Source organism: Hippopotamus amphibius, chromosome 10, assembly GCF_030028045.1.
Source record: "Hippopotamus amphibius kiboko isolate mHipAmp2 chromosome 10, mHipAmp2.hap2, whole genome shotgun sequence".
Lineage (NCBI taxonomy): Eukaryota > Metazoa > Chordata > Mammalia > Artiodactyla > Hippopotamidae > Hippopotamus > Hippopotamus amphibius.
The window spans coordinates 78075828-78220006 of NC_080195.1; the positions used below are offsets into that span (position 1 = coordinate 78075828).

A 144179-nucleotide genomic window follows, 5' to 3' on the forward strand; every position below is an offset into this window, starting at 1 on the left:
TTTTCATGTCTCTCCTGCCTTTGTCTATCTTTTCTTATATGCGCAAATGTCATTTGGAAAAGAAGAAGCTATGAGACAGGGGACTGGAATGGAAGAAGTTAAAAATATATTTTCTGATCACCAGAGTAGGGGCCTAGGGTTAAGGTGGTTGCTATTGCTCCCAACAATGCCAGATCCTTTGCTCCAACTAAGCACCTGACTTTCTAATCCTGAACAGAGAAGAAAGAAACCAGTGTGAAAGCATTATGTTAATTGGTTTTGCATCAATTATATATACATATACAAAATGTATATATATATAACATATATATAACTATATATATATAAATCTAGGGTTGTAAGAAAATAAATATGACTTTAGTTTCATATATATACACATATATGTAAAATCTATGCTACCCTTCTTTCCAGGGATAGAAAATATACCTAAGAAATAGGAGAGTTGTATTGTAGAGGTGGTCTTTGTTAAGGATGTGTAAAACCCTGAAATTACTGGGCAAATAAAATAGGTTATAATTAAAAATTGATGTACATTTAAAATTAGAGCTCAAATACTAAATTTAATAAAAATTTACATAATCAAGTCTTGATAATGGTTAGGTTGTTCTTATTTTGTTCCCATGAAGCTTTCAAGAGTGAGTATCATTGCCCTCCTCTATGCTTTGCCTGTGTTCTTAGCAGTCATGAGCTGTCGCACTAGGATGCCCAGTTAAGTATCCCACCATTGAATCCTAAAGTCCAAGTCAACATATGCCTGCTATATGTCTACTTGGGGTTCTCTTCTGCATAAATCTGACAAGTTATGGTTATGATGGGCTATACTTATGTTTCCTCAACCATGCCTGAGATGCATCACATAGAGCCCCATGTCCCAGTTTACCCAGTTCATACCTATTACCCAGGATAATTTTTAATAGAATCCATTTTGCTTCTAAAGGCTGTCCATATTTGGATGATAAATTATATGGTCACCTTAATCATAACAAAAAGGGACTATTTTAATAAAGAGATAACTAGCTGTTATCATCAAGGATTTGTCAGTGGAGATAATTATCAGGGAGTAAGAAAGGTGTGGTTAGTAACATAATGTAAATAGCTATTAATTAGCTTTCATGTAGAACTAGTCCTGATATTGACTTAGTGTCAGAAATTGAATTGCTCAGTGCATTATGATGATTTTCTCATTCTATTTTTTTGTGACTAATTAAAGTAACTTTTTGAATTTGATTTCCTCATCTGTAACCAAGACTAATATCTCCCATACTAATTATTCAAAATGGATTGTGTAATTTAGTAAACTGTTTATCTTAAATTCATTGGAAGAGAAAATATGCAACATTATTTTACAAAGATTTGACTCTTTCTGTCACATCTACTTTGGTTACTTCTATTTTTTAATTAATGCATCTCATTCTTTGTACTTTCATGAAGCATTATAATGTATTCTATATCTTCCTAAGAAGGCTGATTTCCTTGCAGCCAAAGGGGTTAAGCTTGATTTTTTTTAAAACTTTCCATGAAATTATTCATTTCATTTTCAAATACAATCTTTTAGATTTTAATGCTAAATATTAATTGAAGAAGGTGTAGATGTTCTTTCTCCAAGCTATGCATTCAGTAAATGGCATAATACAGCATGGCAAATGAACATTTAAAACCAACAGATGTCCTTATGCCAGCATCTAGCTCCTCCAAATGCAATGAATGAGGGCAGGGAGTAGGTGGAAACAGGCATGATTCTTACTTATTTTAAAGGTGTACCTTAGAAAATGTAGAAAAAAACATTATTCAAAAGAAAAATATGTGTGAAGAAATTTTAAAAAGGATTATATGATAGTAATATTCTTCTTAGTTTAAAAAAATATATATTCAACAAGCTCCTCTCCACATCCCAGATTACTTTTTGTTGCTTATTTCCTTGTATAAAGTTACATTTGGTTTTTTTAAATGAATCAATATATTGAAATCGTAGTGTAATTAAGATATTGCCCGAGTGGCCAGGAAGGGAAGCAGTCCCGATTGCTCCCTGCCTTTCCTCCAACATCCTCTGCAGCTTTTCTCATTTGGTCATAGAGTTCTGCCATCCTAATTGCCTTTCCTCCAGTTCAATTACTGCTCATTCTTCAATACCGGATTCCAGCCTCAAACGTTCCATAAATAATTTTCACAATGACTTCAAGTTGAACAATATTTTCTTTTCATAATCTCCTTTAACTAAGTCTTAGAATTTAGGTCGGAGTGCTTCTTGAAGAAGTTAATTTATATTTTTCTTCTTACATTTTCCATCTTTTCTTTCTCCATCCTCTCTTTCCTTTTCTTCAAGTGCTTCCATGACCTTTATGGCAAGGCTTTCTGGGTGATGTTTCTCAAAATCTAAGGGAGGGAGAGGAGGGAGATGTGAGCCTTCACAATCTTTGGGCTAAGAAAATAGAGTGGTGTTGATTTTGAAAAGGGGACTTGCATACAACTTCCCTGCAGGATCCAAGGACCTCAGGAAGGATAGACACAAGTGCTTAATTCACACCCAGAGCTCTGCCCCAAAGATTTCTGTTTCTAAATAATGGCAAAAGTGTAACAATGAAGCCTTGAAGTGGCCATGTAGGTTGGAACAAAAAGTATCTAAACAGTAACCAGTGTGATCAGATGATCACATCTTCAGGGACTAGGTACCCCTGAAAAAGAGTGGTGATAAGGATTTTCAAGAATGTCTTAAATTACATTTCCTACCAGCCTTATGAGATGGGGTCTTTGAGTTTAGAAGGACAATACTTATAGAAATGAACAAATGTGGTCTTTCTTGTACAGCTGAATTTCTGAATGGAAACATATAGATGTTTTGAAATTGTTTTATAGAGCTTTGTGGGAAGAAATTATGCCCTATCATGACTCTTCACATTAAAGTAGAGCTGGTGGGAAGCAGTTTCTTACAAATTTCTTGATGCTTTGTCTCATCCTGAGGAAGAAAGTACACCAGCTTTAGAGTTCAGACACCTCGGTGGTAATCCAGATCTGCTATTTCCTCATTTTGAGAACTTGATGAAGCTGTTTTACCTCTCTGGACCTGGTGTATTTGATCTCTTGTTCTATACGACATGGATAAGGTTGAAATATCAGATCCCTTCACCACAAGTTTTTTCCAACTTCACTTCTAGTAGATGGTGTCAGTGGGGATGGAAATCTTTTTTTTTTTCAAAGTTGCCCCCAAATTTTTTTACTATTATTATTATTATTATTATTATTATTATTATTATTTTGGCTGTGTTTTGGGACTTCATTGCTGCCCGCATGCTTTCTCTAGTTGTGGCGAGCAGGGGCTACTCTTCGTTGTGGTGTGCAGGATTCTCATAGCAGTGGCTTCTCTTGTTGTGGATCATGGGCTCTAGGCACACAGACTTCAGTAGTTGTGGCATATGAGCTCAGTTGTTGTGGCACACGGCTTAGTTGCTCCAAGGCATGTGGGATCTTCCTGGCCCAGGGATCGAACACGTCTCCCCTGCATTGGCAGGTGGATTCTTAATTACTGCACCAACAGGGAAGTCCAAGGGAAGTCTTTCAGAAGAAATACTCATTGAAGTTATGCCCTGGCGGGTGATTATTATTTTTGAGATAACTTGCTTTGCCTTGTAGATGCTCCATTCTCAATGTCATAAGTACTGTTGTTCTTCCTGGATGTAGCAAGTAGGTGTCTTCCAGATCATGACACCTTCAAATACACAAGGTGGAGCTGGGTCCTTGTGGTGAGAGTAGAGAGGAAGAGAAACACAGAAAAGTAATAGCCAAAACATTCCGAGGCTCCCATCCACAGCTGTCTCTATAAGGTTTGCTTTTTATGAATATTCCTTCGTAGACCAACCACCAATTTCTCTACTTTCCTCTACTCCAAACTTCTTTTAAAAAGTCTGAATTTCAGCTTCCAATTCCTAATCTCTTTTTCACTCTGTTACTAAGTGATCCATTTTTATGTTGGATAACTCTTGATTTTTCCTGTCCAATGTCTTTATTTTTTTCTTTAATAAAGCTTCAATATTTCTTTGGGTAGATATACCTTCTGTTAATTGTTTTAACATACAGACTTTAGTGTGGCCACTAAACCCAAGGTTCCGACTGTTACTAAGCCAAACATTCATTTTATCATAACAGCAACACAAGTCTGGTATAGATTCACCAAAGCATTTATCCTTGTTTGTTTCTATTATCTGGAGATTTTCTTTCTTTCTTTTTTTTCTTTTTTTTTTTTCTTTCTTTCTTTCTTTCTTTCTTTCTTTCTTTCTTTCTTTCTTTCTTTCTTTCTTCTTTCTTTCTTTCTGCCTTCCTTCTCTCTCTCTCTCTTTCTTGAGCTTGTTTATGTATGTTTAAAAACTGCTTTATTCTATGCAGCATTTCCATTTGTGGCAGAAAGTTTTCTGGGTTATATGAGTGCCATTTTTTTCAGAACTGAAAGTATTAAAATTAGTGTATTTATGGTGATTTTGATATACAGACCTTTATATATGTATGTAAACCTAAATCTGAAACTCTTTTCTTTAAGAAAAATCCTTTTATTTTTTTCTTTAAATTTTCCATATTGAGATTAAGAAATCACCCATAAATTCTCCTTGTAAGACAACATTTTAAAAAATAATAAACACTTTAATTCATGTGTACTTATTTGATATATGCTCCAAAGCGAAGCTCTCTTTCCAACCTATTTTTCAAAAGTGAGTCAAGTGTCACAAGACCATTTACTAAATAACACTTTCCCTACTGATTTGTAAAGGCACCTACATCAAAAATAAAATTCTCACACTGATACTTGTATAAATGATTTTGAAATTATTAGAATTTGGAAAATTATTGTAAATATAAAATATTAAAAACTCTTGTCAGAAAATAATTTCATTATAGTGTTTTTAGGTTAAAAAAAATCTTACCTTTTCTGTTTTATGTTTCAGTGTTACAAGTGACCTTTTACAAGTGATGGGTATTGATTTGAATATGCTGATGAAATCACTTGGTTTGCAAGATGTTTGATAAAAAAATGAAACCTTAAACTACCAACTGTGTTTGAACAGATGATGTTTTTCTGCCTAATGTACCAATATTCATTAAACAGAAGTATGTGTCCAAAGTTCAGGTATGAATAAAAATGAAATGGATTTTCTCGCTGCTTACATGTTAATCTCCATTAGGTCATCGTTTCTCAATACCTTAATGATTTGTACTTTGTTCTTCAATATAAAAAAGCAATTAAAATATTACAAAGCTTCCATGAACTCTGAAGAACTTTTGTTCTCATTACCAATCAATTTTAGACTGGAATTCTGTAGTTAGCTTTACAAACTTGCGCAATTGGCTAATTCTAGGCACTTGTTCTATTCCTATTTTCATTCTTCTCATTTCCCTAAATTATCTCTCCAGATTATGGATATCAAATACAAGTAGAGGATATACTAAGGAGAGAAATTTAAAAAGGCAAAATTCTTTGTAATATTTTACATTGTGCTTGCTATATCATAATTACCTGAGTCATATGATGTGGTATATTTATCTTTTATATCTATCACATGTGAAACATGACTAGAGTTCCCTGCTATAAATATCTCATGTGTCTACCTACGATTACACGAGATTCTCAGTGGGTCTTATAAACACATGGTATATCATTAATCCCCTCTGGTCCCTTCATCTCCCTTCCCCCACCTCCCTGTTCCTTTTCATCGCTCTCATTTTTTCCCTCACCCTCTCCAACCTATTTGACCCCTTGGAAAATCTGTAGAGTTAAAGTAAGACAAGTAAGAAACATGTTTATTGCACTGTGTAACAAATACTCAATACATTTGTTATTAAAGGGAAATGTATTTCGCAAAATAATTGTCATATGTTTTTTATATTTTGTAAATATTGTCAATATTTTAATCATTTGACTTCTGAGTCATTGATTTAATTTTTCATTACAAATATAATTAACATATTCAGTTTAATATATAATGTATTTTTAAATGATCTTATTTCATAGAGTGAAGTAATTAGGGGATTCTGATCATATTCAATTTCATAGATGACTCCATTAAAACTCAGTTTTTAATTTTCATTTTTCCATAGATCCTAAGAATATCAATGTCATTGGCTTTATGACATTTATTGGTTTTATTTATTTTATGTGTTCAACTTTATTGTCATAAACATTTCCAGGTCAGTTACTGTTTTACTAAGATTCATTATTTATCATTATTTAAAATTCAAAATTTAGCTAATCTAGCTTTAAAAAATTCTGTCAAAACACTTTGTTTACACTCTACATGTTCTCTGAGAACCGTGGGAAGAACAGCTTTATCCTCAGAGATAGTTCCTTTCTTTAATGTACAACAGAGCGGTTTTCATTTGCAGAATCAATCTGGTGCTGCAAGGCAGGTGTCTCAGTGAAAGAAATTCTAATTTTATTTACCCTTTATTGAACCGTTCATTTTTTCTTAATTACACTTCTAGGCTCTGGTCAAGAGTAATATAATTACCTTCGTTTTTATTCAGAGACCTAAGATCTAGGCAGCTAATTATTCATAAAAAATATATATGTATGCACATACATACACATACACAGGACACACATGTAATATGGTTAATTGCTGTTTTTCAGGGCATAAGAAATTACTCCATAAATTGTTTTAATCTGTTCTCTCCATTTTTCCCGAAGAAACAAATGCATTTTAGTTGCTTAATAAGACATCTAACAAAGAATTGAAATTACCTCCACAGACTTGTTCAGTTACTACACTGACAGAGTTCTTGTACTTGATGAAAACATATGTGGAAAAGTTAAGATTTTCAAAGTAAGTACGAGTCAGAATATTTGGATCTTCCTGTGATAGTTAACACTAAAAAAAATATAAAGGAACTATTTTCAACTAAAGAAATGTAAATAACAAATTTATATTTACTAATCTATATATCTAACAATGTTAGGAAAATATAGAACAGAGGTCAGCATAAAATCACTTGGATACTGTTAAAATTACACTCATTTAAATAACATACACTGGGATAAGAATATATTTCAAAACACGGCACAAATGGGTCACAGAGTAGATGTTCAGTAAACAGTAATTTATTCAAATTAGAAAAAGAGTCTTATTATTTAAAATAGAAGAATGTTCTTTCCTGGTAATCGGGCGTAACCAGTACTGTGTGCTTGCGGGCCAAGAGCAGCCCTCAGCATTATTCTTACATGATGACCCTCAGGCACTAGGGTTTTTCAATAAATTTAGTTATTCTGCTACTTAGTTTTCCCACATTCATCAAGCCATTCATTTTTCCTCCATTTTAATCATTGATTGGAAAAAGATTTAGCCACATCTGATTCAGAATGATATAGATTTATGAAAATTTAGGTTATTAGATTTTCTGTTTTTCAAAGGATCACACAGAAATTTAAAAACACTATCTGCTCATGACATTCCTGCCTGATAAGTAGGAAATACAAAAGCAGCATAAACATGGTGGTAAAAAAACAAAAAAACACAATAATAAGCAGAAGAGGAGATAAATGTATAGACAACATTTCAGGAGAGGTAGTCTTAAAGCAGAATGTAGTATGAATTTGTCTTCTGAAAGCCTTCTAATTCTTCATTATGATCTATAATGCCTGGCTTACCTTCACTTTTATGAACATGTTTTTCTTCCAGTTTTATTGAGATATAATTGACATATAGTACTGTATAAGTTTAAGGTGTATAGTATAATGATTTGACTATTTATATGCATCATGAAATATTACCACATTAACCTCAGTGAAATATTTGTTAGTAAACATTGTGAATTACAAAAAATAACTGAATTTTTTAGTTGACATATTCCAGCCCCCCTCAGAAACAACACAAAATACTGAGGCAATCCCAAATAATCAAACTTAGCCTTTGATCTCTATCAGAGGAAATGAAATACCTTTCTTTCTCCTACTTTGCACGCCTGTTTACTTTGTCCCCCTTCTACAACCCCTACATTAGATTATCTTGTATCATGAACTAAGCCACAGCCAGATGATTGTAATTAGATAATCCCACCGCAGTAACTAAGGAAAGCATTCCCTTCTTTCATCTTCAGAGATGCCTAAATGAAAAAAGGAGTCAGACTCACTCGGCACAGTATCAATTAATTTGCTGTGTTCTGTATACATTTCTTGTTATACCACATGATACCCTTGTGTCACCCAGTAAGACTACTAAGGAGCTAATCTTTTTTTTTAACACCATGAGTATAAGGAATAACAACATAACTTCTAATTTAGGTTCAAATAGCAAACATCTCTTATGAAAGATTTATGCACTTCAAAATGTATCTCTATGCATCATGCATTAATGCCGTTTAATGAAACTCGGAGCAAAGAGGTTTTCCAACTAAATTAATTCAAGCGCAGCAGTCTATTGTTTAGACAAGACTGACTCTATTTAAGTGAGTGAGGCAAATAATAAATCTACCCATGAACTGTAGTACAACAGGGATATGGCCCTTGTGGGTGAGCATCATTCCTAAGTCAATGTCTCACCTTGACGTTTATTTTCCATAAGTACCAAGTTTACCCTTTAGATAGCATTAAGAAAGTATTCATCTTCAGCAAGGCTGCAAGTCATTGACATAATCTCTTCCTTGGGTAATAAAGAAACTTGATTTCTGGGTATGAAAGAATTTGAGCAAGAGTAAACTGCATAATGCACGCGTTTGTTGCTGCCTTCACCATCAATAAAGAGCCAGATAAGGCAAGTGTGACTGATGCATGTTTTGAATAATGTCTGCTTCCAATGTCACAGAGTTTCCTTACAAGCCATATGTCTGTATAATCTTTTCTTTAAAAACTGCTTTGAGTAAAATCTATCATCTTTTCAAAAGTTGAGTTGTGGGAATACTACATTTTATTGTCGCTTAGAGTAACTGAATAAATTAATTTAGATTCATTTTCATATCCTGATGGGAATCCCCCATGTTAATTCCTCTCTCTCTATATATATATATAGAGAGAGAGAATTAGAATTTGTGGATTTACATATATATATCTCTCCACAAATTCTAATTAGTTCAAAGTGATTTGAATTATAAATTGGTAAAGAAAGAACATTAATGTCAATTGCACATATTGAATAGGGTTAAATTATTTAGCAGTGCCAGTCCATTACCCCACAAGAAATAATATCTATATTACTCATGTAATATACCTGGGAACTAATATAGGTTTATACAGAGACCCACATACTGAGAAGATGAGAGCACTACATCTAGTGGAGAATTAACTCTTTTTCCATGTTTTCTCCCCGAAGTCACATGATAAGCAAAACGTCTTAACAATAAAGATATGTAGATAGAGACAGGGAACTAGAGTTAATAAGTCTCAAAATCAATATGCCTTTTCCCTATACAATAAAAGGCAGTATTATGTAGCTTGTTCAGGCTTTACATGAATGGCTTGGATTCCTATACCAGCTCCACTACTTACTGTATGGCTTTTGGTAAGTCTTTAACCTCGATTCCTCAGTTTCCCAGTCTGCAAAATGGTGCCTAGCTTACTGGATTAATATGAGGATCAAATGAAATAATGTCCATAAAGCATGTAAGCTTAATAAGCATAAATATTTATTACTTTAAAATTCACATTAATAATTGTTAACATTTATTGAGAATTTATTACATGCCATACTTTGTTCTAAATAAAATGAGTATTAGTAATATCTCCATTTTACAGAAAAAGTAAACTGAGACACTGCAAGGTGAAGTTACTTTCCTGTTACTACATAGATATTAAGGTGTCAAGCTTGAGTTCAAGCCCAAAGAGCTTGGCTCCAAAGTCTAACTACATGCTGAACTATTACTTTATTTCTCAACTTATGCAAAAATGTAGAAAAAGTTAAAAATATAGATGTGAAAAAGAAAATAAGATTTCAATTCTATTACCTGGAAACAAATAGATTTGAGTATTATTTCCTAATAACGTAACAGCATTTTTTTGGGTTTACATATTTTTGTCAAAATGTGATTATTCTGGCAAAACTTGAACAGCTTACTTTTAAAAAAATAATTGTTTACTTAATTGAAGAGAAGCCACAATGAATGAACCAAACTAACAAATATGCCTGACCAAGATGTCCTATATTTTCTTTTATTACCTTAACTTGAAGTGGGTTTTTCTTCTTACTTATCTGATAGTTTTCAAATTATGGTATAATTTCCATTAGTATCTAAGCAATTATAAATGAACTGTATTGCAGCATTATTTACAACAGTCAAGATATGGAAGCAACTTATGTGTCCAACAATAGATGAATGAGTAAGATATGGTGTATGTATACAGTAGAATATTAGCCATAAAAAAAGAACGAAATCATGCCATTTGTGACAACATGAATGGACTAAGAGTGTATTATTCTAAGTGAAATAAGTCAGGCAGAGAGAGACAAATACTGTATTATTTCACTTACATATGAAATCTCAAAAATAAAACGAATAAATATAATTAAACAGAAATAGAGTTAAAATACAGAGAACAAGCAGGTGGTTGCCAGATGGGGCGGTGAGTGAAGGGAGGAGAGAAATAGGTAAGGGAAGTTAGGAAGTATAAAGTTTCAGTTACAAAATAAACAAGTTACAGGTATGAGATATATAGTATAGGGAATATAGTCAATAATTAGGTAATATCTTTGTATGGTGACAGATGACATCTAGACCTATCAACGTGATCATTTTGAAATGTATAGAAATATCAAATCACTATGTTCTATACCAGGAACTCACATAGTGTTGTAGCTCAATTATACTTCAAAAACAAATAAACAGAACTCATAGAAAAAGAGAACAGATTTGTGGCTACTAGAGGTGGGGGTTAGGGGAAAGAGAAAATGGATGAAGGGAGTCAAAAAGTACAAATTTCCAGTTATAAGATAAATAAATACTAGAGATATAATGTACAACATGATAAAGATAATTCACACTGTTCTATGAAAGTAGTTAAGAGTGTAAGTCCGAAGAGCTCTCATCACAGGGAAAAAAATTTTTTTTTGCTACTTTTTTCATGTTGCATCTATACGGGATTATGGATGTTCAATAAACTTATTGTGGTAATCATTTCATTATGTATATAAGCCAGATCATTATGCTGTACACCTTAAACTTATACAGTGCTGTATATCAACTATATCTCAGTAAAACTGAAAGAAAAAAATTTCACATAAATCAACTCTAGAAACATAATGCATGTGCCAGCTTAAAATGTTAAGAGGAATTTTTTTAAGGCTCCAAAATAACAAAAAAACAACAAAAACAAAAACAAAACCTCTAGACAAAAGAGAATTTTAAATCTTAAAATCATTAGGAAATGCACAAAGGAAAAGATCAACATATTTAGTTCATGCACAAGACATTTTGTGTGTCAATGTCCAATACAAATTTAAAAGACAAGAAATTTTAAAAACTTTAATCACAAAGTGATGGAAACAATGAAAACTAATATTTTAATATATTTTAAAAACATACAAATTGATAATAAAATAAATATTAAGTTAAAAGGCAAAACATAACATCTGTTAGTTAAAACAATAAAAATATAGCTAATATAAATAGGAAAAGATAGCATATTAGCAATAAAAATACAAATTAAATTAATAAAATGCTATTGTCTTAAGTGACTAATAGAGCTAAGAGTTTAAACTTTGGTTTATTAATACCATTGAGAAAGCAACAGAAATGTAAGATTTACTCTAGTGAGGCTATTATGAAAATGCAGAACAGCATCAGTCACATTTTAAGGGTGTTTTCTTAGATAACAGTCCATCCCTCATTGTCTACAAATGCCTGAACGCTTCCAGTGCAACCCAGTGCATTCACAAGTGTGGACACAGGGAACCATGTTGTGCTTCTGGAACACAACGAAAGCCATGGCCAATCACAATGTTTCTCTCATAAATGTAGACTGAGAAATGGCTAAGTAATCTCTTTGGTTAAAAGCTTGAGGTATGATCTGGAGATCTATGAGGTGGCTATAGAAGGAATCAACCTAGGCTGTGTTGTAGAGAGTGAGAAAAGTGAAAGACACAGAGTAAAGGAGATAGAAGAGTCAGAGAGATATGGCAGATGGCTTTCACTTCCTATTCAATCTCTCCCTACAGAGAGAGATTCAGCCTCTGTGAGTTCCAAGAAACCCCCATATCGCCTAATAATAAACAACTACTTTTTCTCAAATTGTTCCTGATATTTGAAACCAAATCAGAATAGAACAAAATGTTAGAAACAGCAACTTGGAAGACAAGCCACAGACTGGGAAAAAAATATTTGCAAATGACATATCTAATAATGGATTGTTATCCAAAATATACAAAGAACACTTAAAATTCAACAATAAGAACAAATAGAAATCCAATTTAAAAATGGACAAATGATCTGAACACTTCACTGAAGAAGATATACAGATGGCAAATAAACATGAAAAGATGCTCAACATCATGTGCCATCAGGGAATAGTAAATTAAGGAAACAATGAAATGCCACTGCATACCCCCTAGAATGGTCCAGATCCAAAATACTGGCAAATACTAAATACTAGTGAGGATGTGAAGCAACAAGAATTCTCATTCATTGCTGGTGAGAATACAGAATGGTACAGTCACTTTGAAAAACAGTTTGTCAGTTTCTTACAAGACTAAATATGATCTTATCACATAATCCAGAAATCTCACTCCCCATTATTTACCCTAAAGAGTTGAAAACTTCTGTCCAGACAAAATCCTGCACACAGATGTTTGTAGCAGCCTTATTCATAATTGCCAAAACTTGGAAGTAACAAAATGTACTTCATTAGGTGAGTGGATAAACTGTGGTACATCCAAACAATGGAATATTATTCAGAGTTAAAAAGAAAGGAGCTACCATAATAAAAAGATCTGGAGGAAACTTAAATGCATGTTACCAAGTGAAAGAAGCCAATCTGAAAAAAAACTACATGCTGTATGAATCCAACTACATGGCATTCTGGAAAAGGCAAAACTATGGAGACAGTCAAAAGATCAATGGTTCCAGGGGTTAGGAGGGAAGGAAGAATGAATAGTAGAACAGGGATGAGTTTTAGGGCAGTAAAACTGTGTGATACTACAATAGCTGATACAAGTCATTATACATTTGTTGGAACTAGTAGAATACACCGGAGTGAACTCTCAAGTAAACCGTGGACTTTGGGTGATGTTGATGTATCATTGTAGGCTCATCAATTGTAACAAATATATTACTTAGGTGCAGGATGTTGATAGCGAGGAGGCCTGTACATGTGTGCGGGCAGAGTGCAGATGGGAACTCTTAGTACTTTCTGCTCAATTTTGCTGTGAACCTAAAACTGCTCGTTAAAAAAGTCTTTTTATTTTTTTTAAAAAAAAAAGCAATTTGAGGATGTTTTCAAGAACTTTAAAAATCTCATAGGACAAACAATAAAAGACAAACAATAATTCCACTTTTAAGAATGCATCCTAAGGGAAGGATGTTCAAAACAATCCTACAGATAAATTGTAAAAATGCTTTATGTAAAAAACATTTTGGATAAAGAGTTAATTGCATTGTTATTTATAAAAGTGAAAAGCAAAAAGCAATACAAACACCCAACAGGAAAGAAATGGCTAAATTGTAATAGATCTATACAGTTCAATACTGTGCAAAATCGAAACTGTTTACAAAAACTGATTTCAAAATCTGATAAATTAACAATTTATAGTGCTAAGTGAAGATTATAATGGGAACATCTACTTCCTGGCTTTACACAATTTTAACTGTAACAGTCTCGTTTCCACTTTACGGCACAAATAGTTGAAAAATTTTAAACCATTGTTAAGGGAAATATGTCTAAGATTGCAATTTCAGAATTTTAGATAGCTTGGTAAATACTGGGGAAATTCTTTGTTGCTGTTCCAGGCAAGTTTTATACTGTTCCTCTTTATCATTTGGCTGATATACTTTACTGACATATTCCAAGCTATAGCAAAATTATTAGAGGAAATTGCCAAGTGCTGTTCTCTCTAAATATCATTTAGCTTAACATTTTAATTACTTGATGCCCTATAACTTTTAATTTAATTTTCTTAGCAAATTCTCTTTATAAACGCATCAAAAAATACATTTTCGTATATATGAAATCTGAAAATTACAAGAATTCTAGGAGAGTGAAACAAATAATTTTGCTTACCTGTAACCTTCTTCTCTCATTAGAGAAGACAAATGGAGCTTCAAAGAGAACTTAGAATAGGAAATATGTCATTTTTGGCATAAATATTTTTCAGGCAATATCTAATGATTTGGGCAACCTTCTAACATCTTTTTTTCTATAAAATATTAACCAGTTAATAACAAAGTACTTAAATTTCAAGTTTTTGAAAGTGTATTCTCATTAATATTAATATTAAATTTAGTACAAAGCAACTAATTCCAAGTTAAACATTCTGTAATATAAAATTTCAAAAAAATCTAATGAAGCATAAGTCCTTGCTTATGTCAGTAATATCTATGCTTCTGGTCCATATACTATCCCTAGTATACATTCTAAAGATAGCATTGCATTCATGCATCTGTACGTAGAAATCATGATCATTGTGAGATCGTGATACTGATATTTATCTTCGAATTAACTGTTTATATACATTTTTTATCCTTTTATAATGTCAATACATTTTGTGTGGAAAGTTTGCACCCAGTGCACGTTCTGGAGTGTAATGGCTAAGATCAGAGGCTCTGGTTACAATGAAGCTTAGTGAGACTGGTACAGATCTCACAGAGATGTTGTGATATTTGCTGACATAACTATAGAAAGTGCCTAGAACTGTGTTGACATCTAGTAAGAGCTTACTAAATGTATATTCTTGAGTAAATTGAATTCAAGGGAGAGATATTATCACTCTTGATCATCTTCTCTACAAATTCCTAAAATTTTATTTATCATTTCCTATTTATAATATAGTAAAAATTCAATTGACTTTTGTGGTTTTTCAGAATTATATTGAGTGTGAATCAGTAGTTGGCAATATATTCATTCTCACATTTAGTCTTCTAAATTTAAACTTAAAAAATCATGGTTTCTTAAAATTATGTAGTGTATACTTCTCTTTCTTTATGTTACTTTTCAGATTTAAAGAGGTTATCTGAAAAAAAGAAAAAATTTCATGTATGTAAATTTGTCATTGTGTTAATTGCAAAAAGACACTTACTATTTTTCAATTCATTGTAGCATTATTTCTTTGAGGGACTTTTTTTTTTTAAGTTCTTGATTCCTTTCTAAAAGGTCTGAATTACTGAAGTTGTCAAACTTTCAGATTTCTCCCTTGCCTTCAATCTGTACCCAAGAACCAACTTTCCCTCTTGGGCATGGATTATGTTTGGTTAGGAAGGAACACTGTCCAGATTGATAAAGCAATACCCCTGGGAAAAGACGATTAACATGTATAAAGGGATTTCCCTGCAGTATAAATACTGGCACGCGCTCTCCTGGTGCTTCAGAGCCTCCCTGATGTATATATGCAAGTAGTGAGATTTGAAACGGCCCTTTGAGATGGTAATATAATAAAACTGTGACTTGAGGAGCAGAACTTCTCCTCATTTTCTACTCTTTTGTGGGAATGAGTTGCCAAACTTTTACTTCGGCTGATACCTTTATACCTCTGAATTCTGAGTCTTCTGCAACTCTGCCTCTGATAATGCATCACAGTGCTGCTGAGTGCCTCCCAGTCTCCAACCATGCCACCAACGTGATGTCCACAGGTACTGACTTCAATAACCGTCTATGTGTGGCTGGGCCTAAAGATGTCGGGATGGATGCTTTGAATCTTGTTAGTTTAGAATCTCATAGCTTCTTTTATTTTCATTTGTGTTAAGTTAAATATTCAGGATATTAAAGAAACCAAAATGCCTAAGAAAATTTTCAAGAAATATTAGTAAGTGTAGTAATTTCAATTATTGTTGATTTTATTATAAAGAAGATCTGTTTTCTATATAAGCAAACAATGAGTCTGAAAACCATTTTTATGTAAACATGTATGGATAAAGAGTAAAGCTAAAGAAGTAGTGTAAAATAATTTAAAAGGTATTACTTCTTTATCTTAGAGATTTATTTGGGTTTTAAATTACATTTACTACCATGTCTAAATACAGCCATACACTTCATAGTAAACACAACTGAATGATTCCCAATACCAACAACAATGGATTTCAAGGAATAAAATAATTAGATGTTTAAATATACTTACCTTTATAGCAGAATTAAAAACTCAGAAATCAAATCAAGAGAGAATATAATATTTAGAGCCCACAGACTGAGTTGAGTTTTCTCAAAATCGAGTTCTGAAGAGATATCAACCTCTAACCAAGTTTTTATATTTTCTTATATAACTTTCTTAAATGAAAATTAAACTTGAGAATTCAAATATATTGTCTCAAACGCAACCAAGGATATAAGCATGTTTTGTTAATGTGTCCTTTTTTTGTGCAGAAATAGTGTTTTGAAGTTGATTTATAAACTAAGTCTTGAGTAAATGTCTTCTGTTTAATAGCACTTTCCACTTGTTTTAAAAGCAATCTAACTATGAACTGTTATACATTTGAAAATCAAAATTTGAGTTAATACATTTATATGCTGATTTAAAGTATTTAAGCCTTATCTTTTGACATAATTAAGCAGCTTCCAAACTTATATGTAATTTTGGCATTAATCTTCAGCTGAATTTTAAAGTATCTAGAGGGCATATATCTAGACTTTGGTCAAATTATTAATGTAGATTTTTTTTATCTACTAAAGATTCTCAGAATTTAATTAAAAATGTACTAATGAAAATATCCTCAAACATAGGTTTTTTGGAAAATGTAATAAAGTATTTTATCAAAGAGGTGTGGTATAAATAAATTTAAACAATTACCACATAGATAATTGTATATTTTAAATAACAGGTATTTATATAGGTCGGGAAGAGAAGAATAATGCATTGTTTGTTTAATCTACTGTGTGTGGATAGTATTTGACCAGAATAAAATAAAATTTGGAATTGAGGTTATAATTAAGCAATTTTAGGCTCCAAACCCTATTTATTTATTTTAAAGTAAATAATGTATTTAGTAAATTAGCCTATTTTTATACTACTTCCCCAAATCAGAAAAACAAGAGGTATTTAAACCTTTGAAGTAAAAAATTCATCAGTAAACGTGACCTAATGTGTTTTAAATAACAATAGCATTGATTTTACAATTTTTCCATCAAACTGTAATCATATACATCTAATTGTCTAAGTAAGAAATCTGAAATAGTGACTATAACAAGAAGAGCACTTAGATATTAAATATTTCATGTTTATTTGTTTACTTTTGGAATGCATAGTAATCATTATAACGTAAAATGACCAGTTCTCTCTACGTGTCAGTTGTAAAATGAAAATTTATGTAGATATTTTAAAATATTAAAAAATGCGCTATAGTTAGAGAAAATATGTTTCACTTTCTGAAGAAACCTTATGTCTTTAATTGGTAGACTATATGTTTTCAAAGGATTCTAAATCTATTCTTTATAATATCTCATATTATTCAAGAAGATACAATTATACTTAGGAAAATCCACCACTATATTCAGGATACAATGGAATAAAAGAGTAAATAAAATACATAAGAAAACATAGGCTAGTGATTTTATTGTCAGCAGTCCATTGTGATTCATGTTGAAAGCTTGATAAAAGTTTAGTGATTCAAATTTACTTTCAACATACACATTAATTCAATGAGACCTATAACTATTTATAAATGACGTTAAGTTTATATGCTATGGTCAGCCTTTATAAACCTCAAGTTATTCAACAATCAATGAACTTATTTTTTGACCAGCTTCATCATTAGAATTGTTGAATTAATTGTGTGCATGAGAAAACCTACAAACTCATGGTTTCAACACCAGGTTAAATACATCATACATTGTCACAGGCTTTTCACGAGCCTCTGAATTTAGCGGGGTTTTTATGATTATATCCAATAAAAGGTTAGTGGCTCTTCCATTTCCTCTTTGATGGAAGAAATTTATTAGATGAGTAAGCGGAAGTAAAGACTGATCAAGAGTTGATTTCTGTATTCATTGCTCCAGAAAAAGACCACTTTATAATACCATGTTATACAAGAATTTTAAGAGGCTATCCTCTTGTCAGTTCTTTGTAATGTCTATATTGGGTGGAACCTGTGAGAATTCTGCAACTTCCAGTTAGCCAAGATTCAAACTGGTCAGTCACCCCAACACAGAGCACAGGATATCATTAATGAAGGTTCTAGTCAACTTTGATGATTCATGATCTCATTCCTTGAGACAAATTCCAACTCCTAGTTTTAACCTACTCATCAAACACTGCCCCCAAATGAGAACAAATCATTGGCATGTAACTTTAAGAATAGCATAAATGTGTACTTTTGAAATGAAACGAATGTGTGTTGAATCCTCGTACATTTTCTTACCAGTCCCGTCTATTTTGTCTTTGATCCAAACTCCTAAATGTTTGTGTACATATTTCTTGGTGACAACGTTGCGAAACACAGCAACAGGACTTCATTATTCTGTTCCTTCCTGTCATTATGGAAACCAGTCATCCACCTATGGAGTGATGGCAGGTAAGAAAAAGTGTCTTTACATATAAGATTGAATTTGGGGACACTTGGATGGATGTCCTGGGCCTGAGGAAATCTTGACCAGAGTATGTCATGAAATTCAAATCTCTTAACCTTGCAAATTGCTGGTAAAACCACCGCTTATTGAAATGTTCCCTGTTCTGTCATGTCTTCAGACATCATAATAGTTATATCTGATTGCCCCTATTCTTCACAACCATGAACTGCTATGCTTCTTAACTCTGGTGTTTGCTTTGTATGAATTTTATTCTAATTCTCTGCTGCCACACTGCTGATTGTCACTTTTTTATGCCATTAGTGGGCTTTCCTACAGTAATAATGAAGTAGCCACTAGCCTTGTGTCTATTTAAATTTAGAGGTAAATTAACTAAAATAAAGTCAAATTTAAAACTCAGTTCCTCAGTTACACTAGCCATATTTCAAGTGCTCAATAATCTTATGTGGCTACCAAAGCAGATAGACCAACTTATAGAACATCCTCCTCATCACAGTATTTCTTCTGGCCATTTTGTCCATAAAGATAAATAAAACATTGAAGGCTAAGAGTGATTAGCACCTGCTTTAGCAATAGTTGAGTTTTTGGCACCCCTGTCTGAGATCCCTGTCTGAGTCTTAGATGAGATTGAAATAGTTGAAGTCACATATCTTTTTTCCTTCTGGATAAGTAAAGCATCACTAAATCAAGATAAACTACTTGTTTATTGACACTTGTATGAAGGTAGTGATAGCACATTTTTTAAGGAAAAGAAAATCTGACCTAAGAAGTCCACTCACTACAAAATTTATGACTTAATTTTAGGATATGACCATAGAAAAAATTTTGTTGTGCACAGAAATTTTTTTATGTATCCCTTAATCTTTTATATTTATTTCTGCATCAGTGGGAGAAATACTATGAGTGACAATAAACTACCAAGGCTCCATGTGAGAATGTAAGAGTGTGTGTGTGTGTGTGCACCTGCGTGATATTGAGAGAGAAACTCTGGATAGAGGAAACACATATAAGGGAAATCTTTTCTTGTGTTTTGTTATCCAGAGTAGGTAATAAAAAATCAAATATGGATTTCTGCTTATAAATTCGAAACAAAATTGAACAAAGAATTTAGTTCACCAACCTTTAATTTCTCAAAATTTCTCAGTGTAAGACAATAAAACATTAAAACTTTAAAATATTTCAGAATAAATTAGCTTCTTTTACATTCTATTAGGCAGCATTCTGAATAAACTAGTATCCTCACCTTTATGATAAAATAAAAACTGATGTTCTTAATGGTTATCTGTAAATCCTAATGTCTCTCTTTAATAATTAAGAAACAAGGAAAGCCATATTTTTCTTCCCCTTTTGAAAAAGGGCCATTTATGATTCATATACTTAGGCATTAACCAGTATCCAGAGTTAACGAAAACAGCCCTTGGTGATGATGAACTTCTTGCATTATAAGATAGTAGAAGAGTGCGCATTTAGCCACTAGAGGTGCAGGCAGAATGCTTTCTGTGGTCTCCACCACACTTTGATTATGGAGACAAGTAATGACAAGCTCATGGCCATGTGCTGCTCTTTTTTTGGAGGAAAAAGACCTTGTTGTTCCTTCACAGTAAGTCCCAGGAACCCAAGTGCAACTTTAGGTGCCCTCTACACTCGGCAAGGGGCAGCAATGGATGGAGATGCGCATGAAGATAAAACCAGCCACAGACCAAATACTCTAAGATGGTTTTTGCTATCATCTCCCTCCCACCGCATCTAGGCCAGTGGCTGCTGAGTCCACAGCTGGCCTGAGACATCTGACATCCTTCGAGTTGCCAGGATTGGAGAGTACAGGCCCAGGGTCACACTGAGAGCCCACAGGCAGCTCAGGTTGTGCTGATCCAAATTTCCCCGGCAGGCGCTCAGTGAACTCGCTTCCTCATTAAAAGTTAAAAAGGAGAGGCCCCTGGAAAAGCCCTCGAAAATGATTCAAACCCTGGGTTGGCGGACAATAATGAGAAAAATGGTCCTTCTAAGATTTGGAGGTATCACTGTAATCTTAGGCCAAAATTACATATATTTTGTCACTGACAGAAAAATTCACCATGGCAAGCATAGAGATTATATTTGAATAGTTTTTGAGAGGGATATCATTAAAATATGATGTGCTTTTTAATTTGTTACAATGTCACTGTTTTGACATATATTCAGTATTAGCCTTTGCATCCTGGAAGATTAAATCTCCGAGAATCTGAACCTTTCTGCCGTCATCCCCAGAGAAACTACACAAATTGAGTCATAAAACACGAGAATTTGGAAGTATGCAGGAACTCAGAAAAGGTATAAAATACACAAGAGAAACCTGATAATGTCATTTGAATTTTCTGAGAAGTCTCAAGGCGATCATCAAATCAGCTGTTTCCACACAATCCACAGAAGCATCTAATCATCAACAACAAAGACAGGTTCATTGTCACATACTCCACATAAAAGTGAAGCTGAAGACAGAACCATATTTCAAAGGATGTGAAATTGCTTTATTTGAATATGATTATTTTATCACTATACTCTGATGCTTACATTTAGTTTGAGCATTTCATTAAATTAATAACCCAATGGAAGACAAGAGCTATCGTTAATATTTTGTTAAGGTTGGTGGGGAGGTCTCTAATAACCAGATGAATCCACTGTGCCTCATAGTGCAGGTGTGAGTAGACCAAAGAGGATGTTGATTGGGTGAAATGCATTGGCCACACCAGTGACTAATTACAAACCTTGTTCAAGTCAGCATCTCAAAGTGTCAATCTCTTCATATCCAAGTTGCGGTGGGTACCACAGGTCTATTGGAGTTGATTTGTGGCAACTTGGTACCAATTCAACCTGGCTTTCTCCAGGTTGAGAAGATCAAGTCTTCTCTTCAGATACGTTTGCAGTTAAATTTCTTCTTCTGTCTCTTCTCTCCTGAGAACTTAGATAATTCAACAGCCTACAGTATAGATAATAGGAAACAGGAAATTATAAATGCTATTCAAAAATCTCTTCTAGAAAAACACAAAAGAAAACAAAATAGCAACAAATACCCTTCAAAACTATGATTCCTGGGTATCTGATATTATGTCTGACAACTAGTTTCTAAAGCTGGGTGAAAGTTAGAAAACAAGCTTAATGAGCTGTGTACCTCGTCCACTGTCCTATGGAAACTGGGCAAATCAGCTACACAGTAATGATTGCTAAACTCAGCAAGGTTATGACATAATGGCCACTCAGGACGTGCTGTAAGAGTCCTTGCTTAAAAATTAATTTTAACAGGAAAGCAAAATAGCTGGTATTGGGGAAATAAGATGAATTTTTTTTATGAGAAGCGGATAATAAGAGAAAAGATTAGTATGGCTGAAAGTGCCCTTTCCACCTGGGCTAAGGCAGAAAGTAACAGAAATATGTCTCACAGTAACGTATAGAAATAGTCTTACTTCGGAGCCCATTTCTTCATTCTTAAGTTGTCTCTTTTTTTTTTTTTTTTTCCTGTTTCCTTTTTTTTTTCTTTTTTTGTTTTATTTAGTTTTATTTTTTCCCTAACTTATTCTGGTTGTGTTGACACTAAGGGAAGGAGTAATTCTGACCACCTTTTGCCTCTGGGTCATGAAAGGACTTTCAGTAGCACTGACACTATGTATTTTCCCTAAATTTTGTAGCCTCTGTTTCAACTGCACAACTCAAAAGCAGCCACAGGCAGTATGTAAACAAACCGGCATGGCTGTGCTCCAAATCAACCTAATTTACAAAACCAGGCAGAGGACCCTTGAGGTACGTGGATAGGATGTACCAATGCACAAAAGAGGAAAAAAAATCACAATTCAAATTTATGATTTGTTTCACATTGTCATGCATAAGGTAAAAAAAAGAAAAGAAATGGAAATATTCAAATGCACTTTGCTGCGCATATCTACAGCAAGGTGGGGGTATTTTACTGTGTCCCTCTACTTTCCCTGTTTGTTCTTTTAAAGCTTCAGCCCATAACCTCAGAGATGTTGTCGGTTAGCATCTGGCCGAGCCACACGCTGCAGAAGAGCAGTCTGCCCCGTATCACGGGACCTCAAGCCAGGTCCCTGCAAGGCAAACTGGACCTCGGCTTCTCCTTGTCCTGCCTTAAAAGACTTACCTCTGTTCCTCTCCCTCTTCTGCCCAGAAGTAGGCTGTGGTGGATTAATCTGCAGTGTGAAAATATACCTTGGGCTATAAAAAATGTACAAATGCTTCCAAACTATTTAGGTGTGTTCTTGTTCTAGGCTTACAGACAATTTTGTTTATCAATGTTTTAGAAATTGTTTCTGAAACTTCTGCTGGATGAAACTCACTGTCTATTCTCTCCCCGCCACCACCCCAACTTTTCAATAATTCAGGTTTTAGAAAAAATTTTAAAATATTTTAAAATATCTTGTCACTTGTACCATACCAGTCACTTCTCATTTTCCCCAAATACAGGATCATATGATAGAAACCACAGTTTGTTTGGCTGTACTTGTGACTGTCAGGAATTTCTGTTTAAGGCTAGTTCCAGGAAAACTGTGTCCCTGCGGATAATTGTGGATATTTTCAATTAATGAAAAATAAAAACATACACATTGTATTTTCCTTTTTCCTCTGGATGCCAAGCTTTTGAACATGGTATTTCCTGTGTACTTTTTATGGACTCATGTTCAAATTTATTTTCTAAATGTCCATTTCTCCAGAGTATTTATAATGTATAAACTAGCTTTAAAATTTTCCAGAAATAGAGATGGCACACTTCCAATATTTTAGTAAATAATTATAATACTTTTGTCTGAAAGCATTTGTTTAATGTAACCAAATATGTTTAAGCTGCAGAAATTTTTAAAGTCATTTGATTTCCCTGAGTACAGACAAACTGAAAAATGAACTGATTATTTTGATGTGGTTTATTGCAGTGTTCACTGGACTTCACTTCTAGTCTCAACTGTATAGCGAATTCATCATAGCACCCAAGGAAAGTTAACTTGTTTTTATTTAAATTTTAAATTGTGGGTAAAAACTACATATCTTTTCTACTTCATTTGTTTATATAAGGATAAGAAAATGACAAATGTAAAATGAACACAGCACGGCAATTTGTAGCAGTGCAATTATATTCAGCAAGAAAAATTGAAAACAGTAATCAAGATTGCTAACAATTCAGACTGTACCGCATCTCATGTAAATGAAATGCAACAAATTACTTATGTAAAATAAAAATAATTTGACATAGGTTACATGAGTTATCCAAAGTGTCTTAAAATGCATTAAATGTGCAAAATCAAACAGCAGCCTGATTTTTCTCTCTGTTTTTACTGTTTCTCAGAGTATTTCATCATTAAGTGTATTAAGTGGCATTTGATCTTAATGATGAAAGAAGTGAAGATTTTTTTCATATGTGTAAGAATCAACTCTGAAAGCAAAGCAAGTCTTGAGATAAATATTAAGTAAATGTAAAAATAAAGGTGATCAGTTTTATTTCTTATATATTAGACTTTTATTTCAACTAGCAGAAATCTAAAACTAATAGAAAGCTAAAAATGAACCCCAAAGGTAATAAACATTAAAAAAATTGTTATGTAATAAATTAAAAATTGATAAAATTGCTTTTTAAAATTTTATCTGGTCTGTTTAATATACCACCCACTAAAGCATCAAGTGGATGATTAACTTAAAAAAAAAAACTGGATAATTTTGATTTTTAAAAGTAGTATTAATTGCTCTAGACAGGAATAGTTTCTTTTGTATATTTTTTACATCTGTGAAACAGCTAAATTTATTTTATGCTATTTTGTTTAATTTCTCACTTGTGTGTGTATTTTGCTTCAGAAAAATAATACAGTCTACTGGATAGGGCACACTATATAATTACATATTCTCATGTAAATAATGTAAGCCAACAATTTGCTGACTTACACTATTCTTTGCTCATTACGTATTGATATATTAACGTAAGATTTATATATTCTGGCAAAACACACTATTACTCATGTCTGACTTGTGAATGTATTTATAGAGAAATTATAGGTAGTGTAAACTTGATGTATTTTTTCAGTATGTTTCTAAGAATGATTACTGCATGTATTTTGTTGTCATTTATTTTTAGTTTAAATATTTATTTATACTCATAAGAAAGATTATTAATTATTGAATATTTTATTTATATCAAAATGTCTTGCTCATATATATGTCATTGAATATAAATTGAAGTTAAGTTCTCTACGAATAAAAATGTAATGTACGGATGAAGAAAACAAATACAATGTGTGGGAATTTGTCTTACACCATCCTCTCACCCATGCTCTCCAACTGAGACAAACTCATCTTTCCAAATGAAGAATGAAATCTGGAAGCAATAAAAAGTTAGATTTTTCAGTTTTTTGTGATTTATCATTTAACTCTCAATGGATTCAATGCTTCATCATTTAATGGTGATTACTTGTCATATCTAGAATTGCACCCTTCCTTGCCATGTATTTTTGCCTCCTAAATAATAATCAAGAAATGATTCCATTATATTTTATACTTTTCAAGAAATCTTGTCTCTGACTTAATAGAACTTTAAAAATTACTTTTTGTTAACATCGGTTGTTTGTTAACGTCAAATCTATTTAACTATATTAATGTATTCTGTGTCCAGAGAATTTTCTTTTTACCTGTCTTTACTAAATTAGCATTCACTGAAAAAATAGTGGGGTTTCTTAATACTGTAAAATCAATTTTTTCAATCCTAAAAAACTTCCCAGCATAGCACTTAACCATGTGCCTTGATTATAGCAAACATCATAGATTATGTGTTCAATGAATTAAGAAAACAGAGATCAAAATATACATTCTGGTTAGAGTTGAATGTTGGATTCCCAGGAACAGATGTCTTTTAAGAGAAAAAAAGGATAGAAAACTCACACTTCTGTAAAATTTGCTTATTTCTATTTTGATTATTTGCAAGTCCCTGCTTCTTTCCTTTGGCTTTGCATTATCTTTGTTTTTGCTGCTCCCAGGAAGGTGGAAAATAAATCATCGCATTTATACTAAGCTACTCTGACTTCTACCCCAGAAGAGTGAATGTCAGGTAACCTTTCAGAATTGAGACTGGCTGTCACAGAATAATCTTATGGGCCGAATTCTTGCAAGTATAGAAATGGGGGATAATTACAAATGGTCCTTTCCCTTTCTTGTTGTTACAGGGAGCTTAACCCCTTGTCTTTATAAGTTTCCCGACCACACCTTGAGTCATGGCTTTCCTCCCATGCACCAGCCTCTCCTTGCAGAGGACCCCACAGCTGCTGATTTCAAGCAGGAGCTCAGGCGGAAAAGCAAATCGGTTGAAGAGCCAATAGACATGGATTCTCCAGAAATCCGAGAACTTGAAAAATTTGCCAATGAATTTAAAGTGAGAAGAATTAAGCTAGGTATGTGCTTATTAAGAGCAGTGGGGCACACAATCTGGTCTGCCAGTTCTTACTCTATTACTGTTCAGTCTCTTATACTCTGCTCAAAAGTCCAAGACAGTTCTCATTCTATATCTCTACTGTGGATGTAAGCTACCTGAATTACGAAAAACCTACAAAAACTTTAATTTACTTGTAAATTGTTAGTAGCCAAAATACATACATTTCTAAATTAATGGTACTCTTTTTTTAGAGAAGTTTTGAGGTGCCTTTTTAACCTATATTTTATTTGAATAGATACTTTTGTATGAGTCAAAAGTTAAAAAGGTGTAAGTGAAATGTATCCCTTCTGCTTGTTTTTCCTGTTTACCAATGTTGTTAGTTTCTTATGTGGCCTTCCAGAGATATTTTATGCATATAAATATAAGCAAATTCATATATTTCTTCATATAGATTTTTTCATTTATTTATTTTGCAGAGCTTTCAATATTAGTTTTTTAGACAGCCTTCTTTAATCCATCTGTCAAATTCCATTTTATGAATATACTACCAGTCTCCTGCTGGTGGAATTTAGATGGTCTTCAATCTTATGCTATTGAAAACAATACCACAATGATTAACTTCATAAATGTCATTTTCACCTATATAAATATATGTGAAGGGAAAGTGTTAAAAGCAAAACTGCTTGATCGAAGTGTATATGTATTTGTAATCTTGATAGGTGTCAAATTGGTCTCTGTGGAAGTTGTACCAAATTTTACTACCACCATGGGTATCTCTTTTGCCACCCTTCAGAATATGAGTTCCGTGAAAGCAGGAGTTTTTTGTTGTTTATTTTTTTGTCTATTTCTTTTTGTTTTCTCCTTAGTGGCATATCCTCAGCACTTAGAACAGTGACTGGCACATAGATTAAAAAAATTGTTGTTGAAGGAAAAAGATGCTATTAATCTTTTAGATCTTTGCAAATCAGAAAGGTCAAAGTGGTACCTCATGGTAGTTTCATTTTAAGTTTCTCTTATTTTGAGTGAAGAGTGAAAGATGTTCTTTCATGTGTGACAGTTGTTTGTAATTCCTTTTCTGTGAACTGTCTGTTCATAGCCTTTGCTCACTTTCTATTGAAGTGTTTTTAATGTAAATAACCGTAATAATTAACCTGATTTTAATGCATGAAATGTATTTTTTATGGATTGAAATGATAGTACAAACTTCTGCATTTGTGGAATGAGCCATTGGTAATTTTTAATGATATTTATTGATGGGCATCATATGTAATGATTTTATGCATACAGGTATATAGCCTTAGGCCCTGAATTAATATGTAGTTACTATTTGTCATAAACACAGCAGTAGGCATCTTTATAACATTCATTTTCAATTTGCTATTTATATTGCTGTGAGTGTTTCAAATTCTATATTGATGGCTTATATCAACTTGAATTCTAAAAATGTTTGAGACATTTTATGAGAACTTTTTGCCTGGAGATAGAAGCATTACCAAATGATAGAATCAATATGCTTGGAAATATACAGAAAATGTTGTGATCAAAGTCTCATAATAAACATGTTTTCAGGGAAAATAAACACAATTTTTAGTTTTATTTGGTACCCTTCAACATGCTGAATTTTTCACTCTTACAGTTGAGATTAAAATATTTATGAAATATCACCATATATTTTATGGATTATATTTAGTATACTACAGATTTTAAGCATATATCATCAGATGTTCAATAATAATGATTAAGAGAGAATTTTTAAATGTCTTCTAAAGTGTTTAGAAAATATCTAACCAATTTGGCTAAATAGTATGAATGGCAGATGTTCCTATCTGAGTTCTTTTGACTTCTAAAAAGAAATTTATTAACTAGAAGGAATTTTTTTTTAAATACTGGACAATTCTACACTAAACCTTACTGTTATTCTAAATTGTCAACAAACATATGTTTAAAAGCAGTGTTTAATAGTTGATGAAGATAGATACACAAATTTGTACAACAATAGACCAAAATGAATGTTTCTTGAAAAACCGAAGCAAATGGCCTTTGTTTTTTTTTTACAGGGTACACCCAAACAAATGTTGGAGAAGCCCTGGCAGCTGTGCATGGCTCTGAATTCAGTCAAACAACTATCTGCCGATTTGAAAACCTGCAGCTTAGCTTCAAAAATGCATGCAAACTAAAAGCAATATTATCCAAATGGCTGGAGGAAGCCGAGCAAGTAGGAGGTACTAAAGCTGTATTTCTGGAGACTCTGTGATGTTTTAACCTAAAAACAATGGCTTCCCTCGGTTGGATTAATACTAAAGTGAGAGGTTTCAAGTTTGGTTTGGTTTGATTTTTCTCTTTGACATGAAAAATAACTATCTTGTTTCATTACACTAAAAAAACACAAGGACAGTGCAAGTGTAGAAATAAATTTACTGAGAAGGTAAATAGTGAGGAATAAACTATATAAGGAAAGTTTCTAGATGATATGGCGTAGGTGTGAAGTGGCGAAATGATTCTTTTTAACACATCCAGATTTTTTTGCCTCTGTGCTTATACCGTAGTAATTATAAATGAATCATTTTTATAACCCAATATAAGTATAGCCAGAGTATTTGCACACACCGCTATTTCTAGTGAATGACACAAGCAATTGCTAGATGAGCAAACTAATGTAATAAAATTATCTACTTATATTAATGTCAAGGCTGGATAAAGAGCAAGCTTTGAGAGCATTTAGAGCAAGTGTTCCAACAAAAGGTAGGGATATGATTTAAAGACAATTGTTTTTGCAAAGTTAGTATTTATTTCTGTTAACATTTTAATCTAGGGCTTGTAATCTAAGACAATGTAGACTGCAAAAATTTAAAACACAAATGTATGGTAATTTTATTTTGCATTGTTTTATAAAGAAAACTTTAAATCCTAATCTGATAGTTAAAAAAAAAACACCTACTTTGTTTTTGTAATTATTCATCTTTTCCCCGTCACAGCTTTATACAATGAGAAAGTGGGTGCAAATGAAAGAAAAAGGAAACGGAGAACAACTATCAGGTATACTTTTGAGATATTAAAAGTTACTGGAGAAGAAAAAGATATTTTATAAATGCAATGAGCATTTGAGCATAATATAGGTTCAATATAACGTAAAAATGAATCGTCAATTGAGCAAATAAGATGGGTGAAAAAAGCATGACATTTAATAAATTACTGGTGAGAAATAGCTGGAAATTTAAAATTTGATGGAAAAATATTTGTTTGATTCAAGAAGAGTTTTGCTCTGCAAGTTTTGGATAAAACAGAAACTGTACAATCACTCCTAAAACGAGTGATTGTTTCTACTGTCCTTTTAGACATAAGTTTTGTACTGGCAATGTGGTATCTATGTTATTACAAATAACAAAACTAGTCATCTGTATTTTAGCTGCTTAAAGTTCAAAGTGACTCCTTGCATTCCAAGCAAGAAAGATTATTCATTGATCTTTTTATAATTTCCGTGAGGTTCAAAGAGGAATTGCTAAATTATAGGTTTTGTCTTGGTGGGTTAGTTGTACACAAAACATTTCATTTATTGTAAATAACCTAAATGATATTTGGGGGACATTTAGAAATGCCTACAGAATTATTTCCTTCTCAGTAAGTCAGTGCCCTCTTGTGGCACAAAGTGGGATAAACACAATGTCTGGGTTCCCCTGATTATTTCTTCCTGCGACTCTGGTAAAGTCAGGCTACATAAGACAAGCACCCAAATGTTTGACAAACTGCACATTTATCTTTGTTGAAGAGCTTTGAATTTGCTTGTGGAGTCTTTAAGTTTCCTTTTTATGTTAACATTTAGGAAATTCAACCTAACTTAATTTTGATCTGCCAAAAACATCCCTAAAAACATCATATCCCCCCTTCTCTCCTGCCAACTCCCCACCTCCCAGTATTGCTGCTAAAGACGCTCTGGAGAGACACTTTGGAGAACAGAATAAACCTTCATCTCAAGAGATCTTGAGGATGGCTGAAGAACTGAACCTGGAGAAAGAAGTAGTGAGGGTTTGGTTTTGCAACCGAAGGCAGAGAGAAAAACGGGTGAAAACAAGTCTGAATCAGAGTTTATTTACTATTTCTAAGGAGCATCTTGAATGCAGATAAGATTTTCTGTTGTGTAATAGCCAGTTTTTCTATTTTTCATCCCTTTCTCTTCTCCAGCCAAAATAGAAATTTTTTCGGTTAGCTTTAAAAAAATCATATCAGTAACTTTTGCAGAAGCTTTTCTTTTCTACTTTAAAAATAAATACAAGTTAAATTATATTTATGAATTATCCTCAGAAGGCACATTGTACTTTTTAAGCCAAAGACATAGGAATAAAACAATGGTTCTCTCTCTCAATATATCGTTCCTTCTCTCTCTCTCTCTACACACACACACACACACACACACTGAGGAGTGTGCACATGTGGTCTTTAGTTCCTAAAGGTTCCTTTTCCAAAGGCTGTATATCTGCTTTTTAATATTTTAGTCAGTAATGTCACATAAAGAATATCAGCAGAGAAGATCCAATTAGAAAATTCCTTAACCAATGTCCTGCTTACCATCAGCTCTAATAGTTTGAACTAAAGGTTTTGCACTTAAGAACCAGAACTGCTTAGAATTTTATTATTGCATTTAGGAATAAATCTTAATCAGAAGTGACACCTTTGAAGTTAACGTTTAGGGCATTAAGCCCAAAGAAGTGTTTCAAAAGAGATTTGTAGAAATATTAACTTATGATCTTTTTATTCTTCCCAGACATTAGTTTTTTTTGATGTTTAGCAATAGAAAATATGCTTTACAGATTCTTGAGCCCCACACTACTATTTCTGTAAGCTGTAAAAGTGCAAAGAAGATGTCTGGCTTGTTTGCTGTTGTTTCTCCGGTGTCTGGGAAAGCCTTTGCTCACAGTGGGCATGCAATCTTTGTTAAATGAACAAAGGGGTGTGCTCTTAACAATGGCTACAAACTTGAAGGGAGCAATGACATAACTTTTGCAACCTCACAACCTAGAAAACCAACTGGGGTCCTATCAGAAAAGATGATCATTTTTGGTTTAATTGATTAGAATATGATTTATTATTAACAAAAAGTTTGCTATACTGAGCTTTTCAGTTCAGAGAGTTGTACCTTAAGGAACATATTTATTTAATTTATAAGAATGTGCACTGTACAGCACAGGGAATACAGCCAATATTTTATAATAACTGTAAATGGAGTATAACCTATAAAAATATTGAATCACGTTGTACACCCGAAATTAACATAATATTGTAAATCAATTATACTTCAATTTAAAAATGAATGCATTTCTTTAAAACTTGTAGGTAGAGGTAAACTGCAATGTGATATCACTATCAAATAGTGACTGTTTTGCATTTTGAATGTTAATCTGCTGGCAATGTTTAACTTATTTTATATAACAAAAAAGGAACAGTTAGACTGAATTTTATTATTTAGAATGCTTTCTAAATAAACTATACTGTCTTATCTCTTGCTTTTTGTAATATTAACAAAGACCAAACATTACACAGGTCATAATCTATGTAGGTTACATACATCTGTGCACACAAAATCAGCATTAATTGGATGGTTAGAAACTTTTGAGATATTATTAACCACAACAAAAAAAATTAGTTTTTTTTTAGTATTTTGCATAGTCCCCTGTTTTATTTTAAGTCTATGAATCTAAGCAAAAATATTAGTTTTCAGTGGCCTGATCATCCATGCTTAAGTGCACATCTAGCACCCAGGAGGTGTTAAATACTATATATACATAGAGAGACTTTTCTTATTTGAGAGTAAATTCCAAATTATTTAGCTATGTGGATTTGTAAGTATTTTCTCTTGATAATTCACCTGCTTCAAACATACATTAATTGGGGAAGTGATTCTTTAGTTTGCAAAAAGCAGAGCAAAACATACGTACATACATACACACCTAAAAATATACATATGCATGCCTTTGAAACATAAATAGAAGCAAATGTAATGCAATATAAATCTAGAATAGTGACTTTTTGCACTTAAAATGTGAAACTGCTGGGAATATTTAATGACTTTAAGTATCAAAACCAAGCATGTGTACATGCTTAGTCATCATTAGAAATGTTTGGATCATATTATCAGACATTCATTTATAAGGTCATTCTTTTCAACTTTAGATACGATTAGCATTGGAAACCAATTTTTCTCCCTAAAAAATATTTTGAATCAATACTTAATATTGAAATAGCAATTCCTTATTTATTTAGCTCTTTACTAGTTGTAAATGCACTGGTGCCTGCTATTAACTCATCTGTATAAATGAGTTTTGAGACTATATTTTCTAACTATATTGAGATATTTTAATAGATATTGCCCTTTTTAAAAAAAAGAAAATGGTTAACGTTATTTAGAATCCTAAACTGTAATTAAACAAATGGTAAATGTGATTTATTGTGTAGTATCTATGTGTTCATAGATTTGGGAATAAACGTCAACAGCTGACTTTAGCCACACTGCCTGTCCATCTCATGGTTTTGTGAGCTCTTCTGTGGTAAATCTTCAAGAAGTCAATAGAGTTCCATTAAAATGGAAAGATCTGTTTGTCACTTATACCTATTGGTATACTCAATTTTAACTCTGTAGAGGTGGTTGAGAAACTCATTCATGTAATTTACCATTCCATATCTAATGGTGGAAGTATTTAGTTAAAAAAACATTTTCAGTGTTTCGGGACAGAGGGGTGTGTGTTTGTGTGTATGTGTGTGTGTGCGCGCGTGCACGTGTGTGCGTGTGTTTTCAGGTTCTTGGGAGGATGGCTTGTGGGGGAGGGGGAAGTGTGTGTGCTGTTCCAATAGAAGGGTACCTGAAATCAGACTTATGGATCCTTGGGCTTCAATCCAATTGACTCTTGAAGGAACCACGTTATAGGAATGAGCTTAAATACCTTTGCGGGACTCAGCTTCTACAGAATGGAAATTGGAAAGTTTTTTTTTTCTTCACATTAGCAAACAATTTTATTCGATTTCTCTCCACTGCTTTTTTTGATTTTTTTTTTTACATTTTTTACAATGTGTTATATTCTGATGGCCAACAAACACATGAAAAGATGCTCAGCATCACAAATCATTAAAGAAATGCAAATCAAAACCATGAGGTACCACCTCACACCAGTCAGAATGGCCATTATCAAAAAGTCTACAAATGATAAATGCTGTAGAAGGTGTGGAAAAAAGGGAACACTCTTGTACTGTTGGTGGGAATGTAAATTGATACAGCCACTATGGAGAACAGTATGGCGGTTCCTTAGAAAACTAAAAATAGAACTACCATATGGCCCAGTAATCCCACTACTGGGCATACACCCTGAGGACACCATAATTCAAAAAGATACATGTACCACAATGTTCATTGCAGCACTATTTACAATAGCCAGGTCATGAAAGCAACCTAAAAGCCCATCAACAGATGAATGGATAAAGAAGATGTGATACCTATATACAGTGGAATATTACTCAGCCATAAAAAGGAACAAAATTGAATCATCTGTAGTGAGGTGGCTGGACCTAGAGTCTGTCATACAGAGTGAAGTGAAGTCAGAAAGAGAAAAACAATTACTATATATTAACGACATATATGGAACCTACAAAAATGGTACTGATGAATCTAGTGGCAAAGCAGGAATGGAGATGCAGACGTAGAGAATGGACTTGTGGGTACAGTGGGGGAAGGGGAGGCTGGGATGAATTGAGAGTAGCACTGACATATATACACTACCATGTGTAAAACAGATAGCTAGTGGGAAGCTGCTGTATAGCACAGGGAAATCAGGTTGGTGTTTTGTGACAACCTAGATGGGTGGGATGGGGAGGGTGGGAGGGAAGCTCAAGAGGTAGGGAATATATGTATATATATAGCTGGTTCACTTTGTTGCATAGCACAAACTAATACAACATCGTAAAGCAATCATAATCCAATAGAGGTGTTAAAAAAAGGGAAATTGGAAAGTTGATCTATTTTTCTATAGCTACAAAACCCTATTCATGTAGAGAAATGGCATCAAAGGAGAAAGTCATCATAGGTCTCTTTTCAGATCCTCACATACACTTTTAATATGGGAGTGTCTGAAATAGGGGTATATATTTAAATTGGGCTGGGCTAGTAAGGAATGTACATGTGGCCAAGGGGCGAGGGCAGGCTTCTCTGAAAGGCATTCATTACAAGTAATAAAATACACATCACTGTGCAAGTCAAATAACATAAAGCTCAAAGACCACCAGATTCCCCACCCTGGTCTGACACAAGGTCACAACCTTTTTTTTTTTAAATTTATTTTATTGAAGTATAGTTGATTTTCAATGTTGTGTTAATTTCCTGAGCCTGTTTCCACTATCCCTGCCATAACCAGGTACTCCTCTCAGAGCACAATCTTCAATACAATCATCTGACAGATGAATATTTTGTTTTCTAAGACGAGTATTGACATTCTTGTACCACATTCTACTTCTCTGAAACTCTGCCATCTCCTCCATCCATGACATTTACATCCAGTAACAGAATATGACATTGGGCTGCACCCTTCAGTAACAGAGAAACTGTTATACTCCTCTGCTCTCTATTGGCAAACTTTTGTTTCACTACACCTGTTAAAGAAATCCTTTTGCTAAAAGTAGGAAATGGGGGAAATCAAGTGTAAAAAAAATTAGTATTTTCATTAAACTCAGTGTGTAAGAATCCTTGTTTCTTAATCTTTAGGGTCTAAAAGGAAGTTTTACTTTTAGCAAAGGAGAGCATAATATTACAAATTTATAGTGAAAATTGCAACTAGAACATTTTATAAATGTAGCCAAATCAGAATGACTCTACTCTTTCCTTTGGATCCCAAAGTCTTCTGTGGCATCCACGTTTGACTGAAATTTTTTAAAAAAGCCCTAAGACCTATCTATTTAAAAATGATACTTAAAAATGGTTATCTCCTGGAAGTTCTAGGAAAGCAATAATCATAAATTTCATGTAAAACCACCAACTCTTCACCTTATTCTGTTCAAACATCAGTCCTGTACCAACCGCTAATTCTTAAAAAGACAATTATTGTTAAAATGTAAGTAGCACAAGTTATCTAATTTTTCCTTCCAAGAAAGTAATAAAAATCATTCTTTCAAAAAGTTACCAGGTAGGCATAAAACTTTTAACTTTAGCAGAAACCAAAAACAGAGGAAAAGAGATAAGGGAAAAAAAAAAAAAAGCATAACAGCAATAAACTTTATTGGGATTTCTTTTTTAACAAAATAATTTAAAAAACAAAAACCCCCACATGTAAACAAGAAAGTAAATAAAGTTAGTTAGCATTATTATGTACATCCAAAAAATCAAAACAAGTTCTGGGTTAACATTCCATAATCCAGTAAAATATTTTGACCCATCAATGTTCAGGGTGACTGTATTTAATATTATCAATAATGAAACTTTATCTTTGAACATTATAAAATGGTTTATGGATTATAAAGTTTAGGTTTCCATTTTTCCCACCAATCCATATGCCACATATCTTCTAGTCCTAAAATGTATTTATGTTGTCCATATTAGTCCAAAATATCCATTATCCCAAATTAACCAGGATACAGCTAACTAATCTTCTCCAGAAGAGTTTTTATGGTGGGATGTACTAGAACCCATATATGACAACATCATTTTTCAAAGCTAACCTAATTCTAAATTCTATCTAATCTGCCACTTATTCATTTCGTCTCACTTTCTATATATACATTAAATACCATAGCAACTTTACCTTAAAAAATGCAGCTAATACATTAATACACACTCAGGCAGTAATTTCTGACGAAGCTGTAGTTTATTTACCAAGAAAAAAATGCTAATTTTTAAAATTTAGGTTGAGTACTGTCATAGTAGTGTTATTGAATTGAGAATGATGGCTTCAATTTAGGGAGTTCAATATACACATTAATACAGTTCAAAACTGAAGAGATTAAATCATAATTCATATGGAGAAAATCTCAGTTCTTGGAAGAAAGATCAAAAAATATTTTTTATTACTATAAAATGTTATTAATTCAGTGTCTGTTTTTGCTAATTATATTTAATTCACTTTTATAAGCTTTACAAAAAAGAGCCTAGATAATTTTTGTAAGAGGCTTCAATTTGAGTTTAAAATGTGATTCTTTTCTGTCAGTTAAAATAATTTAAACATGTGCACAATATGTTTGTGCTGTTTAAGGCAGGTGCCAAGCACATTTTGAAAGGTAATAAACTTACCAACTAGAATGTTCTCCCAAAGGGAAAAAAAAAAGAAAAGAAAAGCTCATAGCAGTTTTTGTTTAAGACAGATGTTTAAATAGCACTCTTCTTTTAGGTGATTTAAAAATAATTTGGCAGCCGAACCGCCTATGGTCATAACATATCGCTTACAAAGGACAAGTAACAGATACAGAATTAATGATATACTTTTAATATTTTTACAAGTCTCTTTAAGTTGGTGCCTAGTGGCTTTAACAAGATTTGTATTCAGTGTAAAAAGATTTAGAACACAAACTACACTAAGTAATGAATATAATTTCTCAATGCCATGCAGAAAAGAAGTCAACATTTTACACATCATCACTCCTAAACAGTTCTAATTAAATTCCAAACTGTTCCCATCTTTGCATCACTGTCATTCTTTGGCAAAAGATTCAAAATAGCCACGGGTTAGGAAACAACTGTCTACTCATGGTCTTCATTTTTGCAAAATAAACGTGTTTTGTAAAAGGAATCTGCACTGAACCTGGTTTATACTAAATAATTATAATAGGCAAAATATAATGGCTTTTTTGATTAATCTACTCCTAAAGCTTTGAGCTGCCGTTCAATCTCTTCATCGGAGATTGTAGCCTTTGAAGTAGAGGCAGATGGTAAGCTTCGGGCAGCTGATGGAGCTTTGGCCATCTATATTAAAGAGAGAAAAAGAGAAAAAACTTTTGGGTTAGCACATAAAGGATGTGCTGCAAATAGCGTAATTTACTTTTCAAACAAATATTAAAAACATACATCTAACAGAAAGGAAAACTTAAAACAATTAAGTGACAAAAGTGGTGGAGAAAATATTTCCACCTGATAGAATAAGACGGTCATACCTTTCCAGAGATTTCAATTCCAATTTCATCGAGAACTTGATCCACAATATCTTGGCTTTCTTCCTCGTCATCTGAGCCATCAAAGATGTCATCAAGGGTATCACTGACTTTAGAGAAGGGCAGGGAACAAAGCAGTTACTTTCCAACAGATTTCAGTTTAGGTTTATATTTTTAGAAAAAGGCCCAATTGTATTTACACAGTGCAAATAAAATTTATGAATAGACTGAGAAAAGTAAAGGCCTTAGGTAGCTCACACTTAAGTAGAACAGAAAAAAATTTATAAACAAATTGTGATAAATGGAAAGCTAAATGATTATAAAGCTTCAAAGGGAAGAGATTACATCCATCTGAGGGAAGTAACACATGAGATGGTCCTTGAAGGACACATAGGATGTAACCAAAGAGAGAGAGAGCAGCTTGAGCAAAGACATGGTGGAAGAAGACAACAGGAACACACATAAGGAAGAGTGAGTTCTTCTGTCTGGTTTTTTAAGATGTATAAATGGAAATGGTTGGCAGGGAAAGAATTAAAGCAACTGGCCTGTGGTCACTACTACCACGATCGCTGGGGGATGCCCCCAGAGAAAGAAAGACAAGGAACCTAGCCTGAGGTCTCTAAGCACGCTGCAATTGGGCTCCTGGTAACCAGACTAACGTTTGCTGGCGAGAGAGTCCTTGTCTATGGAATGCTCTCAGCAGGCTGTTTTTGCCTTGGGATTGCTATAGCTACAATCTATGGGTATATATTGTGACTCACTGGAAAATAACACATAAGGTAGGTGACCATCTGAGGTATAAATTTAAGATATTTCCTAAACTTTATAAATGCTCTCTTCAACATGAGATGATGAGCAATCTTACTGGACACACCATCTATTACGTTGCGTCAAAGAGCTTACGTCTGATGTGGGAGGAAAAGATGTGGAGAGTCATTTGGGATGTCCCAGCTCTCTCCTTGTTTTGCATGTGCATCTTAATAGCTCGTATCCTTGACATTGCTACTAAAGCTTGATTTTGGTTAAGCTCTCTGATTTGTATGAGCATGGTTTGATAATTTGATTTTTTGTGTTAGTTTAACAGTATAAAGTCAATTGGAAAAAGCTGAAGAGCTTAAGGCTAAAAAAGTGGAATATCATCTCCAAAGAACTAAAGTGAATGTTAACACTTTAATTAGACTCTCAATTCTTTCACTTAGTACCTGTGCAACTTTGGGGGAAGTCACTTTACCTTTCTGGGCCTCAGTATTCATATTGACAAAATAAAGGGGCTTGACTTGAAAACTGTTTTTGACTTACGATGTAGGATTTTATTTTTTAAAGAAGACGCCACTGTGGGAATCTGATCAACATGTTCAGAGGTAAGTTCTAGAAAAATAACTTAGAGTGATACTCAGATTGTAATGAAGTAACAAGGGAGGTGGGGAGTCCAGTTCAGAGTTTATAAGGGCCTGAATGAAAAACTATTTGCAGAAAAATGAAAGAAAAGGATAGAAGAGAAACACTAGAATGGTGTAATCAGGGATTAGCAGAGAAGAATGCTTTCAGGAAAACTGTAACAAAATTAATCCAAAGATATAATAAAAATTTCCCAAAAATCTTGTTTCCAAAACCTAAATGTGAACAAGCGTTGGAGCAACACTGTACAATATAAATTCTAATAGGAAAAAGATATGTCCATTTAAACCTTGAATTTATCTTTGGATGAAAATACTAATGTTAAAATACTTTATTGAAAAAACAAGTAACCACCAATAACTACTATTCTTTCAGACCCATTTGCAAATAAACACAAACGAGAACAACTGTGATAGTACGAGTTTTAAGTACAAGCTTATTGATAACCTTCATTATAGCTTAATGGAACAGTTAATTCCTCTGTTAAGATCTGCTCACACCTGTGCCATCATTGGAATCCACATACACATATTAAGATACCATGATCATTACATAAATGACAATTCTCTCAGTCATTAAAAATTCACTAATGATGTTTTCAAAAAATTATATTTTTAAAAGTAAAAGTTCAAAGTAAAAACTAAAGTAAACAATTCTTGGAACTATCAAAGATACATGTACAGTATCATTAAACCTTAGAAGGAAAATAGATACTCTGAAATAGAATCCTAGAAAAATCGTGAATTTAGTAATCTTAGTAATTTAATTAGATATTATTTTATGCAATAAATGCTGTTAAAATGCCAGCAGATAAGCTGAACTAAACTGGCATATCCCTACATAGCTGTAAAACAATTAGAAAATATCTCTGCAAAACAATGATGCCAGCTTTGACATTTCATACAAATAATGATTCAATGTTGACCAGGGTGCTGTGAAGGGTTACTCATTCATTATCAGTGAAATAAAGATTGGGATAGTCTTTCTGGAAAAAATCTGGCAGTATGAACCCAGAGCTTTATAGAATACCACTCTAAGAACAATGAAGAAATTCAGATAAAGATACTATAGAAACATATTTATCAAAGGATTATCAAATACACTGAATATTTTAAAACAATCGTATTGACCAATATAAGAATAGTTCAATAAATTAGGGTATATTGATGTTACATATTATTAATGCCATTAAAAAAAAAGACTTCAGAGAAAATTCAAGGTAATGAGTACATATTCATGTTATACTACTGTGTTTTTTAAAGGTGTTATACTACTATGTTTTTCAAAGGCAAGATACAATTCAAAATTGTCCGTGTTATATTACCTCACTTTTAAGATATGGAAAAATATAGGAAAGAAATACACAATGTTAACACTAACTATATCTGGGTAGTGTGATGATAATTTTTTTTATAGCTTTGTTTCTTTTATTCCTCTTATTTCCACCACAGCATGTAGTTTATACTCAAAAAGAAGAAAATTAAATATTAAATTTAGACTCTGGAAAGAGAAAAAGAAAAAAAGAGTGAAAGAGCTCCATTATCTCTACTTCCAATATAAATAGATCTTTATAGTACGAAATATATATATTAAATTTATATATAGATAGATATTAGTCTAAGTATGAAAATATATAAACATATCATCTATATATATTTATAGATCTTCTATGGTATGAAAGAATCAATACAACTCTTAAACTACCTAACTTATACCAGGAAGAGTTATTTTATTCACAAGTTGGTTTCGGTCCTCTAATCAATAAAGTAAAACTGCTAAGGCCAACATGGCATGGAAATATGGCATGCATCATGTAATTTATATTTTTCCTTCAGTTAAACATTAACTGAGCCTTATATAAAAATACAATGAAATTACAATATAGTCATCTATCTGGAAGAGAGCGGTATCATTTCTTATCATTTGTGCCTTCATGGATGAGAATACGAGGTTGCTAGTAAATAAACTTGCTAATTCAAAGATGAAAAAACTACATTTCACTACAAGTTATTAAACTTACTCATTTCTTCAGTCATTTCCATTTTCATATTTTCCTTCTGGAAATTCTGCATTGTTTGTAATGTCTTTTGTGGATCCATCTTTTTGTTAACTGCCTGCATTGTCTTTAAATATATGAAAAGATTCATGTTAGCTACATAATTATGAAAATTTTACTATGGAATAAGACCAAAAGGAACATATCAAAAAAAGGCAGGTTTTTTAAAGCTATGCATTCTGCCATAATCAAACAAAAGAGTGTTACTATTCTAGAAAAAAATGAAATACTCATTTGGAAACCATCTGCTTAGCATCTATATAATAAAGACCACTGTGAAAAACCTCATCTGAACAGTAGGCAAAAAATTATGTAATAAAAAACACTGCCAACATAAAATCCACTGCTACTCAAATGGGAAAACTACATTTGCCTACAATGTGGCAAGCAGGTAATGTCTAAATTAAAAAGAATTTTTAAATTTTTTCAAAAATTTTAATGTCTAAAATTAATATTAGCATACATATTTAACCTATTAATTCATTTTAAACCATGATTTTAAGAAATGATCAAAACATTGTTTTGCAAAAATAGGTGAAAAGAATTCTCTTACATTTTACATTCACAACTAATTTTATTAAAAGAAGTTAATGCTATCTAGTATGGCCAAAATATTTTATATATTATTGTTATATAGGTGTCAGTGTGTATGTGTGTATTATATGTGTGTATTATATGAAATATGTCAGTTTCAAAGATACAAAGCAAACACAGTCTTTTATGCATGCTGCAGCCAAAGTACTCTTTTCAAGTATGACACTGTACCCTCCACCCCTCCACCAGCCCTACCTCTCCAGTGACTGCATTGCTTTTAGTATTGAAAGCCAAATTCCATAAATGACCTGTGAGACCAAACATCATTTCACCTCTGCATAACAAGCCGGTCTCATTCTGCACCACTGCCCTCTAGACACACTGATCTTTCATTTCCTTAAATGTGCCATGTTCCCTCCTGCCATAGGACCTTTGCATATACTGTCCCTCACCTGGAATGCTCTTCTTGATTTACTTTCACTACCAATACTTCAGATTTCTGTTTATATACCATTTTCTTAGGGAAGTAGTCTCTGACATCCCAGGTTAGAATAGATACCCCTGTTAAATCCTACTCACTACAGATAAAATTTTATTTTATTTATTGGTATAAATTATATTACTTTACTCACAAATTACATTATTGTTACAAAAATATACTAATAACAACAATGATGCTGACAGTGATAACAGAGCAGCTAATGCCTATATATATTAGCTTTCTGTGTGAAAGGCACTGTTCTAAGCACTTTACATATAATAATATTTAAATGTTAATTGACATTTAAACCTAACAAGTCTTTATGTTCCAAGTACTACCATTTCCCTCCATTACAAATGGAGAATGAAGATACAGGAAGGTGAAATAGCTTGCTAAGGTCACACAGCTAACATGTGAGATCTTAACCCAAGTAATCTGACTCCAAAACTTACGTTTTTAATCACTGCACTAAATTACATCTCAAATGGGCTGCTTTTTAAATAGACTTTAACTTATTACATGTTAAGCCCTTTCCTGGTTTTGCTTTCCATTTCATCCCCATCACTTATAGTTCCTACTTAGAGGACCTAAACAAATATTTCCTGAATTGATAAATTTCTAAGACTTTTAAGTGAAAACTAATTCATACATCTCTATATGGCAGGACCACATTTTTTCCTCCCCTATCACTTGCAGAAAACTGCGAAATGAGTGGTCTTCCTCCTCATTATTGAAAGGTTATCCAGTCCAGGTGTGTGATCGTCAGATATGACCTTTTCTTCAAATTAGACAGATGTTTAGTTGTCAATTTGTAAAATCAAAACAGGGAAAAAAAGTTTTTGCCTTCATTGTGTATTTTTCACTGTAAAATGACTAAGATCCAATGAGAGTAAAATAACTAATAAAATAAAGCTTATATTGAAACATTCTGATTTTTTAAGGAACTCAATGTACATAAGATGGACACATTCTATTTTCCTGTGTTCTTCAGTCTAAAAGGCAATTACACTTGATCCTCATTATTTCTGGATTTCTTATTTTTGAATTCACCTACTCACTCAAATATATTTGTAACAAGTCAATACTTGCAGTATTTTTGTGCTCATTTGTGGACATGCACAGAGCAGCAAAACATTTGAGTCTCCCAACACACAGTTCCAGCTTAGGTCAAGCAAGGTGACACTCTACCGTCTTGACTCAGCCCTAATACTGTAAATTGGTGTCTTCCTTGTGGTCTGCTTTGTGCCTTTGGTTGGTTGGGGTTTAAAATGTCCTAAAGTGTGGTCTAGCATTTCTAAGCACAAGAAGGCTGTGATGCGCCTTGCGGAAAAAATAACATTTGTTAGACAAGCTTTATTCAGAGTTATAGTGCTGCTGACCATGAGTTCAATGTTAATGAATCAACTATAATAAGTAAGGTGTGTCCTTCAACAGAAACACATACAAAGCAAGGTTAGGTATAGACTGGTTGACAAAAATTGTGATCAAAGGCTCACAGGAACTTAACCCTGCATTTCCCCTACGAGCAATGGTTCAATATTTCCTGATTCAGTGTTCCTGACTTTATAGAAACAACTACTGCAAACAATGAGAATCAACTGTTATTTACTATTTTCCTAATATAAACCTGTACTTTCTCTCCTCTATGGCTCTTTTTCCTTTTGCTCTTCATATTTATATTCTTTCTTCCCTTTATTTAAAGCCTAGTGATATTTTCAAGATCTAGGTCTTTGGCAAAGTCTTTCAGATAAAGTATAACTGCCTCAGACTGCAGAATACATGAAAGTAGAATGTGTCCATCTTATGTACAGTAAGTACTATTCAAAGATCTGTGTAGTTCACTGAAACCCAGCACAGACTGATGTATAGTGAGTTTCCTTTTCAGACACATCTTAACCTCCTCCCATCCTCGACTGAACTATATAATAAGATCTGTGAGAGCAGAGCCTTTGTCTTGAACAACTTCTGATTTCTCACAATTCTTAATATACATCAAAGAGCTCATTATTTATTAAATGTCTGAAAGGCTCACAGTCCTTTAAGTTCTACAGTAAAAACACTATTTTTTTAATACAAAGACGGTAAGTTAGGTTAAATTTCCTGATAAAATTAACCGATAAATTCTTCTGACAATATTTATGTATCCTTCTGACATACTCATGAAAACAAATCAAGAAGCAATTATTATTCAAATTATTATATCAAAACTTATGGCATAATGAAACAAGAGGCCCAAATATCTTTTTAAAATTTAAGGGAAAAAAGTAAATACCGTTTTAAGTCAATTTTGAAAATTTAGAAGCTACACGTAATCTTGGAACAATGGAACTTCCCTAAAACAAAAAATTTTATATTAAAACAAACCAATAAAAAAATCTAGAAATATTTATCTGGATTATGTAGTATTATAACTCATTTTATTAAAAATTACAAAGCTGCTGTACCACATATATATCAAAAGGTGCTTTAAATCTAATTTGAATGTAATTTGAATACTGACATTTAAATATCCCAGATAAAATCATAAAGCTGTGGATATAAAGGTTCCCACTTACTTTTGCTGTAGTAGACATTGCTCCTGCCATCTTCATCTGGGAATTCATCACTTTTGTTTGTGTGGACATAGACGTGACTTTTGAACTTACAGCAAAAGTTCTTGTTTTCTGTTTTCTTAGATGTACAAGCTGTTTGGCTAAAACTCTGCAAGCTTCTTTATTACCAATCTTGGCCATTTTCTTAATTTCTAATTCCTAACAGAGGAAATAAAAAGAGGGGAACAAAATCATTAAGAAGTCCTCAATGATTTAAGAACAGACTGAACACATACAATATACCCTTTCACCCTGATTATGAAAAGAGAAAGAGGCTGGTATAATGTCATAGAAATAGTAATTTGAGAAGGCAATTTATTCTGCATGTTTACATGGAAAAGAGAGAACTAGTACTTTCATCCACAAATACAAAGCTAGTCTACAAAACAGTACTCACATAAAGGCCAAAGGAAAATTTAAAAACTCAACCCAAAAACAGGTAGGAAAAAATAATCAAATGAAGAGTTGGTAGGAGATAGCAAAAAAAAAAAAGAGCATAATGGTAGATTTAAAGCTAGTAACACAGACAATTATATTAAGTGAAAAGGTTCATCTACCATCTCAAATAAAAGGCAGACTGTCAGATTTGATAAGACCATAAAGCCAATCACATGTTATCTCAAGAAATCAACTTTAATTATCAAAGCTAAATAAAGCTAAGTAAAAGGACAGAAAAATATATCCTATATAAATACTTATTAAAATCTGGAAATCTGGAGTGATTACATTAACCAGATCAAAAAAAAAATTAAGAAAAAGGAATATTACCAGAATAAAAAGGAGCATTTCATAATAATAAAGGAATTAATACAAAAGATGTCAAAGCACAACTGAGAGAACTGAACGGAGAAACAGATAAATACACAACTAGCATGAGGGGTATCAAAAACTCCTTTCTTGCGTATACTGCTGTACTTGTTAGGAAAGGGGACAGAAAGTCTGTAATGATACAGAAGATTTACAAAAACACTATCACCAACTTCACCTAACCAATATTTACTAAAGACTCTATCGCCAACTGCAGAATACTCACTCTTTGCAAGTACACACTAAAAAAACAAACAAAAACAAAACAAAAAACACACACCAAAATATACCATATTCTGCATCAGAAAACAAGCCTCAACAAATATAAAAGGATTGAAATCACATAAAGTATGATCTCTAAATACAGTGAAATTAAAATAGAAAGCAGTAAGAAAAATATGAAAGGAAAATCACAAGCTGAAATTAAACAACATGGTTCAAAATAAGTCATGAGTTGAAAAAAATCACAGCAGAAATGAGACAATATTTTGAACTTAAAATGAAAATGCCTCATATCAAAACATGTGGGCTACAGTTAAAATAGTTCTTAGAGAGAAATTTATAGTGTTAGAGCTTACATTAAAAAAAAAGAATATCTTGTTAGGTTCAACATAGAGAAAGTAGAAAAAAGAAGAGCAAATACAACATAAACAAGAGGAAGGAAATAATACACACAAGAAAAGAAACCTATAAGCTAGGAAAGAAAAAATACAGAAAATTAATGAGATCAAAAGCTGGTTTATTACAAGAAACTGATCAAATTGATAAACCATTAGCCAGTCAGAAGAGGGAAAAACAACCGAGACAAACAGAGAGAACATACGAATGACAAATATTGGGAATGCAAAGGGAGGCATCACTTTACATTCTAAAGATGTTAAAGAATAATAAAAAATATTATAAACACGTCATTACATTTTAAAATTTAGTAGAAATGGAAAAATTACTTCACAGATGCACATTACCAAAGTTCATTCAGAAAGGGAGATAGATTCTTGATCCATTCTATATCTAATTTCTAAAAATTGAAAATTTTAGAATTTAAAAATCTATCCACAAAGATAGATCTTTGTGTAGTTTAAAAATCTATCCATAAAGGAAACTTCACTCCCAATGGCTTTACTGATGAAATCTGTCAAACATTCAAGAAAGAAATACACAAACCCTTCTAGTAAATGAAACAGGGACACTTGCCAATTCATGCTTTAAGGTCAGCAGTACTCTGACGTCAAAACTACATAAAGACACTATACAAAAAGATAACTATAAATTAATACATTTTATAAACAGATTGCTAATATTCTTATGAAAATTTCAGCAAATTGAAATAAAAATATTTATAAAAAATTCATCATTACCAATGAAGTTTATCCCAGTAGCAAAAGCTTGATTCAACTTTGGAAAATCCATCAGTGATGTAATTCACTACACTAACAGACTAGAAAAGAAAAACTACATAATCATCATCTCAATAAATGCAAAACAAACAAAAAAAAAACAAAAAAGCACTTGACAAAATTAATTCCTGATAAAAACTCTCAACAAACTAGAAAAAAAAGGAACTTTCTCAACCTGAGAAAGGGCCTCTACAAAAAGCCTATAGTTAATATAATACTTAGTGATGAAACACTGGACTTTCCCCCTAAAATCAACAAAAAGATGAGGTTACAAACCACTTTTAACACTGGACGGTCTGGCCAGCGTCATAAGGTATGAAAAAAAACACAAAAAGCATCAAACTTGAAAAGGAAGATGAAAAATTTTCTTTACAAAGATGACATGATGTCTATGTAGAAATCTAACAGAATCTACAAACAGGCTACTAGAATAAGTGACTTTAGGAAGGTCACAGGATAAAAGATCAATATAAAAAAAAGAAATGAATTTATTTCTATATACCAGCAACAAAAAATCAGAAATATGATGAAAGAAGCACAGAATCAGTAATAATTACAAGTGCAAATACTGCTGAGAAAATTTTTAAATCTAAATTAATGAAGAGATATAGCATGCTCATGGGTTGAAAATATTGTTAAGATGCCAATTCTTCCCAAATTAGTTCAATGTAATCCCAACCCAAATCTGATCCTTTTTTGCAGAAATTGACAATTTTACTATAAAGTTCATATGGAAATACAAAGCGCCTAATACAGCCAAAAACAATTTTGAAAAAAAGAAGCACAAAGTTGAAGGGTTAACACTATATAACTTTACAACTTAATTATTAAGTTATAGTAAAAGCAATGTGATACTGGCTTAAGAACAATCGTGTAGGTCAACTGAATAATACAGAGCCAAGAATGAGGCCCACATGTATTTGGACAAATGATTTTCCACAAAGATGATAGATATTTGAATAGGGAAAGATGTTTCTATCATTTGAATAGCAACAAATGATAATGCAACAACTGAATTTCCATATGCAAAACGTGAACCTCTACCCTTACTTGGCAACATAGTAAAACTGAGTTCAATAAGATTTACAGTCCTAAACGTAAGAACTAAAACCATAATAGCTCTAGAATAAAACATAAGAGAAAATATTAGTGACGCTGGGTTAGGCAAAGATTTCTTAGGATGCTAAAAGTACTAAATCATAGAAGAAAAAAATAATAAATTGCACTTGATCAAAATAAAAATCTTCTGTTCTTCAAAAGACACTCTTAGGGAAATAAAGGACCAAGCTAAGAACTGGAAAAAAAAATCTGCAAAACATATATTTAATAAAGTACTTGTATTCAGAATATATATAGAACTCTTACAACTAAATAACTAGAAAACAACTTGAAAAAAAATGGATAAAATATTTCAATAGACACTTTGGCAAAGAAAATATGTAAACAGCAAACAGGCACATGAAAAAAATGCTGAACATCATTAGTGATTAGGGAAATGCGATTTAAAATGACAATCTCCTACAAACCACTAGAATGGCTAAAATAAAAACACTGTCAACTCCAACTATTGGCTGGGATGTGAAACAATTTTACTCTCATATATTTAACTGGTGGGAACAGAAAATATTATAGTTATATTCTCATATATAACTGGTGGAACAACAACTTTGCAAAATTGTTTAGCATTCTTATACAGCCAAACATACATTTAACCTATGATCTATCAAGCAATCCCATCCCTAGGAAACATATGTTCACACAAAGATTTCAACTGAATGTTTATAGCAACTTTATTCAAAATAGTCAAAACCTGGAAATAACCCAAATGTCCACTGGCTGGTGAATGGATAGACAAACTGTGAAACGTCCACATAATGGAATAATATTCATCAATAAAAAGGAGTTAGTACTGATATATGTAACAACACTAATTTCAAAATAATTATTAATGAAAGAAAAACCATATAAAAATGAATTCACTTTATGATTCCATCTAAATAAAATTCTAGAAAATGTTAACTAATCTACAATGACAGATCAGCGTTTGCCCTACTGGGGAGGGAAACAGAGAGTGATGGATAGAAGGGATTACCAAGTAAGAAAACTTTGGGAGATGATGGATATGTTCATTTCCTTGACTGTAGTTATAGTTTCATGAGTTAATACATATGTCAAAATGTGTCAAATTGTATGTTTTAAAAACGTACAGTCAACTGCATGTCAATTATACCTTAATCATGCTGTTTTTTAAAAAATATTTTAAGTAACATACATTTAAAAACGTAACATAAAAACACTTAAGATAGCCAATCAATCTATTAAAAAAGTACATTCACTGTCACAGACCCAATAATAGTTAAAATATCAAGTAAGACACCTATGAGTTAACATAATTATTTTCTTGCAACCCTCTCTTGTTTTCTAGGACTATTTTATCTTTGCTGTTAACTGAGAAGAAGGTGGCTCTGTTTTGAACAATACTTCTTCCCAGGCTTTCATATATTTCAGAAACTGAAGAATAATTTGATTTTATCATCAGCAGAATACACAGACTCCTGATAAAAGTCAGCAGAATGACACAGTAAACAAAGGTATGCAGAAACAAAGGCATTAAATGCCATTTCTTAGTAAAGTAAATCACTTACCACCTGCCATGTGTCTTTTTCCTAGTTACCTAATTATTTCAACACTGATTCCTAAATTTGTTTGAAAAGTTAAACTGAAATTTAATGTTCTACTTACCAGCTGCTTTTCTTGTTTCTCTAAAGCGGCCCGATCTCTGATTATAGCCCTCTGTGTACCTCGTAACTCTCGATTCTGTTCCTTTATTACATCTAAGAGAACCACGAAAGAAACCTAAATGTATGGGTTGTAAAATCTTCTTCAATACCATTTAAAATATTGGACTCAGAAATCTCAATTAAAGAAAGTAAACCTTAATTTATGAGATGTTAAAATTTTTTTCAATTCCATACACTAAAAATTAATCGTTAAAACAAATTATAAATATTGATTACATAAAAAACTACAGAAGATAAGTGCAAATATGCTATAGCCTAAGATTCAGCCAAAAGTATGTATAAATCAAAATAAAATACTCCCTTAGAGAACTGATTATTATACAATGTTTTATTAGGCACATATATACATGTCACATGCACACACACACGCATACACACATACACATACCCTTTTCGCCTCTCCTTACTCCAGTATTACATGAAATTCGAAGAGAGACAAGCAACGTGTTTATTACATCTTTTTTTCTATACTAAATCATCATAAAACAGCCGACTTTCCAAAGAAGCAGACCTGGATTTGAACTGCACCTCTGCCACTTGATCACTATATGATACCTTGGAAAGTTAGTTAACACACTAAACCTCAGGTTTTTTATAAAATAAGAATTGTTGTTAAGGAGTAAATAACATACACAATGCCCTGTGTATACACGATGATATATAATGTTCAGTCATTGTTAACATCTTTCTCATTTATCTCAATTCACCTGGATCCATCAGTCTTACCTTCTGAAGAATTAAAATATCAGTCTAAGACTGATGGACTATAATTTGGGTTATTACTAAATAGTGATTTCTTCAAAGGATCACAGAAATGGATAGTAATGCTTGCCAAAACTGTTCCCTCATTGTCAGGAATCTTGCTAAGTGCTTTACATAGAGTATACAGTATAATGTTCACAAAAAAAAAACATGCCCAGAGTCACATGGTAGTAAGCAGTAAGGCCAGATTTTGATCCAAGTGTTGTCTCTTGAATCAGTGGTCTTAATCATTTCACTGGAGTACATTCTTAGTAAAGAGGTAGATTAAAAACCACAACCACAACAGAAAGAATAGTCTCTTCATCAAATGGCACTGGGAAAATTAGATATCCACATGGGGAAAGAAAAAAAAAAAAGGAAACTGACCCCTACCTCACACCATATGTAAAAATTAACTCAAAAAACATTAATAAGAGCTGAAATCATAAAGCTCAGAATATGCAGGAGTAAATCTACATGATTTGGGATTTGGCAACAGATTCTTAGATATGACACTAAACGCACAAGCAACAAAAGAAAAAAATAAGTAAACTGGACTTTGTGAAAATTAAAAACTGTGATTAAAGGACATTATCAAGTGAAAAGACAATGTAGAAAATGGGAGAAAATATATGCAAATTATATGAGTCTCGCATCCAGAATATATAAGAAAACTCTTACAACTCAAAAACAAAAGACAACTCAATAAATGAGTGAAGGCCTTGAATAGACACTTCTCCAAAGCAGATACACAAATGGCCAATAAACACTTGGAAAAGATGCAAGATATCATTAGTAATTAGGTAAACCAGATACCAAATGACTATAATCAAAAAAAAAAAAAAAAAAAGGAAAATAAGTTTTGATAAGGAGGTGGAAATTGGTACCCCGTACATTGCCAGTAGGAATGTAAATTATTTCAGCCACTGTGGATAACAATTTGGTGGTTCCTCAAAAAGTTAAACATAAAATTACAAAATTACCTCACAACTGCCCTCCTAGGTATTTACCCAAAAGAACTGAAACAAGTACTAAACAAATATACTACACAAATGCAGCACTATTTACAATAGTCAAAAGGTGGAAACAACCCAAATGTCCATGAACTGATGAGTGGATAAACTGTCGTATATACCTATAATGAATATTATTCAGTTATGAAGAGAATGAAGTACTGATACATACTACAACATGGATAAACCTCAAAAGCATGCTAAGTGAAAGAAGCCAGATACAAACTGTCTTTTATGATTACACTCATATGAAATATCCAGAATAGGTAAATCCTCAAAGACAGAAAGCAGATTGAAAGTTGCCAGGAGTTAGAGAGGGCAGACTGGTGAGTCACTGCTTAATGGATACAAGGTTTTATTTTAAGGTGATGAAAATGTTTTAGAACTAGAAATGGTGGTTACACACCATTGTGAATGTACTAAATGCTACTGACCTGTTCACTTTAAAATTATTAATGTTATGTGAATTTTATCTCAATTAAAACAGCAGCAAAGCCAGCAACATTATCCTTTTTAGTGATGGAGCATCACAGCTTATATTTTACACTTTTCTGTTATAATGAAACTTTACTCAGAATATAAATAACTAATATACTAAGTAATAGGCACTACACTAAGTGCTTCACCACAACCCCCAAAGGCAGGTACTATTATCTCACTTGTTTCAGAGGATGGAATTGATATTTGGTGAGGTAATCTGTCCAAGGGAGAAAAGTGCTAGGATTTATATACGGGCATTCTCATTCCAAGGCCTCTGGTTTTAAATATGATATTACACTGCGAAGCTTTTAGGAAGGCAAAAAGTAAAGTTATCAGAGACATAATCCTTATAAGTATAGATTCATATCAATAAAAATACTGTCAGAATGAAAAACATTTCAAGTCATTATATAGAATATAACTAAATCAACTACAATGACTTTCTGAATAAAAGTTAAAATAAAATGCTAGAGTTTCTATATCCTACATACAAGACATCTATTTCTCCTTCTTTACTTACTCTGTTTCTCAATTAAGTTATATTGGTGGACATCTCATGCTCAGGATTTACTAGGAACACATTCTATATGTTCCTTAAATATAGCAATATGAAACCATACAATATCTATATGGGAGACGAAAACAGAGAGAGCTCTCCCCTGCCCCACTAACTTTCTTCTGGACAGGAAACGTGCTTCATTTAAGAAAAGAGGAAGGAGATATTCTGTAGACAAATATATCTGGGAAATGTTCAAGTTGAAAAAAAAATGAAACTGATTTCTTTGCTTCAAGGTTTCTAAGAACATTTAATATGCGGATATCCATTGTCAATCTTTAAGGGCAGAGTATGTGATAGATTATTCCCCAAATTTATTAAGCCAAGAACCCCTTTTAAGAAATCTCTATTAACATTTCTTAGATACAAATGTTTCATGGAGCACTGGTTGGGATCCTATTCTAAAATAACAGGACTTAGTTTGCTAGGGCTACCATATAACAAACACCACAGACTGGGCGGCTTAAACAAAACAGAAATTTACTTCCTCCAAGTTCTGGATGCTGGAAGTCCAAGATTAAGGTGCTGTCAGGGTTGGTTTTTCCTGAGCCCTCTCCCTTTGGCATGCAGATAGCTACCTTCTTGCTGTGTTCTCACATGGCCTTTTCTCTGTGTGTGCCCATCCCTGGCATCTCTTCCTTTACTAATAAGGACATCAGTCCTATTGGATTAAGGCTTCACCCTCATGATCTCATTTAACCTTAATTATCTCCCTAAAGACCCTATCTCCAAAAACAGTCACATTAGGAGTTGGGACTTCAACATACGAATTTTGGGGGGGCACAACACATGATACTTTTCCTCTGACATTTCAAGACTGATACTAAACAAAACAGCAAAGAAAGCTCTCATTTCCCCATCTCTCAAAACAATCATCAGCCTTTTCATCCTCAACACTTAAACCCTCTCAATTTTCACCTTTTGGACTTAGTTCCCTGTCTTGCCCAAAGCAATGGATTGGTATGAAAACATTCACCACTTATCCTAATATTTCAATAGAAAATATGCCCTAAATTGAAAACCATGAAATTACAAATGATCTTTTGGAGTACAACCCCTTTGTATACTACAAACTCCCTGAACTCAACTAGCATAAAATGAAATATTAAGATGATGACGGTCTTCTAAAGTTTAAAAAGTACTGAGCTGAAAGAGAAGTCACCATATCGATAAGTTGAATTGTGACTAGGTAATTGACACAGTACAAAAGCAATGTGAAACACTGCTGAAAGCCTTGCCTCCTAAGATCTAGAATGCTATCAAAATACATTTTCTCATTACTAGGGTGGTATAATGAAAAATATACACTTGGTCTTTGTCTTGAGTTCCTGGCACAGAGCTCCTAAAACCCTTGGAATTTCCTGAGTGAGAGAGATATCTTTTGACTCAGGGAGGAGTACCCCTAGATAGCTTCAGGATGGGGCAGGTTACCAGAAAGTCCAAATACTTGATTAGAAGGTGGGAACTTTCAGCCCCATTCCTCAGGGGAGCGGGGTGGGGCCAGAGACTGGTTTACAAAAACTCTTAAACAAAGAGATTGGAAGAGCTTCTGGGTTGGTGAACATATTGATGTTCTGGGAAGGTAACATGTCCAGAGAGGGCATAGACGCTCTGAGGCCCACCCCTCACCCCACCCCCCTGCACAATACCTTGCTTCCATTTGGCTGTTCCGGAGTTGTATCCTTATAATAAACTGGTAATACTAAGTAAAGCACTTTCCTGAGTTCTGAGAATTGTTCTAGTGAACTATCAAACCTGAAGATGGAGTTGTGGTGACACTACAATTTACAGTTGGTCAGTCAGAAATACTGGTGGCAATCTAGGACTTGTGACTGGCCTCCTAAGTAAGGGCCGTCTTGTGGACAGAGCTCTTAAGCTGTGGGGTCTGTGCTACCTCCAGACAGTGTTAGGATTGAACTGAATTGCTGGAGACACCCAGCTGGTGTTAGAGAATCAGAGTAAAGAATAGACTTAGCCCTCTCTGTTGAAAAACAAGTATGACATGAAATTTTAACAAAACATAATTTAAATAGTTTGACTTCACTTTTCTTAATTTTATGTAACTATGTACACTATAACTGTCACTGTATATTAGAGAAGGAAAATAAAGAAAATTAACTACTGCATATTCCACATCCTATTGTTAATAGACCAATTAATATTTAAACAGTTCTAAGCTATAAACCGAGAGCATCTAATGTTATATACTAAAACATAGTCATAACACTTCAAAATATACTATGGCAAGTAGGAAAAGACTAAAATATTTTTTCATATGAGATGATAGGTATATCTTATAAAACAAATTACTCTTTAATTTGCTTTAAAAGCAATCCTTATACTAAACCCACAGTTAATGATTTGGTCTTCTAGATAATTCAGAAGGAATAACATGAGAAAGGTTCTGAGACACTTTTAAGGTTTTTTAAAGCCAAATTTATTTCCCACTATATTTATTTCTTAGTAGGTCTGATTTCTTCCTAAGATTACAAGCTCTTTAAGAGCAAGAAATACATTTTATTTATTTACCTATTTGTACTCGCATTTACTTCATGTCACCAACTGTACCAATATATTAGTTAACAGCAATCTAAGGGAGTACAAACATATATATCAAAATGTAAAAGGATTTTCCTTATAGTCATAATTTCATACGTTTCCTTAAACATGTATAATAAAATCTATTGGTTATCAAGAAAAAGGGCTAAGTTAACAACAGTAAAATCTGAGCTATGATACATACCTTTCTACAATGGAAAACTGGAGCGCTGAAATAACCAGATGTTTCCCTTATAATCTTCTGCTTTCCCCTTTTTTCATTCTGAGTTATAACCAGAGAGAAACATGTACAGGTACTGCTGACACAGGAGAGATGGAGCGCTTGGCTCCTGTCTATCCTGTGCTTCCCTGTCCACCCTCTGCTTCTTTCTCTAGTCAAAAGAGCACACCCTGAACTCTTATACTCCAGCACTTCATCTACCTTGTGGCGTGTTGTGAAACACTTCGTAATAGGTGGTTACAGGAACTTTCAAATTGTGAAAATACACGGATGTGCCTACGGTGCGTTCTCTCTCTGTTACCATTTGGCAAGGTCCAAAGGATCCGGGAGCTGCCCCACCCACCACCCTCTCCTCATCCACCACCAGCACAACACTGAGAAAAGGCCACCCAGGCCAGCTCCACTCTGGGCATTAAAGCCTGTCTCAAGCCTTTCAGGCTCTTCTTACTGAACAAAATAACACATGGGTACATTACAGTGATAACCACTGACAAATTTTGGACTTAAGAAGATACAGACAGAAAAGGTCATTTTGCACTCTCTGGTTGTGAGTCAACAAGGTCGCTCTGCTTACAGAAAAAAGAAAAAAAAAAAAGATAAGAAATAAAAAATAAAATCTGAAAGGGCCTCCCATGTGGTCTAGCTCACCAGAATTCTCCACTGGCGTTTGAGGCCTCAACTTCAATTATGGCTTTCCTTGTAGACCCTGCTCACTTACATGCTATTTGCACACCAGAGGATTAAAGCAAAAAGTAATTACCAACTGCAAATATGGACATTCATTAATTTGTGAGTAATATCCTTTAAAGTGCCTATCTTTTGAGAGAAGGGAGGAGGCCTGTCTCAAGCTTGCAGGACAATTCAGGATGACTGCCCCAGGAGCGCTAAGGCACAATTCACAGATCGTACCAGTCAGCAGAATCCAAGCTGGTTTCCTAAATAGCATCCCTGTTGCCATGTACTGGGTTTGCCACTTTACTATAAGGTCATGATGGACTTTTTAATCTAACATATCATATTTGCTGCTTTTAGATGTATTTCTTCAGAGAAAAATCATTTTGATTCATGCAACTTTATTGCCTACCAATTATCCTGAATCTATCAATCACGTGGATTGAGAAAGGAGCACAAAATGCTTCTACATCCTGTTTACCATCTTCATTAACTGGATTCATTAACTTTCCCAAGAGGAAAGTGAGATTCCTCTTCAGATTTCATGTGCAAGCTCTGCAAGCTCATATCAATGGGTGGCACTGGTATAGTGGGATAATGGGTATTAGATAAACCCTGATCACGGCTATGAACACAAGAGCTGGGAGTGTGAGTTCAGCTAACACAGTCATGGTGGAGCTCACCAATGAACAATAAAGGAGAATGGGGTCCAATAAAGGGCCATGTGGGGATGTACCATCTACTTAGGCTGATGAGGAGAAAAAAACTGCAAGAATGCTACAAACTCAAATGTTAAGGGTAAGAAAGTAATATTAAAGGTCAGTAACTAGAAAATGCTGGCTCTACAAACCAAATTTACTCAGAGGCAGAAGGACAATGACAATGAGAGAGTGAGTAAGGAGAAATCAGAATTCGGTATGCGAAGCAAGCTTCTTTCTCAGGCTTTGGACATGGTATATTAGAAATCAGAAAGAAAAGGTATCAGCGTAATTAACCAGTTTTAATACATGATAAAGAAAAAATAAAAACAAAAACAAATAACTATCAGAAACAGAAAGGACAGTAGAGAATCATGCCAGCAGCTTTACTCTATATATGGCCCAGGGAGTCAAGAATCCACTTAAGAATCAGGCTGAAGTTGAAAATCTCAACAGGGACTCTGGAAGGAAGAGGTGGAACACTAAGAAGAGAATAGGAGTCTGACCCTATGGTAGCATAAAAGGAAGCAACAAGGAATGTTTTTTCCCCCACCAGTAAAGTTTCAAACGTCAGTCAAGCCCTGAGGAATTCATTGAAATGAATTTGTTCATTATTCTTAAAGTATCAGTGTTTTCAAGAGCTGAAGGAAGGTTTCGAGATGTCACCTGTCAGCAGATCTTTGGATCTCATGTGGTTCTCAAAGACAATGCCTCTGGCATCATCATCATTAATAGCTTCAATTCAGAAAACTGTCAAAGGGCATTTTTCAGCTTAGATAAATAAGGTAATGAGGGAAAGATCCTTTGAAAGAACAGTCTCACAGATAAATGGATGGACTTGAAGGTAGAAAACGGTAGCATGAAAAGAAATACCAGTCTTTGGTATCATGCTTGGGATAGAGAAAAACAAAGGAAATACATTTTCCCACAGAAATATCTGTTCCTGGGCTTCTGAAAGGGCCTCCTGCCTTGCTATTCTCTCTGTCTAGAAGGCTCATGCACCAGATCATCACCAAACTATTTCTTTCTCAACACTGTCTTTCCCTAAAATGCCACATACGTAGGTAAGTCTTTTTTCATCACCCAGGTAACCACTCTGGCACACATGCAAACAACAATAAAAGCAGCAATAATGGATGGGGGGGTGCAATTGAGGAAATTCTGAATTTCACTCCATATTAAATAATGTTATTGTACACTATTAAATTTTGTGAGAGTCATAATGACATTGCAGTTATACAGTTGAATATCCTATTCTTGGAAATATTTGCTGGGCTGTTTAGAGGCAGTTTCGTGATGTCTATAACTTACCCTAAATAGTTCAACAGCAAGAACCCACATATGTGTATATATGTACACATAAAGACATACACACATAGAGGAGGGAGAGAAAGCAAATGTGGCATAATGTTAACAATTGGTGCATTTAGGCAATGAGAAAACAGATGTTCACTGAATACTGTCATTCCAAGTTTTCTGTAGATACGGAATTGTTCAAAATAAAAAGAGAATAGTCTCCATTCCTAAAAATAAATAAATAAGTAAATAAATAAATAAATAAATAAATAAAAAGTATGGAGAATTTTTGCTCAGAAAAATGCTCAGAAGAAAGTACTATGTTCCTGAATCCCTTATTCAATTATTTTTCTGAGGTGTGCCAAGAACTAAGGGACCAAACAGAAAGTAAAATTTGAGTTTTTAAATATTCAGAATAATAAGCACTCTGGGAACACATGGAAGGCTAGGAAAGATCTGGGTACTGTAGGTAGCACCATGAGAATGTTGTATTGTATTTGGAAGAAAGCAAGAATGTTTCTGAAGAAGATCTAGTTTATATAGATGGTACATTTTATTCCCTCTTGAGCTATTAAAAATGTGGCATCACAACTGATGCGTGACAGATTTACCCAACTAGTCAAAATTTCACAGGTTCTGAATTCTGAAAAACTAGCATACATGGATGGATACCACCCCAAAGAGGCAAAACCCAAGAAGCTTTGTTCCTGTACTGCCGGTAACATTCCTCAAATTATCTCTAAACTTGCATTAAGGTTCAAGGTGGGTAGCAATAATATGGATGTAGACTAAAGTAAGCTCTGGTTACTGGGAACACAGCTTTTGGTTAGTAAATGGTACTAATTTGGAATCCAGTCTCTAAATTCTAAACTGCTGCAGAGTTATTTTCATTTATGCTGAAGACTGCAACCTTGCAAATGTGCAATGTAGAGAAAACTTAGAAAAAGCATAATCCAACTTTGGAAGTGCGTGAAGATCTACTTTGGTTCTGTCAAATGCAAATCAGGAAGCAGATGCTAATAAAAGGGGGGCACAAGGCGTGAGGTATTTAACATAGTTTGAGGTGGCATCAGAGCAGAATTTCCAGAGAAGGAAAAAACCTGAGACAGTTCAGGTTAGCTAGAGGAAGAAGAACAGAGAATTCTGTGCATAAAGGCATCTTAATTGAAAATGTGTCAGCGAGAAAGAGTATGGTATATACAGATGAATAGGAGAAGTGTTCCTGGACAGTAAAATGACATGGCTAGAAAGGAAGACAAGGAACAGATCAAGCAGGACCATACCTGCCTTATTAAACAGCACTTACTTGATCCTTTTGTTACCAGACTCAATAAAAGGACTTAACACTGAGGACTAGCATAGTTAGATTTGGATTTCAGACATATCACACAGGCAACTCTGTAAATGAATGATTTAAAGGCTATGAAGCTACAGGAAAGAAACACAGAAAAGTGAGGTAGTAAAGTGTAAAAATATATGGGATCTTAATAAAAGCAAGGAAGATCATATGTGCCAAACATTTAGGATGCAAAAGGAGTAGGACTTGGTAATTAACTGAAGGTAGAGGGCAAAAGCAAGAACTGCAAACACTGGAAGAGGAACCCAGGAAAAGGAACTGACTTGAAGGAGATGGTGATGAGTTCTGTTTGGGATCTCTTTTAATTTGAGGTATTTTGGGACATCAAGGTGGAGATACTTAGCAAACTATTGGATATATCAGTCTGAAACTCAGAAAAATATACCTAGAGATACACAATTGGGATCCATCAGCACTTAGGTTATAACTAAAATAACAGAAGCTTAGATAAAATCATGTAGGGAGAGAATGCACTGTTAGAATAGTGGTAGTCCAAGATGGAATCAAGAAAAACACTAATATTTAAAGGACAGGTTAAAACAAGAAAGGAAGAAAGGAGGAAAGGAGGAAGTGAGGAAGCAAAGATGAAAGAAAGGAAAAAAGAAAAACATAAAAGGAAAAAGAAAAAGAGTAGTCAGAGGAATTTGAGGAAAATTAAGACTGTTAATGCAAGCTGAAAGAAAATTTCAAGGAAGAAACTATTATCAAGATCAAATGCAAAACATAGGCCCAAGAGATGATCACTAAAAAATGACCATTGGATTTGGTGATCTAGAAGTCACTGATGATCTTAGCAATATCTCATTCATTACATAAGATGCAAATCAAATTGCTGTACAATGGCAGGGGGCAGGGGGCATCAGAGAAGTAAAGAAGTGGAGATAGGAGACATCACCACTCCTTAGAGAGGTTTAGATGAAGAGCAAAAAGAGACTGGAAAATACTTCCTAAGAAAATGTTGGGCTAAGGGAGAGTCAAGAAAAGGAGGGTTGTTTCAAGTTCTACCACCATTAGAAATTAAGGTTCTAATACTAATTCTGAAAGAGTCTGGCTCACAGACAAAAGGTAAGCATTACATGGTACCTACCAAAAGCTGAGAATTCCTGGTACTTAGCAAGAACAGCAAAATTAAACTGTACCACAGGCTCTCCAATAAGAAAAAATAACAATGACAATACCCAAAGAGATGAGGTCCTGGCTCTGCCACTTAGTAGTTGTGTGATCTTGGGCAAGTTACTTAGTCCTTTGCCTCTGCGTTTCCTCATCTATCAAGTGGGGATAATAAAAGTACTTACAGGTTTTGTAAGAATAAGATACTGATAACAAAATGCTAGCACAGTGCTGGCTTAAAATAGCACCTTCAAATTTGTCTGTTGAGGATAACAGACAAAAAGTATATAGTGCTTAAGAACTTCACTTTTTAAGAGGCATATTTAATTTTGCATTCATGACAAATCCTCATAGCATCTTGATTTACAGGTTGATAATTAGCTTCAATAAATAGGTCACCATTAGTCCACTTAGTAAAAAAAAGAAAGAAAAACAAAAGAAAAAACCGCTGTAAATAAACATGCTACCATATATATATGTATATGTCTATAAATGTATATATCTTATAAATTAGTGAAAGGAAAACCAAGTACTCAATTGTAATTTCAAATTCAAAAGAATCTTTCTCTTCTTTAGCACTGAGGTACAATTCTCATTAATTTCTGTAACAAAGTATACACTGCAGAGACTTGTTCATCTTTGTGTCAAAAATGAATTAAACATAACTCTGAATAGTAATAAGTGCTGTAATGTTGTCTCCCTTTTTAATTTACATGTGCAGTATTCTTTAATGATATAGTATGCAACTCTTCTATCCAATCCAAAGAGACAAAAAGATTCAATTATTCAGCTCCATAAGCAGTTACATATTTTCCTTATATATCAGAATTTTATTACTGCTGAAAGAAATAAAAAGACAGCATACTGTAAAAGATCTTAGATCAATAATCAACGAGTCTACGGATCTGGGAGAAATGCATAAGAATATACTTAATTTCGTAATACACAGCCTCGTTATTGCTAAGAAGAATGCTGTCACCTTTTAAACAATGCATCTTCTTTTTGATAAAACAAAGAATAAAAACATAAGTAAATCCCTAGATCAAAATAATGAAAGTACAGGTCTATAATTAAGATGTCATTAAGTGATCTGAATTGACATGATAATTTAAGAAAACAAGTATGCAGTTTGGTAGTTATAGTAAATGTATATAGTGGCCAAATTTATATTCAGAAATTTCATACACAGATCTTTAAGTCAGTAATATAGTTCCTTTCAAAGTCCTTAAGATCTTTCTCTCACAAATAAATCTATTTAACAAAAAATTATTTCTTGTATGAATTAACCCAACAGCAAATAAGTATACAGTTAAACACTCTCACCGCACATCCTCATTGTCTTTTTTTTTTTTTCTGCTCTATACTTCAAGTACCATAGTCACTAGATTGCCAAAAGCACCAGGAAGCACAGCACTGAGAATACAGAACTGACATTTATGTCTCTATAAATATTTGACAGATATCAAGCAATGAAAGCTAGAATGGCTTTTAATGTTAGTTTTTAAATTTTAATTTGTAACATCACATAAGAAAGATGCAACTCTTCCTCTGTTTAGTAAATTCTCACTCAATAAAACTGAAACAAAAAAAAAAAACCTTTTTTTCCCCCTGGAGTACTACTATACAATAACTGAAAATCATAATATTGGTATTGAAACACTGAAAAAATAAAGTGCCATGTTAAAGATTAAATAGGATTCTCAGGTAAAACACACATAAAAGTCATTTCACATAATTGTATTACTTCCTATCCCAACTTGGTTTTTATTTCAGGTATTTTAAGTGGTATTTCTCAGTTAATAGAAGTCAATTTCACCCACTCAGAGTAAGCAAAAATGTATTACACTGTGTGACAAATTAGAGATAAAATGACATTATATATTGAAGTAAAGGGTAGGGTGGCAGGGTAAAAGATGTCTTTGTCATCCTCCACAAAATAATTGTGCTTGCAGTGGTATAGCCAATACAAAGGAATGAAGGAGTTACCCCAGGTCTGGACTGAGCACCCTGTTTGTACCAATCACTGTCTAGCTACCACTGCTCCTTTTGTGGCAGAGTTAGACTCTCACAAAGAAGTGATTCTTTGACTGAACCAGCAATAACCTAGACTCAACATGTAATGAGAAACACGATTTTTAAATAACCTGAATGAATTTGATTCCTGGTAGTAAATGAAAATATCAAGACTAAACAGTTATACAACTGAAACTATATATTACAGTCATTGCTTATAAACACCAATTTGTATAGCCCTGTACATTCACTTTTTCCCCCTTAACATAACATTGAGCTAAATGTCTGAATCAACCCAAGTATCTTAAAACATAAACTTGTATGCAGATAATGCATACCACATCTCTTACTTGAGATACCAAAAGATAATAAGGGAGAAAAATTTACTATGAAAACTAAATCCAGGCACTTCCCTTGGATTTATTTTTCTACTGGTGTCAGTCAAGAAGGATTTGTTTCACATCTCTGCTGATGGGGTGTTCCTAGGGGCAAGACCGGCCCATACCCAAGTTCATTTTGTAACTGTAGCTTATTACACCCTCCCCCAGCTCAACACAGGTTTCCGGTTTGAATGCCCAGAAGTATAATACAGCTCCAAACTGAAGGAGCAGTACTCCAAGCAGAGGAAACCAACGAGAAATTCACCAAATCACCAAGTCTAATGACACTCTAGGGCCAGCCGCATCCTTCCTCCTTGAAATGCTCGAGATCCCGCTAAAGGAGAAACCTGGGGGGCGGGGAGGGGCTGTTAAGGATTGTGTTATCAGAGAGAGGAAGCCAGACGCCCAGGTGAGGTTGAGGTGGGGCGTGTCAGAGGAGATAAGGAAGCAGAAAAGTGACGCATGAGGGCGGTCACCTGTGGGGCCACTTGATCCAGCCCCGCCCCCAGGGACAGCAACAAGAATCGCGGCCCGGAAGCCCCCAAAATAGGCCGAGGAAACGCAGAGCTGGGCCTCTTCGGCCCGGCCTGAAACTCACCATCCACGGTTTTCTTCTTGAAGAGGGACGCCATGGTCAGGGACCGCGCCCGGGCAGCCCGGCTCGGCCCGGTCCGGCCCGCGACTGAGAACAAACAGAAAGAAAGGACAAGCCCTCGGGGGGCTCGAGATGGAGAAGCGGACGAGCAACAGAAGAGAGAGGGGTCTCCAGGCGGCACCTGCGGAGGGCGGGTATCCACAGAGCCTGCCACAGCCGAGTTGCCCCGAGCTCAGGTGACCGCGAACTAAAACACTTTTTGGAGAAGTCACTTCCAGGCGGCGCCTGCGCGCTGTGCGCGCGCGCCTGCGCACTGCGGCGCCCGAAGCCGCAGCCGCTGCCCTCACTTCAGCTGCTGCCCGCTCTCCCGCCGGCGAGCTCTCGGCGCTGTGAGTCATGCGAGCCTTGCGGTGGTAGCAGCGCGTGGGAGACCGCGGACGGTGTCCAGTGGCTTGTAGGTGCCGGTTCCGTTCTGGATGCTGACAGAGATGTTCTTTACTTAGCGCTTTCTTTGCCCTGGAGAAGCTGGAAGTAGGGGTGCCCAGAATCCTAGGACAGGCGTGGGTCGTCCTGAAACCAGTTGATTTACGACCATCCCCTTGCTGTCTGTATCAAGGCTTTGATAAGTGCGGGGGCTGGTGATAATGCTGAGGTCCGTGTCCCAGTGGTGTTTGTCTCGGGACTTCACTGTCTTCTCCGCGCTGACTCACCCAGAGATCTCCCAGACGCCCACCCGCACAGCCCCATGCCGGACCCGAGGTGCTCACTGCGGCCCTGAGTCCGGGCCTCCGACCACCAACTGTGGGTCTCCGGGGATCCGATTTCTAGGCTTGGGAATGGTGGGGAGGAAGGAGATGGCGAGCAGCTTTCTTAATGCAACATTTTTTATTTAATGTTTTTGGCTGTAAACATGAAAAAAGAAATCCACGCATATTTGTTGTATGCCGGTTTAAATGTCTCCAACTCAGTTTTTTAATATCTCAATTCCTTGTAATTGCTCAAGAAAAATTTATGGCTACGCTGTGAACCTGTTCGAATGCTGCATACCTGTACATTGGTGTTCACTATGGGGGAAAAAAGCTCCATATTATGTAAAAAGAAAAGCGTAATGAATTATTTCAGGAATCCTGTGTATAAGCATAAATATGAGACATACTATCTTTGGATCAAGACCCTGAGTTCATCGTTTTGTGATGGGGGGAGTGTGTGTGTGTGTGTGTGTGTGTGTGTGTGTGTGTGTGTGTCTTTGTGTATACATCTCTGTTTAATGTATTATTTTGCTATTTAGAATCTTAATTTTGCTTTGAACTTTTTTATCCCAGTCTATTAGTGCTTTAAGCAACACTGCCTTCCACAGGATGGAAAAAATAGTACCTTTTTTCCAAAGACGTGATTTATGATAGGAAGATACCTCAATAATAGTATCAGTATTATCAGCCAGCTCTGGCTTTATGAATCATGTCTCAAGGAATTTTACAGATTCTGAATAGTCAGCCTTCTCTTCCCCATTTTACCCCCTTGGGACATCAGAGCCCTCAGGGCCACTGATCATGGTGCCGTTGCTGCTGAAATGTAGCTAAGAGTCTGCTCATGAAAACTTTCTCCGAATGCCATAGTAGTATGCAAGGTGTAATTGTCTTACTCCTCCTTAAGTTATTCGAGATATTGTGGGAAGGTGAAGAAGTAAGGAAACAGGAAAAATGTAATCAGGAAACTTAGTCTCTGTAACCAAGGCCCAGCCTTTACTGGAATAAGCTCAATGGCAAAAAGGCGGTTTGCCCTGGCTGCCTGTTGTAATGAATGGCATTGAGCTGTGCTTGAATGCCTGAGAGGCAATAAGCTGTTATGTGTCTAGTGATAGTATTCCTCCCTGCTGCAGTCACCCTTGTTTTATTACTCCTACACAATCCCCCCCCACTGACCCAATTGTAACAGTTGGGAAAATGCCAAAATACTTAGCAGCAACCATATGGAAGACCCTCCAAAAGTGCACAGCAGGAGCTAAAGACAGGGCTTCCTCATTACAATAAAGACAAAATAGAAATATGTAGTATTTAAACTCAGCACTCAGCTTAATTCTCCACTAGTTTGAAGCAGGCTGATATGCAGCTGATAAGCAAACTGGCATCCATTCTGATTAGTTGGTGGCCAAACTACTGGTTTATATTTTGTAGATCACTCCTTATTGAAAGGCTTGTACACTTAAATATAACTGAGATTTAGGACACCAAGGAGCCATAAACTAGAATACAATGGTATTTTTCATTTGTTTAAAATCACCATCATCACATACAAACTCACTGAATCAACAAGACACATATATAAGCATACTGGGTAGAGAAAACTTTTTAATGTTATTCTTTTTAAGTCTCATTACAAAATAATGAACTCACATCCTATGGTCATTGTGACCCAATACAAGACTAGCAATACTATTCTTCAAATTGCTCAGACAGTGAAGAATATTTATTATATACCTAATGACACATACTGTGTTATGTGTCAGCAACGTAACTGTGAAGAAACAAATACAGTTCCTCCACCGTTTTCTCTTACCAACATTCCTGCCAGGCTTTTCATCTTTTATCATTCACTTGTTACTCTCTGACACCAATTCCGATTGATATGTGGGATTTTTTCCCACACCAAGCAATTCTCCAACATCAGCTGAGCATCCTACAATTCAACTCAGTTCGGACACTATCTTCTCAGAAACAGCATCAGAGCCACAGTATAAGGGTTCAGTCCCAAAAGACTGCCTCCACTTCAGGTGCCAATCACAAGTCCAGGTTGTTACCTGGACCACCTATAAATCAGAGAGGTTCCTATGACTCACCTCCTTAGGTTCCATTAATTTGTTAGCTTATCTCACAGAATTCAGAAAACCAGTTTACTCACTAGACTACCAGTTTATCACAAAGGATATTAAAAGGATACCAATCAACAGCCCAATAAAGGGATACATAGGGCCAGGTCCTGAATGCAGGATCTTCTGTCCTAGTGCAGTCTGGGGCCCAGGCACGGGGGCACGTTGATGTGTTCTGCTTCACCAACCTGGAAACTCCCTAAACCCCGACCTTTTGGATTTTTTTGGAGCCTTCCTTAGATAGGCATGGTTGATTAAATCATGGGCCAATGGTGACTGACCTCCGTCTTTAACCCCTCTCCCCTCTTCAGAGGTTGGAAGAAGGAGACTGAAAGTTCCAACCGTCTATTCACAGGGTTGGTTCCCTTCATGACCAGCCCCCAATCTTGGAGGCTTTCCAAAAGTCACCTGATTAACATAAACTCTGGTGTGTGTGACAAAGGGTTTGTTATGAATGTCAACAAAACTTTATTGCTCTTTTCACTTATGAATTCCCAAGAGTTTTAGGAGATTTGTGCCAGAAATGAGGATGAAGACCAAATATATATTTCTTTTTATAAATCATAATAGCACACTTGTCCATCATAGAGAAATGAGCTTTAGCTTGGTATAAGAAAAAGAGCTTTTAAAAGCAGAGCTTTTCTAAAATAGGATGGGTGCTGGGTGAGATAGTGAATTCCTTGTCACAGAAGTGTTCAAGCAGGAGCAGGTTGTTGTAGAAAGAATTCCTTGGAACCAAAGTCTTGATTAGAAGGTTTCTAAGTTTCCTTTAAATTTTGGGATTTTATTTTGAATAAAATATAGCTCAGGCCAAATATCTTGGCATATGATGTTCCATACCCTACAGGTAATACCATCAAATCTTATTGGCTTCACCTTTAAAGATATGGTAAAGCCAAAACATATATAGCATTTCACCATTTTTGAATCATCCCAATTCAGGTAACCTTCATCTTTCTTCCAGATCATTACCATCTATGCTTTTTCTCTGTTTCCATCTTCATCTCACTCTTCTTTTGTCTCAACACAGAGACAGAGTGGTCCTGTTAAAATGTGAATCGGAGCATGCTATTCTGTTTCTCAGAAAGAGATCGACGTAATCTCAACACTTACGTCTGGACCACACATACATGTATGAAATCGTGTGCGTGCGCGTACGCGCGTGCGCGCACACACACACACACACACCTGTTCTACAGATTGATCTTCTGTTATTCATTAACTATATGTCCAAAATTTTACCATTCAGGTTGCCCTCCTAATTATTTCCCTTCATTATTAGTCATTCATCATAAGGAACATAATTGTTTACGTACAATCCTAAAATTATGTCATCTATTACCTCCTTTCTTCTATACATGGAATTACTGATAGCATTCTCTTTAACGGCATTACCATTTTTGACTATCATGTGCTTAGAATTGCATCAAAATTTTAGTCAAGTAAAACTTTTAGTATTCTTTAAAAATATAAATTCCTACTCAATTTTCCCATCCTATTCTTGATTATGGATAATTTAACCCAAATACGAAACTTTTCATGCATTACTAGAGACATTCATTCGTCTTTGCATTGATTCACTTGTAAGTGCTTTTGAGGCATTGTAGCTATCTATGAGTCCATTCATACAAAATCATCAAGATTTTATTTAACTTTCATTTTTAAGATCATTTTGAAGATTTTTGTAATCTTTAATAAGACAAAGACTTTTCTGCTGAGATCAAGGTACAATACAGCTGTTATATTACATATTGTCAGTTATAGTAACCATAAAGATAAAAAAATATGAGTTGAGTTTGGCATAATTTACTCCAGAGGAAACAACATACACTCCACATGATCAACAATTTCTTTTCTGAGTATTAATAAAACATAATTTAATAATCTATTCGAGTGTTTTCTGAAGTATTTTATAACATAGTTTCTTCTTTGAGAACCAGAATATTTGCCATTGTTCAGTTTTTTGCTGTCTTATGCTATAATTTTAGTGGACACCCTCTTCTACTCCTCTGGCTCTTGAAGGTATACAATATGATGGTTGAGAGTGCTAACTTTGGACAGACTGCCCAGGTCTGTAACCAGCTCAGCCACTTTCTAGCTGTCAGACATGGAGCAACTCACTGAACCTGTGTCCAGTTCATCACATGTAAAATAGGGATAATATTAGTACTGTCTTCAAATGGCTGTTGAAAGAATTAAATGAGCTAATATATATAAACACTCAGAGTAGTGCCTAACACATATTAAGCACTACAAGATATCAGGCCTCCATGTTAATATTACTAGAGCTTACTTCTTCCATGTTTCCTCAAGAGTAGTCACTTCACTTTGAAATTCACTACTCTGTAATAGAGAAAATACAAATCTTCGATTTGTGTTTTCTGATTCTGATCCTGGTTACCTTCACTCTATCAGTCACCTCACCCCACTTACCCCCCAATTAGTCCATTTCCTTCTCCTTAATTAAAAAAAAATCTGTTTTTCTTGTCCTTGATTCTATTATATTTATAGAAGTTGACTTGTTATAGGAATATGTGTCTAACAGTGGTATTTTTTATATTGGGAGGATCCATTACAGGTTTGTTTGTGTTGGTCTTTTCTCCCCAGCATCCTATCCTAAGCACCTTGGATTCAGAGAGACTATCTTGCCATATGCTTCAGTCATTTCCCATAGGAATACAAATATATTTAGTCAAAACTTAATAATGCAAGCATCTTTTATTACCTGTTTCAATATTTTAATGCTGAAATGACATAATATGTATTTAGTGCATTTGTATTAACTTGACACAGTTTCTAAGTTATATATATATATACATATATATATGTATGTGTGTGTGTGTATATATATATATATATATATATATATATGAAAGCAGCCAACATTATCCATCCCCATAAACAACATAGATCTAGACCACCCGTCTTTGAGTCAATAAATAATCTAAGGATTAATGTGGATAACCCCTTTTTTTGTTTCCCATTTCACTTAGGTTCAAACTTGAACAAACTATAAGTTGTGTTGCTATTTCACTAACTACCTTACATGCTATATTCTGTCTTATATTTAATAATGTTACAGTACAAAATATATACACTATATTCTTTCACACTATATTTTGCCTTATATTTACTAATTCTACAATAAAAATATGACTAAAATAAAAAATATGTTTATAAACAAGGTTATGAATCACATATCAACTTACATAGCATTAAATTTTTTTAGAGACAAACTTAGGACAGAAGGAATCATTGGCAAAGTCTAAAAATCTTACATCTTAAGAGACATACACAGTTAAGAGAGAAATGAAAAGGCTTTTCAAAGTCACATAGCTAGCAAGGTGTTAAGTCAGAATATGTGAGGACAGACTTCTTTGGTGAGTTCATACTTCATGGTCAATGACGTCAGCTCTGTTTGTCAGTTACCATGTGCTTATGACTGGGTTGGTTGTATGCTCAGAGGACAGGACAGAAAAGAGTGTGGACTGTCTAAGGTTTTTATTTCCAACATATGCTTGCAGAGAAATACAAGGTTTGATTTCAGGGAAAGGTATTAAAGAAGGACCTCCTGTTTTGCCTTCACTTCCTGGTTCCCATCTCTTGTCAGGGCTCAACATCTACACATGGATCCCCCTCTCTCAACTTCCCCAAATTCAGAGCAGAAGAGAAAGCACTTACTCCCTCTGACTAAATAAAGGACAACACTCAAATGAGATTATCTCAAACACATGGATAATTATTGTCCATTTCAAGCCAAATAATGTATGCAACATTTTCCCATGTTTTAGCATGTTTGCCATGTTTTGGCATTAAAATTTTGAAATTTCCCTTTAATTTCTGCCTCCATGCTTTTATAGTTCTAGAAATTCACCTCATTTTTCTCTTTGTCAAATCTTGCTTTTAAAATATCTGCTATAAAGAATGAGTCAGACATTTAGTCAATGGAAAGCTAAATGTGTAGCCTAAATGCGTGTGGCTGCACATCATTGGTTTTATAGTCGAAAAGAGTTCGTGTGTTATTTGGAATATGTAACAACATGATCCTTTTTGAAAAATAAACTCAACTTTGCCCTGAATTTTGCACAGTGTTAATAGGAGTTGCACATGAGTAAATCACAAGAGAATTTGTGCCCCCTGGCACAACACAGCATATGTATATATTTGCTCTGCAATCCAATAAGGACTCTAGAGTACAGAACTACTACCATACAAAATAGAAATGAACTTCAACATAGGGGTAATGGATTTGATTCTTCAATAAAATAAACCTTAATAGCTATCTCACTTTCTATTTCAAATGAATAGAAATTAAGAGAGGCTCTGGATGCTAGATCTTGGTAAATTAGTAAGTATAAATAATTTACTAAAACAATGGCATTGCACTTTCTGTACAAATAAGGTGGCCTTTTATAGTAATACTCATTTCAAGCTACATTTAAGTGGCTTTCTTGTCATTGCTTTATTCAGTCATCCAACAGATACTGAAAGAGCACCTGCCGTATGAAATATGTAGCTAGTTAGTAACTCTGAGGGATCTAAAAATGAGCTAGACATGAAGTTTGCTCTAGAGAAGTTAAGTATATTATAATCATTAGAGGTATGTCAAGAATTAAATGTCACAATATATTATCACTTGGGGCCGTTAACAAAATTAAATTATTAATTGAATTTATGACTATAAATTTGAAGTTTGGAACTCCTTCAGATAATTGGGCTATAATTAATGTATTGTATTTAGAAATATACCCTCATTTTTTAAAGATTTCCTCTTAAAGATGTTTCTCTTATATACAAAGAAGTGACTCAAGGTCAAAGATGCCTGACTAGATGAAAATTTAAAACAATTTTGAAAATAATTTCAGATATTTTTGATGCAAAGAAATGTAAGAATGTCTAAAGTGCATAAACCTGAACTTACTGGTAGACACAATAGCAGTGATAAGTAATATCTGAGTGTATACAATGTTCAGACACTGGAGGAAGGCTGTATCACGTTTGCACAGTTTAATATGAGAACTGCTTATCTTCTATTTTTACTTTATATGTGAGAATTATAACTTAGGCTATAAACTAGCATTTTCAAAAAATATAATTAAAAAATTAAAAATTTACTGTTATTTTTATATTATAAAATTTTAAGACAACCATTCATAAAAAAGACCAGGGCATTTGTTTGTCGGAATCTTGTCAATATGTATTTAGACTCAGTTGCAGGATTACTCTCTAGCTGAGACTAACTTTTTACAAGGTCCTTATGATAACACAACCAATAATCATATTTAGTGATGATCTATTTCATGTATGGCATGAAGAGGTATAAAGAAATATTGATAGGTATTCTGCTTAAATTAAGAATAAGCTATTTTAAATGATGACAAATAACCCCACAAGCAAAGTAATTTGTATTAAGAGGGTTAAATTTAGAGTTAAGAATAGCAAGTTTATTTGTCACATCAGAACAGACTTAATAGGTTAAACGAGTTTTTATGACAACAGTTGCTGCCTTTGGAGATGTGAAGAGTCCAAATACAATTCTGAGATTAGTTGGAACAGGATATTGACTTATAAAAGAGGCTGTTCAGAAGTTGTTTACTCTCAATTTTTCTGTTGGATATCTGCCCTTGGTTTTATTATCAGAAGGATGCTGTATGAGTTTCTTATTGCTGCTGTAACAAATTATCACAAACTTAGTGACTTAAAACAACTCAAATGTACTATTTTACAGTTACAGAGACTGGGAATCTGAAATGGGTCTTACTGGACTAAAATTAAGGTTTCATCAGGGGTGTGTTCATTCTAGAGGCTTCTAGAGGCTGCCTGAATTCTTTGGGACCTTGCTCCTTCCTCCATCTTCAAAACTTTCAGATTAGCATCTTCAAATCTGTCTCTGACTCTGACTCTTCTAATCTCCTTCCACAACGAACATCGCTTGTGATTACACTGGACCCACTCAGATATTCCAGGGTAATCTCCTTATTTTAAAGTCAGCTGATTAGCAACCTGAATTCCATCTGTGACCTTAATTTCCCTTTGCCATGTAACATAGCATATTCACAGGTTTCAGGCATTAGGATGTGAACATCTTTTAGGGACAGCATTCTGCCTACCAGAGGTGAGGCTAAGTTTTTATAAAAGTATGAATCGTTGGCCCTGCATAACATTCTTTGGGCTATTCCAATTGTAGATTGTTTCCCCAATGCTGTCTAACACCTCCCTTGTGATTCTAAAAAGCACTGTCAACCTTACTGACATGAAAAGACTTTTCTACTGCTGTGCATCATGCTTAGATGTGTTCAAAATGTCAACCTATCCGACTGTCACTTGGTGGGAGTATTCTTGAGGCTTTCTCACATCAGCTCTAGCAGATTTCTAGAAAATGGAGTAAAAAGACACTTGGACAAATACTGATGTGGGATTTTTCACTGAAACAGATTTGGCTTAATACTTTGTTTCAAATTCTGCTTTATGGATATGGTACATTTGTATTTAATCAGAATTTTATTCAATTGATATTTAATTTTAGACTCAAGCTGCATTCACAGTGTTGACAATCAACATATTTAAATATTTAAATGACTGACAGTCTTTTGTTTTTATCCTCCACATATGTCTGGCAAATAAGGTTTCAATAAACATTTGTTACATCAAGTCAACAATATTCAATCAACATTAAGCATATCATTTAAATACATTTCAAAAATTCATACTGGAGTAACACCACTCAATTTTATTGTACGAAAGACAAACTAGGTAGAATTAGACCAGAATCCTCGATAATTTATTCAGTCATTTATTTCTTCATTTGTTCCTTAACTTATGCTGGAATTTTAGAGGTGAACAGTCTCTTATAAGTCATCTGCTTTAAGCTTATTATTTTACAAATAGATATCAGGACCCATAACAAAGAACTGATGAAGCTCACTGTTGGTCAATGGGAGTTCAACAACAAGGAAACCTGATGACCCAGCTCTCAAGCCAATGCTTTTCCTGTCCTGTAGATCTGTCTTAATGAAGAGGCAGAGAATAAAGAAAAGAGAAGATCTAGAAGTCAGTCTCTGAGAAATATTCAGGCATTGTTGATACACTTAGATATTTAGGCTTATAAAGAAATGACAAGATGTTGCCACCACTTTCAGTGCCCAGGATATAATTCATGCAGCTCATTGAGGACGGTTGTGTAAATATGAGAGGCCAGCCCTTTGGATAAACTCCCCATTCTCTTAGGTTCATTTCAGCTAGAAAATTTTTTCTTTTAGCAAATAATTTCTGCCATTCAATGCCCAGATTCAGGAGAGCACACGTTAATATTTTTATAAGTACATTCTGATTCTAATGAAGACAGAAAATTATTTTAGATAAGAAGCATAAATAGCAAAGATGAGATCATTTCCTGAAAGGAATGATGCAGAAATGGGTTTGGGATTTTTGAGATGGGATTTTTTTGAAGCCGTATTCACAATCTGCTAAAGAAATTAGAAAGCGATGAAGGTATTTCCCATGAACAAGTCAGGATGTACACATGTACCCAGCTCCTCATTCAATTTCTAAGCCATCAGAAACAGCTCTTAAGTTGCACAGTTCCCTCAAACCCAGTGTAAGGTTATCCAGGTTAGGGTGATGAAATAGAGACTGAGACAAAGTACTAGCATTTGTGTGGGACACAGTTTGCATTGAAGAAGCAAAAGGCACAAAAATAAAAAGGGTGGACATTTTACCTCAATTAAAATGATGAAGATTCAGTATCTTCTAGAGTATGGTTTAAAATTGAAAGATAAATTACAAAAAGTTGTATGTCAAAAGAATGTGTAATGACAAGACTTTTCAAAATTGAGTCAGAAATGTTGGTCAGCTAACATATGAACACAAGTTTAAATTATGGTTAATCTTAGTCATTTTAATAATATCTGGCATTACAAGAGAGGGCAGTTTCTTTTTCTACACTTTGCAGATAACCCATTACGTAGCAACGCAGATCTAAGCCACAGGGTTGTGTTACCAAGGGAGGTTGAGGACTCTCTCCTTGGGGGTCATAAATATAGTTTTCCATCTGCTGGAAACTGTTTAGGTGAAACACGCCTGAAGTCAGGGGTTGGATGAGATGATCTCTGGGGGTCTCTTCCAGCCTTTTGAGTCTTTGAGAGAAATTTCTAATCAGCATGTTAATGAGTACTTTAAATTTGTATTCTGGTTTCCTTGAAGATAATTACCAGAAACACTAAGCACAGAATAGCATTTCTAAATGCCTGTTTAAAAAAAGAAGAGAAAGAGAAAGCAAAAAAAAAAAAAAAAGGATTCTGCTTTAAAAGAAAAAATAGAGGTAATAAAATGTGACCCACTTGATGTCAGAGAAGGCAATTACCTGAGAAGGTAGTATGGTTCAGTGGTCTTGGTAATATCTGAGAAAGTCCAAGGTTGCTGAATCTTTTCCTTGTTCTTATGATGTCTTGCTGTGTGACCCAGGGCAAGTCACTTGACCTTAGTTTCCTCATCTGAAAACGCAAGACACCAGGAGTTGTGCTTGATTACCTGACTAATATCAAGCTACAGGAATTAAATGAAGAATGGAATTTCATTTTGGGCTTCATCACTGCTGCAGCGATGACAGATGGGAATCACATGAATTAGGTTAGCCCCTGCGCTTCATTAACTGACAGAAAAACACTCTGAGCGATATGGATAGGAAAGTAAACTTTGAAAACCCTTTAAGAAATCTTAATTTGAATATTATACAGATGATAAATATAGCAAAGATGTATTTTGATTTCTACTTTATGGAAAATCAACTGTAATATTATTCTATATTCAATTAATTTAGTTACTCCAAAATTGGCCCCAGAAGAAAAGGAATGGGAAAATTACATACGTTAGGCCAATATTTTTTCTTCCTTTGCCTAGTCTTTAGAGGGGGAAAAAACCTTTTTATTAATATTAATGTATAGCTGCTTTATAACTAAGAATAAAAATGTATTAGTCCAAATTATTTTTGTCCCTATGTCCTCCTTTTCTTTACCAATAGTAAGATAAGTTTAATTTGAATTTTCATATGTTTCTGGCACAAAACATCATTTATCCTGGGTGACTAAGCTGGCAGTTTCCCAACCCTGGCACATAGGGTTAAAAGCTTTGCTCTATGCTGTTTCCAACAACACATTTTTCCCACCAGAGATCACTGCTTGTTTTAATAAACATGCCCTAAACAAGAAATCGAATGAGGAAAGAAACTTATGCCTAACACAAAAGATAATGCTTTCCAAAATCAGCTAAAAACTTATCTCTGAGTGCTACTAACCATTATCTATATTTTAATAAACAATATATTCCCACCACAGTGAAAGAACAAAACCCATTCTGAAAAAGTAGTTGGCATTTTGATTAAAGATTGCAATTATGTGCAGCCTTTTGTTCATGAACATTAAACAGAGGGCAGGAATATCACAGGAAATACTGCTCTACATGAGGTTTGGGGAATCATAAATTCTGGTTCCGACTCTGCTATTCAGGTTTTAGATGGCATTATACCTTAGTCTTACCATCTGTACAGTATGAATAATCATATTTCTCTAACTCACAGGTGTGTTGTAAAGAAGAGACAATAAAAAGTAAGTTTGAACATATAACCATTCTCAGAGCCCAGATAATAAGGAAAATAAATGGTTAAAAGATACAAAGGAAGTGGGCTGAACTTTCCAATAAAGCTCTGAGAATCACATTTAACCTGATAACAAAAATATATTCTAGCAATGTTGACCTACCAAATTTTTCACATGGCTCAATTCTATCCACAAAATATGCGTGATTTGGACTTTGGGATTTTATTCCAATGTCTGTGAGAGACGACGAAAGGGAAAAACACAGCGGAACCCTACAGTGTTTTGATATCTCTTAAATGAGGGATCAGCTAATAGTATATTCCCACTGTAAGTCTATGCCGTGTTTAATATCAAACTACGTCTTTAATTGAAAGACGGAACAGGATACTTTAGTTGAAGAACAGGAACTAAGGTGACTGTTAGGAGTGGAAGAAATGCCTTTTTATTCCAGGTGTTGACACTTATTAACATGACACAGGTAAAACGCCCAGCAAGCCTTTGGTTTTCTCCCTTCTAAATTTTGAGTTCCCAGGATACCAAATCTATATGCCCAATTTAGATCAGACATTTACCCCTAGATATTCAGATACACTCAGAATAGAAAGGTTAAAGTATATATTTGGCCATTAAGCACCCATTTTGGCTTATTAGTGAGTTATTCACAGACACAGGAAAAATCATTGTGAACCAAGGAATCACTCCTGGTGCTGACTTCTAAAAGCGTGTTACTAAGTGTATATTACTAAATGTCGTTAAAAGCAAATTAACACCCTTTGGTATATGGGAGGAAGAAAACATGCTGACTTTCTCCTTTTTATGCTTGAAAGAACATTTCCTATCTCTGCTCCACGATAAACACTTTTTTGTCTTAACTCCTTTACCCTCCAAGGAAGAAAATCAGAGTTTGGAAATGTGGAGGTGGAAGTTGTGTGTCTCCAATTCCTTTCTTTGTATGACTTTCTGGGAAGATTTTGCTCTCAACAAACCAACTTTTTTTTTTTCTTTTCTTTTTTTTAACCAATCTCCCTCAGCTTCTTCCTTTTGTGAAAGTTGAACTTCATCCAAGAAAAGTGAAATAAATGACACAAATAAGTTAAGAATCTGTGTTTTAGTGTTAGGAAAGTCAGAAGGAAAGAGAAATCAAGGATAGGTAGTTAAAATTGTGAAAATCAAGTACAGTAGATGAAAATTATGGGGCAAAGAAAAAGGCCATTTGATTTTGTGATTATCATTGGTGATCTTCAGAAGTGCAGTTTCATTAGTTTAGGAGCAAAAGGTCAAAATGCTTTGAGATAAAGGGCAAATGATGGTGAGAAAAAAACTGGAGTCATCGAGTAAAGAATACACTTCACAATTTTGAGAGTTAAATAAAAGGAAGTAGATTGTTTCCAAGATACTTGAAATATAATCTCAACATCTGTTGGGGTATGTGTGTAGATCCAGGAAAACTCCTTTAGTTGGGGGACCCAAGACTTCATGTTTGTACAGGGCTCTGCGTAGTCCATACCCTATCATCCTTGAATAGGTACCCATGAGTAATTTTACTGTTTTTTTTTTTAGTCATTCATAACTTTTATCTTTTTCATCCTTCTCATTTTCCTTACCCCCACTGGATCAAAGTCAAGAGTGTACCTTGAAGTCAGGGCAACTAATTTTGTTTTGTAGTTTCATCCTGTCCTAAGTTTGGAATAGTTTAGAGCATCTGGATTCTTTTGAGTGTAACATCTAAAAGGTAAACATTTCTCTACGAATATTGACGACTTTAAAAGAAGGAAGTGCACAAAAGGGAGAGGAAACTTCTTTTCCCTGCATGAGTGTATTTATAACATGAGAGCCCCTAGTGGAGACGGAGATGAAGAGGGTGGCTCCGCTGTTTATCAAATCGAGCTGAAGACTACCTATATCACAATCATCTATGATGTTTATCTATGTCACTGATTTGCCAGACAAAGAGCAAAGGCAAATTTATCTTTAGAAAGGAAAAGGAGTATCTTTGCCTCTGAGATTTAAGCAAAAAAAAAAAAAAAAAAGAGAGAGAGAGAGACTGGATGAGCTTTATGGAAAAGTGGACAAGTGAGCACATAAATAGCTCACTTACAACATCTTGATTCTCTACGTGATGAGGAAGTAAAGTCCTCTACTGATAAAGAAGTAAATGGGTAGAATTGTGAGCAGAGAAAAAATAGAGAAGTTTTGGAACGGTCGCTGAACTCCCTAAGTATCAATATCTTGTTGTTTATAAGGCATAGTTTTTTCTAACATTTTAACAATTGATGGCACCTTAAAATCAGTGCTGGCTACGTCTTAATGGAATTGCTATTTCCAGCACATATGGAAATTCTATCATGGCTATTCATATTGTCACTTAAATTGAGTTATGTGCATTGCTGAAAATGTCATCAAAATGATTACTCTGTGATTCAACATTGAAACAATAAGTTATTTTGTACTTAGAAAGGCATGGAAACAGAGCAGTGGGACATGAATTTGATACTAATGAAGCAAATATTCATCAGAGGAGGAATGAACACAATTCTATAATTTCTTCCAAAGAACAACCAAGAGCTTTAATGAGATCCAAGAACATAAGACATGCATATATATTATTACTGAGATGTTTGTAAAATGATTGGCAGTTACACACCAGGCAATGTAACTGAAGGAAAGAGAAATTTCCATATCCCTCAGCATAGGTGAACTTTCAAATCAATGAGAAGTTGGTGTGACCAAAGCAATTGTAACACAGGATTATTTTTACATCCATTTGCCAGAAACGTCAGCTAATGGAATAATAGCACTTTTACTTCCAGCAACATGTGACTCAGTTGGAGAAAAGGGAATAAATAAAGATTTAATCAAATAGGAAAAGCTGGTAAATCCTGTAGCTCTTTGACATGCCCCCAGATTAGACCATCAATACCAAAGCACTAAGAAGGTGAAGAGCGTGAGAGTGGATGAAGAAAGGCGATGTATCACCGTGAAGCTGTGCATAACTGCTCCATGTGGCATTTTTAACCTCAAGACATTTCTGAAGATTATCTCCTCAAAAATGTTACTCTATAGTTGCATGCACATACACAAATGCACGCAGACATGCATTGCACACACCCGCAGATGACTGGAAAATGACTGAGCTGTTAGACTGGATGTTTTCTGGAAGAGACACCTAGGAACTTTTCCTAATGAGCATCAATATTTTACTTCTTGAGTTTAGTTAGCGGACGTGCATTGAACCAGTTTAAAAATAAACTTACCGAAACCTATGACTTAGTTTTTATTGCTGTTATTGCGGCCAGTATAAGTGGACAACTGCAAGCTCATGATTTTTTCGATCAATCAACCCTTTAAGGACCATTTCAAGAAGAGCATGAGCCCTTGCTGCTGAAAGAAAACTATCTATTCACACCTGCTAGTAAGATTAATGAAGTGTCAGATATCAAAAGATGCCAAATGGGAGTCGAGAGCCTAGATGAAAATCTTGAAGAAAATAGTGAAGATATAAGAAATAACCAGCATCAAAAACACACTTAGCAGGACAGAAGATGATAATTATTATGAAAACATGCTCATTGACGAAGGATTCAAAAGAGAGATTCAAAAGAGTAGGCTCTGAAAGTAAACATATTTCAGGAATTCCATACCAATTGAAATTGAGACTTAGAAAATTGTGTGTCCTCCCCAAAGTGATGAGTCTATTATATTTTTCTCTAAATGTCTTCATAAAATCATATTTAAAATGTTTTACATCCAATTAAGTCTAAAAGAGCTCTTTCAACAAGTATAAAATAAAAAAATATGTAAGTTTCAGGAAAGTATGTCATAGCTTAGCTGACAGAATGTTTTCCTTCTCAATTGCACATAAAAAATGGTACTTCTGAGAACTGATGGCATCTTAGATTAAATAAAGAACTATCATAGGGCTTTTTACAATGGTATTTGTCACTATGTCAATGTGCTCTCACTCATTTATCCATTTGTGCAAACCATAATAAGTAGCAATTTTGTTCTAGGAATTTTACAAAAACTAGGGATAAAAAAGGCTAATGAGCCATAATCTTCATAGTCTAATTGGGGAGAAAAGTAGAAGTAAATCATTATAATATAAGGTGATAAACACTGTATTAAAGTATGCATAAAATGCTATTATTGGAGTAATTATGAAGAAGTCACTGGCTCTGCCTGGTAGAGTCTGAGAAAATAGAAGAGAGATTAGGGATTAAATAATGAATAAGTGTTTATTAGACAAAAAAAAAAGGAACACATTTTGAGTAGAGGGAACAACATATGCAAAGATCCATTGGTGGTGAAGTGTCTGAGAATATTCAACAAACGAATATTGAAGATCAGAGTGACAGAAACACTGGTATCAGAGGAATTTAGAGGGATAAATTGGAACCAGATTTTGAAGTATTTTGTTTGCATTGAGAAGATTGTAGTAATCGGAATCACTGAAGAGTTTTTTCTGGCATTTGATGCATTTGATTTTTAAATTTATCTTTATTTTGGTAAAGTACACATGACATAAAATTTACCATTTTAACCATTTAAAGTGTACAGTTCCATAGTATTAAGTACATTCACATTGTAGTGCTAACATTGGATTTTTGAGAAGGTAATTTTGTGGCAGATAAACTGGAGTGCAAAGCCACTAGATAAAGAATGAATTGAGTATTTCAATTGAGATATGATAAGAACAGAATTAGAATTGGAGACTATTAGATAAACACTATTAAAATAAATTTTGTAGAAGAAGGATTACTTCAGGGGAGTGCAAATGAGTTCCACTGTAGATATGCTATGTTTGATAAGTTTATGAAAAGCCTGTGGAAAGCCCTCCAGTACACAGTTGGAAATAACAGTTTGGAGCTTAGGGAAGATGTGGAGCAAGAGTTATTAGCCTTGTTGAAGTGAACTCTCTTAAGGAACCTGCAAGAAGTGAAGAAAATAGAGTCAAGGATGGAACTTTTATGAGACTCAGCATTTAAGAACTCCCTCACAACAAGGAGTCAAGAAAGGAGACTGGGAAAGAATACAGAGGGAAGAACTGAGAAAGACAATGTAAACATCAAGAAAGGAAAGTATTCCAAGTGGCAAGATCATCTAACAGTATCAAATATTAATACTCAAACAGGATAAAGCTTTTAAAATAGTTCATTGGATTTGACAATTAGGAGGTCATTGGTGAGTCTAACAAGGGCAGTTCCGTAGAATAATAGGGAATGAGGTCATGGGCGTAAGTGGATTATAGTGAGTTGAAGAACAATAGTAGGAATAAAATGAATATGAAAGAATAAAAAGAACAATAGATAATATTTATGGAGCACTTACAGAGTGCTGGGTACTGTGCAAGTGTTATGTAACATTATGACATAGAATTACCCTACCAAATCTTCATAGTAGGTATTAAAATGTTATAGACTTAGAAAAGTTATATAACTTGTCCAAAGAGATATAGCTTTCTATAGCCTTCTATAAAGGCTAAGGACAGGTTTATACTACTCTACATACCACTCACAAGGAGTAAATAGAAACTTAGGATATTTACAAAACTAATCACAAAGTATTCTTTCAAGATGTTTGACCACAAAAGGAAGGAAGAAGATAAGCCAGTGACTAGAAGAGGTAGTAATATTGAGGAAAGTTTTGTTTCTTGTTTTTTGTATTTTTTTTTTTTTTTGAGGGGTAGGGTGAGAGGCAGAGTTGTTTTTAGATTGAAAAAGACGAGTTATTTTAATTAGCAAATAAAAACAGTTTCAATAATGCAAAAGAGAAAGGGGTTAATTAGAGGAATGAGAGCCCAGAGAAGGAAAGAACAAAATTTCCAGTTCACGGGTCAAAGGTTTACTCTCTGAGAATGTGAAAAATCTGAACTCACAAAAGAAAAGGAAAAATGATTGCGTGGCATTTTATATAGATAACTGAACATGGTAGTGAAGTTATAGAGTTTTTGACTGATCCTCATCTTTTTTTTTTTTTTTAACAGTATAGGATATGTTTGGGGATTTGAAGAGTATAGTAAACATTTGCAACAAATGTCTCAAAGAACTGGAAAAGAAAATTATAATAGTAAGCACTTCAGTGGTGCCATTTAAATTAGAAACTATAACTTGTGTGATCGCCAATAAACGTTTTTGTGTGATTCATCATTACAGGTGTGTAAGGCATTGATAATAAAAGAGAATTGAAGGTGGTTCTTGTACTGATCCATGGATAGCAATTGGTTACTGAGGGTGTAGTAGAAAGATGAGAAAGGGAGAGAATTCAGGAAAGTGGTGAAAGTGCCATTAGAGTGAAATCAACACAGAGCTGCTAAGCAGGGTGGGGTTAATTACAGAATTGCTAGTTGGTGTCAAAGCAGAAATGTAGTGCAGACGAACAGTGAGGAATATGAAATAATAGGTGGTTGTGAGAAGAATACCAGAATTTCAGAATTTAAACTTTCAGGATCACCCCTGAGAGTTGACTAGTCCTAGTGTTCCATCTTGAAAGAATTTTGCTAAAGAAGGAGGAATGAGAAATCTCCAAGTTAAAAGTCATGTCTGGTAAAGTAAATAAGAGTTTAAAGAATTTGAATTTTACTCCTGGTTGAGTAATTCTTCCAGCATATCTTTCACTAGCAGCTTTGACAGAGAAAAGTAATTATCAAGAATACAGCTCTAATACGGGGATATGTGCATAAAAACAGATGACTGAACTTGGTGTACCCCCCCAAAAATAATAAATAAATAAATAAAGAATACAGCTCTAACAAAAACACAGAGATTCCTAAGTCTAACTTTTGATTTCATGAAACTCCATGTCTTTTCTCATCACTCTCTAAAACAGTACTCTCTAAAACCTTCTACTAGTACACAGGACTGAGAGTAGTCTCTCTTGGACCCCAAATTCTGGTTAATACGGCCACTGCTGTTAGTCTACTTCTGGAAGCCTGTATTTTCCTCAAGGTTAAAGCTTAGATCTATGAGAACAATAAGCATTACTCTTCTTCAAGGGTTAATTTTTGTATTCATGATCAGTCACTGAAGATTGGCAATCATTTCTGAAGAAATTTTCTCACAGTTGTCTATCTCTTTATTACTAAGACCAAGCTTAAGTATTTGCATAGTATAAATTTGCATAACATACTCCATCAGCATTTATGTGATATTTTATTATTTTATCTCTTTTATTATTTTCTTGCCCTTTGCTTTTAATTGTTACATGTTTTTTTTTAGAAAAAAGCTTATTTCAATGATAAAGACATCCAAAAATAAAGCATAAACAAATATCCATGCCCACTATTTTAATATTTTACTATTTAGATAAAGTTCTGGGTAATAAGGCAAGAGATTTCTTACTTAGTTGCATCTGATTCATGTTTTCTGTCTTAATCAAAATTATAGAAACTACCTGAAAACTGAAATCCATATGCCATTAGCTAACCTCTATTTATACATTTTCTTCAAAAATACCTTACTTTATATGTAAGCAAGATGGGCTCTTACTGTGTGTCCTAACCAGGTCAAACACTACTTATCACAAAATCTTTCCTGATTTCCTCAGGCAGAGTTAATTACCTCCATGTCTCAGCCAACTCTGCTCATGTATGTCGTTTATCATTTATCATATTGTATTGTGCAATCTGTTTATAGGTATGAATCTTTCTTTAGACTTTGACCCAGTTGAGGATTGAAGCTGTATTATTTATCTTTGAATCCACAAAAGCAATAAATGTGTGACTCAGATGCTACGTAATTCAAAACAAATCTTTAAACATTTGAGTAACAGCGTAAATTATATTAGGAAAAGTGTACAAATCCTAAGTGTACAACTTGATGAGTCATAAAGAGTACCCAGCTTTGGTTATGAAATGACTCCCCAGAATCATTCTCAGTCCCCGCTCACTCAGAGGGACCCCGCAGAGCCACCTTCATGACCCCTCAGTCACTAAACTTTCCCCTTGTCCACCAATAACTATATTCAGACTTTTTAAGGTTATAGATTATTTTTGTAGTAAAAAGTAAGAAACCATTTTATATAGTTTTTATGATCCTGTGTAACCTTTGGGTAAATAAATTTCTAACTTTATTTTTCTCTTTATTTTATGTATATATATATGAATAAAATACAAATTGATGGCAAGTTCGAGACCCAGAATAATTCAAATTTAACTGCCAATAAAAGTGTCAAATTGTGTTAATAATGCTTATCTAATTTGAACACTCAATATGCATGATATACTAAAAAATAGCTGACAATAATTTATCTTCCAGGAACGGAGAAACAGATGAACCCCAGTGCAATGGTATTTGGAGGTGAAGCCTTTGCAAGGTAATTAGGTTTAGATGAGGACTTGAGGATTGGGTCCTTGTGATGGGATTAGTGCTTACAAATGGTCATGGTATTTGGACCTTAATCTTCTTGTATATGCATAATGATATTTCAGTTTCCCAGAATGTGTCAGGAAATATACATGAAGCTCAGCTCCGTCTTGTCACAGCTAGTATGTGTATCATTTTCAAATTTTGCAACTGAGAGTTCGGTGATACTTCCTTTTTCCAATGTTAATGATGCAATTAAGCACTATCAAATTTAGATTAGGTCTTCCACTTAGAGTAGTAGTCTTCTCCCCTCAGGAGACATTTTTGGTTGTCACAACTCATGGTGTAGTGTGGACAGCGCTAATGAAATCTAATGGGTAGAATCCAGAGATGCTGCTGAACATACTATGATACATGGACTGGTCCCCCACAACAAAGAATTATGCACCACTAAATGCCAATAGTGCCAAGGTTGGAAACGCCTGGCTTAAAAGAAATTTCCATAGAAATAATTTGATTTTGTTAGCTTGTTATTTGTTGGATTTTTGTGATGCCTAAGCTTTTATAAATGTTGAATTACATACATGTGTCATTTTTGTTTTGCTCTCTATTTTTAATTTCAAGGGGGGAGTAATATCAATTTAATGAAACAAGGGAAATTAAACTAGAAATACCTGGAGAAATTCGGGAGCTAAAAATGCTCAAACATCATTTCTCATACATTCTATCTTGTACGTTTCAAGGAAGCGGCTGCATTTGTTTAAATGTGCTTTGGACCATACTCAGTTTCAGGTAGATATTATTATTTACAATAATAATTGTGAATATTCTGAATCATCAAGAAACATTTTTCACCTCTTATTAACACTACTGCATTTTATTTCATTAACTATGATACCACATTCTAAACAATTATTTTCTTGAACTTCAATTTGACTATATTTTCATTCTCTGTGATCATGAAAAATGTTTGAAAGCAACTTTTCTAGTGGAAAGGATACCAAATATAGCCTACTCATTACAGCATGAGTCGTGGAATATTCCTATACTTGAATGTTGTATTTGGCTTTTAAAAAATAGTTACATATAAGCAGTGACTTTTTATATAGCTTTGCTGATGGTAAAACTCCAACCAGTGCTGTCACTTTGGTAGAAAAATGCTGCTGTTTACTGCTTATTATGCTTTACAATAAAGCATGTATATTAGTAAAGAATGAGAGGAGGAGAGAGGCAAAGAAAGAGCAGCGGAAGAGACAGATTACACGGGGCTGTGTATATTATCACCCTGAAGTCTGTAGGGACGGTTGCTAAATGCACTTACAACTGTAATAGCCTATCTCATGTTAATTCTAGCCTGAAGCTTCCTGACACTTCTTGTTCAGAGATAACGGGGACAAAACTACTCTTTTTTTTTCTTTTCTGATTGAACGGCAGATTTTTTTTTCCCAAGGATGTCAAATAAATTAAGCAGTCTTTGCAAACAGCAATACAAAAGCTTTTTGCTTTGTAGGAATTCCCAGTAATAACATGCAAGAGTTATTACCCTTGATACTTAGTAGATTTTTTAATGGCTAGCAATAATCATTTTGACTGAATATTGGCTTATAATAGGCTTGTAAAGGAATTCAAGCACCCTTAACTGCTTTCAACCTTAGCTTCATATGCCTCAGGAAAATGCTTGAAACAATAGATCTTGTAGTCATTAACATGGAAATATTTTATAAAAATGAAAATTAATACCTATTAACCTCAAAAGTGAAGTCAATTAAAATGGACTCATATTAATTTTTAATACTGTACTATATTGTTGATCCTTTTCTTTGAAAGAGGAAATTATTTTATGGCAAACGCAGTTTAATTTCCTTGGGCATTCAACTTTTTTTAGCAAAGAAATTTCATAATTTTTCTAATTCCTGGCTTACAAATCAACTGGGATTTTATATGCATAATACCTCATCTAAATATTCCAGATTCCTTCAACCAGTTGGTAAAAAAAAAAATTGGGATATTTATTCAAAGAAAATATATTGTTTGAAATATTGGAAAGCAAAGTTGTTTTAATATTTTGTTTGATATTTATGTCTCCTCAGTGAGAATGCTTATGGGCCGTATTCTGTTTTACTAGACTTTGAGAATAAGAAAGAAATACTCCAGAGGCTAATCTACTGAAAAATATATGAAGTGATTCCACTCTGAGGCTGTAGAATCCACTAAAACTCAGCATCCACAGCATGAAGGACTGCAAGAGAAGCAGGTTTGAGGCTAGATTGGACTCTGAAGAATTATGAAAAATGATTTCTTACCTGTTGTTTTATCACTTCCTATCTCTCAGGGCAGGAGAGTAGCAGTAATTGAAAGACACACTAGTTGAGACCCTGGAGTGTTTCTGCCCAAAGGACACCACAGCATAAAGCTGGGGGGAAGATGGTTGTAAATTGAAAGGTCTGCATCTGCTACTCTGCCTCCTTTGAAGCCAATGATGGTAAAAAGTGACAGAAGCTCTTAGATTACCAAGGAATTTCCATTATTACCAGTTTTTTTTTAAGACACTAAATAAAGCACTCTGAACTACTCTTGCTACTCCAACGTAGATTTTAATATTTCTTTAGGTTTCATTGGTTGATGATTTTGATTCTATTCTATATGTGGAGTATTGAAATGCTTACTTTGTGTTTATAATATGGAAAGAGTTCATTGCCTTCTGGCACACACATAATCTTACTACTACATAGGCATTATTAGGTCAGGAAACCATATAATAGACCTTTACCTAATAGTTACTGAATGAGTGAAGAGATGCTCACATATTCTTGCACATTTAAACAGATCACTTGATTGAGATAATGCCGAAAAACAAATTAAAAACAAATTTGTCATAATTTTAGGGTATACTTTCTGACTTGTATGTACAAAATTAATGGCGATGACCCATAATCAATAGAATACATGTGTTAAATGATTTCCCAGTGCTGGTGTTGGGTTATGCCGGTTCCTTTACTGATCACAAGGGCACGTTTGTGATATTGACTTCTGGGGCTGATGGTAGGGTCTGTCACCTTAAAATACAAAAAAATGGGGTAGGGAAAACTAACTGCTCATGATAGAAATCAAACATAGGACTTTAGACCAATTAGTATCATATTCCATGTAGGCATTTAAATATAATATTAAATTCCAGATTATCTACGACATTCATATAAATGAGTGATCACCTGTCCTAATGCTTCTCCCTTGCCAGGCTTGGTTCCCCCACCCCTCCTTAGCGTCTTTTCCATGCCACTCTATAACTGTCTTGGGAGTACAAGCCTCCCTTCTCCCTACTGCACACTCCTTACAATGATGTCTCAGGCCAGACTCTTTGCTGACACCTGCACTAATAGCGGGGTAGATTATCTACTCTTCTTAATTATCTCTCCCACAGCTCGCCTCCATTAGCTTGGATAATTGACTGTATGTATAACATTCATGAGCAGAACAATGTGCTATAGAAAAAAATTAAGGGAAAGAAAAAAATGAATCTTTAGTTTATATGAGATTAGCTATGTGTGGTGTCAGATATATGGCATCTGGAGTTTTGGGTGGAACATCTGCTTTTCTTTTGTTGGGAAAGCCATTAAGAATTTGGAATGAGATTTTTCAAAGAATAGGAGGAAGGGTTGCATACATTTTTCACTGAGAGGACATTCAAGAGAGAGAGAGTTTCAATGAGGAAAAGTTGTTACACTCTCATGAGAAGACAGGAAGTAGCAAACGATGAGAACTGAAGAACACAAAGATTGGCCATGAGTTACAGAACTGCTGAGGAGGCCTAGAGAGGGTGAGGGTGTGAATTCAGTGGTTAGCAGAACCATTATGGAAGAAGAAAAATATCTTTCCTATATTGCATGAGTCAATCCTATAGATTTCCCCTGCAATTTTTGTCCCTATGAAATAGGTAGTTATCCCTGTTATATGACCAACAAATTCAAGTGTTAAATAGATTTAGTGACTTCCCCATGTTGACAAATAATGAGACTGGAATTTAAACCCATAGAGTATGATGCTTGAGGAAGTACTGTGATTTAGTAGGCTATTTGAAACATTTGGACTGTTTCAAAAATCATAGCTTAAAGTTGCATTGCTTTAAAAGCAAACAAATAAGAACAGCAAATACAAATAATATGAAATGATTACAAGTCTATATTACCTTAAATACATAAACAGTGAATATGATATATAGGGAGAGTGAAAATGAAAATTGATTTGTGATTTAGTTGTCAGAGTACTTCTTTAAAAATGAAGAAATCTCAGGAGTATTTAGATTGAAAACAGGATTAGAGAATTGTTCAGCTGTAAAATAATAATCCAACATTTTATCTTTCTTTGTGTTAGATTAAATAATAGTTAGAATTTCTTTAATTTTGCAAATTTTCAAATTAATTCTTATAATAAAGATAAATCTCACTTATATACTTACCTATCATGAGCCCCTGAGATGACCTAATAGTTCCTGGTATATTATTATTGAGGTTTTAGAAAAAAAAGGTGGAATTTTGTTCTTATACCTCTTATGGGTTGACCTCACAAAAATGAGTATACAAAAAAGAAAGTGCATTTTGAAGTGATTTATTAACTGATCTGGTGTGAGATATAGTGGCTTAAATCCTTTTTGAAAATTCAGATTTCATCTTGGTCTGTTTGTTTTCATGTGTTTGAAGCCGGAAGGTTTTCATTTGTGTTTCTGCTGACTTGCACATTTCACACAATAGGCCTTGTTATTAAGGGCCTGATCATGGTCAGTGCAATTTGCAGTGTTAGCTAATTTTTGAAACTAACAGTGAATTTGAAATTAATTACAGACTATTTTGGGTTCATTAGTGTCCATGAAGGATTTTATGCCTGTTTGTTTGTTTTAATTGAGTAGAGAGGACCAAAATAACAAAGGCTGCTTTCTCTTATGTGCAGAACGAAAGTGGTACAATCTTCAACTGAACCAGTGATGATAGTAGTGGCAAAGACAATATGAACAAAATGATTTGGCAATGAGAGAGCGTATGCATCTATCCTATTTGCTATTTGTACATCCCAGAGCATGGAATAAGAGGGGCAATGTTAAATTAATTAAGTGACCAAAGCAAAGAAAATAATACAAGTTTCACAATTTCATGCATATTTACCAAAAGGGGTGAAAGGTCTAAGCATTCCATATAATCAAATAATTTATTAGGTTTGTGAGGTTAATTGCTTACAGCTAAACAACTTGTAGCCTAATTGCTTCTCATACTAGAGTAGAGTTAGAAATGTCTTTCTGCCCCCTATCCCCAAAGCAGGAAAACCCAGCCTCAGGCACTCAAAGTGCTATACAGGAAACAGTAGGTAGCATAATTCAGCCATGTCAAACTAATGTTGCTATCCTGGGAACATAGATAGCATAATGAAGGAAGAATAAGGACATTCAGGAGAGAGAGTCCTTCAGTAGGACATCCCTTCTGGTTTTTATTTATGTGCAGAAAATAATGATTTATGTCCCGTTAAAAATAATAACATAAAGAGCTTGGGATTAACATATACACACTACTACATATAAAATAGATAACCAACAGGGACCTACTGTATAGCACAGGCAATTCTACTCAATATTCTGTAATAACCTATATGGAAAAAGAATCTGAATGAAAATGAATATATGTACATGTATAACTGAATCATTTTGCTGAATGATTCCTGAAACTAACACAGCAATGAAAATCAATTATACTCCAATATAAAATAAAAATTAAATAAAAAATAATATCCTGAAATTAATTTTGAGAGACTAGATACACATTTTAGGTTCATCTGTTCATTCTTCTTCTACTTTTTAATATTCGGTTATTTCTCTGTAGTAGCTAAGTTTTCCAAAGGGGTAGGGAGTGTGGAGCATTGTGTAAAACTTGAGCAAGGGAATATTGAATTGAATATGTTTTTTGTGTGTGCAGTTCAATGTATAAATCTCCTTGTAAGGCACGTCCATGGCTGTTCTTTGCTCCTGTGGTTTAAAGCCATCCTTGCTCTTGTTGGATGATAGATTATCAGCAGAGAGGAACAGCAGGTTTGAATTCACAATGATAGATAATGGGCTGAATAAAAGTGTGTTCTTGAACTTGGTTGAACAGCCAGCCTCATCACTTGAGACATTTAAAAATACACTGGATAAAGAGAAAGAAGATGCCCTTCAGGGGAAATCATTTCCTATACGCATAGATAATCTGTCTTTTCAAGATTTTGTTTTGTATGAAAAGTGGAACTAATGATATACCAACAGGAGTCTGAGAAATCTTTAAACTCCCAGAAAAGAGCTGACAACTGTGGTGTGAGTGAGATGGAGAAAGGCAGTCTGTCCTCTAACACAGGGCAGGGAGTGATAAGTCTAGGATGGGCTCTGCTCTACCCATTGTTTATCATTTAGCTGAGAATCCAGTGACGTCTCTGAAGTAGCATTACTGTAATTCACAGAGAAAAACAGGAACTAGAGATAATTCACGCAAATGATTACAAAATGACCTAAGATAGTGAACAGAGGGGATTTTACTTTTCTGTGACTCAAGAAGTGATATTTTGGCACACTCTAATGACTTGTGTGGAAATGATCTCCTTGAAATATTCAACAAAGTACACAACGTACAGATAAGTAAGAGTTTCTAAATCACAGTTATGAAAAAATACTCGAACTTTTCTCAAGCTAAGTATTGTATTATTAATACAATTTAGAAATTTATATTTATTCAAATATTAAAGTATTAGTTTTATTTCCAAAATAATCTTGGACACAAGCACAGTGGTGATTAAAAAAAAGAGAGAGAGAGAAAGCCATCTTACTCCACTATTTGTTTTAATCAGCAATAGCAAATGAGATATGAACTGTTCCAGATATTTGGATTTCTTAATGTGTTGTAGTAAATAGATCGTTGCTCATATTATAATAGATTGAACTCATTGCCTGGGCAGGGGGACTACATTATAATTAAAATGTTGCCAGAGGGGTTACCAGAGAATATTTCCCCAGGTTCTTAAATTCCTTTAACCAGAGAGTTCGTTAGGTTTTATGAACACTGATTTGTTACCATTGATGAAACTTTCGAGAATTTGAAGTTTTATTTCCCTTTCTGAGAGAAACATTAGGGCATTTTATATTATCTATTCAAATACATAGTGTATCTGTGGCTAAGAAGAGGTTAGTTTTGTAAAGAAGAAACCAAATACTGCAAAGGTGCATCATCAAATTTTTATATATCTCTGAATTCGGCAGAAAACTTTAAAGTCAGTTTCTGGGAAAGAAAGTTTGCACAAGGAAAAGTCGTTGTGTTATCTTTACCTGATCCCCAAATAAGCCTCTATCTCCTATTCTCACTTTCCTCAATACCAATTCCAGTTTCTTTGCCAGGGGTAACGAGGGTTTATCCAGGGCAAGGATCACCTTATTTTCCTGATTCATCCCTGGGCTACTCTGACCCCCTTCAGGGTTAATGACTAGAACTAGGAAGATGTAAGAAATGGAAAAGAGCATATTGACAGGCACAGGTGGCATCTAGTAATGGTGCCCGGGAATGTTTCTCATACTGATCCTCCCTGGTGGATGCTCTCCTCGGGTCCTCAGGTACATGCCTTGCTGGGGGCCTCGGATTGCAGTCCCTTTAAGGTGTGAAATGCTGGCCTCCAACAGTCCATTCTGCTTATGATGTCTCCTCCAGGCCGCTGGGCACGCAGAGGGCCATCCCTCTGCTAGGGTCCCATGGACCTACCAGGCAGTCATCTACGTAACATTTTAAAGGGCTTCAGCCCGAACACAGAGCACCTCTTGCCCCCAAGTCAAGGAGGAACAGATCCCTTTCTTCTGCCTTTAGTGAAGTTCGTTCCCAGTGTAGCCTCTTTACTGTGCCATCCAGTGCATCCTCCGTGGACTTTTTCAGAATATAGTTCTGATATCGGTTTCTGTACCTAACAAATTTCAAGGGCCAAATGTTTCTCTGAAAGGCCCTGACAGTCAGCTTTGGTCAAGAGGAAAGAACCACTGTTCCCTCACACAATGCTTAGGAGTGCATGTGTGTGTACGTGTGTGTGTGTCTGGGTGTGGAGGGAGGTGTCTGTTAAAGCACTTTAAAATTTCTCTGCAACCTCAGCCTAGAAGTGGGTGATAGGTGGAGGGTTGCAGATCAGATTCTGTGACTGTCCCGGTAACTCCACTTAGAAAGTGAACTGCCTCCTTTTTGGAATATAGCAACACACAGCACTTATTGCCTTGTTCTAGACCTTGTGGTGAGAAATTAATTAAATACAGAAGGAGTTGTGCTTTCAAATCTTTTCCCGTGTGTATGTAGGTTTGGCCTTTATCCTTAATGCCATGAATTGTCACTGTATAATTTTAGGTAGGTGAATGACATAAATAGAATTATGTTTAGGGAGTTCATTCCAAGCAGAGCAGGCAACATGTTGGAGGAAAGGAGACATTTTAAGGAAATGTGTCAGGACACATTTGCAGGAAGCTATGTAAGACTCAGTCAGGCTTGAAGTTACACAATCACTGTGAAGAATGATGAGGTGGAGTCAGATGGCAGAGATATGAAGGAATTCAAATATGTATGACTTGGTTATTCATTATAGACAGGGAATAAATGAGAGGAGATGTCAGGAAGGATTTCTGGGTTTCTGGCTTAAGTAACAAAACAGAAAGTGATGCCATTAATTGAGATGGGAGGTATAGGAGGAGGAACAAACATGGGTGAAAGATGGTGTCAAAGATCCTGTCAGTTATGTAGCAAAAACAGATACGTGTTCACAAACATATGTGCATGTAATCTACCCTATTATATAAATTCTTTTCAACTAATTCTTTCTGTCACCTTTATAAGGATCCAGGTTGGAAGACTCACAAAGAAGCACAAGAATCAGGTGGCCTTTGTTACAAATCACAGGCAGGAATGTGGTGCTTGGAGCGGAAAAACACATAATAAGCGTTGTTCGTACATTTCCAAATTTTAGATTGTTATAGATACACTTTCAGTTAGCAAGATCAGAGACATATAGCTGAAATACTAACTTTATATTACACTATTATGCTGAAGTTTGGGAGGCCAGTTCAACTGGGGTTTGATACAGTATTTTTAAATGAATACAACTTTGTTTACCATTGCAATACCAACTCCCATTCAGCTAACTTAAAGTAATTTAAAGGGTAGAAATTTGACTTATTGACATGAAATCAAGAGGCTTTAGCCTGGAAATGTTTTCTTGTAAATCAACCATCAAATAGTTTAGTTGAACCATGGCTAAAATGGCTTTCTTTCTTTCAGGGCTTTCTGAGGCCAAATGGACTGGCTGGTTTTTAATTAATGCTTTTCATCTCCATGTTAATATTATATAGAGAAGTCCTCAGAGGCAAAGAAAAAGAAAAAAAAAAAAGGAAAAAAAGTCAGTTTTCTAATTATAGGGCTCATGATGTGTACCTTGTCCTTAGGTCAGGCCTCAGCTCAGTTAAAAAAAATATGATTTATTCCTAAATTAACTAAAGTGTCTGTGGTAGGTTGCAGAAATGACCATAATTCTTTGCAACAACTCCCATTAAGAGATGGAGTCTGTTCCTCCATTCCTTTAATCTGAGCTGGCCTTGTAACTTGCTGTGGCCAATAGAACTTGGTAGAGTGATGTACTGGTTCTGAATCCAAGCATCAAGAGACCGTGTGAGACTTCCCTTTCTCACTCTTGACTGCCATGTGAATAAGCCTAGGCTAAACTGCTGTGTGATGAGAGAATGTTCCAGTTATCTTTGTTGTCCCCAGATGTCACCTGATCAACCTCCAGACATGTATGCTAGGCTAGTCCAGGCTGCCAGTACCCAGCCATTAAGATCAGCCAAGTCTGACCCAGATCAACAGAACCACCCAGCCAACCTGTAAATTCATGAAAAATGATAAATGGTGGTTATAGACCATTATATTTTATAGGTGGTTTGTAACATAGCAAAAGCTAAGTGGTACAGGAGTTATTTTTAATAAATTATTGAGAAGCTTAATTGCTGAGAACCAGCTCGGTGACTCGAGGTGAGTGACGGGTGCTGCAAGCTTAAAGAAAACACAGACACAGATTTAAGAGAAAGATGGGACCGGGGGACTCAAGACCTCTAGGATCAAGAGCCTTGCTGATTGATCCCAGGTTGCTTTTATTGAGTTCTTGGCATAGCCTAAGGGTCTAACACTCCCAGTTTAGTCCCACAAACAAGGTTATCTTTGAAATAAACAAACAAAGGCCTCACATGACTGGGGCAATGATCTTTGTTTGCCTCCTGGGTCCGATTTGAGCAGGGTGTGGATCTGAGCTGGGCGTGGATTTGAGCTGGGCGTGGAGAGCAAAGCAGCCCTGGGGGCAGGAGACCTCTCTCAGAAGGATTAAGGGTCTGTGCCCCACCCTTGCTGGCCCCTCTGCGACTGTGCCTGTCTTAGGTTGGTCCTCCCCTGAGGAATCTTACCCGTCTCTGGCTAACCAGCCATCCTCCAGGGCCAAACAGGGTGATATGAGGTGTGCAAGTGAGAAAGGGGCTGCGCCCCCAGAGAGGGTCAATATTCTGTTTCCACAGTAGCCTATGCCCCCATGGTCTCCACGCCCAGCACCCTTAGTTCCTTCACTGCTCAAGCAAGACATTCTGCATCCAGTCACTCGGCCCACATACTTTAATTACTTTTAGTAACATTTACAAGGTTTCAGAAAGACTTCTGAATGTCTTCCCACACTTAATTTGCCCAAATCCTCACTTTTTGGGGCATTTACTAAGGTCTGACTACAGGTATTTAAATGAAAATCATATGAGTCAATAAAACATTTAGACTTTGTCTACAACTATAGCTTTTGATTTGTGTTTTTTTATATTTATTATAAATTATACAGATACAACATAGATTAATTAGGATGTTATTTTCTAACTTTAGGATATTAGAAAAATTATTTGAATATTAAAGTATATGAATATTAATATTTTAAAAATAGGAAACAAAAGAGTGTTTCCTTCATGGTTTGCCTTATATTTTAGAAGTTATATCAAAAATAGGAAGGAGTTGAGCAATTTTTTTGTCCATGTTGCAGTACTATTTTACCACTAATTACAACTATTAGTAAAATCTTCCATCCTAAAACTAAAGATATTCAGACCAACACAGAAGAAAAAAATTTTCTTTAAGATATATTTTTAAAAGGACTATATCAGCAAATAAGGAGTAATAGGACCACTATTTACTCTCATATTATACTGTCCATCATTAGTGGTTTAGATTCAGCTAATTTCTATTGGGATCAGCAAAGAGCAAACTGTGACTAATTATCTAATCTGTACCTTCAGGGTTTTAATAATGGTCTCTTGTTCAATTAAAAATATTCACAGGCAATTCAAGACTTTCTGTAGATTTAGAAAAAAAATTTGGGGTACAGCGACTAATAAGCACAGTTAGTTATTATACCAATTGACGTGTCTCATTTGGAACTCTCCCAAAAAGTATGAAAGTAGTATCCTATCTTTCAAATGAAAATATTATATTTTATTCATGATAAAATGTGGATAGAAGTCAACTGAATTCATTCTATCATGATATTATTAACAATTAATAAAATGATTTTTAAAAGAATAATATGAGAGCAATAAGAATTTTGTGATTGATTAGCACAAGCAAATATTTGGGCATCTTTCACAGTTTCAGGGCTAAAATAAGCAAAGTTAAGATAAGCATAGTGTGTTTATCTCTTTTTATCCATTTAACAACCACTTATACATGTGATTTACTCTATGGCAGGTACTGTTATAGGTGCTATGAATATTAACTCCTTTAATCCTCATAACAACCCTAGACATACTATTATTATGTTCATTTCATAAATACAAAGATTGGGCCAAAGAGAAAAATTAAGACAAAGAGAGGTAAAGAAATTTGACAAAGGTTACATGATTAGTAAACAGCAGAATGTGGATTTTAACCCAGGATATCTGGTTCTTATCTTCCATATTTTAATGACTATTCTATAACATAATTTTGCTTTCTGAGTTTATATCATTGATGTCATTAAGTATTTGGTCTCATATCTCAGAAAAGAAACAATACTTCTTTTCTTAAGCCATTGAGATCATTTCCCTGGGCTGGGCTATTATCAGCTATTCTATGTAATCTTTTGTATGATCCTGCTTTCACAATGTTCAGAGTTGATTTTGCCATCCTTAAAATCTAAAGGAATGCTAGATATACAGATGAAGGCTGGAAATGTCTGTCAAATATCTGACATGTAGCCCAACAAATGCCAGGTACAGAAAAGTTTTTGAGTACTGAAGTCAATAATATTACTTATTTACTGTATTATATACTATATTTGCATATGTATATTACATATTTAAAACAAAATTCTGCAGCACTGAAAAACATTCCAAATACTTAATATTCTAGTTGCCTAAAACTCAAAGTGAAGCAACAGATGGAGGGGAGGATACAGAGAGTCGCCAGGGGTGCTTGCTAATTATCATGTACTACTGTAGGCACAAGCACTGTATGTAAATTGTCAGTTGTATATTATATTTATCACCAATGTCATCCTTTATCTGCAGGCTATTTTCAGAAGCTAAGTGCTCTGCCCAAACTATTAACCACTTCATTTAGTCCAAAGTGGAAAGGGGGCTTTTATGAGTAGACATGTATGGAGGTGGCAGTCGAATTCATAATTTAGCAATGCATCATGAATCCTTAACTTTCCCATTTAAGTATTCTACTTTGTGGGCAAATACAGATTCTCTTTCAAAATATGGCCATAAAATATTATCTCCAGGAAGTAAAAAAATTATTCTAATGTGGCATAGCACCAAGATATTATTTCTCAGTCAACTTTTAGCTATATTTTTCCTTAGGGCAATATTTAATGCTGCCATTATAAAATATTTTGACAGAACATAATTTCTGTAAACCTAAATGCTGCAAGGGATTTTTTTGAAATAAAGTCAACCATATTGTGGAAAAACCAAATTAGCTTTTTTAAACATGGGAAGTTATGTTCAATAGGAGGACATATGATTAATATTCAGACAAGACAATACAATTTCAGCTGAAACAATATTATTCCTGCAATATTCTATTAAAATGGATCCAAATTTTATAGGTTAAAGAGGAAAAGGTAGACAGATGATGGTTAGAAAGGTAAGTGTAGGCATCATTTAGAAACTATTTTTAAAGTCAAGAGAATGAAATTAAATAGCAAAGGAGTTGGTGTTGTAGAATATCAGGTATTCTGTCAACAAGCGTTTGAAGATCCAAATGGGTGAAGCAGTAAGAAGCTAATTTGGCAGCACAATAGCTGTGAGTGAAGGTATGCTTGTCTTTTCTGTTTCTTTACCTATAACTTTTCTCCTGACTTTGCACCTATGAGAACAGAGTGAGGAGGAAAGAGTGAGAAGTTTACCTTCGGGTAAGCTTTAAGGCAGATTATGTATAAGAAACATGGAGAAGTTAAACAGGTTATCAGTGTTTCAAGACAGAGGTCTCTTTTTCTGGAAGGGTCTGTAGGGCACACAAAGATCAGCTGTGGCAGGTATGAAATCAGGGGGACTTATTTTGAGGGCTTATGAGCTTAAAGTCTGCCAGGACAGTCAACCACAAGTAACATACATTTGCTTCAGCATGCTAGAAAGAAAAGCAAAAACTAAGTTGTGTTATTGTCTACATTTCAAGGGAAAATGTGAAGAGATTTCAAATTGGACAATTCTGATTCAAAGCGAAAGTGAAAAGTGAGCAACAAAGAAAAGAAATCAACATGAGGAGGGAAGATCATAAAAAAGGAGACACAAATAACTAAGATCCAAATAATGTAAGTTAGAACAAGCAAGATATACTGTTCTTTGTCCATCAAAAGGAAAAGATTTTTTAAACTGGTAAATGAAAATACTAAGTATGGTAAAGTGCCATGGTTCTCAAAGAGCGATCCACAGACCCCTGGGAATCCCCAAGAACTTGTCACAGAAACCACATGGTCAAAGCACTTTCATAATAACACCATGACATCACTTGCCCTTTCACTTTCATTCTCTCACAAGTGTGCTGGAGAGTCTTCTACAGGTTACTTAGTGTGTGAATCATCACTCTGATAACTAATAGAATGTGTGCTTAATGTGTATTTAATTGTTTACTTTTTTTTTAGTTTTAATTTCTAATATGGTAAATATAGATAGCTCTAACTCACACAAATGAAAGCTCTCTAGGGTCTTCAATAAGTTTTAAGAATCTAAAGGGATCTGGTGACTAAAATCATTGAGGGCTGCTTGTATTCTTGTAATGAGCACATCAACAATATTTCCGAGTGTAAATTACTTAAAAATAATCATTTACTTCATCTAGAACTGTCACTGATAGCAATCAAATCTGAAGTAATAATCAGAAAGCAGACTAAATATTAATTACAATGATAAACCTCACAATATTAAACTAGCAAAATATTGGAATTATCCAACAAATGGAAATGTTTTAATAAATGCTACTAAATTCAGGTAATCAAACATTCAGGGATTTAAGAAATGGTTTACAAACAATAGCAGTGTTAAAATAATAAACCCTAATAAAATGACTGTGGTTTATCTGCCTATCAAGGGGGCAGAACTGTGTAATGGTTAGACGCAAGCCCTGCTGCAGCTTAAACTGTTGGCTATTATGTGGCATTTTACAGGCAACTTAATCTGTTTAAAATACAGACTCTACATTTACCATTTGAGCACTATAGTGGTTCCTACCAAACAGGGTTGTATTAAATGAGATGTTGCATATAGCATTTAGCATGAAGCTTGGTATTTTGATCAATAAATGTTAGTTATTGTAAATACCTATGTAAAATATTAAAATTTAAACTAAAAATTACTCATTCATTCAACAAATATTTGTTAAATTTGGGTCAGATCTGAGAACAAAAAAGTCCCCAAGGTACCTCTGTGGAACACACATCACAGATAGTTCTTTTTGGATGGTAGTGTAAGCTACTTTTCTCCTGTAGATATTATCATATTTTTCAAATTTTCTACCATGAGCAATATTGATTTTAGCAGAAACTAGAAACATGAGACAAATAACTTTGTTTTTCATCAATTTTTCCATTTTTTTAATTTAGAAAAATCTAAATTTGTAAAGAAATTATGTGGTTTATATTAGGAAAAAGAAAATACATTTTCTAAGGAATTATGATTAACAATAATCCAATGCCTAGCTAATCTTTTTAAAATGTAAAACCAGTGGAATCAAAATAATTATATAATATCTGGAAAATAGAATTTGGGGATAGGTTAAATACACTAGATAAAAGTCACGTGGTTAATGGTTAATTAAATAGGTAACATGATGTTTCAAGTTTTCTGGAAAACAATTTTCAATATTCATAAAATATTGCAAATGTTTATACCCTCTGACAAAATAATCCCACTTCTTGGAATCTATGACAAGTAAACTATTACAAGAATCTAAAAACACTTAGGTGAAAACGTATTTATCAAGGTACTGACTTCTAAATGAAAAAAAAAAGGTAAAGAAAGAACCTAGAAATCGAAAAGGAGGGAAAAATTAAATTAATTATAGGATTATAAAGCGGCATTTAATATAGTTTTTTTAAATATCATTAAAAGACACCTTGATGCTGAAGAATAATTTCTAATGATGGTGTCATGGACTTATAAGTGTGTTATAAGTGTCCCTCCCAAATTCATATGTTAAAATCCTAACCCCCAAATTGATGATATTAAGATGTAGGGGACTTTAGGAGGTGATTAGGTTATGAGGTGGAGCCCTCTTCAATGGGGTTAGTGCCCTTATACAAAAGCCCCCAGAGAGTTCCCTCAACCCATCCACCACATGAGGAGAGAAGAAGATGGCTGTCTATGAACTAGGAAGCAAGCTCTCACTAGACATAGAATATGCCATCACCTTGATCTCGGACTACCCAGCCTCCAAAACTGGGAGAAATAAATGTTTCTTCTTTAAGCCACACACTCTATGGTATTGTGTTATAGCAGCCCAAACAGATAAGACAGACAGAAAAATGCTCATGATAGATTATTGAACAGAAACGTATGCTGTGCATGGTCTAAAAACTGGATCTCCACACACAGTCATAAATACACACACTCACTCACTGCCCCTCTCCATATGCTTAGAAAAAGAAGCCTGAAAGGAAATACTCTCAAATATCACAGCAATTGTATTTTTAAAAATATTTTAATGTAAGCTTGTTTTATTTTTAAAATCTGAACAAATAGCCGTAAGAATGAAAATACCATGAATATGTTATTTATCCTGAAGACTATGCAGTTTTCTCATGTTTATATTGGGACTATGCAATGGTCTCAGATCCTTTTGAAAGAAAAACACTCTATTAGGGTCCTGGTTCCCATGACAAAGCTGTTATCTTTAATCCCTCTTTCATTCTAAGCATCTGCAGCCAACATGTCACCAAGTCCTGTTGTAAATTTCTAAATATCTTTAAATACCTCCCAACTTTTTCCTCTCTCCACCTTCTCCTCTTCTGTTTAGCATAAATCTAAATTCTCACCCTCTCCTGTTCTCATCCCCCACATAGTTCCCAGGAGCCTTTTCTAAAAGACTTGTCTGCTCATGTCACTTCTCTGCTTAAAATCTTTCAAAAATTATTTTGTTCATATCACAAGGCTCTTCTAATCTGACCCCTGATTACTTTTCCAGCTCCATGACTTACCCTACCTGCAGTCTACCAAATCATTTGCTTTCCCAAGCAACCATTATGTCCTTTCAAGATTCCATGCCTTTGTTCCACTTATTACCCCTCCTGGAATGTGTGTCACCACCTAAGAACTTAATTAACAACAGCTCAGTTTCCAAGATTCAGGTAAAAATGCCCTTCTCCCTTATCCTTATCTGACAGCTCCTAAGAGGACTTTGGGTATTCTTTCTGCGTAATTCCAGAACACCACTATCCTAATTTTGCACTGTGATACTGTGATTATTTGTTTAGCAAACTCCCTTCTGGCACCTTTAAGCTTCCTTATCCCCAGAACTTGGAAAAGCACCTGGCACTTGAAGGTTCTCATAAAATGTTTTGCCTTCATAAACATTTCCCTTCTTTGAGCTTCATTTCTCTTCTGAGTTTCTCCCTTTGCAGAAGATTCCTCTATCAGAGTACACCAAGAGTGGAGGTGAATGGCTTAACAAGGGAGCTCCCTTTAAATATGCAGCACTAGTGAGAAGGGCTTCCGTAACCTAATCTGATTGCCATTTCCATAAAGAACTGTTATACAAATGGTTAATCTAGTATTACTTAAAATATTCCATGAATCTCTAGGCTCATAGGGAAAAAAAAAGACATTCTATGGTCAAATGTGCACAGGCAATACTGAATATTGTATTATCTTCTTGGAGAATAATAGTGTATATGTTTGTAAAAAGGGTTGGAAAATTCTGCAGGAAAGAAACAGTTTTAATTCAGGATTTCCCCAAATCATTTATTATAGATTCTCCTTCTAACTCAGAAATAAATAAATCAAATAAAAATAGTACCTATGAACATTTCAGGGAACTACTGTTCTGAGGGATACCAAAAAGTTCCCTTAGACCCCAAGCACTGACAATGCCTTATAGATTTCCAAACTTTTTTCCAGGATACTTTTGGAAAGAACTCACTCACCAAAATTCTCAGGCTTTTTTCTAGAGAAGGGTCAAACTCCTCTCAAAGGGTTGTTGTGAGGATTAAATGCTTTTTATAAAGTACTTAGTATGGTGCCTGGCACACAGAAAGGACTCAATAGATCTTAGTTGTTATTATCACTTGTATTATTACTATATCTTACTAAAAACTCTGTTGAAAGCCCCACTCCTGTTGTTTGTAAATCCTGTTTCAGCTATCAAAACTTTTTTTGACTGTAATATTTGAACTACATATTTATTTATAAATAATTTATGTATTGCTTATATTGCAATGGCAGAACTTGACATCTTATCATTAAACGGTATTATTTTTTAAAATCATTGACTTTATAATTTAAAATGTTATATCTTATAAATGGTATTAGTAAAAGAATATAACAAATGGTTTTAAAACTATATTTTATGAATTAAACTTTAAATGTATAAAAATCAAATTACAGACAAACGTACACCAAAGAGGTAACTTCTAAATAAGGGAATAATGCTTACAGGAAAGATGATGAAGATATATTTGATTTTAAAAGCACATAAAACTGAAAAGAATGTAGGCTAGCAAGCCCCTCATAAGTGGTAAAATGCCATGACAAGCACTTTGTGTAATAGAAGATGAATTAGTAAACACATGGAAATATGTAGAACCTTATCAGCAACAAAAGAAACACAAAATTTGAATAAAATAATACATTTTTAGTAGTACAACAAATATAAAATAATTAAAATGCTCTTTGCTCATAAGAATGGGTTGGAACTTTTAACTAATACACTTAAAATTAGTAGAAATTTTTGGCAAAGCAATTTAGCTTTGTGTTTAAAATTTTTTAAAAATTTACTTTCTTTACCCAATAATCCCAGTCTTCATAAATTCCTACCTTGAGAAAGAAAAAAATGAGTCAGTATACACTGATTAAACATCCTGATGTTTAATGCTTATACATTTGCCTAGGTCAAATGCAAGTGAACACCCTGTGTTAACCTATTTTCTCATTTAACTTATTTTAAATTAATATTCAAGTCAATTAATTTCACTTTCCTAACAAATCCAAGATGAAAATAAAAATTATATTTTAATTTTGTATGTTTAAAAATACATAAATTTCAGTCTGAGGATTACACTATCATTGTCTGAATTTCTTTTTTTGTGGCATATTTTTCAACCCTTAGAATTATATTTCTAGAATATATTGTGAACTCATTGCCAGACTAGTACTTCCTAAAGAACAGACTTTCTCTCCTTTATCCTTACACCCTCTGCCCTTAGCGAGGGACCTGGCATGGTGACCACATTTAATACATATTTGTTGACTGAATGTGTAAATGAACAACTTCTATAATATTAATATCTTCTATTTGGAAATTTAGCTTTTTCTTTTCTTCAAGGTTGTATTCTTTGTATTTTAGATTGGTTGTTTCTATTTAAATGTATTCAGACCCTAAGGGATTATTTTCATCTAATTTTATTCAGATGGTTCCAATCTTAAAAACAAACACAATCTTTCAAATCATCTACCGTTACTAATTTTTGGCCATTTTCCATACTTTTTCTTTGTCTCCACTTCTGGGATATTTTAATGGCCTGACTTTTTAAAGCTAAACCACAGCTTTAGTGACAGAATGAAGAGTTGGGAGGAATTTTTTGAGACCTAGTAATCCAGTAAGTAAATTTAGAGATGTAATAATTGTGTGTCAAATAATTTGCTCATCGTTCTAAAAATAAATAATGGCAAAGTGAGGACTAGAACCCAGGTCTAGATTGCATTGCTTCAGGCTTCTTTCCATTATAATCCTAAATTTTGAAGGTTTTCCCCTGATTTTTTTTTTCTTTAAGCTGTTCATTTATTCAAAAACCATATACTGAGGGCACACTTTTCACCTTGCCCTGTGACGGTCATCATTAATAAACAAGAACACATGGAAAGGTCATTGCTTGATTTGAATAGACACACGTGTCAGTTAGAAATATGGAAATGTTCTCTCTCCCATGTGTAATACTTCTCAAATCTTTTCAGATTTGTTGTTTTGCATCTCAAACAAGCTGATTCAGCCTAGTGTTCAACACTGCATTTCTTTACTACTTTTTAAATTATAGCCTTCCCTTGAGAAACTTGATTAATTCATATTGCTGAAATTATCACCTTAGTGCAAATGACATATGGTTTCATTCTGTTTCTAGTCTCTCTGGTTTGGAACATATTTTTGAAACACTAATAGATTTCTTATCCTGGAAGCCTCTTAATGCTTTGACATTAAACATAGGCATTAAAAAATGTAGCAGTGTTAATTGAGAATGGTAATCAGGATGTCACCATTGGGTCCTATTTCGTGAGAGTTAATGTAACGCAATTATGTGTGGTATCCTTAGAATGGAAGCTTAACAATGAGCTATTGTTTTAATTTTATATTATTTCTATGTAAAACTGTGCTCTTGTAAAATAACAGTATTTAAAGTTTGCAAAATATAAGTAATACTTAATTGCTACTATAGTTGATGCTAGTGTTTACCAACATTCTCTAGGTCTCTTTTTTCAAGTTCAATCATTTTAAAGGCTATTTTGATATTTTAAATGTACATATTCCTTGTAACATTTCTTTTTACTATTTAAAGAAAACCACTTGCCCTTAGGCTTGAGAATTCAGTGAAATATTTTAAAAACTGCCAATTTGCAAAACTAAACAATATTAATAATAGCTGGTTGTGCTAAAAGACCCTTTTTAAAAAAAATGAGATTCAAATATGATTCTTCTATATCAAATTCATTTTCTCCTGTTCTACACTGACTCAACCTTTGACTTAATATCTACAGAGTATGAAACTGGGGCCAAGCGTAGAAATATCAGAGGGGTTGAAAGGGCTGTTCACAGGCGATAGTGAGCTCATTGTAATGAAAATTATCAAGGTCAATGCTATTTGACCCTGACAGGATATTCTACAACCTGTATCTTTAAAATTAATAAGGACAAATTGAAATGATAATTACTAAATCTGCTCCTGGAATTCTGGGAAAAGCAAATTTTATTCCAGAAAATCTTTTGGGAAGGCAACTTTGTGATTTGTCTTTTCAGTACTTGATTCTGGTACTTTCCCTTATATTTTTGTTGTGTTTTTGTTTTTTAGAAAAGGACTTTCACGTCTCATGCTTTGCTTTATCATTGGTCGTTTTCTTTCTATCCTCTCAACATTACTCCTCTGTTACAATTTGGGTGTTGTCTCTCTATCTCCCCCACCCCAACCCATATCTGATACTCTTTGATTCTGTCCCTTCAGAGGCTTAACTTATTTGCTAAAATTAGCTGATAGGACCAACACTTTGATTCAGTTCCTGGTCTGCGTATCAGGTTGACAAGTTTTAGCTACAAATTACAGAAACCCCAGTTATAGCAGCTTACACACTGAGTCAGAAAATTACTTTACGAAACCAAAGTCCATAAACAGATCAGGCCATAGAATAGTATGATCAGATACTCAATAATGTCATTGGATACCTCTGTTTTCTCTGTCATTCTGTCATCCTTGGTGTCAACTTCACACTGAGCTAATTTCCTTTGTGCTTGCATCACGAAAGGGAAGGTTTGTAACTTTTTTGGAAAGGAAATCTACCTCAAATGTCCTCAGCTGACTTCTCATGTCCCACAGTCTAGGTTGGATATTGACCGTGGGATTTCCATGATTGGTTTAGAAAATCCTTTTGGGCATCAACTACTAGCATATGGACTCTGTGAGAGTATATACTAACTTGTGACTATTCCAGATGCCTAGATATTATCTGGCACATAGTAGGGTTTCACCTTATAATATTGTGTAGATATTCAAACCCTTATGACTAATACATATGTCAGGTAACTACAGTTAATGTTCCCAGAAAATCAGCTAAAATCTGTTCATTGTCTCTCCAGGCTTTCTTCCTCTCCTTGAAATCCCCATCCACACAATCAACCCTGCTTTAATTCCTAGACCAATCTGGACTTAAGAGTTTTTCAGCTCCTTTTCCTCTTTAAGTCCTTCATTAGTATGGATGGAACTAATAATACTTACCTTAAAGAGTAGTTGTGAGGATTAGTAAAAGTGTATGCAAAGCATTTGACACCATGCCAGACATAGAGACGGAATCTGATCAATGGTAGCGTTATTTTCTGAATTCTTTGTACCAAGCTGACTAAGATCAGGATATCCTCTTAGGCTCTATCCTGTGCTACTAGTTATGTTTGTGGCAAACCTGACCTGAGGCCATGGTTCACAGGGTTGATACTTTGACCTCATATAGTTTTAAACTCTCTGTGTTGTCCCTGCTCTGAAGATGGTTTTGGAACCACAGTGTCTATACCCAGGGTCCTAACTGTACTTATCTCTGGCCTCAGCTTCTGATTTGGTTTCTATTTTAATTCATGCTCTCATTGTCCAATTCCTTAGTGCCCCTGGGGTGTTGACTTTTGCTATGCCCTGATCTGCTCCTTATGTGGGAGCTAGAATTGCCTTAGAACTCAGTTAGTGACTTGGGCTTCCATTTTTAAGGACTGACTTCCTCAAAGCCAGTATCTTCCTGCTTATGTGGACATCCAAGTGTCATCTAACTAGATTACTCATCCTCATACTTGTCTATCTTGCTAGTATGTCTCATTTCTAAAGCTTCAAACCTCAAACCTAGGTATTGAATGAAAATCATCATACTTTGTAATTCTACGACTTAAGTACTCTGCAGAATGGCTAATAGTAACAAAAGCCACTCATAACGACAATTCTACCCTCTGAGATATTTCAAATGCCAGTCTTTGGCTGTATTTCCACTTTGGCTTTTATTCAGGCATTTGCAGCCATGCCTTCTTCCCAACTTCACACTTGACACCACCCACTGTTCCTTTAAATGTGCATAGATTTAAAGAGTTAAAGAATTTCCTTCTCATGGCTTATTTTTAAGAGGAAATGTAATAAGACTAAGTATGGAATGAAAGAAAGGTATATTAAAAGTGATGAAGGAGAGGTAAAGAGGAAAAGAAGAGAACGCTTATTGGAGCTTATAGTTTTTAATATCAACAGTCATGGTTGGGATTTCCAACAGTTTTTAATGATTTCCTTCATCAATGCCCTCCTTGTAGAGATTTTTTTCTTGAAGGGTAGACAGTGTTAAAAGAAAAAGCCTCTGCTTATCTTAGTTAATTCCAAGTAGGTGAGCTCTTCTTACCATGCAGGGAAAGCCTTTTTGTAACACGTCCACTGGTGACTATCTGATGACTAAATGGCACACCACCACGTATTGAACTGTTCAAAACTATCTGCAAAGGACTATCTACAAGGGACTTTCTGCTCAGTCCTGATGATTGGAATAGTTTATATATTACCTCTGTTCGTGGTATCTGATGATGTATTGGTTTGAATTTTTTGCACTCTTCCTCAACTACTTATGTTTTTCTTCCTTGTATTCTGAGAGATCTATTTCTGTGGTCCAACTCAAATTATTTTTTTGATCAGAATGGATTAAAAGGGTTATGGCAGAACGTCAGGAAAATCCCCTCTGTGTGTCATGAGAGTATTTGCTCTGCCTATGCCACACTTTTTCTTATTATACAAAGCAGATTAATTTGGCAAGGCCATGACTCTTGTTCTCAAGCAAGATATAGTCAAGTCTCTGTTTGCCTTCTAAGTGTAGGCATAGACACCATATATACTCTGTTAAGACAGCTGCATATATGCATATACATAAAAATGGGCATGTTTTCATTTTATATGTATATATTTACTTATGTAGATATATCTAACTAGAGAAATAGCATTTGTATAAGTATATGTATATATATATATAAATGATAAAACATGTCCATTATATGTGTATATCCATATTTATACCCAATTCTAAATTTACATTATCTTTCATATAAGTGGTCTTTGGAGGGTAGGGGATCTTTCTGTCTTTGTTAATTAATGAGTCCCAAGTACCTAGATAAGTGACTCACAGGCTTTGAATGAAGGAAGGGATGTTGCTAATGTATGTTTTATAAAATATTAGGGAAAGCTTGTCTCTCAGGTTCTAATAAAAAAAAAGAGATTGTGATTGATATATTTGTGAAATAATTACAGTGTTTAGAGCATTTTCTCCTCCAGCCCAGACATCTAATTTTGCCCATAGGGGCTTAGCTATATGTCTAGAGAAAACCTACCCTTGTAAGCTTCTGGTGCCCTTTGAACCTTCTAGGATCTGAGGTCGTGAGATTCTTTGCAGAGTGATTGACTCTCACTTTAAGGCAGAAATCTGGAAGCAATGTGGGCATATGAGATAGTCCTAGTATTTTTTAATTTATAAAGAGAAACCAGCATGTGAAAACAAAAAGGTTTGCAATTTTAAATGAGTGATAGGATGTCTGGGTGTTTTCTAATAATGGCTATGGGCCTCAGAATGTATCAGATATAATTGTGGAAAAACAGTAAAAATAAAATAAACATCAAAAGTCTAAGAGCAGGACTTCCTAGGTGGCACAGTGGCTGAGAATCTGCCTGCCAATGCAGGGGACACAGATTTGATCCCTGCTCTGGGAAGATCCCACATGCCGAGGAGCAACAAGCCCTTGTGCCACAGCTGTTAAGCCTGTGCTCTAGAGTCCATGAGCCACAACTATTGAGCCTGTGTGCAGCAACTATTGAAGCCCACACACCTAGAGCCCGTGCTCTGCGACAAGAGAAGCCACCACAATAAAGAATCCGTGCACCACAATGAAGAGTATCCCCTGCTCGCAGCAACTAGAGAAAGCCCATGTGCAGCAACAAAGACCCAACGCAGCCAATAAAATAAATAAATAAATAAATAAATAAATAAATAAATAAATAAATAGAAGTCTAAGAGCAAACTTAAAAAGCAGAGTTAACAGAACCCCAAATGTAGGAAATTCCTCGGGCTTTTGTGTCAGTTGAAAAGGTAATAAAGCGGTGGGTAAACATATGGCTGGTGTAGTTGGCTGCTTGTTATTCAGTGTTATCTTAAAAAAAAAAAACACCTTTCATATATAAAGTTAATTTTAATTGTAATACCATAATCAAATTCAAGGGTTCGATATTGTAACTGAGACTACATAGGTCACTTTTAGTGGTGGAAGTGAATTGATAATGTTATGTCTACTTTTTCATCTGCCATATAGGAATCTGGATTATTTAAATAACCCCTTTTCTAGCACAGGTATCACTTAATTATTATATTTATTTCCAGAGGTCTATCCACTCTGGTTCTACAGAAAGCAAATGGTACCATGATGCCTGCATGCCTGCATTTTTGACATTTAGTGACTGCACCCTCTTTTTATGGATGAGGATGTCCCTGGGCACTCTACAAAAATTTTAACTGGAATCAGTCGTCAATTGGCTCTTTATTCTCTACTTGAGCAACACACCCTGATTTCAAAGAAATGCTGACATGTGGAAGATTAGCATGAAGGTGAGAGGGAAGAAAGAAATCAAGTCAGTAAGCCCTAAACTTATGTATGTGTTGAATATTTCATGGGTAACTGCATATGGGATTGTGTTTTTTTTAAAGTATGTGAACATCTGGTTCTTTTTTTCACTGAAATCATGTGCAGTGCTTTTTTTTCTACTTAAGAACAGATTTTCTATTGTTTCATAAATAATTTTGCTTTGGTACCAAAGACATCTGTATTAATTCAATATGGTGCAATAAGTGTATTCTGTGGAATGGATTTGACCATATTGTTTATTGATCTCTCCACTTAATTGCTTTATCTTTAGCCAGCTATCGCATCAAGTTTTTTGGTATTCATCTGGAAACAGAAATTAGACATAGAAGGAAACCTTATTATTTATGTTTTTGTTTTTGTTTTGCCTGGTGTTCGGAAGGAAGGAGGTGGGAGGGGAAATTAGAATTTAAGGCCACTTCGTTTTGGAAGGAAGAAACATATATGTAAATGCTTCTTCTACTGCTCTCCACTTAACAAAGTGACAGCATTGCTGTGAGTATCTGAGGCTTACCAATAAGTAATAGACCAGCAGAAGGACTCAGTTCCATCTTGGGCTGCATTTTGCCACACAGATTGTTGGACAGAAAACAGACCTGAAATATTTTTGAATATGTGGGAAGAAAAATTGGTTGAAAGCTCAACTTAGTTTTATAAACAGAAAAATTTAGAATTTTTTCAACTTCATGATAATTACGATTTCTCTTTACACTTCCAGTCTTAACTTCCTTTGTGATGCAGGATGAGGACTTCACCCCATGCTCAATGATCAACCCCGGTCTTCTCTCTCAACCTGTAGGCACCCTGGAAGGTGTCAATCTTGTATATTTATCTTCATGATAAATTTCTGTTCTGCCCCATTCTTAACTCAAAATGAGCATGCAAAAAACTGAAATCAATGTTTGTTTCCCACTAAACTAGCATTTTCTTCAACCTCTCTTAATTCTAACAACAGACCCACCACTTCACTATTTCTACTGCCACCGCACTTCACCTAATTCACATCACCTTACGGCTTGACAAGCTCAAAGGTCTCCTCATTGATCTACCTGCTCAGATCTTCTAATTGGATCAGAAAGCTGGTATTTTGATTGATAGATTTTAATATATATCATCTGCATATATTTTTTAATACATACCTTTCCCACTCAAATATTTTCAGTGATTTTCAGTGATTCTTTGACTCTTAGAGAGTAATAAACTTTTAAGCCTGGCATGAATAATCCTGTACAATCCAGGTACAATTTACTTAATAGTGCACCCCTTGTCACTGTAAAGTGCTTTTGTAGAGGCTTCCTGGTTGTGAAAGCCATGGTTGTGAATGCCATATTTAAGCTGGGTGATATTCTAGTCCTCTTCAAATTTATGACCCTATGATTCATAACTTTTTGACCTTAATTCTCACATATTCCCACTATTCCTGATACAAACATTGTGTGTTTAATTAATATGCATGTTGGATATTGTTTTATATCAATGTTTGGGGTGTGTTTTCTACATATCTGAGACCAGCTTACCTATTAGAGATTATTGTAAATTTCACTTCATTCACTATTCTTTCCTGGCCACATAATTCCATGTTTCTGATCAGAATCTTTCAGTTAGCATTATAATTTATTGGCATGAATTACTATTTGTTTTTCTAGTAATGTGTGCTCCTGATTAGATTGTAAGATCCCGAGTAAAGAGACTGTCTTATATCACTTTGTTTCCCACTTCTTGTACAATCTCCTGCACTACACATATTACAGATACTCACTGAACGTTTGTTGATGATGTCAATGATCCTTTAACCTCACCACCTGTGTGACTCCTGGTCCGCTTTCCATGCCCAGTGCCAATCTGCCTGCTGCATTTGATCTTGCCTGACTATGAAGCCTAAGCAATGTTACATTCTCTGAAAGTTCTTTCATACTTTTAGTCAGTTTCATTTTTCCTTGTCACCACAATGAATCTTTCTCTCCTTCTCCCTCCCACCTACTCTGTCTCCTTCTTTTAAAGATTCTGGGCACATTGTAAGCGCATATAAGTATTTATGATTGACTGGTAAATCCTCTGAAAACATCTGAATCTTTTTCCAGTTCACAAATCTGTAGACTTCTGTAAAAGTGTTGTACTGTGATGCAATGGGGTCATCAGTATATCTGGGACTTAATAGGAGTGTATGCACAACCATAGAGTACAACTCAATAACTCCAAGAAAGTATGTTCCATAAAATTCAAACTAAAGTGCTATCTGAATAGCTCAATGAGAATTTGCCAACCAGCTGGAAGATTGAGGTGACGTCTCTCCACTAAGGTACACTGCTCCATGTGCCCTGCTCCTGTGCACATCGCTCTTGAGCATGGGGAGTCTGGCACACGTTTATCGGGCCAGCCAGAAACCTGCATGGCGAGGAGATAATTCAGAAACCCTAGGTCACACTGCCAGATGAGCAGTATCCATTATCTCAATGCCAGCCATCCCCAGTGACTAGGCACACATTTTAGCATGACTTTATTCACTGATTTGTGCCAAAGAAAGAGAGCAGACGGAAGGTCCCGTGTAGATAGCTATGCCAAATGGATGTGGCGCCACTGCTACCAAAGAGCGTCAGTCCTAATAAACCAGGGCTATGGAGACAGCCAATGGGTGGGGCAGCCCAACATAAATATAGATAATATTTGTGGTTTTAACTCCCACACAGTTATGCAGAAGGCATTATGGATTGGCTTACGGTTTGATCTGGTATTTTTAAAAATACTAAGGCATAAATAAAAACATGACTTAAATGCATAAAGAGAGGTCTCTGCCTACCATGTGCTAGAAAAATATCTCAGGGTTTCAGGACTAAAATAAACATGATTTCTACCATGTGCTCAAACAATTGAATTTTGCCCAATTCAAAATTAGGCAAAGCATGAGTACTGACTAGTAAAATTAACTTCTTTTCTCTCTTCTCATTATAGCTACAGGCAAAGAGGGGAAAGATGAGCCATTATACAGTGCTTCTAATTGGTATATGAAACCAATTGTGTTAATTCATGATAGAAAAACCAGCTTCTTTCCTCTGCCCCTTACTTTTGTGGAGGGAATTTGTATACCGAGATAATTAATTGAACTTTTCCTTTTCCTTTTATTCTATAAACACATCACTAGATTTTCTTATTGTTTTGAGTAAAAAATGTGTAAATTGGGAAAAATAATAAGGGAAAAAATATCTCATATAGAGATGAATCTCACAATTTAAAAGTTCTGTTTTTGTTTAAATTACTATGAAGGATTTTTTTTTCCAAAAGGGAAATGAAGGCTAAAATGGAATAAATTGAGGAATGAATCACAGGCATCGAATAAGCATGATTTCCTAACAGATTAAAGATAAGGATATCAATTGATATTTGTTTGTTTTGTTCTAAGAAAGTGAATAAATTCCCTGTCATCAGGGAGAAAGTCAAACCATAGAAGTGACTTCTCTAAAGCAAAATTATCTTTTCCAACAAAGTTTATGGTAGTTGGGCCATGTATAGAATCTCTGTGGTTATTATCTGCTTAAACTAGTCCTCGTATTTAGATCTTTGTTACCTTAAAGAGATACCACTTTTTCTTTGGCATTAACTGGTCTTCACACCTTATCTTATCTAAGGCCTGAAACAGCACAGCTAATATTGGTATTTTCATGTAACAGATTAGATAATCAATTACCTCAAAATCGGTATAGTAAAAAATATGCAGGTTTTGCACCACACAGATAAGAGTTCAAATCCAAACTCTACGTTGTAGCCTTCAGCCTATCACTTCATTTCTCTGCAACTTAATTTTTTCATCTGTAAAATGATACTAATTTGCAGCTTTGTGGAAATAATTTATACAGTGCCTGCCATATGGTAGGCTTAAATAACTGGTAAGTCTTATCATGGTCTTTTAATCAGAGAGACCTATGCTGTAATGAATTGTTTATATATGACCTTGGGAAAATAACTCATCATTCCTAATTTTAGTTTTACAGCAATGAGAAAAAATATATACTAATAACACCTGGAATACAGAGCTGACTGTAACGATAAGAATGTGGATGAATCAACCCAGCAAATAATCTATTCACACAATCCAGAAAGGGAAAGAAAGTTGTATGATGAAAGTGGAAAGTATAGGAAATCGACTATGAAGTTTAAGGGTAGGAATTCATTACAGTAACCCAGGTTCGTTTCTTCTTTTTTTTTCCCCCCAGAAGCAAAGGAAAGCTATATTCACTGATAAGAGAGTGGAGAGGTGGGAGCTCCCGTTCTAGAGCACATGCAGCAGGCGCTCTGCAGACAGACCTCCTGCGGGGCTGCTTTATAGGGATCTCATTGGGCGGGGAGTTCTCACCGGCCAGGCACAGCTGTGCTTCTCACGCGCCAGATCCAAGCGCCAGGCGCAGCGTCTCTGCACACGGCCCGCAGCAGCCATCTTGAATTGAGTAGCCTGTGTGGCGCTTCTGCACATGGTCGCGCCTGAGCTAAGGTGTCTGTGCAGCCCTTTTGCTTGAGGAACTCTGTTGTGAAGCGTCTGGTGTGAGCCCTCTGCACAGGGCACCCTATGAGCAAGTGAGACTGGACTAAGCACAAAGGAAAAAAAAGGTTATTTTATTTTATTACCCAGATTCTATTTTTACTTTTCAAGAATTGTTAGTAACCCAGTTTTTATTATACATTGTATTCCAGATAAATCATGTACTTTCTTCCTCCTTGACTTTTCTACTGGTGTAATATTCTCTACCCATTTTTCAAGCAAAAAGGAAAAAAGTAAAAGAAAAAAAAAGAAACAGTAATTGAGATCATGATTATGTAAGCAATGCGTGAGAATAGTCCTTGGAGAAGTAAAGCAAAATTTATGCCATTGAGAAGAAAAGACGAAGCATTGTAAATTGCTGTTGACTAAAAAGGTTTGGGTTTACAGTATGCTTCACCTCAAAAATCTCAGAGACACAAAAATCTAAGATGCTTATTTGTAGTTTTAAAATCAAAATTCACAAGCAAAATTTTAGAAATATAAACTTTTTTCCAACTGTAAAAATTAATTTTGAATTGCTTTCCCTTTTTTTTTTCTATTTTTCATCACTTGTAATTGTGCTAGTGTTGCTCTATTTTTATGTTTTAAAAATATCACCCCACTGATGCATACATTAAGAGTCCCTTGGTAACTGTTTTCCTTTACTATGTATTCAAATAACAAGGGAGAAATACTGTACATGAAAATACAGGAAGTGTTTCTAGAGTTTTGGAGGTCAATGGATTGGAAGAGAGAGATCCCTGCATGAAAGTGCCTCTAAGCCAAACAGATCATCTTCTAAGCGCACCTGAGGGAATTTATTCTGCTCAGGACTCAGTCAGGCTTTCATATCAATTAAGATAATGAACTGTATACTTAATAAATTTTCTTATTGTGAAAGAAGATATATATTGTGAAACAACAAATCACTAGGACACATTTTTATTATATGTATAAAAATCTTTAAAACAGTGACAATAGGAAATGGCTTTTTGCTATAATTATTTTGAAGTTGTGCTACTTTTATTCTTCTCGGTTGGCACGCTGTAGTATTTATACTTAACTTGATTTAACCTGTGGGCCATTTATCACCAGGAGGAGGCTCACACAGCAGTGAGTGCAGCCTTTAATGGGAAGATATTATCAGCATCATTATTAGTAATATTTATATAGTGTAATAAATAATGCTTATTTCTAAACTGGTGTCAGCAGAGAGAATCCCGGCCTTGGGGATCTAGCTGTAGGATGCCGTTATTCTTAGAGCTCTTATTTGCATGTGGTTTGGGCCAAGTCATGCAAGTACTTCTCTGTTTATCTTTCTGAGTTAAGTATCTGGCAGCCACTTACTTGACTGAGGTGCACTAAGTAACCTGAATGGAACCCACACTTTTTGACTTGCCCAGTCTCAGTAAGAATGAGGGCTAATTCTGATTGTTCTTGGATTATCGTAGTCCACAATCTGAAGGTTGACCATATGGTTTATTGTCCAACCCATGACAACTGTGAGAATGCATGGGAGTCCCATTAATAATTAACTTGGGAGAACTATAAAGCAGACTATTTAATGCAAACTAGACACTTTCATGGTCACCTTTGTTGTGTGTGAAGCAACTTCATTAATATTTGTTTACCTGCCTCCCCTACTAGTTGATGATGTGAATACAATTTAGGAATTTTCAGCTCTACCATTTACTGTTTGTGCAACATTAACACTAAGATCTCAAGTCCTCTAAGCATCTCTTTCTTCATCTTTAAAGTGGGCGTACTGATACAGTGGCTGTTGCGTGTAAAGGTCTTGTAGTGGTACCTGGGAAATAGCAACTACTCAATGGATGATAGAGATAATGGGCTTGGCTCACAGCCCCTGCTCCAGCCTGTTCTCTTCTGTTCCTCATACTCAGAGTTTTGAAAATCCTTTATGTAATGGCAGTTTTGAATATCATCTTCTCTTTGATATATGTTTTTCTTACATTTCTAGATCCTCAAATTACCAACTCTTAGTCCATGTACTTTAACATCCTCTCCCAGTCCCCCCCAAAAATGTCAGATTCTTTTCCATTTATGGTCTTTCCTGCTACTTTTCCTACACTAACAAAAAGTCTATCAGAAGCAATAGCTTCATGAGTAAGAGCATTTGGAATCAGACCTAAGCTTGTATCTGAATCTACATTTACAATCCATACAGTGACATGGAAATGTATCTAACAGAAGTCTTAGTTTCTATCTATAAAATAGGGCTGATTATAGTGTCTCTTATGATTTAGTATAAAATGTATACTTAGTAAAATATGTAGTGTGTAGTAAGTGCTCAGGAAATGTCAGCTGTTTTTATTATTACCTGCTTTATGCTTCATCCCTCTAGATTCTTCCTCTGCTTAAGAAAATGATGCTTACTGTTTCACATAATCAAAACCTCCATCAATTTCAAGGTGCATCATTACATTATGTACAAAAAAATGAAAAAAAAACTTTCTGCTAGCTAAAATATCAGACATTATAGATTATAATGCATATTTTAGTTCTAAAGATGTTAAAATATAAACACGTGCATTTTTAGAATCAATAAATGTAATCGGCAAACCTGTCAATCTGTTTTTATGCGTTTATAGGAGCCAACTTTATAGAATATCTATCCCCTTTAAAGCTTTGATATGCATAAGAATCATCTGAGAATCTTTTTGAAATGCAAATTTGATTAAGAAAAATCAATATCTGTATTAGCTTCTGACTCTTATGTTCAACCTGAGATTATGCATTTTAAATAAGCAAGCTGATGATGCTGATGCAGTGGTTTGGGGTCCACACCTTGAATAACAAGGAACAAGAATTCTAGCTAACAGGCCATTTCCTAAAGATAATGGTCTCATCAGAATGACACAAATGGTATTTCAGACTGCTTGTGCCCCATACCAGGAATATCTGCTGCTGGAGCACACATTCTCTCTTTGTTGTCCCTTCTTTTCTACCACTCATCTCTTTCTGTTCTCCCTGCCTCCCTGTCTACCCTGCCACCGCCCCCTTCCCCCCAACACACACACATGGAAACACAGTGAATCACTCTTACTTTAGTTCTGAGCTAAACTGTTTCTGCAGATCTCTTGATTTTATTGGAACACAAACATTTCCCCTTTCTTAAACAGAAAGCACCAGGAAGGAACAGTGCAATGCAGAGAACAGAAAGAAGTTTATTTGAACAATATCCTTTTTTTTGGTATTCTAACAAAACACTAGGTTTATCAGAACTAATGCAGTCTGTGTCAGCAAGAATCCTTTGCATTTGAGGGGAAGACTTTGCTTAGCACCAAGGTTCTCTGCTGAGCTGAGCGGATGATGTTTTATTTGACCAACAGATGGCAGTAGCAGTCTCTTTTTCCCTGTTGCAGTAATCAGAAAATTGAAACTGACCTGCTCATAAGATCCTTCTAAGAGCACTCATCAACTTTTTTAGGTTCCTTGAGTTCTTGGCTGATTTCAAAATGTTATCTCACTCTTTGAGCACTGGACCACTTAATCACTCTTATAAAATGTAACCCTATTTTCAGGAGACATGCTACCTACCAAATCCATATTTGCTTAATTCAAATGGAAAACCAGGAGACCGTGACTGTCTCATTTCCAATATGCATAATTTTTTATTTTACGCATCTGGAAATTTTTGCTACACTAAAAATACATTTCTTTAAATTCAGAAGAACTCATATTTTTGAAAATTACATATGTTTGCAAATGAGCCAGAGTAAATCATTTCACCAATCTCCATCGAGATCCAAGCTTCAGAGCTATGCGGTTGTACATGTCAAAGATATCAAACATGTTTCTATCTAGTGTCTCTGAGAATATTTATTACTTTGGTTGGTAAATTTTGGTAGGATGTGTATCTACTAAAACTGCTCAATACTCCTTCTTACAAACCTTCTCTTTCCTATTGGGCAGAACTATACTTGAATATCTTTTTATAGAATTTCAGTTAAGAGATACAGGAAAAATACCTTTATCCTCAGTGTTCTATAAGAGAGTACATGTGAAAAACTATACAATTTACTTGTCATTCTAAAATTATAAACATATATGTATGTATAAACTGTTTCCTATTTAATAGCTACCATTTAACTACCACATACCTGACCACCATAATTAAGGTGTTAATCTTAAATTTAAACTCAGAATATTATTAATACATTTGGATGCATTTTTATTATATCCATTAGTGATAAAATGAATCTTTATAATTCCCATTGATACCTTTTTTTCTTGATACCTGCCTTAATATCTGGTTAGAGTTCAGGGTTTGAAAGTTTTTGTTCCAACCTTTGCCACGGCTTCATTTCATTCATCTGTTTTAAGGGTTACTTTTGCTTTTAGACACTTAGTTCAGAAATGCAAATAACAACACAGAAACTTATATGCATACCCTGTAAATATTTAAAAATGAATTAATGGAAAAACTGAATGCTTTCCCCTGATTTTGAACTAAGCAAGGATGTCCCTTTTCATCCCTCACTCAGCAGAGTATTAGAAGTCCTAACCACTGTGAAAAGGCCAGAAAATGAAAGAAAAAGGCACAAATTAAAGGCAGAAAAAATAAAATCGTTTCCATTTGCAAATGCTATGATTGACTACATAGAAATCCTAAGGGAACTACAAAAATACTCCTAGAGGTAACAAGTGAGTACAACAAGTTCTAGGATACAAGAGCAACACATGTTTCCATATACTACAATGAGTATGTAAAAATCAAAATTAAGACACAATATCATTTACAACTGCTCCAAAGACAACAAAATATTAGGTATAAGTTCAAAAAAATACATGAAAATTACAAAATGCAGTGAAAGAAATCCCAAGAATACCTAAATAAATGAAGAAGCATACCAAATTCATGGATTGGAAAATCCAGTATAATAAGATGTCAGTTATCTCCAAATGATGTATAGGTTTGATGCAATTCTTATAAAAGTCACAACAAGGCTTTCTGTAGACATAGACATGCTTATTATAAAATTTATATGAAAAAGCACAGGGACTAGAGTAACTGAAATAATCTTGGAAGAGAAAAATAAAGTGAGAGAAATTATTCTATCTGATATTAAGGCTTAATATATAGCTACAGAAATCAAGATTACATGGTATTGAGGGAGGAATAGACACACAAATCTATGAAGATGATAGAGAACCCAGTAACAGACCCATAAAAATATGCCAAACTGACTTTTGGAAAAACTATGAAACAATTCAACGAAGAAAGGATAACCTTCTCAACGAATGGTGATGGAGTAATTGAACATCCATAGGCAAAGAAATGCACCTCAAACTAAAACTCATACCTTATACCAAAAATTAAATCAAAATGGACCATAGATGTAAACATAAGATTGAAAACTATAAAACTTTTAGAAAAATTGGGTGAAAATCTTTGGTATCCTTAGCTAGGTAGAGAGTAATTACACTTGATATCCAAGCATGAACCATGAAAGGAAAGTTTGATACACTGGACCTCATCAAAAATAAAAACTTTTGCTCTGCAAAAGACACTGTTAAGAGAATGAAAAAACAAATTTAAGACTATGAAGAAAAAATTGCAAACCATATACCAGACAAAGGACTAAAATTTCGGTCCATATACTCTGCATAGAATAAAAGGGAGTTATTTCCACTTCAAACTTAATTGCTTTTAAATCAAGAAGAAGGATACAGTAAATTTAAATCTATGAAATACAATAACTACTAAATAAACTTAGATATGAGGATGCTACTCCAAAAAGTATATCTGCATTAAGCTCCCTTTACAAAGATATCACATGTCTATTGTGTATTATATTGATGATGTGGCCAAGCCAAGAAATAAGTATAGAGTAACTTGCAGTCCACATAAGGTAATTTTAATAAAAGATTTTTTTCAACAAAAATATCTTTCAGCAATTCTATCTTTATTCTTAAAATTCTACCATTCAATCTGTTGCTGTGATTATAGCACTCAAGTCCCCTCCAAGAAAATAATGTCCTTAAAAGTATTACTTGTCCCTTATGTATTTGTCACCTGGGAAGGGTAATAGGACAAACTAGAGATTAATAAAAAGTCTCAGAAGGATTTTTTAATACAAAAAGGTAGGATCTTCAATAAATTATTCATAGGACAGGTAAGTTTCATTCAAAGAAAGAGCCAAAACAGAAGTAACATAGCTCAATGTGAAGACTTCAGATCTTTGATTCTCAAAATGTTATCCTTAACTCTCAAATTCTAGGTCATTTATTTGATTCATCAAGGCCAATAAAAAAAAGTTCCATAGAATTTCATTTTTTTTGTACTACTAAGGGTAACGTGCTTACTCTTAAAGACAATTAAGGGAGACATTCAACTCAGGACGGTAATTACTGGTGTTCAAGGTAGGATTACCAACTATCTTGCAAAGTTCCCGTTATAGACACTCTTGGATCATTGGAATTAATGGTTTTCTGGAAACACACTGTTAAATGAATCACCTTGATCTTCAGTTGGTTCGAATACTTTCTTACAGTCGTGTGTGTGTATGTCTGTGTGTGTGTGTGTATGTGTATTTGTGTGTATGTATGTCTCTGTGTGTCTGTGTATGTGTGTATATGTCTGTGTGTGTGTGTATTTGTGTGTGTGTGTGGTGTGTGTGTGTGTATAAGCTACAGTGACCTTAGCTTCTTCATTATCAGCTTAGTTTATTGTGGATTGCTGTTTTCATGACACTAGAGGATAAGAACTGCCTAATTTTTGGCTTTCTGGTAATTAAAATTTAAGACGTGTACATTGTCATTAAAATATGAATCATTCATATATCTGCTGCTAAGGCAAATAGATATACTGTCTCTTCCTATCTCTGAATTTGAGTCACTTAACTTAAAATATACTATAAAAATAAAATTCTTGAGTTATTTTTAAAATATATACAGGACATTGTCTCACAAAATAAAATCATATGTATAAGCCCAGATTCTTCCCTTGTAAATTGAGTAATTTTTAGGTAAACAAACAAATACAGTGAAATAAATTGTAAGGAACAAGTTTGTTGCAACTTCTTTATTTTTTATCTTTCTTTTTAGTGGAAAATGAGAACACGTGGGGCAGGCACATCTCAGAATTCTTTAGTCTCCTTCAGTGAATGCTGGTCTATATTTCGGAGACATCCTTGACCCAGGAATCCAGGAGGCAGCACAAAGGTACAGAGATTCAGAGAAAAGGGGGCTTTCAAGGGGAAGAGGGTGAATACTACAGAAGGGAGGACTGCTGAAGACAAGCATGGATGACCTCCCAGTTAGCGGTGGGGCTGAGCCTGTTCACCTCATTCTAAACTTTCACAATTTATTATATTCTACTTTTGGCTTTTATTAATGTTAATCTTGTGCATTAGAATGTGAGATAGTCTGTGAATATAGAGAAAAGAGATTTACAGTATAGATCAGGAAAGTTAAAATGGATTTTGGTGGAAGGAGAGGATTCTATAAAACACATTTAAGGTTGAATACTACATGATATGTTAAAAAAAATCTGTGTCCCATATATGTAGATAGCTCTAAGTCTTATACACACACACACACAAGAAATTTTGTCAATCTGACTGTTATTGACATCATCAATTCTAGAACCATGTTGCTCGGGGCCATTAGGAACTTCTAGCTCTCAAGCACATTTCATGTATATTTGGCCTTTAACTCCCATAAGTAGTGAATCCCCATGGAAATGGATTGAGAAAAGGAAAATGTAAAGCAATAATTTTTCTTGTAAAATTTCCATTTGTCAAAGATAGAAGTAACTCTGTGTGTTGTAAAATTTGCCTTGCCTTAGAAACTATTCAACATTTTTATATTAGCATTTTTATATCTGCTGAATAAAAATGTAAGGTTTATTAAATTAATAAGATACAAAAAATAGTTTTTAAAAATAAATGGTGCTTAAGGTGTATAGAAGTTTCTTGCTACCAGTGGACTTAAATTTGAAGATTTCTGCCATACCAAAGAATTTTCAAGAGCAGTGCATTTTTTTAAAGATGTTAACATTTAACTATAATGTCAACGTAACATCTATAATGGTAATTAGAAAAAATAAAATGAAGGTAATTATGGGGAAATAAAACCACACAGGGAACTGAGTAGGCTGAGGTGAAATTAAATCTTCCCCTGTCATTTTCTATTTTTTTTCCTTTTGAGGTAGGAAAAGTGCTAGAAAGTAGACAAGAAAAATTATAACTCCATATTAATTGACAGCTAATAGGTGCTTTTATTCTAATTGCACATAAGCCCAACTAAAGTGGAAATATTAAGAGGATTTTCATTTAATTTGTCAGAAGAATTCTAAAAAGTGATTTCAGAAGAGCATGTGGACTTGTATAACAGTTCATTAGGGTTATCATTGGGAAAGGAGGGAAGTGTGGAAGGGAGGGAGGAAAGGAGGAAGGGAAGAAGGGGAGGGAGGGTAAAGGATGGCGAGCAGGAGGTGGATACAGGTGAGTGTGCTAAACTTCCCTAGAGTACTGTTTTTCCTCAGGCATAAATCTCCAAGAGCAGCAAGCAGTGTGATTTTACACTATTTTAAACACATTATTGAAAAGATTCGCTCTGCATCACAAAATTAATAAAAAGCAAATTATAGTAAAGAGTAGTAGGGACGGTTGCTCAATGGCATCTTTCTGTGCACAATGTGAAGTTGTATTGAGATAGGAACTTTTATTGTGACAGTGTCTTATCAATGGGGTATCCTATGAGAAAATAATTGATTTGCTTTTTTCAGGGAAAGACACTGCCCAGATCCTTCACTTTTGAGCAGATCATTATGGCCCTTATTAATTATGCCATCTAGACCAGGTGAACTTGCCCTAGAGTGAATATGTGAAAGGGTCTTTTGTTTGTGTTAGCAAAACAGCCTGGAATCACGGTATTCGGGGCCCTGTGGATGAGGCCATTCAGTTTGTATGAGGAATCTAGAGAGGGATATTTCCCCACTTCCACCCGGCCCCCCACCCCCTGCCACCCCACACACATGAACACCTCAGGAAAGCTGAGGGAGATGGGACTTGTGGTCTGGCCCTAAGTACCAAGTCAGAAGAGGAAGAATTGTGAGGGGATTTGGGATTCCGAATTGAATCCTCCCAATATGACCTTGCATCCTCCAAGTGGCAGGAGCTAGAACCAGAAGGGTTCATTTTTAGAAGTTACAAAAATGTGACTCATAACTGTAAGGGTCCGGAACCAGCGTGACAAGGCATAACTCATACACATTTGCTGCTTTGACAGCTGCTACAGCCTGACAGCGGCCCCTGCCCCTCTGAGGATGCCTTACGCCATGTAAGCATAGGCAGTGGAATGAAAAGGCTTGGAGGACCCTTGTCAGTCAGCAGGAGAGCTCTCCCCATTGAGAGGAAACACAGGGAGCATGCAGGTCCATCACCCTAGGCGCCAACATTTTGCTTTAGACTCTGTGTACGGGGGACAGGTTATAAAGAAGAGTGTGATACAGTCCTCTAAAATGATTTCTAAACACTGAATTTAGAAAATGGTTCACCTGAGAGAAGCTGGGTTGTAACTGGGGGCAAGGCAACCAGAAATAGAATTGAAACCCTGCCGGCTCTGACATTTCTGTTTCCAGCTCTGCTTCTTTTGTGCGTTGGCTTCAGCGTCACCCTCTGCTGCCTCCACGAGGCAGTTTCTAGACTCCATATTCCAAGCTCTATCATGAAGGGAAATTGAGCTTTGTTCTCCGGTCTTTAAGATTTAAGAAACAATCTTTGTCTTTCTCTTTCTGACTTACTTCACTCTGTATGACAGACTCTAGGTCTATCCACCTCATTACGTATAGTTCCATCTCATTCCTTTTTATAGCTGAGTAATATTCCATTGTATATATATGCCACATCTTCTTTATCCATTCATTTGCTGATGGGCATTTAGGTTGCTTCCATGTCCTGGCTATTGTAAATAGTGCTGCAATAAACATTATGGTACATGTTTCTTTTGGGATTATGGTTTTCTCTGGGTATATGCCCAGTAGTGGGATTATTGGATCAATATTGTATGCTAACTCATATATATGGAATCTAAAAATGGTACTGATGAACTCAGTGACAAGACAAGAACAAGGACGCAGAAGCAGAGAATGGACTGGAGAACTAGAGGTTTGGGGGGGCGGGGGTGAAGGGGAAGCTGAGACGAAGTGAGAAAGTAGCATAGACATATATATACTATCAACTGTAAAATAGCCAGTGGGAAGTTGTTGTATGACAAAGGGAGTTCAACTCGAGGATGGATGATACCTTAGAGGACTGGGATGGGGAGGGTGGGGGGGAGTCGAGGGAGGGAGGGAATACGGGGATATGTGTGTAAATACAGATGATTGACCTTGGTGTACCTCAAAAACTGGTACAAGAGTGTAATTCAATTATATTCCAATAAAAAAAAAAAGATTTAAGAAACAAAATCAAAACTCTTAAGAAAGAGCTTTGCCTGACCTTGCTTGATTTGTCCTTGGATCAGGGTTTGTCACCTAGGCATATTGACATGCTGGGCCAGCTAAATGAGTGTCGTGGATGGCTGTGTGGTGTATTACAGGAGGTTTAGCTGCACCCTGGCTTCTACCCACTAGATGCCTGTAGCTGAATGTCTCCTGGTGGATAAAATTGTCCCCTGATTGAAAACCATTACCTCAATTACCATGGTCAGAAATACAGGATCCCATTATATAAGAGCAGGGTAGTGAGGTGGGATTGGGAGAAGGAAAAAAATCCTCAATTTATTGTAACCTAGGCAGCCAACCCAACTTGAGCCTTCTGCATACCTTACATCTTCCAGTCCTGCTTTTACATGTAGGCTCTCTCTAAGCTTCTGCACTGATACTTTCCCTAGTCTTTGTTTATTTTAATTTATTTTTATTTTTATTTATTTATTTATTTATTGGCTGCATTGGGTCTTCATTGCTGCATATAGACTTTCTCTAGTTGTGGTGAGTGGGGGCTACTCTTTGTTGCTGCGCACAGGCTTCTCATTGCGGTGGCTTCTCTTGTTGTGGCTCACGGGCTCTAGAGCACAGGCTCAGTAGTTGTGGCGCACAGGCTTAGTTGCTCCACAGCATGTGGGATCTTCCCGGACCAGGGATCGAACCTGTGTCCCTTGCATTGGCAGGCAGATTCTTAACCACTATGCTACCAGGAAAGCCCCATTCTCTAGTCTTTGTTGTCACGTGGTTATTTCATTACCAGGGGAAGTTATTTAAAAGGTTTGGATGAGTAAAGAATAAGAATTGGGCAAAAGATGGGGTAACAATTTTTATAATATTTACCCATGTTGAAACATAATATGCTTTTATCTCAAATCTAACATAAGAAAAGTCATTAGCCATAATTAGATTTATGGATTAATATTTTCCTTTGACAAGGCGGAGAACAAATTATTCATTGTTTTTCTATTTTTCTTATATCAAGGAAAAGTAGTTTTTCATTGGTAAAAATAAAGGAGAACATAATTAAGATTACTTGTTCTAATTATGAAGATCAAGTAGATAATTTTGAATGTTTCACAGAATAAATATCTGTGTGGTTATCTATAACTAAACAGGTTCATATGTTGTTCAGATATTATTTCACATGTTAGGGTCTATTTATTAAGTAGGTTGCAAGATTCTACTTGATTCCTTTTTCACAGATAGTGCAATTAAGAGTCTACACCATAACATTGTATAGTATCTATTCATTCAGCCTTGTGAATGTGGATATAATAAAACAAAAAAGAAAAGTGTAAGCGTGAGAATTCTGGCTGGCTGGCTGACTTTATAGAATCAAAGGAAAAAACCTAACCCACTCAAGAAGTCCTCAGAAAATGATCAGAGCATGTGTTTTGTCCTTGAAATTTCTGCTATTCTTTTGATTTATAAGCAGTCTAAAGAGGAATCCTATAAATTAAAACATATACTCCTGCATCTTAATTTTTATACAGACCCTAGGAGTAGATTTACAGTCATTCAAGACCTACTTCATCATAATTAAATTGTACTTGTCAGCTTTTTATTGCTATTCTTGGAGATAAATCCTTATCTTAGAGGTTCCCACAGTGATTATCATCATGGCCTCTTGCTTTTATCATGGTGAAGGGATTTTGACAGAATCATAACTCCTGCAGATCTTGTATGACTTACCTTTGGCTTCATCTCTTTATCACGACACTTATTTTGTTATCTAAAAATATTCTGATTGCTTGTGTCTTCAAAGTTTTCCAGAGATTTTTTTCCCTCATTTTCTTTCACTCCCTCTGTCCCTTCCATTCTTTCTCCTTCTTCTAAGAAATAAAAATGTTAATTTCTCTTGACCTTGTTTATAATCACACAACTTCCTATTCCGCTATGTTTAATGGAAGTTTGCCTGCATATTACTCATTTGAGAGTAATAAATATTCTTGCTGTAAATGTGAAGGTCTCTGATGAGGAAAAATATTCTTTATCCCTCACCTGCCAATCACAAAAATAAAACCACATATGCAGTCCTTTCATTCTCTTTTTCCCCTAAAACACTATTCTTTTTAGACTTTTAATAGAATTTAGATATAATTTTCCAAAGAATCTCATGCTGAATCATCAAATAAGGGAAACCCAAAAGTATTTTTCTTGTTGTTGGTTGTAATTTGACGATCTATTTTTATAAAGCAAAAATATTTTATAAACATTATGAAATGATCCCTATTTATTTTATACATTTAGGCAGTTAGTTATATAGCAAACCAAAAACTAAAGGAAAAAAATGTATAGTAAATGTGATAGATAACAAGTGACAATCTTAATATATTGATGAAGAAGAACACTAAAGTTAAAATAAAAAAGATAAAAAATATAAAAGTATTAAGACAATTTATACAGAAGACATAAATGTCCAGAAAACATCATAAATTTTTAAATTCAATGAAAATCAGAATGACATTTAAATTAGCAGATATTTTTGAAAATCACAACAGGTAAATGCAAATCTTTTAAATTAGCACATATTTTGAAGATGTTGCTATATTATTCTCCCAGGCTGCCCTAACAAAGTACTACAAACTGGATGGCTTAAAACAGTATAAATGTATTCTCTTACAGTTCTACAAAATAGAACTCTGAAATCAAGGTGTTGATAGGGCAATGCTCCCTTGAAGAGAGAATCCTTCTTTTTCTCTGTCAACTTTTTTTTTAAATAAATTTATTTATTTTTATTTATTGGCTACATTGGGTCTTCATTACTACGCACAGGCTTTCTGTAGTTGCAGAGAGTAGGGGCTACTCTTCATTGTGGTGCTCCGCCTTCTCATTGTGGTGGCTTCTCTTGTTGTGAAGCACAGGCTCTAGGCTCTTGGGCTTCAGTAGTTATGGCACATGGGCTCAGTAGTTGTGGCACACAGGTTTAGTTGCTCCGTGACATATGGGATCTTCCCAGACCAGGGATCAAACCCATGTTCCCTGCATTGGCAGGCAGATTCTTAACTGCTGTGCCACCAGGGAAGCCCTCTCTTTCAGCTTCTGATAGCCCCAGGTCTTCCTTGGTTTGTGGTACTATAACTCCAATCTTTGCCTTTGTCTTTACATGGCCATATTTTCTCTGTGTCTGTGTCTCTTCTCATACAGATACAGTCACATTGGGAATGTAAATTGATACAGCCACTGTGGAGAACAGTATGAAGGTTCCTTGCAAAACTAAAAATAGAACTACCATATGACCCAGCAATCCCACTACTGGGCATATACCTAGAGAACACCATAATTCAAAAAGACACATGCACTCCAATGTTCATTGTAGCACTATTTACAATAGCCAGGACATGGAAGCAACCTAAATGTCCATCAACAGATGAATGGATAAAGAAGATGTGGTACATACATACAATGGAATATTACTCAGCTGTAAAAAGCAATGAAACTGGGACATTTGTAGAGACATGGATGGACCTAGAGACTGTCATACAGAGTGAAGTGAGTCAGAAAGAGAAAAACAAATATTGTATATTAACACATATATGTGGACTATAGAAAAATGGTACAAATCAACGGGTTTGCAAGGCAGAAATAGAGACACAGATGTAGAGAACAAACATATGGACACCAAGTGGGGAAAGTGGGGAGGGTTGTGGGGGAATGAATTGGGAGACTGGGATACCAGATTGTACACTCTAAATATATGCAGTTTATTGTAAAAAATAAAAAAATAAAAAGTTAAAAAAAAAAGATACAGTCACATTGAATTAGGGTCAACCCTAATTCAGTATGACCTCATCTCAACTTGATAACATCTAATCCTAATTCAAAATAAACGCACATTCATAATTCCCAGGAACTCAGACTTCAGCATATGTTTTAACATAATTTAACCCACAGCAAACACTATCCCATGCTGATAATTTAGTAAAGCCTCTGTGCAAAGCACCATAGCAAAACTCTTCCTTCTACTAACTTCTGTGGGAATTTACCCTGAGGATAAACAGAAATGTAAATTACTATTATATCCAAAAACATTATTTGCAGCATTATTAATGGAATTATTTAGAAGGAATCTGCAACCAAAAAATGGGGAATGAGTGAGCACTTCTGGTACCTCTCTATGATGAAATATTACAAAGCCAGTAAAAATATTTACAATTTTTCAATGTTCAGAATCACAGATAAGCAAAGGAATACTAAAAAAAGCAGTTAGATTATATTTTCTGCTATAAAATCAAAGAAAACACACAAGCGTACTGCATGGACAGCAAAGCACCATTGGTGAATGAATAACGAAATGGGCATTCTCCTACAGTGCCTACAGGAATACACAGTGCTAAAAAGCTTTCTGGAAGATCATTTGGGAATACTCGTCAATGCCTTAGAAATATTCCTGCCTCTGGTTTACCAATTCTACTTCTAGGAACTTATTTTAAAGAAATAATCTTAGATATGAACAAAAATTTGTCTCTGAGACTATTTGCTGGAGTTAATTGTACTGAAAAATTACAAACCAAATATTCAATAGTAAGAAATACATTTAATAAGTAATAAGACATCCAGAGAATAAAATACTATATACTTAATGACATGAGAAGATAGGAGATAAACATTTTTAAAAGGAAAAAAGAAAATTACAAAGCAGTGTTTATAATACTATCTTGTTTCTATGATAAAGCCAATCTGTGAGTGAGAAGAGAATATGAGCCTATAAACCAAATTTTAAGAGTGGTGAGACTGTGGGGACGACACATGCTCTTGAGGATTAAATAAGTTAAAACAGCTTTCAAAACCATACCGTTTGCTTTCTTGAAGTTGTTCACTGACTCAAAAAGATTTTATTACCATTTTCATGTTGGATACATTTGTAGTATTGGGGTAGACGAATGCTTGAAATATGTTGATATTCAGAAGTGGGGAGGGCCTAGAAGGAAAATTAATTTTGTTCTGTTTTCTAGAAGACGCATGGGATTCAATCAGGAAATGGGAAATTGCATGTTTATAATACTTAGCTTTTCTACATTGAAAAAAATACAATTTTGGCTATTATCATAAGAAAAGATTGCTTAGTTGTCAAAGATCTAAAAGCTAGAAAAGGATACTCTGGAAAGAAATTAATCCTATAAAGAAGTAAAAAAAGAACAAAATTACATTTAAAATATGTTAGTCTAAAAATTGCAAGCTTTTGGGGGTTTAGAGATTACTTGATTAAAAAGCTGATTACATATGAAAAATTTTAGGATATTTTTCTTAGAAATAACCACAAGTTGGGTTCTGTGCAATATCATCACAATGTTGGAACTTCTTTTCCTGCTCTGTTAAATTCATGGCTCATTTATTATAATTCCCAATATGCTATACTTTATTTTTATTCTACAGCCCTTTCTGTGTGGTCACGGTTTTAACAGTGCTCTCTTGTTCCAAAACACATGAGTGCCAAACGAACTTCAGTAACTCCTAAGAAGACAGTGTTTCACTCTTCTTATTCTCTGTTCCTTGCTCCTAACTAATGAGGCTCTTTGTATAAAATCAGGAAGTTGGCTATATATATTTTAGAACAAGCCAGAAGGGGTCTCAGCAGATACATAGAGCAGATTTTTACATTCACATAAGGTTTATCTTACTTCTTCCAATAGTTTGTTTTGTGGGCAGTTGCTGTATGTTAACTATGGTTTGTTCTTTTGGATATGTCCTTCCATAAAATGAGAACGAGAGGTGACCCCTCCTCACTGAGCTTGTTAACACTGATTCTTGACTTAAATTGTGCAATGGGGTTTTTGTGCTCACACAAGGCCTGTAATATTGCTTCCAACAACTTGTTTTATGGCAGTTGGTTCCTTGCCAGGTGGGCCTTTCCATAGGCTGCCTCATGACACAGCACATGTATGCTTCCGGAGTGAGCAACCTAAGAGAGAGAGTGGGAGAGAAACACTGCCAAGATGCAAGGCCCAGTCTTTTCATAACTTCATCTCAGAAATGACATCCCATCGCTTCTACCATTTTCTATTCATTAAAAGTGAATCAACAGGACTTCCCTGGTGGCACAGTGGTTAAGAATCTGCCTGCCAATGCAGAGGACACGAGTTTGATCCCTGGTCCAGGAAGATCCCACATGGCGTGGAGCAACTAAGCCCGCGTGCCTAGAGCCCGTGCTCCACAATAAGAGAAGCCACCTCAATGAGGAGCCCGTGCACCACAACCAAGAGTAGCCTCTGGTCTCCACAACTAGGGAAAGCCCATGCACAGCAACGAAGACCCCATGCAACCATAAATGAATAAATAAATAAAATTAAAAAAAAAAAAAGTGAATCAACAAGTCCAGCCAACACTCTACATGAAGAAGTTATACCATGGTGTAAATTCAGGGAAGAAAGAATCATTGGGGCCATCTTACAGGCTGCTTAAAACATCATCCAAAGTTTGAGAAAAAAAAATCAAGTAGGCTGGGTAAATGGCTTTAGAGATATTTATTTGGAAGTAGATTTCAGTGGATATAGTGCAGGACCCAGGCTGGGGGACTGTTCAGAAAGATGTGTAACTCTGGCCACAGAGCTGGCATTGTGAAGAAGAGCCTCCGTGTCCAGAAGACTACAGAAACGCTAAGGAAATAAGAACCAAAGTTTAGGCCTGGGAACTGGGTACATGGACAGGGAGGAGTTGTGACTCAGAAGCTGGCTTAGAGGGCATTTGCATCTGCAAGGGCAAATTCTGCTAAACTCTACTGCTTCAGTTCAGAAACTGGGTAGCAAAAGGAGACATGACTCTGGGAAACTTTGTTGACTTAGCTTTGAGAACCAGAAAAAGGCAAGGCCACAGAACAAAAACCACAGGACAGTGGTTCTCAAACTTTGCTTGACATCAGCATCACTTGGTAACTTAGTAAAATTGCAAAGACCCAGATCCTATGTTACTTCAATAAGCCTAGCCTCTTGTGTGCTTCATTAATGCTCCAGGTAGTTCTAGTACATACCAAAGTTTGAGAACCATTGCCTTAAAAGGACTATTATGTTGCCTAAGGAGTATGCCATTTACTGATTCATGATAATTAATTTACTAAATTAACAGACAGGCACTAAACCCTGACACAGTTCATGGTAGAAATGTGAATGTGCATCCTTGCAGGCAGAAATGGAGAAAAAGATGGTTATAACTAAAAGCATTCCAAAGAAAAGTCCTGTGCTTTTATGCTGGAAGAACAAATCATGCCTGGCACTGATTAATAGATTCTGTTCTCTTAGGCTGGCAAAATGCAAAAGAATTTTCTTTGCCAGAAATAACAAAATGGACACCCAAGCCAGCATCTGGAAGTTATTCTTAAAGAAATATGGCATTAGCTAAAATTGGAGTGGTGGGTCAATTTCTATTTATCCATTCATTGGTCCATGCTGACGAAAGGTTAATGCAATTTAAACTAAAATCTTCATCCTGTTTTTCACTCTCTTCCATCTTGTTCTATCATGGTTCTTTCCAAATGTGTTTGACAAACATATGTTGGTGGCACTTTACTAAGACTTATATGGACTATACACACCAAATACTTTTTTATCAGTCTTAAATGAGAGGAATCCAAGCATAGAATATATGCAGTCTTTGGACCCAGAGAGACCTGGTTTTAAATCCAAGTGATGCCACTTACTGACTATAAAAACTTAAGCAAGTGACTCAGATTCTCTAAAGTTCTTCATATTGCTTTGAAAGATTATTGTTAGAAGTGATGTAGGCAAAATGCTTGACTCATAGTAGGTGCTCAGTAAACTGAACTTTTACTGCTGTTAATGACTGATACTCCCTAACTTTGTAAGCATCAAAATTCATTAGAACCACTCTTTACTCTGGATCATGTGCTGTTTATGCCCATGAGGTTGTATTTTTGATTTTTTGTTTTTTAAGTAAGAATTAAAGTAGAGTAAGTAAGAGCACAGATTCTGGGTCCAGGCTGCCAAGTTCAAATCTCCCTTTGCCATTCACTAGCAGTGTATCTTTGGATGATTTACTAGACAATTTACTTAAACTCTCCATCTTGCTCGCCTCATCTTTAAATTAGGGATAATGATGCATCAACCTCACAGGAATTTGTAAGGGTTAAATGTGTATTTGTAAACATTTACAAGAAAAGTCATCATATGTGTTAGCTATTGTTAATCATAGTTTGTTTTTTTTTTTATCCTCTATCTGTGATTTTTTTTTACTTATCTATCAATTTTGGATATTGTGTATCAAAGAAAATAATGGGTTAAATTGTACTTTTGTGCTGGTCTCAGCTTTTTGATGGGATAATGGTACCATATCTCTCCCCATTTTTTTATAGCTGTTACCCTGAGTATAGAATCTGGCTTTTTCAAGCATGTGAGCTGCTTGCCAGGTGCCAGTTACTTGTGGGAGCTTCAATTAATTTTCCAAATCAAGGGAGTAATTCCATTCATAGAATTGCTTTGCTTTCAGTAAACTAATTAGTACCCATGTGATCTGAACACGTGAAGGAACTATCTCAACATGCCTCCCTGGCTCTCAAAGAGTAACATTCCTTATGAGATCTTTGCTCAGAATTGAAATAATGGGAGACAGGTAATTTTTTTCCCTTTCTGACAGCATGTAGCAGTAGAATGTTCTGTGCAGTGTATGCCAATATGTGATTAATACTAGTATAAAATGAACAATATTTTCCTATATGAGAGAATAGCAAATTAACTCACCTTTTTTCATGTTGTTTAATGGAGATAATTTACTTCAAAGACTACCTAATTCTTAAAATGAAAATGGCTATACCAATATTGCTAGAAAGAGAAGTTTCTGAGATCATGAAATTTGTTGTTATGGCCATTTGGGAGGAAAATATCCTCAGGTTACCAGGAGTGTGATTTTTTCTGTGAATACAGTTGCTGACATTCATTCATTCTCTAGGCTGGTGGATGATAAGTCTATGCTGCCTTGAGAAAATTCCCTCGAAAGCGTTTTTCTCCCATCTGTGTGTGTGTGTGTGTGTTTTGATGTTTCTGTAATCTTTTATTATTTTTAAGGACTTTTATTGAGCTTTAATTGACATACAATAAACTTCATATATTTAAATAGTACAATTTTATATATTTTTTCTTATTAGTAACGCGTGTATGGCAATCCCAATATCCCAATTTATCTCCTGCTCCCCAGTTCCCCCCTTGGTGTCCATATGTTTGTGCTCTACATCTGTGTCTCTATTTCTGCCTTGCAAACCAGTTCATCTGTACCATTTTTCTATATTCCATATATATGTTAATATATGATATTTGTTTTTCTCTTTCTGACTTACTTCACTCTGTGTGACAGTCTCTAGGTCCATCCATGTCTCTATAAATGTCCCAATTTCATTTCTTTTTATGGGTGAGTAATATTCCATTGTATATATGTACCACATCTTCTTTATCCATTCATCTGTTGATGGACATTTAGCTTGCTTCATGACCTGGCTATTGTAAATAGTGCTGCAATGAACATTGGGGTGCATGTGTCTTTTTGAATTATGGTGTTTTCTGGGTATATGCCCAGTAGTGGGATTGCTGGGTCATATGGTAATTCTATTTTTAGTTTTTTAAGGAACCGCCATACTGTTCTCCATAGTGGCTGTATCAAATTACAATCCCACCAACAGTGCAAAAGGGTTCCCTTTCCTTCACACCCTCTCCAGAATTTATTGTCTGTAGATTTTCTGATGATGCCCAATCTAACCGGTGTGAGGTGATACCTCATTGTATGAACATTTACTTTTTTTTTTAGAACTTTTATTGAGATACAATTAACATACAATAAACTGCATATATTTAGAGTGTACAATGTGGTATCCCAATCTCCCAATTCATTCCTCCCCCCAACCCTCCCCTCTTTCCCCACTTGGTGTCCATATGTTTGTTCTCTACATCTATGTCTCTATTTCTGCCTTGCAAACCAGTTCATCTGTACCATTTTTCTATATTCCATATATATATGTTAATATATGATATTTGTTTTCCTCTTTCTGACTCACTTCACTCTGTATGACAGTCTCTAGGTCCATCCATGTCTCTACAAAAGTCCCAGTTTCATTGCTTTTTACAGCTGAGTAATATTCCATTGTATATATGTACCACATCTGAACGTTTACTTTTAAATCACAATGATACTTATAATCACCAATATCATGTAAATAGCTTTTGTATGCATTTCCAGAAAGGGAGCTCTAACAAGAATTACTTATATTAGAGGGATGAATATCTAGTAAAATTGTGAAACTTAGCTTGAAAATAAATTTTTACTACTAATTTCCAAATATCAGGAAAACTTTTTACACATTCAGTGGCACATGCAAAGTTGTAATTTGACATTTCATGTGGTAGCAATTAATTTTAGCTTATTATCAGCAGTGTTGAGCAGATGTTCATGTGCCTCTTGGCCATCTGTATGTCTTCTTTGGAGAAATGCCTATTTAGGTGTTCTGTGCATTTTTTGATTGAGTTGTTTGGTTATTTTTTTTTGATATTGAGCTGCATGAACTGTTTATATATTTTGGAGATTAATCCTTTGTCTGTTGATTCGTTTGCAAATATTTTCTCCCATTCTGAGGGTTGTCTTTTCATCTTGTTTATAGTTTCCTTTGCTGTGCAAAAGCTTTTAAGTTTCATTAGGTCCCACTTGTTTATTTTTGTTTTTATTTCCATTACTCTAGGAGGTGGCTCAAAAAAGAGCTTGCTGTGATTTATGTCAAAGGGTATTCTTCCTGTGTTTTCTTCTAAGAGTTTTATAGTGTCTGGCCTTACATTTAGGTCTTTAGTCCATTTTGGGTTTTGTGTGTGTGTGTGTGTGTGTGTGTGTGTGGTGTTAGAGAGTGTTCTAATTTCATTGTTTTATATGTATCTGTCCAGTTTTCCCAACACCATTTATCGAAGAGGCTGCCTTTTCTCCATTGTATATCCTTGCCTCCTTTGTCATAGATTAGTTGACCATAGTTTATCTCTGGGTTTTCTATCCTGTTCCTTTGATCTATATGTCTGTTTTTGTGTCAATATCATACTGTCTTTATAACTGTAGCTTTGTAGTATAGTCTGAAGTCAGGGAGTCTGATTGCTCAAGCTCCTTTTTTTTCCCCTCAAGATTGCTTTGGCTATTCGGGGTCTTTTTTGTCTCCATACAAATTTTAGGATTTTTTGCTTTAGTTCTGTAAAAAATGCTATTGGTAATTTGATAGGGATTTCATTGAATCTGTAGATTGCTTTGGGTAGTTTAGACATTTCACAATGTTGATTCTTCCAATCCAAGAGCATGATATATCTTTCCATCTGTTTGTGTCACCTTTGGTTTCTTTCATCAGTGTCTTGTAGTTTTCTGAGTACAGGGCTTTTACCTCCTTAATTTGGTTTATTCCTAGGTATTTTATTCTTTTTGTTGCAATGGTGAATGTGATTGTCTCCTTAATTTCTCTTTCTGATCTTTCATTGTTAGTGTATAGAAATGCAAGAGAGCTCTGTGCATTAATTTTGTATCCTACAACTTTACCAAATTCATTGATTAGTTTAAATAGTTTTCTGGTGGAATCTTTAGGATTTTCTATATATAGTATCATGTCATCTGCAAACAGTGACAGTTTTACTTCTTCTTTTCCAATTTGGGTTCCTTTTATTTCTTTTTCTTCTCTGATTGCTGTAACAAGGACTTCAACAACTATGTTGAATAGTATTGGTGAGAGTAGACATCCTTGTCTTGTTCCTGACCTTAAAGGGAATGCTTTCAGGTTTTCACCATTGAGAATGATGTTTGCTGTGGGTTTGTCGTACATGGCACTTATTATGTTGAGGTAGGTTCCATTTATGCCCACTTTCTAGAGAGTTTTATCATAAAAGGGAGTTGAATTTTGTCAAAAGTTTTTTCTGCATCTATTGAGATGATCATATGGTTTTTGTACTTCAATTTATTAATATGATGTATCACATTGATTTGCATATATTGAAGAATTCTTGCATCCTTGGAATAAATCCCACTTGATCATGGTGTATGATCCTTTTAATGTGTTGTTGGATTCTGTTTGCTAATATTTTGTTGAGGATTTTTGTATCTAAATTCATCAGTGATACTGGTCTGTAATTTTCTTTTTTTGTAGTATCTGTCTTGTTTTGGTATCAGGGTGATGGTGGCTTTGTAGAATGAATTTGGGAATGTTCCTTCCTCTTCAATTTTTTGGAAGCGTTTGAGAAGGAAGAATGTTAGCTCTTCTCCAAATGTTTGATAGAATTCACCTGTGAAGTCATTGGTCCTGGACTTTTGTTTGTTGGAACATTTTAAATCACAGTTTCAATTTTATTACTTGTGATTGATCGGTTCATATTTTCTACATCTTCCTGATTCAGTCTTGGAAGTTTACACCTTTCTAATAATTTGTCCATTTCTTCCAGGTTGTCCATTTTATTGGCATATAGTTGCTTGTAGTAGTCTCTTATGATGGTTGTATTTCTGCGGTGCCCATTGTAACGTCTCCTGTTTCATATCTAATTTTATTGATTTGAATCCTCTCTCTCTTTTTCTTGATGAGTCTTGCTAAAGGTTTATCAATTTTGTTTATCTTCTCAAATAACCAGTTTCTAGTTTTATTGATCTTTGCTATTGTTTTCTTTCTTTCTATTTCATTTACTTCTGCTCTGATCTTTATGATTGCTTTCCTTCTACTAACTTTGGGTTTTGTTTGTTCTTCTTTCTCTAGTTTCTTTAGGTGTAAGGTTAAATTTTTTATTTGGGATATTTCTTATTTCTTGAGGTAGGATTGTATTGCTATAAACTTCCCTCTTAGAACTGCTTTTGCTACATCCCATAGGTTTTGGATTGTTGTGTTTTGGTTGTCATTTGTCTCTAGGTATTTTTTGATTTCCTCTTTGATTTCTTCAGTGATCTCTTGGCTATTTAGTAGCATATTGTTTAGTCTCCATGTGTTTGTGCTTTTTATAGTAATTGATTTTTTTTCCCCTGTAATTGATTTCTAATCTCATAGCATTGTGGTCAGAAAAGATGCTTGATATGATTTTAATTTTCTTAAATTTACCAAGGCTTGATTTGTAACCCAAGATATGATCTATCCTGGAGAATGTCCCATGTGCACTTAAGAAGAAAGTGTAATCTGCTGTTTTTGGATGGAATGTCCTGTAAATATCAGTTAAATATAGCTGGTCTATTGTATCATTTAAAGCTTGTGTTTCCTTATTAATTTTCTGTCTGGATGACCTGTCCATTGGTGTAAGTGGAGTGTTAAAGTCCCCCACTGTTATTGTGTTACTGTCGATTTCCTCTTTTATAGTTGTTAGCATTTGCCTTATGTATTGAGGTGCTCCTATATTGGGTGCATATATATTTATAATTTTTATATCCTCTTCTTGGATTGATCCCCTGATCATTATGGAGTGTCTGTTCTTTTTTCCTGCAACATCCCTTATTTTTAAGTCTATTTTATCTGATATGAGTATTGCTACTCCAGCTTTCTTTTAATTTCCATTTGCATGGAATATTTTTTCCATCCCCTCACTTTCAGTCTGTATGTGTCCCTAGGTTGAAAATGGGTCTCTTGTAGACAGCATATATACAGGTCTCATTTTTGTATTCATTCATCCAGTCTGTGTCTTTTGGCTGAAGCATTTAGTCCATTTACATTCAAGGTAATTATCCATATGTATGTTCCTATTACCATTTTCTTGTTTTGTTTTTGTTTTTGTAGGTCCTTTTCTTCCCTTGTGATTCACGCTTAGAGAAGTTCCTTTAGCATTTGTTGTAGGGCTGCTTTGGTGGTGCTGGATTCTCTTAGCTTTTGCTTGTCTGTAAAGCTTTTGATTTCTCCATTGAATCTGAATGAGATCCTTGCTGGGTAGAGTACTCTTGGTTGTAGGTTCTTCCCTTTCGTCAGTTTAAATATATCATGTCACTCCCTTCTGGCTTGCAGAGTTTCTGCTGAGAAATCAGCTGTTAACCTTATGGGAGTTCCCTTGTATGTTATTTGTCATTTTTCCCTTGTTGCTTTTAATAAATTTTCTTTGTCTTTAATTTTTGTCAATTTGATTATTATGTGTCTTGGTGTGTTTCTCCTTGGGTTTAATCCTGCCTGGGACTCTCTGCCCTTCCTGGACTTGGGTGGCTATTTCCTTTCCCATGTTAAGGAAATTTTTGACTATAATCTCTTCAAATATTTTCTCAGGTCCTTTCTCTCTCTCTTCTCCTTCTGCAACCACTGTAATGCGAATGTTGGTGAGTTTTTTGTTGTCCCAGGGGTCTCTCAGGCTGTCTTCATTTCTTTTCATTCTTTTATCTTAATTTTTTTCCACAGCACTGATTTCCACCATTCTGTCTTCCAGGTCACTTATCTGTTCTTCTGCCTCAGTTAATCTGCTAGTGGTTCCTTCTAGTGTATTTTTCATTTGAATTATTGTGTTGCTTATCACTGTTTGTTTGTTCTTTAATTCTTCAAGGTCTTTGTTAAAAATTTCTGGCATCTTTTTGATCTTTGCATCCAGTCTTTTTTTGAAGTCCTGGATCATCTTCACTATCATTTTTCTGAATTCTTTTTCTGGAAGGTTGCCTATCTCCACTTCATTTAGTTGTTTTTCTGGGGTTTTATCTTGTTCCTTCATCTGATACAAAATTCTCTGCCTTTTCATTTTCTCTATCTTTCTATGGCTGTGATTTTCATTCTGCAGGCTGCAGGATTATAGTTCTTGCTACTGCCTTCTGCTCTCTGGTGGATGAGGCTATCTAAGAGGCTTGTGCAGGCTTCCTCATGGGAGGGACTGGTGGTGGGTAGAGCTGGGTGTTATTCTGGTGGGAAGAGCTCAGTAAAACTTTAATCAGTTTGTCTGCTGATGGATGGGGCTGAGTTCCACCCTGTTGGTTGTTTGGTCAGAGACGACTGAGCACTGGAGCTTACAGGCTCTTTGGCATGGCTAATGGCAGACTCCAGGAAGACTCACACCGATGAGCACTTCCCAGAACCCCTGCCACCAGTGTCTCTTTCCCTGGGGTAAGCCACAGCTGCCCTCAACCTCTGCAGGTAGGTCTGGTTCAGCCTCCTTTGGGGTTACTGCTCCTTCCCCTGGGTCCTGGTGCACACACTACTTTTTGTGTGCCCTCCAGGAGCAGAGTGTCTGCTTCTCCCCGTCCTGTGGAAGTCCTGCAATCAAATCCCACTGGCCTTTAACATCTGACTCTCTGGGGATTCCTCCTCCTGTTGCCAGACCCCCAGGTTGGGAAGCCTGACATGGAGCTGAGAACCCTCACTCCAGTGGGTAGACTTCTGTGGTGTAACTGTTCTCCAGTTTGTGAGTCACCCACCCAGTGGTTATGGGATTTGATTTTATTGCGATTGCACCCCTCCAACCATCTCATTGTGGCTTCTCCTTTGTCTCTGGACGTGGGGTGTCTTTTTTGGTAAGTTCCAGTGTCTTCCTGTTGATGATTGTTCAGCAGTTAGTTGTGATTCCACTGCTCTTGCAGGAGAGAGTGAGCGCATGTCCTTCTACTTCACCATCTTGAACCAATCTCTCCTATCTGTATGTTTTTGGGTATTCACTTATTGAAACTTAAAAGATGCATGTGTAACACACATCAAATTGACATTAAGCATCAAAGTTTACCTGATGTCTGCACAGCCCTAGGGAAAGAAAGACACTTAGCTTTCCTCTCATGGCTGCGACATGAGCACTTCAAACAAATGGAGAAGCAAAGTATCATGTGTCGAGCTTTTTGGATTCCCAGAGAGAGGGCAGTTGTCTTTTTGGTGACTCTCACTAAGCATTCAGAGGCTTCTTTCCACTAACACTGAGTTTCTCGTGGTTGAGAACCTCCTACGGTGCAAAGCATGAAAAAGTCTGAGTGTGGAAGTTGGAGTCTGTGGGGGACAGGTCAGTCGCTTAGGGGAGCAATGCCTTGAAACTTGCCCTTTGGCGCACCTGAGCACAAAAAGTGAGTCATGAATGCAAGGCAGGTGGCTCCAGGAGGACAAGGAAAAGCAATGACAGCATGACAGAGACCAAATATTTGGAAATAGAGGCTCAAAAGAGAGAAGCAGTCTCAGTAAAAAGGTACCTCCCTGCCCAGAACATGCCGCTGCAAAAAAGAGATACTATAAAAGCAAAGGGGAGAGGAGAGAATGGACGTATAGAAAAAGGAAAGACAGTTTATCTATTTTCACAACCCAAACTACAGGACCCTGGTAGGATCGTACCTGGATATTGAGTAAATACAGTGGGTTATCAGTTCTCTGAGGACACATACACAGATTCAAGAGAAAAGGAGAACAGAAGACAGTTTTTCAAGGGCAGGAATGACATGTTGATGGAGTCATCTATGGCTAGACCATATTTACACATTCTCTTTGTGAAGCAGGCTTACTGCTCAAACCTAAACTCACACTTGTCTGATATGCTCGTAGTTATGTGTCAGGTTTGTTTTAACTATTCACTAAAGTCAGTTAATGGTTTATCTTTAGTATATAATTACGTAGCTTTTAAGCAAATCCCATTTGTTTTACAAATTCGAATGAAGTACTTTATAAAAAAGCATGTTTAATAAGGCATGTTTCTTCACTAGTACCCTTGTCATTAGAAAGTAGTTGTCAGATTTGCTTTCAGTGTGACTGAATGTGAAAAAATAAAGGTGTAAATGTAACAAGCAGTCTGGAATATCTGAAACTTTTCAAGGGATGTACTTTGATGTAATACTGCTCAATAGTACCAAAAGCTCTGTGAAAAAAAATGCTATTCTATTACATTCAGCTCATGGTATTAAATTGTCCAGGGAAGACCCTTGTTTTGGTTATTTGCAGATTTCATTGTAATGATTCATCACATCATTAGCATATTAAAAGAAATATCCCTTTGAAATATATTTATTATTAAGTCTGAGAGAACATTATTTGTGATATTACACAAGTCCTATTTATGGGGAACATTTTCCTCCGTACCTGGAAAAGTACTGAGCAACTACTTTGTTTTTATCTTGTGGACCATTAAATCACGTAATTTATTATGTTTCCCCACTTTGTGCAGCTTCTAGGGAGCTTTTTGAGGCAAAATTGTAGCCCATCTAGATCAAATTCATCAGATCTTATTACATTTATTTCATGTACTAGTCTTGTCTCTGGTTTCATTTTTTTGACCCTCATTTTTCCTGTCTTCCAGTTTCCTCTAATTAAAAAAAAAAAAAAGGAAACTTGTTTACAGCTCTAGTGCTGCTTTGAAAAAAAGGCAAGCAATAGATGGACTTGGTAGATGCCTAGATATGTTTACTAAAGCCTAGGTGAGTCCTAGCGCCCTACCTGCAGTGCTCCTTGTTAGAGGAAAGTGAGGGTTAGCAGTTCAATGAAAGTCAGTTCCACCAGCATTCTAGTTGTTCTCATGGATGACAAAGAGTTCTTTCTGTTGTTGTTACTGCCCTCCCCTCCCCCACACCTTACTGCTGTGGTCTTTTTGTTAGCTTATTATCTTACTTGCCTTTTTAGAGCAGATTTTTTTGTCCTCTGGTTGCTCAGAGACAATTGTGCTTCTTTCTGAGGTGAAATATTGTGTGTTTTGATTAGAGATCTTGATTTCATAAGCCATTGCATGTAAAAGTTATGAAAAAAATGAATGCTGCTCTGCCCCCTTCTCACATTATATTTAACTAAAGATGTAAAAAAAAAGTGTCTTTGATCAAACTTCATCATTTAAATTCACCCAAATAGATGAGAGGTTGACTTATGTCTTAAGCCAAGAAAAGGAGAAGATTCCAGAACTTATAGAACAGGTGGCTGGGGAAAAATATAGTGATGTATGTCAGTAACATCTCTTAAGTGAAATTTTCCACAGCAAATTAAATTAATAATACTGAGTTTAAGTACAGAGAGTTCAGCAGAAAGAAAGTTTTGCTTAATGGTAGAAAATTGAATGACAGAATTACTCTGAGAATCAAACAAAACCGGGTGGCTAAAGTATTTACTTAAAAACAGTGACAAAATAGAATTCCAATACATTCAATTTTGCCTTACAGAATACTTTTAGGATACCAAAAAAACACATACATGTGTGCTTCCAGTTGTGGCCTAACCCTGAAACCCTGGTCTCTTATTTCTAACTATACAACTCTCTTACTATTAAATTGTGCCTGATATTCAAACAGTGGGTGGATGGAAAGTGAAGCAGTGCAAGTGGGTGTGGCAAGGAAGTCTGATAAAGTAACTTTTGAGCAGAAACCTGAACAGAAAGAGGGACCAATCCTTGGGCAGCTGCAGGAAAAGAACATTCCAAGCAAAGACTCTGCAGAAGCACTACCAGCCCTTCAGTAAAGGCTGAGCACGAGCTGGTTTTCTTCTTTGGAATCACATATGGCCATGCAGATGATAAGAGAAAAACCTGTGAGAAATTTTGCACTTACACATATTTTTATAGATCTCCAGTCTTAAAATTACAGCCAAATTTGTTTTAAAAATGAACTTTCTTGAAAGATAATTCATTACCCACGATGCCATTATGTCTCTCTGATGAGCCTTTGTAGGTCTTACATTTCCAAACATATAAAAAGATAACACAATTTACAAGAAAATGGAGCAACAGGAAAGGAGGAAAATGATAGCATTTTGTGATATTCATGATTGAATGTTTCCGTTTCAAATTCTGAATAAAATTGAAATTCTTAATAAAAACTGCACATATCTCAAAAGTAACTTTCAACTAACATTCCATGATATCAACTCTTTCAGTTGATTCTGGAGAACTGAACCAGGACCACTTTGTAGCTCAGTGACAGTGAACCTGCAAAGCTATGTCCCACTGCATATGTTACACAGAATAATTTAAAATTAAGTCCAGAATTTGTTACTACAACTCATCTGGTTCTTTCATCCTTATTTAAGCTTAACCAGGATAATGGGATTAACTGCAGGGGGCAATGCATATATTATGGTTTGTACAGTGCATGCCTGGGGGTAGGAAGAGGACACAAAGTAACAAACTCCTTGTGTCACAACTTACTGACTTGTATTTGTTTCCAGGAAGACTGGTGGCCCTGTCTCTTATAATCCTGAGATACAGGGGCTCCCACATTTCTACAAATCAGATAGCCATCTGTTAGACTAAGTTGAACCAGATTTTCATGATGTGGAAAAAAATGCTCAAGAGAATTGTAGATAAAGCCATCAAAATTATGTTCCACCTGTGGCCATAGCCAAGCAAAACCTGCCAATTTTATCCCATGGCAGATCTAGTGACAGCTCTCATCATTTGGCTTTGCCTACTTTGTTCTGCCTTCCTAAATTTCACTCCAAGCTGGATTTTCTTCAAGACCCTATAGGCTCAAACATCAGGTGAATCCAAATGATGGGAAATTAACTGAAAAGAATCTGAACCTATTTCACATGCATAATTCACATTTGTAATGGTTTCATTCAGGTGGCTTATTGAATTCTTCTTTCGAATATAGCAGGGTTTTTGTGTGTGCATGCCTTGACAAAATGGATTTATCTTATACTACGTAAATACTCTGGATAAACTATCAAAAATTGTCTCAAATTGACCAAAAGTAATTTCTATAATATATATTAAGTATAAGGGAGAATATAAAGTTTAAAACTTGTGGATTTTGCTCTTTAATTTTTATCTTTCTAGAGTAAATATAGAGGTTTCCTATTTTTTTCTCCTGTCCTTGATACTATATTAATAACCAGAGAAAAACTAAGACATTTTAATATAGTTGTTTTTGTAACATATTGGGAGTTATAAGGACTCCAAAACTCTAAAGTTGGAAGGTAAAATTAATTCAAATGTGGTGCTCTTTCTCTTAATGCAAATATGTTATTTTATATATATATATGACTTACACAAACATATATTTGTTACATGCCAAACCAAACCAACCTCACACACACACACGCACATATACCCATATATACATATGTATACACACACACATAAACATATATACACATAAACATACACCTATATACACATATATATAGTTGTATGTGTATGTAAGGTCGATTTGGTTTGGCACGTAAAAAGGAGACAAATACCTTATTAATATTTAATTCTAATTCTGTCTTTAGCACCAAGCTTGCTATTGACATGTTCTAATTGCCTAAGCCTTACTTTCTTATTTTGTAAACAAGAACGAAGAGGGGATTCAGTAATTTTACACAGGTATAAAGGCCGAAAAATACAGATGGGAATTTTTTTTTTACTGGCTATACTATTATGCATGAAGCATCTGTTGATTATTCTACCACCATGAAGCTGAATCTTAAAACTCCAAATTTGAAAGAATATCCAAATGTCATCATTCGTTACCTTTAGGTAAGCTTCAGCTCCCTAATATTGACAGATGCTGTCAAATTCTGCTGGAACAAAGAAGAAAATAAATAAACACTTTCACAGATACAGTTCTTACTGAACTTAAAAGAATTTCGGGCAAGAGACCAACTTGGGATTTGGAGTG

The 144179-nt window shown here is 34.9% G+C and overlaps 2 protein-coding genes across 4 annotated transcripts; one reads left to right on the forward strand and one right to left on the reverse strand.

The window, feature by feature from the left end:
* Nucleotides 1-15484: 15484 nt before the first annotated feature.
* POU1F1 (POU class 1 homeobox 1) lies at nucleotides 15485-30675 on the forward strand. 2 transcript variants are annotated; one of them, XM_057697089.1, is made up of 6 exons: nucleotides 15485-15744; nucleotides 18544-18615; nucleotides 25816-26040; nucleotides 28079-28243; nucleotides 28997-29057; nucleotides 29933-30675. In XM_057697089.1, the coding sequence occupies exons 1-6, from the start codon at nucleotides 15603-15605 to the stop codon at nucleotides 30141-30143; spliced, it is 876 nt and encodes a 291-aa protein (XP_057553072.1). In that variant the 5' UTR covers nucleotides 15485-15602; the 3' UTR covers nucleotides 30144-30675. The 2 variants fall into 2 exon arrangements, with proteins under 2 accessions (XP_057553072.1, XP_057553073.1); XM_057697090.1 differs by having other exon boundaries at nucleotides 15514-15744; nucleotides 18466-18615; nucleotides 29933-30143.
* A 4579-nt stretch (nucleotides 30676-35254) lies between these two features.
* On the reverse strand, nucleotides 35255-63185 carry CHMP2B (charged multivesicular body protein 2B). Of its 2 annotated transcripts, XM_057697213.1 has the most exons (6): nucleotides 62892-63185; nucleotides 49140-49231; nucleotides 44158-44352; nucleotides 40552-40654; nucleotides 37137-37243; nucleotides 35255-36948 (listed from the first exon to the last, which is right to left on the reverse strand). In XM_057697213.1, exons 1-6 carry the CDS (start codon nucleotides 62923-62925, stop codon nucleotides 36838-36840), a joined length of 642 nt encoding a protein of 213 aa, XP_057553196.1. In that variant the 5' UTR covers nucleotides 62926-63185; the 3' UTR covers nucleotides 35255-36837. The 2 variants fall into 2 exon arrangements, with proteins under 2 accessions (XP_057553196.1, XP_057553197.1); XM_057697214.1 differs by lacking the exon at nucleotides 49140-49231.
* Nucleotides 63186-144179: the final 80994 nt, after the last annotated feature.

What these genes read in the sequence shown, in the direction of transcription:
- POU1F1 (XM_057697090.1), top strand. Translation starts at nt 15,603, where the DNA reads ATGAGTTGCCAAACTTTTACTTCGGCTGATACCTTTATACCTCTGAAT. An exon ending in CACCAACGTGATGTCCACAG is followed by an intron (nt 15,745 to 18,465) that starts GTACTGACTTCA and finishes TTTTCTTACCAG; the next exon opens with TCCCGTCTATTTTGTCTTTG. An exon ending in GGAAGCCGAGCAAGTAGGAG is followed by an intron (nt 28,244 to 28,996) that starts GTACTAAAGCTG and finishes TCCCCGTCACAG; the next exon opens with CTTTATACAATGAGAAAGTG.
- CHMP2B (XM_057697213.1), bottom strand. Translation starts at nt 62,925, where the DNA reads ATGGCGTCCCTCTTCAAGAAGAAAACCGTGGATG. An exon ending in GGAAATGACTGAAGAAATGA is followed by an intron (nt 37,244 to 40,551) that starts GTAAGTTTAATA and finishes CCTTCTCTAAAG; the next exon opens with TCAGTGATACCCTTGATGAC. An exon ending in GAATTGAAATCTCTGGAAAG is followed by an intron (nt 36,949 to 37,136) that starts GTATGACCGTCT and finishes TCTTTAATATAG; the next exon opens with ATGGCCAAAGCTCCATCAGC.